The 144,179-nt window shown below is 49.1% G+C and overlaps 3 protein-coding genes across 3 annotated transcripts in view; all 3 read right to left on the reverse strand.

The window, feature by feature from the left end:
• Positions 1-12,753: 12,753 nt before the first annotated feature.
• On the reverse strand, positions 12,754-70,690 carry LOC137312786 (serine/threonine-protein kinase A-Raf-like). The gene is made up of 11 exons (XM_067979220.1): positions 70,620-70,690; positions 63,555-63,670; positions 36,662-36,863; positions 34,957-35,060; positions 31,396-31,498; positions 28,925-29,070; positions 23,679-23,771; positions 19,181-19,316; positions 16,700-16,727; positions 15,400-15,530; positions 12,754-12,912 (listed from the first exon to the last, which is right to left on the reverse strand). Exons 3-11 carry the CDS (start codon positions 36,833-36,835, stop codon positions 12,769-12,771), a joined length of 1,059 nt encoding a protein of 352 aa, XP_067835321.1. The 5' UTR covers positions 36,836-36,863; positions 63,555-63,670; positions 70,620-70,690; the 3' UTR covers positions 12,754-12,768.
• Positions 70,691-77,550: 6,860 nt separating this feature from the next.
• On the reverse strand, positions 77,551-100,968 carry LOC137312784 (tubulin alpha-1 chain-like). The gene is made up of 4 exons (XM_067979218.1): positions 100,848-100,968; positions 99,822-99,970; positions 93,124-93,804; positions 77,551-77,847 (listed from the first exon to the last, which is right to left on the reverse strand). The coding sequence occupies exons 1-4, from the start codon at positions 100,966-100,968 to the stop codon at positions 77,551-77,553; spliced, it is 1,248 nt and encodes a 415-aa protein (XP_067835319.1).
• Positions 100,969-132,342: 31,374 nt separating this feature from the next.
• The window catches only part of LOC137312785 (complement C1q tumor necrosis factor-related protein 5-like), a 13,448-nt gene continuing 1,611 nt past the window's right edge, over positions 132,343-144,179 (reverse strand). Inside the window, exons 3-4 of the mRNA XM_067979219.1 lie at positions 137,117-137,204; positions 132,343-133,049 (exon numbers count right to left, since the gene is read on the reverse strand). Coding sequence (XP_067835320.1) covers positions 132,646-133,049; positions 137,117-137,204 — 492 coding nt within the window. The 3' untranslated portion in view covers positions 132,343-132,645. The remainder of the gene's footprint in view (positions 133,050-137,116; positions 137,205-144,179) is intronic.

Raw genomic sequence — 144,179 nt, forward strand, 5'->3', positions numbered from 1 at the left:
GGGGAGAGGGACACACACACACAGGAGACAGAGAGTGGGAGAGGGACACACACACACAGGAGACAGAGAGTGGAGAGAGGGACACACACACACAGGAGACAGAGAGTGGGGAGAGGGACACACACACACAGGAGACAGAGAGTGGGGAGAGGGACACACACACACACAGGAGACAGAGAGTGGGAGAGGGACACACACACACAGGAGACAGAGAGTGGGGAGAGGGACACACACACACAGGAGACAGAGAGTGGAGAGAGGGACACACACACACAGGAGACAGAGAGTGGAGAGAGGGACACACACACACAGGAGACAGAGAGTGGGGAGAGGGACACACACACACAGGAGACAGAGAGTGGGGAGAGGGACACACACACACAGGAGACAGAGAGTGGAGAGAGGGACACACACACACACAGGAGACAGAGAGTGGAGAGACACACACACACACAGGAGACAGAGAGTGGGGAGAGGGACACACACACACAGGAGACAGAGAGTGAGGGAACACCCGACAAGAGGGACACACACACACAGGAGACAGAGAGTGGAGAGAGGGACACACACACACAGGAGACAGAGAGTGGGGAGAGGGACACACACACACAGGAGACAGAGAGTGGGAGAGGGACACACACACACAGGAGACAGAGAGTGGGGAGAGGGACACACACACACAGGAGACAGAGAGTGGGGAGAGGACACACACACACAGGAGACAGAGAGTGGGGAGAGGGACACACACACACAGGAGACAGAGAGTGGGAGAGGGACACACACACACAGGAGACAGAGAGTGGGGAGAGGGACACACCACACAGGAGACAGAGAGTGGGGAGAGGGACACACACACACACAGGAGACAGAGAGTGGGGAGAGGGACACACACACACAGGAGACAGAGAGTGGGGAGAGGGACACACACACACAGGAGACAGAGAGTGGGGAGAGGGACACACACACACACAGGAGACAGAGAGTGGGGAGAGGGACACACACACACACAGGAGACAGAGAGTGGGGAGAGGGACACACACACACACAGGAGACAGAGAGTGGGGAGAGGGACACACACACACACAGGAGACAGAGAGTGGGAGAGGGACACACACACACAGGAGACAGAGAGTGGAGAGAGGGACACACACACACAGGAGACAGAGAGTGGGGAGAGGGGACACACACACACAGGAGACAGAGAGTGGGAGAGGGACACACACACACAGGAGACAGAGAGTGGAGGAGAGGGACACACACACACAGGAGACAGAGAGTGGGGAGAGGGACACACACACACAGGAGACAGAGAGTGGGGAGAGGGACACACACACACAGGAGACAGAGAGTGGGGAGAGGGACACACACACACACAGGAGACAGAGAGTGGGGAGAGGGACACACACACACAGGAGACAGAGAGTGGGGAGAGGGACACACACACACAGGAGACAGAGAGTGGAGAGAGGGACACACACACACAGGAGACAGAGAGTGGAGAGAGGGGACACACACACACAGGAGACAGAGAGTGGGGAGAGGGACACACACACACACAGGAGACAGAGAGTGGGGAGAGGGACACACACACACAAGGAGACAGAGAGTGGGAGAGGGAGACACACACACACAGGAGACAGAGAGTGGGGAGAGAGGGACACACACACACACAGGAGACAGAGAGTGGGAGAGAGGGACACACACACACAGGAGACAGAGAGTGGGGAGAGGGACACACACACACAGGAGACAGAGAGTGGAGAGAGAGGGACACACACACACAGGAGACAGAGAGTGGGAGAGAGGGACACACACACACAGGAGACAGAGAGTGGGGAGAGGACACACACACACAGGAGACAGAGAGTGGAGAGAGGGACACACACACACACAGGAGACAGAGAGTGGAGAGAGGGACACACACACACAGGAGACAGAGAGTGGGGAGAGGGACACACACACACAGGAGACAGAGAGTGGAGAGAGGGACACACACACACAGGAGACAGAGAGTGGGAGAGGGACACACACACACAGGAGACAGAGAGTGGGGAGAGGGACACACACACACACAGGAGACAGAGAGTGGGGAGACACACACACACACACAGGAGACAGAGAGTGGAGAGAGGGACACACACACACACAGGAGACAGAGAGTGGGAGAGGGACACACACACACACAGGAGACAGAGAGTGGGGAGAGGGACACACACACACAGGAGACAGAGAGTGGGGAGAGGACACACACACACACAGGAGACAGAGAGTGGGGAGAGGGGACACACACACACACAGGAGACAGAGAGTGGGGAGAGGGACACACACACACAGGAGACAGAGAGTGGGAGAGGGACACACACACACACAGGAGACAGAGAGTGGGAGAGGGACACACACACACACAGGAGACAGAGAGTGGGGAGAGGGACACACACACACACAGGAGAGAGAGAGTGGGAGAGGGACACACACACACACAGGAGACAGAGAGTGGGGAGAGGGACCACACACACACAGGAGACAGAGAGTGGAGAGAGGACACACACACACACACAGGAGACAGAGAGTGGGGAGAGGGACACACACACACAGGAGACAGAGAGTGGGAGAGGACACACACACACACACAGGAGACAGAGAGTGGGGAGAGGGACACACACACACACAGGAGACAGAGAGTGGGGAGAGGGACACACACACACAGGAGACAGAGAGTGGAGAGAGGGACACACACACACACAGGAGACAGAGAGTGGAGAGAGGGACACACACACACAGGAGACAGAGAGTGGGGAGAGGGACACACACACACACAGGAGACAGAGAGTGGGGAGAGGGACACACACACACAGGAGACAGAGAGTGGGAGAGGGAGACACACACACACAGGAGACAGAGAGTGGGAGAGAGGGACACACACACACAGGAGACAGAGAGTGGGGAGAGAGGGACACACACACACAGGAGACAGAGAGTGGGGAGAGGGACACACACACACAGGAGACAGAGAGTGGAGAGAGGGACACACACACACACAGGAGACAGAGAGTGGGGAGAGGGACACACACACACACAGGAGACAGAGAGTGGGGAGAGGGACACACACACACAGGAGACAGAGAGTGGAGAGAGACACACACACACACAGGAGACAGAGAGTGGGAGAGGGACACACACACACAGGAGACAGAGAGTGGAGAGAGGGACACACACCACACAGGAGACAGAGAGTGGAGAGAGGGACACACACACACAGGAGACAGAGAGTGGGGAGAGGGACACACACACACAGGAGACAGAGAGTGGGGAGAGGGACACACACACACACAGGAGACAGAGAGTGGGGAGAGGGACACACACACACAGGAGACAGAGAGTGGGGAGAGGACACACACACACACAGGAGACAGAGAGTGGGGAGAGGGACACACACACACACAGGAGACAGAGAGTGGGGAGAGGGACACACACACACAGGAGACAGAGAGTGGGGAGAGGGACACACACACACACAGGAGACAGAGAGTGGAGAGAGACACACACACACACAGGAGACAGAGAGTGGGGAGAGGGACACACACACACAGGAGACAGAGAGTGGGGAGAGACACACACACACACAGGAGACAGAGAGTGGGGAGAGGGACACACACACACACAGGAGACAGAGAGTGGGGAGAGGGACACACACACACAGGAGACAGAGAGTGGGGAGAGGGACACACACACACAGGAGACAGAGAGTGGAGAGAGGGACACACACACAGGAGACAGAGAGTGGGAGAGGGACACACACACACAGGAGACAGAGAGTGGGGAGAGGGACACACACACACAGGAGACAGAGAGTGGGGAGAGGGACACACACACACAGGAGACAGAGAGTGGGGAGAGGGACACACACACACAGGAGACAGAGAGTGGGGAGAGAGGGACACACACACACAGGAGACAGAGAGTGGGGAGAGGGACACACACACACAGGAGACAGAGAGTGGGGAGAGGGACACACACACACAGGAGACAGAGAGTGGAGAGAGGGACACACACACACAGGAGACAGAGAGTGGAGAGAGGGACACACACACACAGGAGACAGAGAGTGGGAGAGGGACACACACACACAGGAGACAGAGAGTGGGAGAGGGACACACACACACAGGAGACAGAGAGTGGAGAGGGACACACACACACAGGAGACAGAGAGTGGGAGAGGGACACACACACACAGGAGACAGAGAGTGGAGAGAGGGACACACACACACACAGGAGACAGAGAGTGGAGAGAGGGACACACACACACAGGAGACAGAGAGTGGGGAGAGGGGACACACACACACACAGGAGACAGAGAGTGGGGAGAGGACACACACACACACAGGAGACAGAGAGTGGAGAGAGGGACACACACACACACAGGAGACAGAGAGTGGAGAGAGACACACACACACAGGAGACAGAGAGTGGGGAGAGGGACACACACACACAGGAGACAGAGAGTGGGGAGAGGGACACACACACACAGGAGACAGAGAGTGGGAGAGGGACACACACACACAGGAGACAGAGAGTGGGAGAGAGGACACACACACACCACACACACAGGAGACAGAGAGTGGGGAGAGGGACACACACACACAGGAGACAGAGAGTGGGGAGAGGGACACACACACACAGGAGACAGAGAGTGGGGAGAGGGACACACACACACAGGAGACAGAGAGTGGAGAGAGGGACACACACACACACAGGAGACAGAGAGTGGGGAGAGGGACACACACACACAGGAGACAGAGAGTGGGGAGAGGGACACACACACACAGGAGACAGAGAGTGGGGAGAGGGACACACACACACAGGAGACAGAGAGTGGGGAGAGGGACACACACACACAGGAGACAGAGAGTGGGGAGAGGGACACACACACACAGGAGACAGAGAGTGGGGAGAGGGACACACACACACACAGGAGACAGAGAGTGGGGAGAGGGACACACACACACACAGGAGACAGAGAGTGGGGAGAGGGACACACACACACACAGGAGACAGAGAGTGGGGAGAGGGACACACACACACAGGAGACAGAGAGTGGGGAGAGGGACACACACACACACAGGAGACAGAGAGTGGGGAGAGGGACACACACACACACAGGAGACAGAGAGTGGGGAGAGGGACACACACACACACAGGAGACAGAGAGTGGGGAGAGGGACACACACACACAGGAGACAGAGAGTGGGGAGAGGGACACACACACACACAGGAGACAGAGAGTGGGGAGAGGGACACACACACACACAGGAGACAGAGAGTGGGGAGAGGGACACACACACACACAGGAGACAGAGAGTGGGGAGAGGGACACACAGACACACAGGAGACAGAGAGTGGGGAGAGGGACACACACACACAGGAGACAGAGAGTGGGGAGAGGGACACACACACACACAGGAGACAGAGAGTGGGGAGAGGGACACACACACACACAGGAGACAGAGAGTGGGGAGAGGGACACACACACACAGGAGACAGAGAGTGGGGAGAGAGGGACACACACACACAGGAGACAGAGAGTGGGGAGAGGGACACACACACACAGGAGACAGAGAGTGGAGAGAGGGACACACACACACAGGAGACAGAGAGTGGAGAGAGGGACACACACACACAGGAGACAGAGAGTGGGGAGAGGGACACACACACACAGGAGACAGAGAGTGGAGAGAGGGACACACACACACACAGGAGACAGAGAGTGGAGAGAGGGACACACACACACAGGAGACAGAGAGTGGGGAGAGGGACACACACACACAGGAGACAGAGAGTGGAGAGAGGGACACACACACACAGGAGACAGAGAGTGGAGAGAGGGACACACACACACAGGAGACAGAGAGTGGGGAGAGGGACACACACACACACAGGAGACAGAGAGTGGGGAGACACACACACACACACAGGAGACAGAGAGTGGAGAGAGGGACACACACACACAGGAGACAGAGAGTGGGAGAGGGACACACACACACAGGAGACAGAGAGTGGAGAGAGGGACACACACACACAGGAGACAGAGAGTGGGGAGAGGGACACAGACACACAGGAGACAGAGAGTGGGGAGAGGGACACACACACACACAGGAGACAGAGAGTGGGGAGAGGGACACACACACACAGGAGACAGAGAGTGGAGAGAGGGACACACACACACACAGGAGACAGAGAGTGGGGAGAGGGACACACACACACAGGAGACAGAGAGTGGGGAGAGGGACACACACACACAGGAGACAGAGAGTGGGGAGAGACACACACACACAGGAGACAGAGAGTGGGGAGAGACACACACACACAGGAGACAGAGAGTGGGGAGAGGGACACACACACACAGGAGACAGAGAGTGGGGAGAGGGACACACACACACAGGAGACAGAGAGTGGGGAGAGGGACACACACACACAGGAGACAGAGAGTGGGGAGAGGGACACACACACACAGGAGACAGAGAGTGGGGAGAGGGACACACACACACAGGAGACAGAGAGTGGGGAGAGGGACACACACACACAGGAGACAGAGAGTGGGGAGAGGGACACACACACACAGGAGACAGAGAGTGGGGAGAGGGACACACACACACACAGGAGACAGAGAGTGGGGAGAGGGACACACACACACAGGAGACAGAGAGTGGGGAGAGGGACACACACACACAGGAGACAGAGAGTGGGGAGAGGGACACACACACACAGGAGACAGAGAGTGGGGAGAGACACACACACACAGGAGACAGAGAGTGGGGAGAGACACACACACACAGGAGACAGAGAGTGGGGAGAGGGACACACACACACAGGAGACAGAGAGTGGAGAGAGGGACACACACACACACACAGGAGACAGAGAGTGGGGAGAGGGACACACACACACACAGGAGACAGAGAGTGGGGAGAGGGACACACACACACAGGAGACAGAGAGTGGGGAGAGGGACACACACACACAGGAGACAGAGAGTGGGGAGAGGGACACACACACACAGGAGACAGAGAGTGGGGAGAGACACACACACACAGGAGACAGAGAGTGGGGAGAGACACACACACACAGGAGACAGAGAGTGGGGAGAGGGACACACACACACAGGAGACAGAGAGTGGAGAGAGGGACACACACACACACACAGGAGACAGAGAGTGGGGAGAGGGACACAAACACACAGGAGACAGAGAGTGGGGAGAGGGACACACACACACAGGAGACAGAGAGTGGAGAGAGGGACACACACACACAGGAGACAGAGAGTGGGGAGAGACACACACACACACACAGGAGACAGAGAGTGGGGAGAGGGACACACACACACAGGAGACAGAGAGTGGGGAGAGACACACACACACACAGGAGACAGAGAGTGGGGAGAGGGACACACACACACAGGAGACAGAGAGTGGGGAGAGACACACACACACACACAGGAGACAGAGAGTGGGGAGAGGGACACACACACAGGAGACAGAGAGTGGGGAGAGGGACACACACACACAGGAGACAGAGAGTGGGGAGAGACACACACACACACACAGGAGACAGAGAGTGGGGAGAGGGACACACACACAGGAGACAGAGAGTGGGGAGAGGGACACACACACACAGGAGACAGAGAGTGGGGAGAGACACACACACACACACAGGAGACAGAGAGTGGGGAGAGGGACACACACACACACAGGAGACAGAGAGTGGGGAGAGGGACACACACACACAGGAGACAGAGAGTGGGGAGAGACACACACACACACACAGGAGACAGAGAGTGGGGAGAGGGACACACACACACACAGGAGACAGAGAGTGGGGAGAGGGACACACACACACACAGGAGACAGAGAGTGGAGAGAGGGACACACACACACAGGAGACAGAGAGTGGGGAGAGGGACACACACACACACACACACACACATAAAGCCCTCAAAGTGAGTGGTGCACACGAACAGAGAGACAAAAGAGAAAGATCGAGACACAGAGGGGAACTTCAAACTGAGCACTGTGCACGCACGAGGGAGGATCGAGGGAGAAAGAGAGACAGGAGACAGAAAGAGCAACAGATACATAACTTGGAAGTGTAGTGAACAGTGAGGAGGATAGTGATGGACTTCAAGAGGACATAGACAGGATGGTGGAATGGGCGGACACGTGGCAGATGAAATTTAACGCAGAAAAATGCAAAGTGATACATTTCAGTAGGAAGAACGAGGAGAGGCAATATAAACTAGAGGGCACAATTCTAAAGTGGGTACAGGATCAGAGAGATCTGGGGGAATATGTACACAGGTCATTGAAGGTGGCAGGGCAGGTTGAGAAAGCGGTTAAAAAATACAGGATCCTGGGTTTTATAAATAGAGGCACAGAGTACAAAAGTATGGAGGTCATGATGAACCTTTATAAAACACTGGTTCGGCCACAACTGGAGTATTGTGTCCAGTTCTGGGCACCGCACTTTAGGAAAGATGTGAAGGCCTTAGAGAGGATGCAGAAGAGATTTCCTAGAATGATTCCAGGGATGAGGGACTTTAGTTATGTGGATAGACTGGAGAAGCTGGGATTGTTCTCCTTGGAACAGAGACGGTTGCGAGGAGATTTGATCGAGGTGTTCAAAATCATGAAGGGTCTAGACAGAGTAGATAGAGAGAAACTGTTCCCATTGGTGGAAGGGTCAAGAGGACAAAGATTTAAGGTGAATGGCAAAAGAACCAAAGGTGACATGAGGAAAAACCTTTTTACACAGTGAGTGGTTAGGATCTGGAATGCACTGCCCGAGGGGGTGGTGGAGGCAGATTCAATCATGGCCTTCAAAAGGGGAACTGGATAAGTACTTGAAGGGAAAAAATTTTTGCAGGGCCACCGGGAAAGGGCAGGGGGAGTGGGACTGGCAGGATTGCTCTTGCACAGAGCCGGCACGGACTCGATGAGCCGAATGGCCTGCATCCGTGCTGTAACCTTTCTATCATTCCAAGAGAGAGGCAGGAAGGCAGAGAGAGACAGAGACGGAGGCAAAAACAGACCAAGTCACGGAGAGGGAGAAGTGGTAAACGTTAAACTGAGGACACCGCGGTGGCTGAGACAGAGATAGTTCAACCTCGAGTGGAGAGGAGAAAGACAAATTAAACTCCATGAGACAGAACTGGACATGGCGAAGACCGGGAGGGGCAGGGACAGCAGACCTGTGGATTTGGTGACACCCACCTGAAAGATAGCGGGTGCAGACTGGTCTGAATTGCGAATGGAGAGCGACCTCACCTCCCCGAGGACTGACACTGAGTATTTAACATTCCACTGTCCTGTACTTACACTGAGTATTTAACGTTCCACTGTCCTGTACTTACACTGAGTATTTAACGTTCCACTGTCCTGTACTGACACTGAGTGTTTAACATTCCACTGTCCTGCACTGACACTGAGTATTTAATGTTCCACTGTCCTGTACTTACACTGAGTATTTAACATTCCACTGTCCTGTACTTACACTGAGTATTTAACATTCCACTGTCCTGTACTTACACTGAGTATTTAACGTTCCACTGTCCTGTACTGACACTGAGTATTTAATGTTCCACTGTCCTGTACTTACACTGAGTATTTAACATTCCACTGTCCTGTACTTACACTGAGTATTTAACGTTCCACTGTCCTGTACTTACACTGAGTATTTAACATTCCACTGTCCTGCACTGACACTGAGTATTTAATGTTCCACTGTCCTGTACTTACACTGAGTATTTAACATTCCACTGTCCTGTACTTAGACTGAGTATTTAACATTCCACTGTCCTGTACTTACACTGAGTATTTAATGTTCCACTGTCCTGTACTTACACTGAGTATTTAACATTCCACTGTCCTGTACTTACACTGAGTATTTAACATTCCACTGTCCTGTACTTACACTGAGTATTTAACATTCCACTGTCCTGTACTTACACTGAGTATTTAATGTTCCACTGTCCTGTACTTACACTGAGTATTTAATGTTCCACTGTCCTGTACTTACACTGAGTATTTAACATTCCACTGTCCTGTACTTACACTGAGTATTTAATGTTCCACTGTCCTGTACTTACACTGAGTATTTAACATTCCACTGTCCTGTACTTACAGAGTATTTAATGTTCCACTGTCCTGTACTTACACTGAGTATTTAACATGCCACTGTCCTGTACTTACACTGAGTATTTAATGTTCCACTGTCCTGTACTTACACTGAGTATTTAATGTTCCACTGTCCTGTAATTACACTGAGTATTTAATGTTCCACTGTCCTGTAGTTACACTGAGTATTCAACATTCCACTGTCCTGTACTTACACTGAGTATTTAATGTTCCACTGTCCTGTACTTACACTGAGTATTTAATGTTCCACTGTCCTGTCCTTACACTGAGTATTTAATGTTCCACTGTCCTGTACTGACACTGAGTATTTAATGTTCCACTGTCCTGTACTTACACTGAGTATTTAACATTCCACTGTCCTGTACTTACACTGAGTATTTAATGTTCCACTGTCCTGCACTGACACTGAGTATTTAATGTTCCACTGTCCTGTACTTACACTGAGTATTTAATGTTCCACTGTCCTGTACTTACACTGAGTATTTAATGTTCCACTGTCCTGTACTTACACTGAGTATTTAATGTTCCACTGTCCTGTACTTACACTGAGTATTTAATGTTCCACTGTCCTGTACTTACACTGAGTATTTAATGTTCCACTGTCCTGTACTTACACTGAGTATTTAACATTCCACTGTCCTGCACTCACACCGAGTATTTAATGTTCCACTGTCCTGTACTTACACTGAGTATTTAATGTTCCACTGTCCTGTACTTACACCGAGTATTTAATGTTCCACTGTCCTGTACTTACACTGAGTATTTAATGTTCCACTGTCCTGTACTTACACTGAGTATTTAATGTTCCACTGTCCTGTACTTACACTGAGTATTTAACATTCCACTGTCCTGTACTTACACTGAGTATTCAACATTCCACTGTCCTGTACTTGCACTGAGGATTTAACATTCCACTGTCCTGTACTTACACTGAGTATTTAATGTTCCACTGTCCTGTACTTACACTGAGTATTTAACATTCCACTGTCCTGTACTTACACTGAGTATTTAACATTCCACTGTCCTGTACTTACACTGAGTATTTAATGTTCCACTGTCCTGTACTTACACTGAGTATTTAATGTTCCACTGTCCTGTACTTACACTGAGTATTTAACATTCCACTGTCCTGTACTTACACTGAGTATTTAATGTTCCACTGTCCTGTACTTACACCGAGTATTTAATGTTCCACTGTCCTGTACTTACACTGAGTATTTAATGTTCCACTGTCCTGTACTTACACTGAGTATTCAACATTCCACTGTCCTGTACTTACACTGAGGATTTAACATTCCACTGTCCTGTACTTACACTGAGTATTTAACATTCCACTGTCCTGTACTTACACTGAGTATTTAACATTCCACTGTCCTGCACTGACACTGAGTATTTAACATTCCACTGTCCTGCACTGACACTGAGTATTTAATGTTCCACTGTCCTGTACTTACACTGAGTATTTAATATTCCACTGTCCTGCACTGACACTGAGTATTTAACATTCCACTGTCCTGTACTTACACTGAGTATTTAATGTTCCACTGTCCTGCACTTACACTGAGTATTTAACATTCCACTGTCCTGCACTGACACTGAGTATTTAACATTCCACTGTCCTGTATTTACACTGAGTATTTAACATTCCACTGTCCTGCACTGACACTGAGTATTTAACGTTCCACTGTCCTGTACTTACACTGAGTATTTAATGTTCCACTGTCCTGTACTTACACTGAGTATTTAATGTTCCACTGTCCTGCACTTACACTGAGTATTTAACATTCCACTGTCCTGTACTTACACTGAGTATTTAACATTCCACTGTCCTGTACTTACACTGAGTATTTAATGTTCCACTGTCCTGCACTGACACTGAGTATTTAATGTTCCACTGTCCTGTACTTACACTGAGTATTTAATGTTCCACTGTCCTGTACTTACACTGAGTATTTAATGTTCCACTGTCCTGTACTTACACTGAGTATTTAATGTTCCACTGTCCTGCACTTACACTGAGTATTTAACATTCCACTGTCCTGTACTTACACTGAGTATTTAATGTTCCACTGTCCTGTAGTTACACTGAGTATTCAACATTCCACTGTCCTGTACTTACACTGAGTATTTAACATTCCACTGTCCTGTACTTACACTGAGTATTTAATGTTCCACTGTCCTGTACTTACACTGAGTATTCAACATTCCACTATCCTGTACTTACACTGAGTATTTAACATTCCACTGTCCTGTACTTACACTGAGTATTTAATGTTCCACTGTCCTGTACTTACACTGAGTATTTAACATTCCACTGTCCTGTACTTACACTGAGTATTTAATGTTCCACTGTCCTGTACTTACACTGAGTATTTAATGTTCCACTGTCCTGTACTTACACTGAGTATTTAACATTCCACTGTCCTGTACTTACACTGAGTATTTAATGTTCCACTGTCCTGTACTTACACTGAGTATTTAATGTTCCACTGTCCTGTACTTACACTGAGTATTTAACATTCCACTGTCCTGTACTTACACTGAGTATTTAATGTTCCACTGTCCTGTACTTACACCGAGTATTTAATGTTCCACTGCCCTGTACATACCGTGCCACTTTGCTTTAAAGACCGTCCCGAAAGATCCTGCTCCGATCCTCTTCAGTATGTTTATCTCACTCCCCGGGATCTCCCAGTAGAAGCTGGAGTCCCTGTACGCCCGCGCCCTCTGCAACATAAGCATGGCCAATTTAATCTCAGAGCTGCAGAAAGGGCATCACCCTCCTCACCCACAGGGGGACCACCCCTCACCCACAGGGGGGACCACCCCTCACCTACAGGGGGAACACCCCTCACCCACAGGGGGGACCACCCCTCACCCACAGGGGGGACCACCCCTCACCCACAGGGGGGACCACCCCTCACCCACAGGGGGAACACCCCCTCACCCACAGGGAGAACACCCCCTCACCCACAGGGGGGACCACCCCTCACCCACAGGGAAAACACCCCCTCACCCACAGGGGGGACCACCCCTCACCCACAGGGGGAACACCCCCCCTCACCCACAGGGAGAACACCCCCTCACCCACAGGGGGGACCACCCCTCACCCACAGGGAGAACACCCCCTCACCAACAGGGGGGACCACCCCTCACCCACAGGGGGACCCCCCCCTCACCCACAGGGGGGACCACCCCTCACCCACAGGGGGGACCACCCATCGCCCACAGGGAGAACACCCCCTCACCAACAGGGGGGACCACCCCTCACCCACAGGGGGACCCCCCCCTCACCCACAGGGGGGACCACCCCTCACCCACAGGGGGGACCACCCATCGCCCACAGGGGGGACCACCCATCGCCCACAGGGGGGACCACCCATCGCCCACAGGGGGACCGCCCCTCACCCACAGGGAGAACACCCCCTCACCAACAGGGGGGACCACCCCTCCCCCTCAGGGGGGACCACCCCTCGCCCACAGGGGGACCACCCCTCACCACAGGGAGAACACCCCCTCACCCACAGGGGGACCACCCCTCACCCACAGGGGGGACCACCCCTCACCCACAGGGGGGACCACCCCTCACCCACAGGGAGAACACCCCCTCACCAACAGGGGGGACCACCCCTCACCCACAGGGAGAACACCCCCTCACCCACAGGGGGACCACCCGTCACCCACAGGGGGGACCACCCCTCACCCACAAGGGGACCACCCCTCACCCACAAGGGGGACCACCCCTCACCCACAAGGGGGACCACCCCTCACCCACAGGGAGAACTCCCCCTCGCCCACAGGGAGAACTCCCCCTCGCCCACAGGGGGGACAACCCCTCCCCCTCAGGGGGGACCACCCCTCGCCCACAGGGGGGACCACCCCTCGCCCACAGGGGGGACCACCCCTCGCCCACAGGGGGGACCACCCCCTCACCCACAGGGGGAACCCCCCTCACCCACAGGGCGATTACCACTCCTCCATTTCAATTTCTACACACTCAGAACAAGGGCATGAAGTTGGTGAAACTCCCCCAGATAGTGCTGAATTAACCCGGGTGTAGCACTCTCCTTTGTAACGCTCGCCAGCCTGCGTTCTCTCCTGTGTAACGCACGCCAGCCTGCGTTCTCTCCTGGTACCCCCACACCTGGAGTACGGGTACAGTTCTGGGCCCTGGTACCCCCACACATGGAGTACAGGGTACAGTTCTGGGCCCTGGTACCCCACATCTGGAGTACAGGGTACAGTTCTGGGCCCTGGTACCCCCACACATGGAGTACAGGGTACAGTTCTGGGCCCTGGTACCCCACATCTGGAGTACAGGGTACAGTTCTGGGCCCTGGTACCCCCACACCTGGAGTACAGGGTACAGTTCTGGGCCCTGGTACCCCACATCTGGAGTACAGGTACAGTTCTGGGCCCTGGTACCCCCACACCTGGAGTACAGGGTACAGTTCTGGGCCCTGGTACCCCACATCTGGAGTACGGGTACAGTTCTGGGCCCTGTTACCCCCACACCTGGAGTACAGGGTACAGTTCTGGTTGCCGTACTACAACAAGGAAAGCCAAGCATCGGAGGCAGTGCTGGACAGGGCGACCAGTTTGATACCGAGCTGTGAGGAGAGGGTGAGGAGCCTGGAGAGGAGGAGGCTCCAGGGGAGATATCATTCAAGACCCTTAAAGGGATGGATGCACTGAACCGTGATAATGTGTTCCCAGATCGCCCCCAAAACTCCAGAGGCAGTGGGGATGCGGGCTCAAGCTTAGAAGAGGGAAGGTGCCCAGACTGGTCAGAGTACAATACTTCACACAGAGGGCAGTGACAGTGAGGGACAGGGAGATAGAGAGGATGCATTTAACGGGGAAGCTCGATAAACACATGAGGGAGAAAGGAATAGAAGGATATGGTGATCGGGTGAGATGGAGTAGGGAGGGAGGAGGCTCGTGTGGAGCATAAACACCGGGATAGACCAGATGGGCCGAATGGCCTGTTTCTGTGCCGCACATTCTATGTAAATTATAAATTATCTGTGAATTCACTGTATATTCTATGTAAATTCGATGTAATATATGGTTCAGGGAGATAGAGAGAATAAATTTGAGGGGAATTGGATCGATGTGGGGGGAGCATTTGTTTTTTTGGGGACGGGATGGATGGACAGTGAGGTCCTCCCCTGGTCTGATAGCCACGCCCGCCCGCCCGCTCTCTCTACTCACCACTTTCTTCCTATCGTCCGACGAGGACGGTTTCCTCTCGCGGTTCGGCGTCACCGGCGACTTGGGCTGAGGCGTGTGCGGTCCCTGCGGGGAGGCCGAGTGGGGCGGGCTGGGCGTCAGCGTGCAGCACCCTGCGGGGATCAGAGGTCACAGCGTCACTCTCCCAGACGAGCAGTCACTCCCCTCCAGGCACCACCCCCCGACCCCAACCCCGATCTTCTCCTCGCCCAATCCCTCCAATAAGGTCCGCCTGTTCCCGCTCCCCAGGTCCGCCTGTTCCCGCTCCCCAGGTCCGCCTGTTCCCGCTCCCCAGGTCCGCCTGTTCCCACTCCCCAAGGTCCTCCTGTTTCTGTTTACCATGTCCGCCTGTTCCCGCTCCCCAGGTCCGCCTGTTCCCGCTCCCCAAGGTCCTCCTGTTTCTGTTTACCATGTCCGCCTGTTCCTGTTCCCGCTCCCCAGGTCCGCCTGTTCCCGCTCCCCAAGGTCCTCCTGTTTCTGTTTACCATGTCCGCCTGTTCCCGCTCCCCAGGTCCGCCTGTTCCCGCTCCCCAAGGTCCTCCTGTTTCTGTTTACCATGTCCGCCTGTTCCTGTTCCCGCTCCCCAGGTCCGCCTGTTCCCGCTCCCCAAGGTCCTCCTGTTTCTGTTTACCATGTCCGCCTGTTCCTGTTCCCGCTCCCCAGGTCCGCCTGTTCCCGCTCCCCAAGGTCCTCCTGTTTCTGTTTACCATGTCCGCCTGTTCCTGTTCCCGCTCCCCAGGTCCGCCTGTTCCCGCTCCCCAAGGTCCTCCTGTTTCTGTTTACCAGTTGCGCCTGTTCTCATTCCCTAAGTTTGCCTGTTCCCGTCCCCCAGCTCTGCGTGTTCCTGTCCCCCCGGGCCCCCCTGTTCCCGTCCCCCCCGGGCCCCCCTGTTCCCGTCCCCACCGGGCCCCCCTGTTCCCGTCCCCACCGGGCCCCCCTGTTCCCGTACCCCCCTGTTCCCGTCCCCCCCGGGCCCCCCTGTTCCCGTCCCCCCCGGGCCCCCCTGTTCCCGTCCCCCCCGGGCCCCCCTGTTCCCGTCCCACCCGGGCCCCCCTGTTCCCGTCCCACCCGGGCCCCCCTGTTCCCGTCCCCACCGGGCCCCCCTGTTCGCGTCCCCACCGGGCCCCCCTGTTCCCGTTCCCCGGGTCAGTATCTAGGGGCTGTATCTAGCCGCAGAGCCCACGCCCAGCTACCTTTTATCTCTGGGACGCTGCATGCTGCCGACTCCAGAGGGAACAGGATGAACTAAGAAAGTGTGACGGTAAAGCATGAATAAACTCACCGACTACGAACTGAGACTTCATTGCATCCTGCAAAGGGAAAACATTAAACTATCAGCAAAATGGGACAAAGTGAGTAACTAGGCAGTGCATTCAAAGAAATGTGTTCAGCACCTTGTAATCCCCCTCAAACCTCCCTAACACAGGGACCTCTATGTACTGTAACCCCCTCAAACCTCCCTAACACAGGGGCCTCTATATACTGTAATCCCCCTCAAACCGCCCTAACACAGGGGCCTCTATATACTGTAATCCCCCTCAAACCGCCCTAACACAGGGGCCTCTATATACTGTAATCCCCCTCAAACCGCCCTAACACAGGGGCCTCTATATACTGTAATCCCCCTCAAACCGCTCTAACACAGGGGCCTCTATATACTGTAATCCCCCTCAAACCTCCCTAACACAGGGGCCTCTATATACTGTAATCCCCCTCAAACCGCCCTAACACAGGGGCCTCTATATACTGTAATCCCCCTCAAACCGCCCTAACACAGGGGCCTCTATATACTGTAATCCCCCTCAAACCGCTCTAACACAGGGGCCTCTATATACTGTAATCCCCCTCAAACCGCCCTAACACAGGGGCCTCTATATACTGTAAGCCCCCTCAAACCGCCCTAACACAGGGGCCTCTATATACTGTAATCCCCCTCAAACCTCCTTAACACAGGGACCTCTATATACTGTAATCCCCCTCAAACCTCCCTAACACAGGGGCCTCTATATACTGTAATCCCCCTCAAACCTCCCTGACACAAACTCAGTAACTCACTATCCCATAAATCCCAAACTCAATAACAAGTGTTCTCACTATCCCATAAACCCCTCACCTGTCGGGTGTGAACCCCTCACCTGTAACCTGTGAACCCCTCACCTGTAACCTGTGAACCCCTCACCTGTAACCTGTGAACCCCTCACCTGCAACCTGTGAACCCCTCACCTGTAGAGTGTGAACCCCTCACCTGTAGAGTGTGAGCCCCTCACCTGTACGGTGTGAGCCCCTCACCTTTAGGGTGTGAACCCCTCACCTGTAGAGTGTGAACCCCTCACCTGTAACCTGTGAACCCCTCACCTGTACGGTGTGAACCCCTCACCTGTACGGTGTGAGCCCCTCACCTGTAGGGCGTGAACCCCTCACCTGTAACCTGTGAACCCCTCACCTGTAGAGTGTGAACCCCTCACCTGTAGAGTGTGAACCGCTCACCTGTAACATGTGAACCCCTCAACTGCAGGGCGTGAACCCCTCACCTGTAACCTGTGAACCCCTCACCTGTAACCTGTGAACCCCTCACCTGTAGAGTGTGAACCCCTCACCTGTAGAGTGTGAACCCCTCACCTGTAGAGTGTGAACTCCTCACCTGTAACCTGTGAACCCCTCACCTGTAACCTGTGAACCCCTCACCTGTACGGTGTGAGCCCCTCACCTTTAGGGTGTGAACCCCTCACCTGTAACCTGTGAACCCCTCACCTGTAACCTGTGAACCCCTCACCTTTAGGGTGTGAACCCCTCACCTGTAACCTGTGAACCCCTCACCTGTACGGTGTGAACCCCTCACCTGTAACCTGGGGACCCCTCACCTGTAGAGTGCGAACCCCTCACCTGTAGAGTGCGAACCCCTCGCCTGTAGAGTGCGAACCCCTCGCCTGTAACCTGTGAACCCCTCACCTGTAGAGTGTGAACCCCTCACCTGTAACCTGTGAACCCCTCACCTATAACCTGTGAACCCCTCACCTGTAGAGTGCAAATACCTCACCTGTAACCTGTGAACCCCTCACCTGTAGAGTGCGAATACCTCACCTGTAACCTGTGAACCCCTCACCTGTAACCTGTGAACCCCTCACCTGTAACCTGTGAACCCCTCACCTGTAACCTGTGAACCCCTCACCTGTAGAGTGCGAATACCTCACCTGTAACCTGTGAACCCCTCACCTGTAACCTGTGAACCCCTCACCTGTAGAGTGCGAATACCTCACCTGTAACCTGTGAACCCCTCACCTGTAGAGTGCGAATACCTCACCTGTAACCTGTGAACCCCTCACCTGTAACCTGTGAACCCCTCACCTGTAGAATGCGAATACCTCACCTGTAACCTGTGAACCCCTCACCTGTAACCTGTGAACCCCTCACCTGTAAAGTGTGAACCCTTCACCTGTAACCTGTGAGCCCCTCACCTGTAACCTGTGAACACCTCACCTGTAGAGTGTGAACCCCTCACCTGTAGGGTGTGAACCCCTCATCTGTAACCTCTGAACCCCTCACCTGTAGGGTGTGAACCCCTCATCTGTAACCTCTGAACCCCTTACCTGTAGGGTGTGAACCCCTCACCTGTAACCTCTGAACCCCTCACCTGTAGGGTGTGAACCCCTCATCTGTAACCTCTGAACCCCTCACCTGTAGGGTGTGAAGCCCTCACCTGTAACCTCTGAACCCCTCACCTGTAGGATGTGAACCCCTCACCTGTAGGGTGTGAACCCCTCACCTCTATGATGTTCATGTTAACCGGTGCTACAATGCTTGACATGTGCACGTTGGGCGTGGAGGTCGAGCGCTGGCGCTGGAGCTGCCCATCAGCGGGTGGGCACGGACACGGGAAGGTGAAGGTGGGCGGAGAGAGCCTGGAATGCCAAGGAGAACCACGTTAGCGCGGGCAGCATGGACCATCAGTGCACAGGCAGAATTCAGTGCCGAATACCCCAGCTATACACTCAGTAAACCCTGTCAGCCCCAGATCCAGACTGGGCAGGGCCCACGCGTACATACCCACCCTCTCTCCCCTATCACCCTCACCGCACCATTGGCCATTTTGTTCCACCGACTATTTCAGTGGATGTCGTATATTTGGATTTTCAAAAGGCATTCGATAAGGTGCCACACAAGAGGTTGTTACACAAGGTATGGGCTCATGGGGTTGGGGGTAATATATTAGCATGGATAGAGGATTGGTTAACGGACAGAAAACAGAGAGTAGGGATAAACGGGTCATTGTCAGGTTGGCAGGCTGTAACTAGTGAGGTGCCACAAGGATCAGTGCTTGGGCCTCAGCTATTTACAATCTATATTAATGACTTAGATGAAGGGACCGAGTGTAATGTATCCAAGTTTGCTGACGATACAAAGCTAGGTGGGAAAGTAAGCTGTGAGGAGGTCACAGACTCTGCAAAGGGATATAGACAGGTTAAGTGAGTGGGCAAGAAGGTGGCAGATGGAGTATAATGTGGGGAAATGTGAGGTTATTCACTTTGGTAGGAAGAATAGAAAAACAGAATATTTTTTAAATGGTGAGAAACTATTAAATGTTGGTGTTCAGAGAGATTTGGGTGTCCTCGTACACAAAACACAGAAAGTTAACATGCAGGTACAGCAAGCAATTAGGAAGGTAAATGGTATGTTGGCCTTTATTGCAAGGGGGTTGGAGTACAAGAGTAAGGAAGTCTTGCTGCAATTGTACAGGGCTTTGGTGAGACCTCACCTGGAGTACTGTGTACAGTTTTGGTCTCCTTATCTAAGGAACGATATACTTGCCTTAGAGGGGGTGCAACGAAGGTTCTCTAGATTGATTCCTGGGATGAGAGGGTTGTCCTTTGAGGAGAGATTGAGTAGAATGGGCCGATACTCTCTGGAGTTTAGAAGAATGAGAGGTGATCTCATTGAAACATAAGATTCTGAGGGGGCTCGACAGGGTAGATGCTGAGAGGCTGTTTCCCCGGCTGGAGAGTCTAGAACCAGGGGGTATAGTCTCAGGATAAGGGGTCGGCCATTTAGGACTGAGATGAGGAGGAATTTCTTCACTCAGAGGGTTGTGAATCTTTGGAATTCTCTACCCCAGAGGGCTGTGGATGCTCAGACATTGAGTATATTCAAGGCTGAGGTGGATAAATTTTTGGACTCGAGGGATATGGGGATCGGGCGGGAAAGTGGAGTTGAGGTCGAAGATCAGCCATGATCTGATTGAATGGTGGAGCAGGCTCAAGGGGCCAAATGGCCTACTCCTGCTCCTATTTCTTATGTTCTTATCAGGACATAAGTCTGTTTCCGCGACTCCCCGTCTAGCCCACCATCCAGTCTTCCCAGACTGTTCGAAGCTGTGGCTGTCGGTCTCACTCTCGCCTCGGAGTCAGAAGGTCGTGGGTTCGAGCCCCCACTCCAGAGACTCGAGCCCCGTAATCCAGGCCCGACACTCCCCCCGGTGCCGGTACTGAGGGAGCGCCGCACTGTCGGAGGGGCCGACTTTTGGATGAGACGTTAAACCGAGGCCCCCAGCTGCCCTCTGGGGTGGACCTAGAAGATCCCACGGTCACTATTAGAAGAACAGTGGAGGAGAGGTGGGGGGGGGGGGGGGGGCGGGGGGAGTTCTCCCCCGTGTCCCAGGGCCATTATTTATCCTTTAACCAACATCACTAAAAAAAAAACAGATGATCTGGTCATTATCACATCGCTGTTTGTGGGATCTTGCTGTGCACAAATTGGCTGCCGTGTTTCCGACAACAGTGACCGCACTTCAAAAATAAAAGTACTTCACCTGCTCTTCAGTTACACAGGAGCAGGAGGAGGCCATTCAGCCCCTCGAGCCTGTTCCGCCATTCAATGAGATGATGTCTGATCTGTGACCGAACTCCATCTCCCCGCCTTAGCCCCGTACCCCTCAATACCCTTTGGTGAAGAGAAATCTATCGATCCCAGGTTTAAAATTAACGATTGAGCTGGCATCGACTGCCGTTTGCAGAAGAGAATTCCAAACTTCTCCCACCCTTTGCGTGTAGAGGTGTTTCCTCACTTCACTCCTGAAAGGTCTGGCTCTAATTTTTAGACTGTGCCCCCTACTCCTAGAATCCCCAACCAGCGGAAATAGTTTCTCTCCATCTACCCTATCAGTTCCCCTTAATATCTTGAAAACTTCGATCAAATCACCCCTCCACCTTCTAAATTCCAGGGAATACAGCCCTAGTCTGTGTAATCTCTCCTCGTAATTTAACCCTTGAAGTCTGGGTATCATTCTAGTAAACCTACGCTGCACTCCCTCCAAGGCCAATATGTCCTTCCTAAGGTGCGGTGCCCAGAGCTGAACACAGTACTCCAGGTGCGGTCTAACCAGGGCTTTGAATGGCTGCCCCCTTGTACTCTAGTCCTCTAGATATAAAGGGCAGCATTCCATTAGCCTGTTTGATTATTTTCTGTACCTGTCCATGACATTTTAATGATCGATGTGCATGGACCTCCACGTCTCTTTGGACCTCCACTGTTTCGAACTTTTCACGATTTACTCTGATCTATTTTTATCCTTTTTAGGTCCAAAGTGGATGACCTCAGACTTGCCTACAATGAAATCCATTTGCCACAGTTTTGCCCACTCACTTAATCTATTAATATCTCTCTGTAATTTTATGCTTCATCTACACTGCTTACAATGCTGCCTATCTCTGGGTCATCGGCAAACTTGGATATGTGGCTCTCTATCCCGTCATCTAAGTCGTTAATACAGTGAATAACTGAGGCCCCAACATCGATCCCTGTGGGACACCACAGAGGCAGGGGCTCAAATATTTCTCCAATTCCCTTTTGAAAGTTATTATTGAATCTGCTTCCACCGCCCTTTCAGGCAGTGAATTCCAGATCAGAACAACTCGCTGCGTAAAAAAACATTCTCCTCATCTCCCCTCTGGTTCTTTTCCCCGATTATCTTAAATCCGTGTCCTCTGGTCACCAACCCTCCTGCCCACTGGAAACAGTTTCTCCTCATTTACTCCATCAAAACCCTTCCTGATTTTGAACCCCTCGATCAAATCTCCCCTTAACCTTCTCTGCTCTGAGGAGAACAATCCCAGATTCTCCAGTCTCTCCTCTTTTTACTCTGCCCCTGGGGAGCCGCGATTCCCCTGAGGCCAGGGGAAAAGAGAAATCTCCCCTCTTCCCTCCTGCGTCCCAAGTCACCGCACCACATGCTTGCACCCCTTCCGTTCCTGCTATCGGCAGCTGACGGTTGCAATCACTGCTCTTTCCAGCAAAAAGATAATTATCGACTAAAATTACCGTAATTTTGCCAACCGAGTTAAGATCAGAACCAAACCGCCGATGAAGAAGCACTCCTCCATTTCTGGCCTCTTATCCCGCGATTCCCATCGCTCCGCCACTGGTGGCCGTGCCTTCAGCCGCCTCGGCCCTAAGCTCTGGAATTCCCTCCCTAAACCTCCCCGCCTCTCTCTCTCCTCCCTTAAGACGCTCCTTAAAACCGACCTCTTTGACCAAGCTTTTGGTCCCCGGTCCTAATCTCTGATGGGGCTCGGTGTGAAATTTTTGTCTGTTTTACGCTCCTGTGAAGCGCCTTGGGACGCTTTACGACGTTAAAGGCGCTATATAAATGCAGGTCCCTGTTGTTGAAGAACAAAACTAAAATTAAAGGTGCATCTCAGCCTGAAAGGTGGCTGGCCTGGCCTCGTACAACTTTCAGAACCGATACTGGAACTGAGGACAGACAAGTAAATTACAAAAGATCGTGCATTTTGTCAGTGTCTTTCACAGACCTCTGGACATCCAAAAGCGTTTTACAGCCGAATGAGGTACTTTTATGGAACACAGTCACTGTTGTAATGTAGGAAACGCAGCAGCCAATTTGCGCACAGCAAGATCCCACGAACACCGACGGGATAAATGACCAGGTCATCTGTTTTCAGGTGTTGGTTGAGGGATAAATATCGGCCCCAGGACACCGGGGAGAACTCTCCCGCCCGCCTCTGCTCTTCTTCCAACAGTGGCCGTGGGATCTTTTACGTCCGACCCGAGAGGGCAGACGGGGGCCTCGGTTTAACGTCCAAAATATAGATTACACTTCGTTGATGGCGATTCCCCCCCGCTCCCCCAGACTAAATCGAAAATTTGGGACCGGATTGAGACTCTCCATGAAATAAAAGGGACAACCTCAAGGTCCGAGCTGTTTCCAGAATAAGGAGATGACGGCCGGGATCTGAGCAGTATGATCTCACCTTGCGGGTGGCTGAGGCGTCAGGAGTCCATGAAGCTGGGTTGGGGGCAGAGGGGAGAGAGCTGGTTCATCGTAGGGACCGGGAGAAGCTGGGCTGCAAACGCAAAGAAAGGAATCAGATAACATCAGGGAGACGGGTCGCACAAATTCCCCAGGTCTCATCGCCCCTCTGTGTACGCACAAATTCCCCAGGTCTCATCGCCCCTCTGTGTGCGCACAAATTCCCCAGGTCTCATCGCCCCTCTGTGTGCGCACAAATTCCCCGGGTCTCATCGCCCCTCTGTGTACGCACAAATTCCCCGGGTCTCATCGCCCCTCTGTGTACGCACAAATTCCCCAGGTCTCATCGCCCCTCTGTGTACGCACAAATTCCCCAGGTCTCATCGCCCCTCTGTGTACGCACAAATTCCCCAGGTCTCATGGCCCCTCTGTGTACGCACAGTTTCCCCAGGTCTCATCGCCCCTCTGTGTACGCACAATTTCCCAGGTCTCATCGCCCCTCTGTGTACGCACAAATTCCCCAGGTCTCATCGCCCCTCTGTGTACGCACAAATTCCCCAGGTCTCATCGCCCCTCTGTGTACGCACAGTTTCCCAGGTCTCATCGCCCCTCTGTGTACGCACAATTTCCCAGGTCTCATCGCCCCTCTGTGTACGCACAAATTCCCCAGGTCTCATCGCCCCTCTGTGTACGCACAGTTTCCCAGGTCTCATCGCCCCTCTGTGTACGCACAAATTCCCCAGGTCTCATCGCCCCTCTGTGTACGCACAGTTTCCCAGGTCTCATCGCCCCTCTGTGTACGCACAAATTCCCCAGGTCTCATCGCCCCTCTGTGTACGCACAGTTTCCCCAGGTCTCATCGCCCCTCTGTGTACGCACAAGTCTCCTCACTGTGGACTCACTATAACCCCATGCCCCGTCCCCCCTTTATGTACTCACTATTACCCAAGGCACCGTCCTCCCTCTGTGTACCCACTATTACCCCAGGCACCGTCCCCCCTTTATGTACTCACTATTACCCCAGGCCCCGTCCTCCCTCTGTGTACTCACTATTACCCCAGGCACCGTCTCCCCTCTGTGTACTCACTATTACCCCAGGCCCCGTCTCCCATCTGTGTACTCACTATTACCGCAGGCACCGTCCCCCCTTTGTGTACTCACTATTACCCAAGGCACCGTCCCCCCTTTATGTACTCACTATTACCCCAGGCACCGTCCTCCCTCTGTGTACCCACCATTACCCCAGGCCCCGTCCTCCCTCTGTGTACTCACTATTACCCCAGGCCCCGTCTCCCCTCTGTGTACTCACTATTACACCAGGCCCCGTCTCCCTTCAGTGTACTCACTATTACCCCAGGCCCCGTCCTCCCCTCTGTGTACTCACTATTACCCCAGGCACCGTCTCCCTTCTGTGTACTCACTATTTCCCCAGGCCCCTCTCCGAGAACTCACTATTTCCCCACTCCCTTCTCCGGGTACTCACTATTTCCCCACTCCCTTCTCCGGGTACTCACTATTTCCCCAGGCCCCTCTCCGAGTACTCACTATTTCCCCAGTCCCCTCTCCGAGTACTCACTATTTCCCCAGTCCCCTCTCCGAGTACTCACTATTTCCCCAGGCCCCTCTCCGAGTACTCACTATTTCCCCAGTCTCCTCTCCGGGTACTCACTATTTCCCCAGGCCCCTCTCCGAGTACTCACTATTTCCCCAGTCCCCTCTCTGAGTACTCACTATTTCCCCAGGCCCCTCTCCGAGTACTCACTATTTCCCCACTCCCTTTCCGGGTACTCACTATTTCCCCAGGCCCCTCTCCGAGTACTCACTATTTCCCCAGTGCCCTCTCCGAGTACTCACTATTTCCCCAGTCCCCTCTCCGAGTACTCACTATTTCCCCAGGCCCAGTCCCCTCTCCGAGTACTCACTATTACCCCAGTCCCCTCTCCGGGTACTCACTATTTCCCCAGGCCCCTCTCCGAGTACTCACTATTTCCCCAGTCCCCTCTCCGGGTACTCACTATATCCCCAGTCGCCTCTCAGAGTACTCACTAATTCCCCAGGCCCCTCTCCGAGTACTCACTATTTCCCCAGGCCCCTCTCTGAGTACTCACTATTTCCTCAGTTGCCTCTCCGAGCACTCACTATTACACCAAGCCCAGTTCCCTCTCCGAGTACTCACTATTTCCCCAGTCCCCTCTCTGTGCACTCACTATTTCCCCAGGCCCCTCTCCGAGTACTCACTATTACCCCAGTCCCCTCTCCGAGTACTCACTATTTCCCCAGTCTCCTCTCCGGGTACTCACTATTTCCCCAGGCCCCTCTCCGAGTACTCACTATTTCCCCAGTCCCTTCTCTGAGTACTCACTATTTCCCCAGGCCCCTCTCCGAGTACTCACTATTTCCCCACTCCCTTCTCCGGGTACTCACTAATTCCCCAGGCCCCTCTCCGAGTACTCACTATTTCCCCAGGCCCCTCTCCAAGTACTCACTATTTCCCCAGGCCCCTCTCTGAGTACTCACTATTTCCTCAGTTCCCTCTCCGAGCACTCACTATTACCCCAAGCCCAGTTCCCTCTCCGAGTACTCACTATTTCCCCAGACCTCTCTCTGTGCACTCACTATTTCCCCAGGCCCCTCTCCGAGTACTCACTATTACACCAGTCCCCTCTCCGAGTACTCACTATTTCCCCAGTCTCCTCTCCGGGTACTCACTATTTCCCCAGTCCCCTCTCCGAGTACTCACTATTTCCCCAGGCCCCTCTCCGAGTACTCACTATTTCCCCAGTCCCCTCTCCGAGTACTCACTATTTCCCCAGGCCCCTCTCCGAGTACTCACTATTTCCCCAGTCCCCTCTCCGGGTACTCACTATTTCCCCAGGCCCCTCTCCGGGTACTCACTATTTCCCCAGGTCCAGGCACACTGTGGGTACTCACTATTTCCCCAGGTCCAGGCACACTGTGGGTACTCACTATTTCCCCAGGTCCAGCCACACTGTGGGTACTCACTATTTCCCCAGGTCCAGGAACACTGTGAGTACTCACTATTTCCCCAGGTCCAGGCACACTGTGGGTACTCACTATTTCCCCAGGTCCAGGCACACTGTGGGTACTCACTATTTCCCCAGGTCCAGGCACACTGTGGGTACTCACTATTTCCCCAGGTCCAGGCACACTGTACTCACTATTTCCCCAGGTCCAGGCACACTGCGGGTACTCACTATTTCCCCAGGTCCAGGCACACTGTGGGTACTCACTATTTCCCCAGGTCCAGGCACACTGTACTCACTATTTCCCCAGGTCCAGGCACACTGTGAGTACTCACTATTTCCCCAGGTCCAGGCACACTGCGGGTACTCACTATTTCCCCAGGTCCAGGCACACTGTGGGTACTCACTATTTCCCCTGGTCCAGGCACACTGTGAGTACTCACTATTTCCCCAGGTCCAGGCACACTGTGGGTACTCACCATTTCCCCAGGTCCAGGCACACTGTGGGTACTCACTATTTCCCCTGGTCCAGGCACACTGTGAGTACTCACTATTTCCCCAGGTCCAGGCACACTGTGGGTACTCACTATTTCCCCAGGTCCAGGCACACTGCGGGTACTCACTATTTCCCCAGGTCCAGGCACACTGTGGGTACTCACCATTTCCCCAGGTCTAGGCACACTGTGGGTACTCACTATTTCCCCAGGTCCAGGCACACTGTAATCACTATTTCCCCTGGTCCAGGCACACTGTGGGTACTCACTATTTCCCCAGGTCCAGGCACACTGTGGGTACTCACTATTTCCCCTGGTCCAGGCACACTGTGAGTACTCACTATTTCCCCAGGTCCAGGCACACTGCGGGTACTCACTATTTCCCCAGGTCCAGGCACACTGTACTCACTATTTCCCCAGGTCCAGGCACACTGTAATCACTATTTCCCCAGGTCCAGGCACACTGTACTCACTATTTCCCCAGGTCCAGGCACACTGTGAGTACTCACTATTTCCCCAGGTCCAGGCACACTGTGGGTACTCACTATTTCCCCTGGTCCAGGCACACTGTGAGTACTCACTATTTCCCCAGGTCCAGGCACACTGTGGGTACTCACTATTTCCCCAGGTCCAGGCACACTGTGAGTACTCACTATTTCCCCAGGTCCAGGCACACTGTGGGTACTCACTATTTCCCCAGGTACAGGCACACTGTACTCACTATTTCCCCAGGTCCAGGCACACTGTGGGTACTCACTATTTCCCCAGGTCCAGGCACACTGTACTCACTATTACCCCAGGTCCAGGCACACTGTACTCACTATTTCCCCAGGTCCAGGCACACTGTGGGTACTCACTATTTCCCCAGGTCCAGGCACACTGTACTCACTATTTCCCCAGGTCCAGGCACACTGTGGGTACTCACTATTTCCCCAGGTCCAGGCACACTGTACTCACTATTTCCCCAGGTCCAGGCACACTGTGGGTACTCACTATTTCCCCAGGTCCAGGCACACTGTACTCACTATTTCCCCAGGTCCAGGCACACTGTGGGTACTCACTATTTCCCCAGGTCCAGGCACACTGTGGGTACTCACTATTTCCCCAGGTCCAGGCACACTGTACTCACTATTTCCCCAGGTCCAGGCACACTGTACTCACTATTTCCCCAGGTCCAGGCACACTGTACTCACTATTTCCCCAGGTCCAGGCACACTGTGGGTACTCACTATTTCCCCAGGTCCAAGCACACTGCGGGTACTCACTATTTCCCCAGGTCCAGCCACACTGTGGGTGCTCACTATTTCCCCAGGTCCAGGCACACTGTACTCACTATTTCCCCAGATCCAGGCACACTGTACTCACTATTTCCCCAGGTCCAGGCACACTGTACTCACTATTTCCCCAGGTCCAGGCACACTGTGGGTACTCACTATTTCCCCAGGTCCAGGCACACTGTGGGTACTCACTATTTCCCCAGGTCCAGGCACACTGTGGGTACTCACTATTTCCCCAGGTCCAGGCACACTGTACTCACTATTTCCCCAGGTCCAGGCACACTGTACTCACTATTTCTCCAGGTCCAGGCACACTGTGGGTACTCACTATTTCCCCAGGTCCAGGCACACTGTGGGTCCTCACTATTTCCCCAGGTCCAGGCACACTGTACTCACTATTTCCCCAGGTCCAGGCACACTGTACTCACTATTTCCCCAGGTCCAGGCACACTGTACTCACTATTTCCCCAGGTCCAGGCACACTGTACTCACTATTTCCCCAGGTCCAGGCACACTGTGGGTACTTTGCTGCTGCAGTGCTCGTGGAACTTGTGGCCGCAGGTCTGACAGCGGAAGCCATGGAACAAGAACTTTAAGCAGAAGTCACAGAACGCCAGGTTAAAGAATGTCTTTCGAACCTGCAGGATGAGAACAAACACCAGCGGGCTTACCGTTCGGTCTGTTTCCAGCTTCCCTGCTTTCCACTCGCTGGGGTCAGTCACACAGGCACCTGTCGGCCTCTCACACCTCACAGTGAGCAGGCTGTTGGAGCACAGAGGGAATCAGCCCAACCCGATGCAGCCCTCGCCCGATGGCTACACACTGTACACACGCACTGTACATGTACACACGCACTGTACACATACACACACTGTACACATACACACACTGTACACACGCACTGTACACATACACACGCACTGTACACATACACACACTACATACACGCACTGTACACATACACACTGTACATGTACATGCACTGTACATACACACGCACTATATATACACGCACTGTACATACACACATGCACTATATATACACGCACTGTACACATACACACATGCACTATATATACACGCACTGTACACATACACACTACATATATGCACTGTACACATACACTCTACATATACACGCACTGTACACACTACATATGCACACTGTACATATACACACTGTACACATACACACTATACAGGCACTATACATATGCACATGCACTGTACATATACGCACACACTGTACACAGTTTCCACGCACTGTCCACACTGTATATACACGCACTGTATACACACACGCACTATGTACACACACATGCACGTACACAGTACATATACACACTCCCTGTATGCACTCTCCATGGCACAGCCCCTGGTGACCAGTGCCCGACCATTCTGGTTGTGTATCCCTGTATTGCAGTCACCGTTTGAACGTTAACAGTGTTGAGCCGATTGTCTCTCAAAGAGGAGCCCCCAGTCTCTCCGTGCTAATTCTATTCCATGCATACAGTGTGTATATATAGTGTGTACAGTATGTGTATATCTAGTGTGTCTACAGTGTGTGTGTGTATATACAGTGTGTATAGTGTATGTATATCTAGTGTGTATAGTGTATGTATATCTAGTGTGTCTACAGTGTGTGTGTATATAGTGTGTACAGTATGTGTATATCTAGTGTGTCTACAGTGTGTGTGTATATAGTGTGTACAGTATGTGTATATCTAGTGTGTCTACAGTGTGTGTGTATATAGTGTGTACAGTGTGTGCGTCTCACATTTCTTCCCCCCCCTCCCCCCACCACCCCTGCATACTATAGTGTTAAACTGCATTTGCCACATGTCAGCCCAACTGATCTAAATCATAGATTCACACAGCACAGAGGGCGGCCATTCGGCCCATCATGCCTGCTCCTGGCTCTTTGAAAGAGCTATCTAATTTGCCCCACTCCCCTGCTCTTTCCACTCAGGCCTGCAAATTTTTTCCTTTTCAACTATATATCCAATTCCCTTCTAAATCTTTCTGTAGGTCTTTTACTGCATCCCCTGTCTCAATGGGCTCCTTCGTTTAGCGTCACCAGCAAATTTGGCCAGTTCACAGCGAGTTTGAGTGATGCAGATTATAAATAAAGGGGCTCATAAGATATCGGACCTGTGCGGCTCGACGCCACCTCCCAGTCTGACCCGACACTGCCCACAAGTGCTTTCTGCTTCCGATTTTTCAACCAGCTTCTTTCCAAGACCCCCCCTGTTCTGGTCTATTCAGTCTCGTATTGACGGTCAGTCTGTCTCTGGGATGCACAAGCAGAATTTATTTTCTTTGTTCGGGGGATATGGGCGACTGTGGCACTCCACAGACTCGAGCCCCGTAATCCAGGCCCCGACACTCCCCCCGGTGCCGGTACTGAGGGGGCGCTGCGCTGTCGGAGGGGCCGTCTTTCGGGATGAGACATTAAACCGAGGACCCCGTCTGCCCCCTCAGGTGGACGTAAAAGATCCCACGGCCACTACTGGAAGAAGAGCTTGGGGGGGGGGGGGGGGGGGGGGGGGGGGGGGGGGGGAGGGGGAAGAGGTTATCCCCTGTGTCCTGTGGTCAATATTTATCCCTCAACCAACACCAATAAAACCAGGACATCTGGTCATTTATCACATTGCTGTTGGTGGGATCTTGCTGTGCGCAAATTGGCTGCTGTGTTTCCCACATTACAACTTTGGGATGTTCTGAAGTTGTGAAGGGTGATATATATATAAATTATTTAATTAATTTCTCTCTCCTTTTTCTATTTATTGCCCACCCCTAGTTGTCCAAATCACACAGCGTGGGAGTGGAGTCATGTGTCGGCCCAGACCAGGGAGAGAGGGACAGATTCTCTTCCCATGAAGGGGCATCAGTGAACCAGTTGGGTATTTAATGATGAGCTGGATAATACATCAGGGGGAGTGAATGTTCGGCTCAGGACTTACAAAATTGTGCATAGATAAGGGGACTTCGTCAAGCACCTCCACCATCAGCTCCTCCCCGACCAAGGGCGAGATGTCTGTCGACCAGTCAGTCAGCTTCTTGTGGCTGAAGGGAGAGAGCAGAGACGCAGACGTCAGCGGTTACATCAGCACAGGGACAGCACTGACCTCCTCCTTATCCACACACCCCATGAGGCACTGTCTCACTGTACAACACACAGCCAGCACTGATCTCCTCCTTATCCACACACCCCATGGGGCACTGTCTCACTGTACAACACACAGCCAGCACTGACCTCCTGTTTATCCACACACCCCATGGGGCACTGTCTCACTGTACAACACACAGCCAGCACTGACCTCCTGTTTATCCACACACCCCATGGGGCACTGTCTCACTGTACAACACACAGCCAGCACTGATCTCCTCCTTATCCACACACCCCATGGGGCACTGTCTCACTGTACAACACACAGCCAGCACTGACCTCCTGTTTATCCACACACCCCATGAGGCACTGTCTCACTGTACAACACACAGCCAGCACTGATCTCCTGTTTATCCACACACCCCATGGGGCACTGTCTCACTGTACAACACACAGCCAGCACTGATCTCCTCCTTATCCACACACCCCATGGGGCACTGTCTCACTGTACAACACACAGCCAGCACTGATCTCCTGTTTATCCACACACCCCATGAGGCACTGTCTCACTGTACAACACACAGCCAGCACTGACCTCCTGTTTATCCACACACCCCATGGGGCACTGTCTCACTGTACAACACACAGCCAGCACTGATCTCCTGTTTATCCACACACCCCATGGGACACTGTCTCACTGTACAACACACAGCCAGCACTGACCTCCTGTTTATCCACACACCCCATGGGGCACTGTCTCACTGTACAACACACAGCCAGCACTGATCTCCTGTTTATCCACACACCCCATGGGGCACTGTCTCACTGTACAACACACAGCCAGCACTGACCTCCTGTTTATCCACACACCCCATGGGGCACTGTCTCACTGTACAACACACAGCCAGCACTGACCTCCTGTTTATCCACACACCCCATGGGGCACTGTCTCACTGTACAACACACAGCCAGCACTGACCTCCTGTTTATCCACACACCCCATGAGGCACTGTCTCACTGTACAACACACAGCCAGCACTGATCTCCTGTTTATCCACACACCCCATGGGGCACTGTCTCACTGTACAACACACAGCCAGCACTGACCTCCTGTTTATCCACACACCCCATGGGGCACTGTCTGACTGTACACACACAGCCAGCACTGATCTCCTCCTTATCCACACACCCCATGGGGCACTGTCTCACTGTACACACACAGCCAGCACTGACCTCCTCCTTATCCACACACCCCATGGGGCACTGTCTCACTGTACAACACACAGCCAGCACTGATCTCCTGTTTATCCACACACCCCATGGGGCACTGTCTCACTGTACAACACACAGCCAGCACTGACCTCCTGTTTATCCACACACCCCATGGGGCACTGTCTCACTGTACAACACACAGCCAGCACTGACCTCCTCCTTATCCACACACCCCATGGGGCACTGTCTCACTGTACAACACACAGCCAGCACTGATCTCCTGTTTATCCACACACCCCATGAGGCACTGTCTCACTGTACAACACACAGCCAGCACTGACCTCCTGTTTATCCACACACCCCATGGGGCACTGTCTCACTGTACAACACACAGCCAGCACTGATCTCCTGTTTATCCACACACCCCATGGGGCACTGTCTCACTGTACAACACACAGCCAGCACTGATCTCCTGTTTATCCACACACCCCATGAGGCACTGTCTCACTGTACAACACACAGCCAGCACTGACCTCCTGTTTATCCACACACCCCATGGGGCACTGTCTCACTGTACAACACACAGCCAGCACTGACCTCCTGTTTATCCACACACCCCATGGGGCACTGTCTCACTGTACAACACACAGCCAGCACTGATCTCCTGTTTATCCACACACCCCATGGGACACTGTCTCACTGTACAACACACAGCCAGCACTGATCTCCTCCTTATCCACACGCCCCATGGGGCACTGTCTCACTGCACAATATACAACACACAACACACCTGCCCTGATCCCTGTGTACAGCATTGAGTGTATCCGCCCTGATCCCTGTGTACAGCACAGTGTATATCCGCCCTGATCCGTGTACAGCAGTGTGCATTCATCCTGATCCCTATGTACAGCACTGTGTGTATCCGCACTGATCGCTGTGCACAGCACTGTGTGTATCCGCACTGATCCCTGTGTAGAGCACTGTGTGTATCCGCACTGATCCCTGTGTACAGCACTGTGTGTATCCGCCCTGATCCCTATGTACAGCACTGTGTGTATCTGCACTGATCCCTATGTACAGCACAGTGTGTATCCGCACTGATCCCTATGTACAGCAGTGTGTATCCGCACTGATCCCTATGTACAGCACAGTGTGTATCCGCACTGATCCCTATGTACAGCACAGTGTGTATCCGCACTGATCCCTATGTACAGCACTGTGTGTATCCGCACTGATCCCTGTGTACAGCACTGTGTGTATCCGCACTGATCCCTGTGTACAGCACAGTGTGTATCCGCACTGATCCCTGTGTACAGCACTGTGTGTATCCGCCCTGATCCCTATGTACAGCACTGTGTGTATCTGCACTGATCCCTATGTACAGCACAGTGTGTATCCGCACTGATCCCTATGTACAGCAGTGTGTATCCGCACTGATCCCTGTGTACAGCACAGTGTGTATCCGCACTGATCCCTGTGTACAGCACAGTGTGTATCCGCACTGATCCCTGTGTACAGCACAGTGTGTATCTGCACTGATCCCTGTGTACAGCACAGTGTGTATCCGCACTGATCCCTGTGTATAGCACAGTGTGTATCCGCACTGATCCCTGTGTACAGCACTGTGTGTATCCGCACTGATCCCTGTGTACAGCACTGTGTGTATCCGCACTGATCCCTATGTACAGCACTGTGTGTATCTGCACTGATCCCTGTGTACAGCACTGTGTGTATCCGCACTGATCGCTGTGTACAGCACTGTGTGTATCCGTACTGATCCCTATGTACAGCACTGTGTGTATCCGCACTGATCCCTATGTACAGCACTGTGTGTATCTGCACTGATCGCTGTGTACAGCACTGTGTGTATCCGCACTGATCCCTGTGTACAGCACTGTGTGTATCCGCACTGATTCCTGTGTACAGCACTGTGTGTATCCGCACTGATCCCTGTGTACAGCACTGTGTGTATCCGCACTAATCGCTGTGTACAGCACTGTGTGTATCCGCACTGATCGCTGTGTACAGCACTGTGTGTATCCGCACTGATCGCTGTGTACAGCACTGTGTGTATCTGCACTGATCGCTGTGTACAGCACTGTGTGTATCTGCACTGATCGCTGTGTACAGCACTGTGTGTATCCGCACCGATCCCTGGATTCACTGGACTCCTCAGACAGAAACACTCCTGTAAATAACTCACCCATCAATGAACCTGTAGACTGCACAACATTTCTGGGACAGTCCTCGGACTTTAAGTGCCTTGTCCAAGCAGTCATACACTGTCGTCCCCGCACGCACGTTTACCTGCAGAAATCAGAGCACGAGTCAGCTGTGATAAATGGTTATACAACAGGGGGTCCAATCACCAAAACCTCTTGTTTCACATTGTCATCAGAGTCGGAGACAGTGTCACCCACAAAAACTTTAGCAATATTTAATCAGATGAAGCTTTACTCTGTATCTAACCCTGTACCTGCCCTGGGAGTGTTTGATGGGACGGTGTAGAGGGAGCTTTACTCTGTATCTAACCCTGTACCTGTCCTGGGAGTGTTTGATGGGACAGTGTAGAGGGAGCTTTACTCTGTATCTAACCCTGTACCTGCCCTGGGAGTGTTTGATGGGACAGTGCAGAGGGAGCTTTACTCTGTATCTAACCCTGTACCTGCCCTGGGAGTGTTTGATGGGACAGTGTAGAGGGAGCTTTACTCTGTATCTAACCCTGTACCTGCCCTGGGAGTGTTTGATGGGACAGTGTAGAGGGAGCTTTACTCTGTATCTAACCCTGTACCTGCCCTGGGAGTGTTTGATGGGACGGTGTAGAGGGAGCTTTACTCTGTATCTAACCCTGTACCTGCCCTGGGAGTGTTTGATGGGACAGTGTAGAGGGAGCTTTACTCTGTATCTAACCCTGTACCTGCCCTGGGAGTGTTTGATGGGACAGTGTAGAGGGAGCTTTACTCTGTATCTAACCCTGTACCTGCCCTGGGAGTCTTTGATGGGACAGTGTAGAGGGAGCTTTACTCTGTATCTAACCCTGTACCTGCCCTGGGAGTGTTTGATGGGACAGTGTAGAGGGAGCTTTACTCTGTATCTAACCCTGTACCTGCCCTGGGAGTCTTTGATGGGACAGTGTAGAGGGAGCTTTACTCTGTGTCTAACCCTAAACCTGCCCTGGGAGTGTTTGATGGGACAGTGTAGAGGGAGCTTTACTCTGTATCTAACCCTGTACCTGCCCTGGGAGTGTTTGATGGGACGGTGTAGAGGGAGCTTTACTCTGTATCTAACCCTGTACCTGCCCTGGGAGTGTTTGATGGGACGGTGTAGAGGGAGCTTTACTCTGTATCTAACCCTGTACCTGCCCTGGGACTGTTTGATGGGACAGTGTAGAGGGAGCTTTACTCTGTATCTAACCCTATACCTGCCCTGGGAGTGTTTGATGGGACAGTGTAGAGGGAGCTTTACTCTGTATCTAACCCTGTACCTGCCCTGGGAGTGTTTGATGGGACAGTGTAGAGGGAGCTTTACTCTGTATCTAACCCTGTACCTGCCCTGGGAGTGTTTGATGGGACAGTGTAGAGGGAGCTTTACTCTGTATCTAACCCTGTACCTGCCCTGGGAGTGTTTGATGGGACAGTGTTGAGGGAGCTTTACTCTGTATCTAACCCTGTACCTGCCCTGGGAGTGTTTGATGGGACAGTGTAGAGGGAGCTTTACTCTGTATCTAACCCGTGCTGACTCACTGTCCCAACCAGTCCTCTATAAGTTACATTCTTCGTCTGTTTTATATTCCAGTCCTGCTGCTCATTTAATCCCCCTGGAGCTCATTTGCCACCTCCACACCCCCCCACCCGACCCTTGCCGTTCAGAGACCCCCCCCCCCTCACAGGCGGCAGTGCGTCACTTACCACGGTGCGCTGCTTGTTGGGAAGGTAGACGCGGACTGTTCCTGTAGCTCTGGGCATCTCCCCGGGGGGCTGCTCCAGGGCTGCGGAGGGTGGACACAGTGCTCCGCTGGTGGTCAGGCCAGGGAGGCTGAAGCCATTGCTGTAAGAATCGGAGGGAGTCGAGACTCGCTTCATTCAGGCGGAAACGCTCATCTCTTTACGCCTGTCAAGACACAACAACACCTCTGGCTGGTTAGTCACCACAGGCTGCATCGCTAACATCAACCCCCGATGCTAAAGAAATAAAACTTACATTTCTACAGTGCCCTGCACCACCTCTGGACGTTCCCAAAGCGCTTCACGGCCACTTTTTGAAGTGCAGCCGCTGTTGGGTCATGTCGGGAAACGCAGCTATCCATTTTGTGCACAGCAAGATCCCACAACCAGCGACGAGATAAAACTCTCTTTTACGCAGCGAGCGGCAGCGATCGGGAACGCACTGCTGAAAGGGCGCTGGAGGCGGATTCAATCGTGGCCTTCTAAAGGGAACTGGATAAGTACTTAAAAGGGAAAAAAAAATTTGCAGGGCTACAGGGAAAGGGCGGGGGGAGTGGGACTGGCTGGATTGCTCCTGCAGAGAGCCGGCACGGGCTCGATGGGCTGAACGGCCTCCTTCCGTGCTGTAACCATTCTAAGATAAACGACCAGATCATCTGTTTTATCGGCCCCAGGACATTGGGGAGAACTCCCCCCCCTCCCCCTGCTCTTCTTCCAATAGCGGCCGTGGGATCTTTTACGTCCACCTGAGAGGGCAGACGGGGGGCCTCGGTTTAACGTCTCATCCTGAAAGACGGCCCCTCCGACAGTGCGGCGCTCCCTCAGTACCGGCACCGGGGGGAGTGTCGGGGCCTGGATTACGGGGCTCGAGTCTCTGGAGCGGGGTCTCAAACCCAGGACCTTCTGACTCAGAGAGGGGAGAGTGAGACCCACTGAGGCACAGGCCGACACTAACCAAGACGCTTGGGCTGGCGAGAGCTTTCAACTGGAGAATGTCAAGTGTAAACTGTGAATCGCCAAGTCCTGGGCTGGAAGGTTTGAGAATTTAGCTGAAGGACTGGAAAGGAGTGTACACAAATAACCAGCTAAGAACTGGTGTGTGAAAAGGCAGAGGAAACCAGATTAACGGGTTTGATAAATGTTTGCTGGCTGAATGCTAGCAGCGGGGAGAGAAACAAGGGGTGAGAGCAGAACCAACTCTTTATACACAGGGTGATCACAGGGCTGACAGGGCCACCACTTGGGGTCGTGGCAGGGCGGTGGAGGGTGAGAGCCCTCACGGAGATAGGATGATAGGAACCAGTGTAGGCCATTCAGCCCCTCGAGCCATTTAATTCGATTATGGCTGATCTGTACCTTAGCCCCATTTACCCGCTTTGGTTCCGTGACCCTTAGTACCCTCACCCAACAAAAATCTATCGATCCTGATAGCCCACGTCCTGTGTATCTGGACGTCGCACAAGTGACCAGTGGAGGAATGATTTGTCCTATGCCCATAAAGAAAGGACGGACTTGCATTTTCTGGCCTCTTATCAGGTCCACAGGACCTCCCAAAGTGATTCAAAGCCAGTTAAATACTTTTTAAAGAGTGCGGTCACTGTTCTAATGTAGGAATCGCAGCAGCCAATTTGTGCACAGCAAGATCCCACAAACAGCAATGTGATAAATGACCAGATCGTCTGTTTTAGTGATGTTGACTGAAAGATAAATATCGGCCCCAAGACACCGGGGAGAACTCCCACCCCCACCCCCACCCCCACTCTTCTTCCAATAGCGGCCGTGGGATCTTTTACGTCCCACCTGAGAGGGCAGACGGGGGGCCTCGGTTTAACGTCTCATCCGAAAGACGGCCCCCCCTCAGTCGGCCTAGATTTTGTGCTCAAGTATTCGGAGCGGGACGTGAACCCCCGACCTTCTGACTCGGGAGGCAAGAGTGAGTGCGACTGAGCCAGGGATGACACATGTATGTAACACATGTATGTAGGTGGGACGTCTATCTGTGATCACTCCATTAATGCACTAAAAGCTAATACAGCACACACTTCCAGTGGAACAGTTCCCTTTCATGCCTTTTCCGTAGTGTGCGCCTCGCCTAAACTTGGGCTATGTCCTCGTCTTGTTCCTTCCGCTTCCCTCCGAATGGCTCCCTCCCATTGGGAGGTGATGCTGCTCTCCACCTCACCTAAACTCCTCCCGCCTCTCCCCCCTCCCCCGCCCCGCCCCGCCCCGCTTAAGCAGCCGTGCCTCAGTGGGTCTCACTCCCGCCTCGGAGTCAGAGGGTCGAGGGCCCGAGCCCCCGCTCCAGAGACTCGAGCCCCGTAATCCAGGCCCGACACCCGACACCCCCCACCCTGGTGCCGGTACTGAGGGAGCGCCGCCCTGTCGGAGGGGCCGTCTTTCGGATGAGACGTTATTGGAAGAAGAGCGGGGGGGGGGGGGGGGGGTGGGTGGGAGTTCTCCTCAGCGTCCTGGGGCCAATATTTATCCCTCGACCAACACCACTAAAAACAGACTGTCTGGGTTTTACCACATTGCTGTTTGTGGGATCTTGCTGTGCGCAAATTTGCTGCTGTGTTTCCCACATTATAACAGTGCTTCAAAAGTATTTCATTGGCTGTGAAGCACTTTGGGACGTCCTGAGGTGGTGAAAGGCACTGTAGAAATGCCAGTTCTTTCCTTCTCTAGTGAATTAGATTGGCTTTTTGTTAACAATATGGGAGTTTTTCAGTCATTTGCTTCCTCTGGTGCCAGCCCACAAGTTACCGGATTGTGTCGCGTCTGAGCTCAACAACTTGCCCTCATCCGAAAGACGGCCCCTCCGACAGTGCGGCGCTCCCTCAGTACCGGCATCGGGGGGAGTGTCGGGGCCTGGATTACGGGGCTCGAGTCTCTGGAGTGGGGGCTCAGACCCACGACCTTCTGACTCCAAGGGTGAGACCCACTGAGGCACGGGCTGACACTTCAGAGGAAGGGACCTGCCTCCCCCCACTGGGTCTGGACCTACATTGTGATTTGAACTCACAACCTGCGGGTTGCTTGCTTGGCAACCTGCATTTATATAGCGCCTTTGACATAAAAAAACGTCCCAGGGTGCTTCACAGGAGCGTAAATCAGACAAATTTTGACACCGAGCCCCATAAGGAGATATTCGGACAGGTGACCAAAAGCTTGGTCAAAGAGGTAGGTTTTAAGGAGCGTCTTAAAGGAGGAGAGAGAGAGGCGGAAAGGTTTAGGGAGGGAATTCCAGAGCTTAGGGCCCAGGCGGCTGAAGGCACGGCCACCAATGGTGGAGCGATGGGAATCGGGGATGGGCAAGAGGCCGGAATTGGAGGAGCGCAGAAATCTCGGAGGTTTCTAGAGGCTGGAGGAGGTCATAGAGATAGGGAGGGGCGAGGGCCATGAAGGGATTTGAAAACAAGGAAGAGAATTTTAAAATGGAGGCGTCCCCCGACCAGGAGCCACTGTCGGTCAGCGAGCACAGTGGGGGTGATGGGAGAACGGGACTTGGTGCGAGTTAGGATACGGGGGGGGGGGGGGGGGGGGGGGGGAGCAGAGTTTTGGATGAGCTCAATTTACGGGAGGCCGGGCCAGGAGAGCATTGGAATAGCCGAGTGTGGAGGTGACAAAGGCACGGATGAGGGTTTCAGCAGCAGATGGGCCGAGGCTTTTCTGGGCTTCGCTCTCAGTGGCGGTACCGCTGCCCCGCCCAGTCTGAAGGTTGGAAAGTCTCGGCCGCAGCTCAAATGAGGACACTCACGCCCATCGTGACTCTGTCAGCTGTCAGCAGAGTGGAAAGTTTGTGCCGTGGTTTCTGTGGGCGGCTTGACGCGGCGATCAGATCTCCCTCGGCTCTGCAAGTGATACGACAGGAACCTCACAACAGGGGGGCCGATGACAATCGAATTACACGTCAGGCCTCGATAACGAACCTCCAGAAAATAGACTCGCATTTCTCCGGCCCCTTTCACCACCTCAGGACGTCCCAAAGCCCCTCACAGCCAATGGAGTACTTTTTTTTTGAAGTGTAGTCACTGTTGTAGTATGGGGAATGCAGCATAAAATGTGCGCACAGCAAGATCCCACAAACAGCAATGTGATAAATGACCAGGTCATCTATTTTCAGTCGAGGGATAAACATCGGCCCTAGGACACCGGGGAGAACTCTCCCCCCACCCCCACCACCCCCCGCCCCCCAGCTCTTCTTCCAAAAGTGGCCGTGGGATCTTTTACATCCCACCTGAGAGGGGCAGACGGGGGCCTCGGTTTAACGCCCCGTCCGAAAGACAGCCCCTCTGACAATGCGGCACTCCCTCAGTACTGGCACTGGAGTGTATCGGGCTTGGATTATGGGCTCGAACCCACCACCTTCCGTCTCAGAGGCGAGAGAGAGACCGACTGAGCCACGGCTGACGAGCACCTAACACGGAAGGACATTTCGACAGCACATTTCACGTCCTCGGGCCTTCCCGAAGCCCTTCGCATCCAGTGAGGTACTTCTGAAGCGTAGTCCACTGGGGAAAGGTCGCAGCCGATTTGGGCACAGCAAGATCCCGCCAGCAGCAATGAGATAAATGACTACCGGGGGGAGGGGAGACGGGAACCTGCTCAGCAACGCCGAGAGGCAGCCTTATAAAAGGAGAACCGCCTCGGGAAGGGTGGAATGAGGTCAGAGCACTCCCTAAGCAAACTTCTGGCTGTTCCGCCTATTATACTCCCTGAGAGCACAAGCCTGCGGGCAGCGAGAGAAACAGAAACAAGAGGCAGTGCAGCCACCTGCTCCACTGTGCTCCATTACAGCCGACCAGTCTCTCCACCTCCCGAAAGAACATTCTGGGGAAGTGGGCGTCGCTGGCAAGGCCGGCATTTACTGCCCGCCCCGAGTTGCCCCTTGAGAAGCTGGTGGAGGGCCTTCTTCCTGAACCACTGGTGATGTTCGGGTATAACTGAGTGGCTTGCTAGGCCACTTCGGAGGGCAGCTGAGAGTTAACCGTGTTGGGTTTGGGGCTGGAGCAACATACAGGCCCAGACAACAACAACAATTTGCATTTATATAGCACCTTTAACGTAGTTAAATGTCCCATGGCACTTCCCAGGAGCGATTATCAAACAAAATTTGACACCGAGCCACATAAGGAGATATTAGGACAGGTGACCAAAAGCTCGGTCAAAGAGGTCGGTTTTAAGGAGCGTCTTAAAGAAGGAGAGAGAGAGGCGGAGAGGTTTAGGGAGGGAATTCCAGAGCTCAGGGCCGAGGCAGCTGAAGGCACGGCCGCCAATGGTGGAGTGATGGGAATTGGGGATACGCCAGAGGCCGGAATTGGAGGAACGCAGAGATCTCGAGGGGTTGTAGGGCAGGAGGAGGTTACAGAGATTGGGCGGGGGGGGGGGAGGTGACGAAAGCTATCAAACCTTTCATAATTTTAAAGACCTCTATCAGGTCACCCCTCAGCCTTCTCTTTTCTAGAGAAAAGAGCCCCAGTCTGTTCAGCCTTTCCTGATATTTATAACCTCTCAGTTCTGGGATCATCCTTGTAAATCTTTTTTGCACCTTCTCCAGTGCCTCTATATCCATTTTATAATATGGAGACCAGAACTGTGCCCAGTGCTCCAAGTGTGATATGGAGCCCAGAACTGTGCCCAGTGCTCCAAGTGTGATATGGAGCCCAGAACTGTGCCCAGTGCTCCAAGTGTGATATGGAGCCCAGAACTGTGCCCAGTGCTCCAAGTGTGATATGCAGACCAGAACTGTGCCCAGTATTCCAAGTGTGATATGGAGCCCAGAACTGTGCCCAGTGCTCCAAGTGTGATATGGAGCCCAGAACTGTGCCCAGTATTCCAAGTGTGATATGGAGACCAGAACTGTGCATAGTATTTTTTTTATTCGTTCATGGGATGTGGGCGTCGCTGGCGAGGCCGGCATTTATTGCCCATCCCTAATTGCCCCTTGAGAAGGTGGTGGTGAGCCACTTTCTTGAACCGCTGCAGTCCGTGTGGTGACGGTTCTCCCACAGTGCTGTTAAGGAGGGAGTTCCAGGATTTTGACCCAGTGACAATGAAGGAACAGCGATATATTTCCACGTCAGGATGGTGTGTGACTTGGAGGGGAACCTGCAGGTGGTGTTGTTCCCATGTGCCTGCTGCTCTTGTCCTTCTAGGTGGTAGAGGTCGCGGGTTTGGGAGGTGCGATATGGAGACCAGAACTGTTCACAGTGCTCCAAGTGTGATATGGAGACCAGAACTGTGCCCAGTATTCCAAGTGTGATATGGAGACCAGAACTGTGCCCAGTATTCCAAGTGTGATATGGAGACCAGAACTGTGCCCAGTATTCCAAGTGTGATATGGAGACCAGAACTGTGCACAATATTCCAAGTGTGATATGGAGACCAGAACTGTGCACAATATTCCAAGTGTGATATGGAGACCAGAACTGTGCACAATATTCCAAGTGTGGTCTAACCAAGGTTCTATACAAGTTTAACATAACTTCTCTGCTTTTCAATTCTATCCCTCTAGAAATGAACCCCAGTGCTTGGTTTGCATTTTTTATGGTTTATTTAATTTAATTTCACACCTTGTCCCGAAACTGCTGCCGGTGAGATCACAGCCTATGCTTCCAGCCTTCAGATGGACGTCCTTCAAGGAAGTTATGCTAAACCTTTATAAATCACTGGTTAGTCCTCAGCTGGGGTTCTATTGTGTCCAATTCTGAGGAACTGTCATGGCGGCCATACCACAGCAGCTTGCTTTGGCAGAAGACAATTGGTCGTTCAATTGGTCAAAGGGATCTGACTGGCCAAAGCTCTGAGATGCGATAGGTTGAAAGGACAGCAGTGTGCGATTCTGCAATCTGGTTAGTCGAAGGGACCTGACAATACTACACACTGAGCATAGGAACAGGAGGAGGCCATTCAGCCCCTCGAGCCTGTTCAACCATTCAATCAGATCATGGCTGATCTGTATCTTAACTCCATTTACCCGCCTTGGTTCTGTAACACTTAATCCCCTCACCCAACAAAAATCGATCCATCTCCAGATGGGGTCTAACCAGAGCCCTGTACGGCAGGAACAGAACTTCCTCCCCTTTGTATTCCAGCCTCCAAGATAAAGGCCAACGTTCCATTAGCCTTTTAAATTATTTTTTGTACCTTTCCACTAGTTTTTAACGATTTCTGTACATGGACCCTTAAACCTCTCTGCTCCTAGCTCCTCACCATTTAGAAATTAAACTTTTTCGAATGATCGTTAGATAGAGGTTGAGGAACGCTGTAGTGAACGCACAGTGCCACAATTATGAAGGACGGACATGGCCACAAGGTGACGAGGCAGAGATGGAGCAGGTCATAATGAAACACTGCGATGCAGCCGACTCTTAATTCAAAGTCCCTTCATTCCAAATTATCTACACAGCATTCCTACTTTTCCATGGTATTTGCAACAACAAATCGCACTTGGACAGTGCCTTTAACGTAGACAAACGTCCAGAGGCCCCTCGCAGAGGCTTGAGGGCAAAGTGGTCGCCGTGTTAAAGGAAGAGAGATTCGGAAAAGATAGCCAAAAGCTTGGTCAAAGAGGTGGGTTTTGAGGAGGGTGCTAAAGGATGGGGGCTGGTGGTGGGGGGAAGGCGGAGAGCGCTGTAGGCATGGCCACCAATGGTGGGGCGAGGGAGGGGAGGAGGTACAAGAGACGGAGTCATAAGAATGGAGAGTGTGGGGGGAGGTCAAAGGAGGTTACAGCAAGAGAGAAGGACAAGGAAGTGAAGGAGAATTTTAAACCTGAGGCTTTGGCGGGGGACTGGGAGCCAGCGAGGACAGGGGGTAATGGGTGAGCATAGGGTGCGGGCAATGGAGTTTGGATGAGCAGGAGTGCTTAATTCAAATGACAGGAACAAAAGGGGAAAAAACAGAACTTGTGTTTCTCCAGCGCCTTTCATGACCTCAGGACGTCCCAAAGCGTTTCACAGACAATGAAGTACTTTTTGAAGTACAGTCACTGTTGTAATGTAGGAAACGCAGCAGCCAATTTGCGCACAGCAACATCCCACAAACATCAATGTGATAATGACCAAATCGTCTGTTTTTAGGTGTTGGTTGAGGGATAAATATTGGCCCCAGGACACCGGGGAGAACTCCCCCCACCTACTCTTCTTCCAATAGGGGCCGTGGGATCTTTTACGTCCCGCCTGAGAGGGCAGACGGCCCCTCCGACAGTGCGGCGCTCCCTCGGTACGGGTACCGGGGGGAGTGTCGGGGCCTGGATTACGGGGCTCGAGTCTCTGGAGCGGGGGCTCGAACCCACGACCTTCTGACTCCGAGGCGAGAGTGAGAGCCACTGAGCCAGGGCTGTAAAGGTTTGAATGATTTTATCAGATTCATCGGTGGGATTACTTTAAACTTCAGTTGCAGAGAAAATTGACGACAAGTCGCATCCCGTGGAATCAAGAAAAGGTCAGCCTGCTACAAAGTTCCGGAAGTCTCTGGGAAATATTCCAATGGTGCTGTTGCACATGTGAATTATATTTTGAAGTTACTTGGATAATTGGAGCAGGGACACTAACGAGTCAAAGCACATATGTGGGCTATCAGTCGGACCTGTCACATGTTCCACACTAAATAGTCCCGCAACAAAAAGTGTCAACTGACTGACCTTGTGTAATGCAGGAAGTACCAAGTGACACCCAAAAATAGCTCGGGGACTTATTTTGAAAGTATTTTAACAAGAACAAGTGCAAGACTTGCAAGAAGCACGACTCTACCATTAAATACAAGCAGACGACAAGAGCAAAAGTACCGACACTCATTCAAGATCCAGCCCAGTGCACTGTAAAATAAACCCTCGCCAATACAACACACAGCCCAGTGTACAGTACAATAATCCCACGTCTGTACAACACACTGCCGAGTGTATTGTAAAATAAACCCTCGCCTGTACAACACACAGCCCAGTGTCCAGTACAATAATCCCTCGCCTGTACAACACACAGCCCCGTGTACAGTACAATAATCCCTCGCCTATACAACACACAACCAAGTGTACAGTACAATAATCCCTCGCCTACACAGCAGACAGCCCAGTGTACAGTACAATAATCCCTCGCCTATACAACATACAGCCCAGAGTGCAGTATAATACTCCCTCGCCTTGACAACACACAGCCCAGTGTACAGTACAATAATCGCTCGCTTATACAACACACAGCCCAGAGTGCAGTACAATAATTCCTCGCCTATACAACATACAGCCCAGTGTACAGTACAATAATCCCTCGCCTATACAACACACAGCCGAGTGTACAGTACAATAATCCCTCGCCAACACAGCCCAGTGTACAGTACAATAATCCCTCGCCTATACAACACACAGCCCAGAGTGCAGTACAATAATTCCTCGCCGATACAACATACAGCCCAGTGTACAGTACAATAATCCCTCGCCTATACAACACACAGCCCAGTGTACAGTACAATAATCCCTCGCCTGTACAACACACAGCCGAGTGTACAGTACAATAATCCCTCGCCAACACAGCCCAGTGTACAGTACAATAATCCCTCGCTGAAACAAAACACAGCCCAATGTACAGTACAATAATCCCTCGCTTATACAACACGCAGCCCAGTGTACAGTACAATAATCCCTCACCTATACAACACACAGCCCAGTGTACAGTATAATAATCCCTCGCCTATACAACACACAGCCCAGTGTACAGTACAATAATCCCTCGCCTGTACAACACACAGCCCAGTGTACAGTACAATAATCCCTCGCCTATACAACACACAGCCCAGTGTACAGTACAATAATCCCTCGCCTGTACAACACACAGCCCAGTGTACTGTACAATAATCCCTCATCTGAGCAACATACAGCCCACTGTACAGTACAATAATCCCTCGCCTGTTCAACACACAGCACAGTGTACAGTACAATAATCCCACATCTGTACAACACAAAGCCCAGTGTACAGTACAATAATCCCTCGCCGAAACAAAACACAGCCCAGTGTACAGTACAATAATCCCTCGCCGACACAACACACAGCCCAGTGTACGGTACAATAATCCCTCGCCTGTACAACACACAGCCGAGTATACAGTACAATAATCCCTCACCAGTACAACACACAGCCCAGTGCACAGTACAATAATCCCTCATCTGTACAACACACAGCCCAGTGTACTGTACAATAATCCCTCGTCTGTACAACACACAGCCCAGTGTACAGTACAATAATCCCTCACCAGTACAACACACAGCCCAGTGTACTGTACAATAATCCCTCGTCTGTACAACACACATCCCAGTGTACAGTACAATAATCCCTTGCCTACAGAACACACAGACCAGTGTACAGTACAATAATCCCTCGGCTAAACACACAGCCCAGTGTACAGTACAATAATCCCTCACCGACACAACACACAGCCCAGTGTACAGTACAATAATCCCTCGCCTGTACAACACACATCCAGGTGTACAGTACAATAATCCCTCGCCGAAACAACACACAGCCCAGTGTACAGTACAATAATCCCTCGCCTACACAACACACAGCCCAGTGTACAGTACAATAATCCCTCACTTATACAACACACAGTCCAGTGTACAGTACAATAATCCCTCATCTGTACAACACACAGACCAGAACACAGTACAATAATCTCTCGCCCATACAACACACAGCCCAGTGTACAGTGCAATAATCCCTCGCCGATACAACACACAGCCCAGTGTACAGTACAATAAACCCTCACCTATACAACACACAGCCCAGTGTACAGTACAATAATCCCTCACTTATACAACACACAGCCCAGTGTACAGTACAATAATCCCTCATCTGTACAACACACAGCCCAGTGTACAGTACAATAACCCCTCGTCTATACAACACACAGACCAGAACACAGTACAATAATCTCTCGCCCATACAACACACAGCCCAGTGTACAGTGCAATAATCCCTCGCCTATACAACACACAGCCCAGTGTACAGTACAATAATCCCTCGCCTATACAACACACAGCCCAGTGTACAGTACAATAATCCCTCACTTGTACAACATACAGCCCAGTGCACAGTACAATAATCCCTCATCTGTACAACACACAGCCGAGTTTACAGTACAATAACCCCTCGTCTATACAACACACAGACCAGAACACAGTACAATAATCTCTCGCCAATACAACACACAGCCCAGTGTACAGTGCAATAATCCCTCGCCTATACAACACACAGCCCAGTGTACAGTACAATAATCCCTCGCCTATACAACACACAGCCCAGTGTACAGTACAATAATCCCTCACTTGCACAACATACAGCCCAGTGCACAGTACAATAACCCCTGGTCTACACAACACACAGACCAGAACACAGTACAATAATCTCTCGCCCATACAACACACAGCCCAGTGTACAGTGCAATAATCCCTCGCCGAAACAACACACAGCCCAGTGTACAGTACAATAATCCCTCGCCGATACAACACACAGCCCAGTGTACAGTACAATAATCCCTCGCCTATACAACACACAGCCCAGTGTACAGTACAATAATCCCTCGCCAATACAACACACAGCCCAGTGTACAGTACAATAATCCCTCACTTGCACAACATACAGCCCAGTGAACAGTACAATAACCCCTCGTCTATACAACACACAGACCAGAACACAGTACAATAATCTCTCGCCCATACAACACACAGCCCAGTGTACAGTACAATAATCCCTCGCCTATACAACACACAGCCCAGTGTACAGTGCAATAATCCCTCGCCTATACAACATACAGCCCAGTGTACAGTACAATAATCCCTCGCCTATACAACACACAGCCCAGTGTACAGTACAATAATCTCTCGCCCATACAACACACAGCCCAGTGTACAGTACAATAATCCCTCGCCTATACAACACACAGCCCAGTGCACAGTACAATAATCCCTCGCCTACACAACACACAGCCCAGTGTACAGTACAATAATCCCTCGCCGATACAACACACAGCCCAGTGTACAGTACAATAATCCCTCGCCTAACCAACACACAGCCCAGTGTACAGTACAATAATCCCTCGCCTATACAACACACAGCCCAGTGTACAGTACAATAGTCCCTCGCCTATACAAAACACAGCCCAGTGTACAGTACAATAATCCCTCGCCTATACAACACACAGCCCAGTGTACAGTACAATAATCCCTCACCTATACAACACACAGCCCAGTGTACAGTACAATAATCCCTCACTTGTACAACAGCCGTGTACAGTACAATAATTCTTCACCTATAGAACACCCAGCCCAGTGTACAGTACAATAATCCCTCACGTATACAACACACAGCCCAATGTACTGTACTTTAAACCCTCGCCTGTACAACACCCAGCCCAGTGTACAGTACAATAATCCCTCACGTATACAACACACAGCCCAGTGTACAGTACAATAATCCCTCGCCTATACAACACACAGCCCAGTGTACAGTACAATAATCCCTCGCCTATACAAAACACAGCCCAGTGTACAGTACAATAATCCCTCCCGGTACAACACACAGCCCAGTGTACAGTACAATAATCCCTCGCCGATACAAAACACAGCCCAGTGTACAGTACAATAATCCCTCGCCTATACAACACACAGCCCAGTGTACAGTACAATAATCCCTCGCCGAAACACACAGCCCAGTGCACAGTACAATAATCCCTCGCCTATACAAAACACAGCCCAGTGTACAGTACAATAATCCCTCGATTATACAACACACAGTCCAGTGTACAGTACAATAATCCCTCATCTGTACAACACACAGCCCAGTGTACATTACAATAACCCCTCGTCAAAACAACACAGCCCAGTGTACAGTACAATTATACCTCACTTGTACAACATACAGCCCAGTGCACAGTACAATAATCCCTCATCTGTACAACACACAGCCCAGTGTACAGTACAATAACCCCTCGTCTATACAACACACAGACCAGAACACAGTACAATAATCCCTCGCCGATACAACACACAGCCCAGTGTACAGTACAATAATCCCTCACTTGTACAACACACAGCCCAGTGTACAGTACAATAATCCCTCACTTGTACAACACACAGCCCAGTGTACAGTACAATAATCCCTCACTTGTACAACATACAGCCCAGTGCACAGTACAATAATCCCTCGCCTATACAACACAGAGCCCAGTGTACAGTACAATAATCCCTCACTTGTACAACATACAGCCCAGTGCACAGTACAATAATCCCTCGCCTATACAACACAGAGCCCAGTGTACAGTACAATAATCCCTCATCTGTACAACACACAGCCCAGTGTACAGTAGAATAACCCCTCGTCTATACAACACACAGACCAGAACACAGTACAATAATCCCTCGCCTATACAACACACAGCCCAGTGTACAGTACAATAATCCCTCACTTGTACAACACACAGCCCAGTGTACAGTACAATAATCCCTCACTTGTACAACACACAGCCCAGTGTACAGTACAATAATCCCTCACTTGCACAACATACAGCCCAGTGTACAGTACAATAACCCCTCGTCTATAAAACACACAGACCAGAACACAGTACAATAATCCCTCGCCGAAACAACACACAGTCCAGTGTACAGTACAATAATCCCTCATCTGTACAACACACAGCCCAGTGTACAGTACAATAACCCCTCGTCTATACAACACACAGACCAGAACACAGTACAATAATCTCTCGCCCATACAACACACAGCCCAGTGTACAGTACAATAATCCCTCGCCTATACAACACACAGCCCAGTGTACAGTGCAATAATCCCTCGCCTATACAACATACAGCCCAGTGTACAGTACAATAATCCCTCGCCTATACAACACACAGCCCAGTGTACAGTACAATAATCTCTCGCCCATACAACACACAGCCCAGTGTACAGTACAATAATCCCTCGCCGAAACAACACACAGCCCAGTGCACAGTACAATAATCCCTCGCCTACACAACACACAGCCCAGTGTACAGTACAATAATCCCTCGCCGATACAACACACAGCCCAGTGTACAGTACAATAATCCCTCGCCTAACCAACACACAGCCCAGTGTACAGTACAATAATCCCTCGCCTATACAACACACAGCCCAGTGTACAGTACAATAGTCCCTCGCCTATACAAAACACAGCCCAGTGTACAGTACAATAATCCCTCGCCTATACAACACACAGCCCAGTGTACAGTACAATAATCCCTCACCTATACAACACACAGCCCAGTGTACAGTACAATAATCCCTCACTTGTACAACAGCCGTGTACAGTACAATAATTCTTCACCTATAGAACACCCAGCCCAGTGTACAGTACAATAAACCCTCACCGACACAACACACAGCCCAATGTACTGTACTTTAAACCCTCGCCTGTACAACACACAGCCCAGTGTACAGTACAATAATCCCTCCCGGTACAACACACAGCCCAGTGTACAGTACAATAATCCCTCATCTGTACAACACACAGCCCAGTGTACAGTACAATAATCCCTCACGTATACAACACACAGCCCAATGTACTGTACTTTAAACCCTCGCCTGTACAACACCCAGCCCAGTGTACAGTACAATAATCCCTCACGTATACAACACACAGCCCAGTGTACAGTACAATAATCCCTCGCCTATACAACACACAGCCCAGTGTACAGTACAATAATCCCTCGCCTATACAAAACACAGCCCAGTGTACAGTACAATAATCCCTCCCGGTACAACACACAGCCCAGTGTACAGTACAATAATCCCTCGCCGATACAAAACACAGCCCAGTGTACAGTACAATAATCCCTCGCCTATACAACACACAGCCCAGTGTACAGTACAATAATCCCTCGCCGAAACACACAGCCCAGTGCACAGTACAATAATCCCTCGCCTATACAAAACACAGCCCAGTGTACAGTACAATAATCCCTCGATTATACAACACACAGTCCAGTGTACAGTACAATAATCCCTCATCTGTACAACACACAGCCCAGTGTACATTACAATAACCCCTCGTCAAAACAACACAGCCCAGTGTACAGTACAATTATACCTCACTTGTACAACATACAGCCCAGTGCACAGTACAATAATCCCTCATCTGTACAACACACAGCCCAGTGTACAGTACAATAACCCCTCGTCTATACAACACACAGACCAGAACACAGTACAATAATCCCTCGCCGATACAACACACAGCCCAGTGTACAGTACAATAATCCCTCACTTGTACAACACACAGCCCAGTGTACAGTACAATAATCCCTCACTTGTACAACACACAGCCCAGTGTACAGTACAATAATCCCTCACTTGTACAACATACAGCCCAGTGCACAGTACAATAATCCCTCGCCTATACAACACAGAGCCCAGTGTACAGTACAATAATCCCTCACTTGTACAACATACAGCCCAGTGCACAGTACAATAATCCCTCGCCTATACAACACAGAGCCCAGTGTACAGTACAATAATCCCTCATCTGTACAACACACAGCCCAGTGTACAGTACAATAACCCCTCGTCTATACAACACACAGACCAGAACACAGTACAATAATCCCTCGCCTATACAACACACAGCCCAGTGTACAGTACAATAATCCCTCACTTGTACAACACACAGCCCAGTGTACAGTACAATAATCCCTCACTTGTACAACACACAGCCCAGTGTACAGTACAATAATCCCTCACTTGTACAACACACAGCCCAGTGTACAGTACAATAATCCCTCACTTGTACAACATACAGCCCAGTGCACAGTACAATAATCCCTCGCCTATACAACACAGAGCCCAGTGTACAGTACAATAATCCCTCACTTGTACAACATACAGCCCAGTGCACAGTACAATAATCCCTCGCCTATACAACACAGAGCCCAGTGTACAGTACAATAATCCCTCATCTGTACAACACACAGCCCAGTGTACAGTACAATAACCCCTCGTCTATACAACACACAGACCAGAACACAGTACAATAATCCCTCGCCTATACAACACACAGCCCAGTGTACAGTACAATAATCCCTCACTTGTACAACACACAGCCCAGTGTACAGTACAATAATCCCTCACTTGTACAACACACAGCCCAGTGTACAGTACAATAATCCCTCACTTGCACAACATACAGCCCAGTGTACAGTACAATAACCCCTCGTCTATAAAACACACAGACCAGAACACAGTACAATAATCCCTCGCCGAAACAACACACAGTCCAGTGTACAGTACAATAATCCCTCATCTGTACAACACACAGCCCAGTGTACAGTACAATAACCCCTCGTCTATACAACACACAGACCAGAACACAGTACAATAATCTCTCGCCCATACAACACACAGCCCAGTGTACAGTACAATAATCCCTCGCCTATACAACACACAGCCCAGTGTACAGTGCAATAATCCCTCGCCTATACAACATACAGCCCAGTGTACAGTACAATAATCCCTCGCCTATACAACACACAGCCCAGTGTACAGTACAATAATCTCTCGCCCATACAACACACAGCCCAGTGTACAGTACAATAATCCCTCGCCGAAACAACACACAGCCCAGTGCACAGTACAATAATCCCTCGCCTACACAACACACAGCCCAGTGTACAGTACAATAATCCCTCGCCGATACAACACACAGCCCAGTGTACAGTACAATAATCCCTCGCCTAACCAACACACAGCCCAGTGTACAGTACAATAATCCCTCGCCTATACAACACACAGCCCAGTGTACAGTACAATAGTCCCTCGCCTATACAAAACACAGCCCAGTGTACAGTACAATAATCCCTCGCCTATACAACACACAGCCCAGTGTACAGTACAATAATCCCTCACCTATACAACACACAGCCCAGTGTACAGTACAATAATCCCTCACTTGTACAACAGCCGTGTACAGTACAATAATTCTTCACCTATAGAACACCCAGCCCAGTGTACAGTACAATAAACCCTCACCGACACAACACACAGCCCAATGTACTGTACTTTAAACCCTCGCCTGTACAACACCCAGCCCAGTGTACAGTACAATAATCCCTCACGTATACAACACACAGCCCAGTGTACAGTACAATAATCCCTCGCCTATACAACACACAGCCCAGTGTACAGTACAATAATCCCTCGCCTATACAACACACAGCCCAGTGTACAGTACAATAATCCCTCCCGGTACAACACACAGCCCAGTGTACAGTACAATAATCCCTCGCCGATACAAAACACAGCCCAGTGTACAGTACAATAATCCCTCGCCTATACAACACACAGCCCAGTGTACAGTACAATAATCCCTCGCCGAAACACACAGCCCAGTGCACAGTACAATAATCCCTCGCCTATACAAAACACAGCCCAGTGTACAGTACAATAATCCCTCGATTATACAACACACAGTCCAGTGTACAGTACAATAATCCCTCATCTGTACAACACACAGCCCAGTGTACATTACAATAACCCCTCGTCAAAACAACACAGCCCAGTGTACAGTACAATTATACCTCACTTGTACAACATACAGCCCAGTGCACAGTACAATAATCCCTCATCTGTACAACACACAGCCCAGTGTACAGTACAATAACCCCTCGTCTATACAACACACAGACCAGAACACAGTACAATAATCCCTCGCCGATACAACACACAGCCCAGTGTACAGTACAATAATCCCTCACTTGTACAACACACAGCCCAGTGTACAGTACAATAATCCCTCACTTGTACAACACACAGCCCAGTGTACAGTACAATAATCCCTCACTTGTACAACATACAGCCCAGTGCACAGTACAATAATCCCTCGCCTATACAACACAGAGCCCAGTGTACAGTACAATAATCCCTCACTTGTACAACATACAGCCCAGTGCACAGTACAATAATCCCTCGCCTATACAACACAGAGCCCAGTGTACAGTACAATAATCCCTCATCTGTACAACACACAGCCCAGTGTACAGTACAATAACCCCTCGTCTATACAACACACAGACCAGAACACAGTACAATAATCCCTCGCCTATACAACACACAGCCCAGTGTACAGTACAATAATCCCTCACTTGTACAACACACAGCCCAGTGTACAGTACAATAATCCCTCACTTGTACAACACACAGCCCAGTGTACAGTACAATAATCCCTCACTTGCACAACATACAGCCCAGTGTACAGTACAATAACCCCTCGTCTATAAAACACACAGACCAGAACACAGTACAATAATCCCTCGCCGAAACAACACACAGTCCAGTGTACAGTACAATAATCCCTCATCTGTACAACACACAGCCCAGTGTACAGTACAATAACCCCTCGTCTATACAACACACAGACCAGAACACAGTACAATAATCTCTCGCCCATACAACACACAGCCCAGTGTACAGTGCAATAATCCCTCGCCTATACAACATACAGCCCAGTGTACAGTACAATAATCCCTCGCCTATACAACACACAGCCCAGTGTACAGTACAATAATCTCTCGCCCATACAACACACAGCCCAGTGTACAGTACAATAATCCCTCGCCGAAACAACACACAGCCCAGTGCACAGTACAATAATCCCTCGCCTACACAACACACAGCCCAGTGTACAGTACAATAATCCCTCGCCGATACAACACACAGCCCAGTGTACAGTACAATAATCCCTCGCCTAACCAACACACAGCCCAGTGTACAGTACAATAATCCCTCGCCTATACAACACACAGCCCAGTGTACAGTACAATAGTCCCTCGCCTATACAAAACACAGCCCAGTGTACAGTACAATAATCCCTCGCCTATACAACACACAGCCCAGTGTACAGTACAATAATCCCTCACCTATACAACACACAGCCCAGTGTACAGTACAATAATCCCTCACTTGTACAACAGCCGTGTACAGTACAATAATTCTTCACCTATAGAACACCCAGCCCAGTGTACAGTACAATAAACCCTCACCGACACAACACACAGCCCAATGTACTGTACTTTAAACCCTCGCCTGTACAACACACAGCCCAGTGTACAGTACAATAATCCCTCCCGGTACAACACACAGCCCAGTGTACAGTACAATAATCCCTCATCTGTACAACACACAGCCCAGTGTACAGTACAATAATCCCTCACGTATACAACACACAGCCCAATGTACTGTACTTTAAACCCTCGCCTGTACAACACCCAGCCCAGTGTACAGTACAATAATCCCTCACGTATACAACACACAGCCCAGTGTACAGTACAATAATCCCTCGCCTATACAACACACAGCCCAGTGTACAGTACAATAATCCCTCGCCTATACAAAACACAGCCCAGTGTACAGTACAATAATCCCTCCCGGTACAACACACAGCCCAGTGTACAGTACAATAATCCCTCGCCGATACAAAACACAGCCCAGTGTACAGTACAATAATCCCTCGCCTATACAACACACAGCCCAGTGTACAGTACAATAATCCCTCGCCGAAACACACAGCCCAGTGCACAGTACAATAATCCCTCGCCTATACAAAACACAGCCCAGTGTACAGTACAATAATCCCTCGCTTATACAACACACAGTCCAGTGTACAGTACAATAATCCCTCATCTGTACAACACACAGCCCAGTGTACATTACAATAACCCCTTGTCAAAACAACACAGCCCAGTGTACAGTACAATAATCCCTCGCCTACACAACACACAGCCTAGTGTACAGTAAAATAATCCCTCGCCTATACAACACACAGCCCAGTGTACTGTACAATAATCCCTCGCCGAAACAACACACAGCCCAGTGTACAGGACAATAATCCCTCGCCAACACAACACACAGCCCAGTGTACAGTACAATAATCCCTCGCCTATACAACACACAGCCCAGTGTACAGTACAATAATCCCTCGCCTATACAACACACAGCCCAGTGTACAGTACAATAATCCCTCGCCTATACAACACACAGCCCAGTGTACAGTACAATAATCCCTCGCCTATACAACACACAGCCCAGTGTACAGTACAATAATCCCTCGCCTATACAAAACACAGCCCAGTGTACAGTACAATAATCCCTCGCCTATACAACACACAGCCCAGTGTACAGTACAATAATCCCTCGCCTATACAACACACAGCCCAGTGTACAGTACAATAATCCCGCATCTGTACAACACACAGCCCAGTGTACATTACAATAACCCCTCGTCTATACAACACACAGCCCAGTGCACAGTACAATAATCCCTCGCCTATACAACACACAGCCCAGTGTACAGTACAATAATCCCGCATCTGTACAACACACAGCCCAGTGTACATTACAGTAACCCCTCGTCTATACAACACACAGCCCAGTGCACAGTACAATAATCCCTCGCATATACAACACACAGCCCAGTGTACAGTACAATAACCCCTCGTCTATACAACACCCAGCCCAGAGTACAGTGCAATAATCCCTCGCCTGTACAACACCCAGCCCAGTGCACAGTACAATAATCCCTCGCCTGTACAACACCCAGCCCAGTGTGCAATACAATAATCCCTCGCCTATACAACACACAGCCCAGTGTACAGTACAATAATCCCTCGCTTATACAACACAGCCCAATGTACAGTACAATAATCCCTCAATTAAACACACAGCCCAGTGTACAGTACAATAATTCCTCAACTAAACACACAGCCCAGTGTACAGTACAATAATCCCTCGCCTATACAACACAGCCCAGTGTACAGTACAATAATTCCTCAACTAAACACACAGCCCAGTGTACAGTACAATAATCCCTCGCCTATACAACACAGCCCAGTGTACAGTACAATAATCCCTCATCTGTACAACACACAGCCCAGTGTACAGTACAATAACCCCTCGTCTATACAACACACAGCCCAGTGTACAGTACAATAATCCCTCGCTTATACAACACAGCCCAGTGTACAGTACAATAATCCCTCATCTGTACAACACACAGCCCAGTGTACAGTACAATAACCCCTCGTCTACACAACACACAGCCCAGAGTACAGTACAATAATCCCTCACTTGAACAACACACATCCCAGTGTGCAGTACAATAATCCGTCGTCTGTGCAACACACAGCCCAGAGTACAGTAAAGTAATCCCTCACCTATACAACACACAGCCCAGTGTACAGTACAATAATCCCTCGCCTGTACAACACACAGCCCAGTGTACAGTACAATAATCCCTCGCCTATACAACACACAGCCCAGTGTACAGTACAATAATCCCTCACTTGCACAACACACAGCCCAGTGTACAGTACAATAATCCCTCGCCTATACAACACCCAGCCCAGTGTACAGTACAATAATCCCTCACTTGCACAACACACAACCCAGTGTACAGTACAATAATCCCTCGCCGATACAACACACAGCCCAGTGTACAGTACAATAATCCCTCACTTGTACAACACAGCCATGTACAGTACAGTAATCCTTCACCTATACAACACACAGACCAGTGTACAGTACAATAATCCCTCATCTGTACAACACACAGCCCAGAACACAGTACAATAATCCCTCGCCCATATAACACAAAGCCCAGAGTATAGTACAATAATCCCTCCTGGGACAACACACAGCCCAGTGTACAGTACAATAATCCCTCACCTGTACAACACACAGCCCAGTGTACAGTACAATAATCCCTTGTCTACACAACACACAGCCCAGTGTACAGTACAATAATCCCTTGTCTACACAACACACAGACCAGAGTACAGTACAATAATCCCTCACCTACACAACAGACAGCCCAGTGTACAGTACAATAATCCCTCACTTGCACAACACACAGCCCAGTGTACAGTACAATAATCCCTCGCCTACACAACACACAGCCAAGTGTACAGTACAATAATCCCTCACTTGTACAACACAGCCGTGTACAGTACAGTAATCCTTCACCTATACCACACACAGCCCAGTGTACAGTACAATAATCCCTCATCTGTACAACACACAGCCCAGAACACAGTACAATAATCCCTCGCCCATATAACACAAAGCCCAGAGTATAGTACAATAATCCCTCCCGGGACAACACACAGCCCAGTGTACAGTACAATAATCCCTCGCCTATACAACACACAGCCCAGTGTACAGTACAATAATTCCTCGCCTAAATACACAGCCCAGTGTACAGTACAATAATCCCTCGCCGACACAACACACAGCCCAGTGTACAGTACAATTCCTCGCGTAAACACATAGCCCAGTGTACAGTACAATAATCCCTCGCCTATACAACACACAGCCCAGTGTACAGTACAATAATCCCTCGTTTATACAACACACAGCCCACTGTACAGTACAATAATTCCTCACCTGTACAACACCCTGCCCAGTGTACAGTACAATAATCCCTCGCCAGGACAACACCCAGCCCAGTGTACAGTACAATAATCCCTCATCTGTACAACACACAGCCCAGTGTACAGTACAATAATCCCTCGCCTATACAACACACAGCCCTCTGTACAGTACAATAACACCTTGCCTGTACAACACACAGCCCAGTGTACAGTACAATAATCTCTCGCCTATACAACACACAGCCCAGTGTACAGTACAATAATCCCTCGCCGAAACAACACACAGCCCAGTGTACAGTACAATAATCCCTCGCCGAAACAACACACAGCCCAGTGTACAGTACAATCATCCCTCACTTATACAACACCCAGCCCAGTGTATTGTACATTAGGGATGGGCAATAAATGCTGGCCTCGCCAGCAACACCCACATCCCATGAACATATAATTTTTTTAAATCCCTTGCCAAAACACACAGCCCAGTGTACAGTACAATAATCCCTCGCCGATACACACAGCCCAGCGTACAGTACAAAAACCCCTCGCCTGTACAACACCCAATGTACAGTACTATAACCCCTCGCCTATACAACACCCAGTGTACAGTACAACACCTCGCCTGTAAAACATGGAGCTAGTTTACAGTACAATCTTTCGTCTGCACAAACAGCCCAGTGTGCAGTACAATAATTATTTGCCTGTACAACACACTGCCCAGTGTACAGTACAATAATCCCTCGCCTGTAAAACACACAGCCCTGTGTACAGTACAATAATACCTCACTTGTACAACACACAACCCAGTGTACAGTACAATAATCCCTCGCCAGTACAACACACAGCCCAGTGTGCAGTACAATAATCCCTCACTTGTACAACACACAGCCCAGTGTGCAGTACAATAATCCCTCATCTGTACAACACACAGCCCAGTGTACAGTACAATAATCCCTCGCCTATACAACACACAGCCCAGTGTGCAGTACAATAATCCCTCACTTGTACAACACACAGCCCAGTGTACAGTACAATAATCCCTCGCTTATACAACACAGCACAGTGTACAGTACAATAATCCCTCATCTATACAACACACAGCCCAGTGTACAGTACAATAATTCCTCAACTAAACACACAGCCCAGTGCACAGTACAATAATCCCTCGCCTATACAACACAGCCCAGTGTACAGTACAATAATTCCTCAACTAAACACACAGCCCAGTGTACAGTACAATAACCCCTCGTCTACACAACACACAGCCCAGTGTACAGTACAATAATCCCTCACTTGTACAACACACAGCCCAGTGTGCAGTACAATAATCCCTCACTTGTACAACACACAGCCCAGTGTACAGCACAATAAACCCTCACTTGTACAACACACAGCAGTGTACAGTACAATAAACCCTCACTTGTACAATACACAGCTTAGTGTACAGTACAATTCCTCGCCTGTACAGTACCCAGCCCAGTGTACAGTATAATAACCTATAGCCAGTACAACATACAGCAGTGCACAGTATAAAAACCCCTCGGCTGTGCACCTCCTAGCAGAGTACTGTACAATAATCCCTCACTTGCACAATAATCCCTCACTTGTACAACACCCTGCCCAGTGTACAGTACAATAATACCTCACTTGTACAACACACAGCAGTGTACAGTACAACACCTTCCCTGTACATAATCCGGCAGTGTACATTACAATAATCCCTCGCCTGTACAACACCCAGTGTACAGTACAATAATCCCACGCCTGTACAACACCCAGTGCACAGGACAATAATCTCTCACTTGTACAACACTCAGCCCAGTGCCCTGTACAATAATCCCTCATTCCTCACCGATACAACACACAACCCAGTGTACAGTAAAATAATCCCTCGCCTATACAACACACAGCCCAGTGTACAGTACAATAATCCCTCGCCTATACAACACACAGCCCAGTGTACAGTACAATAATCCCTCGCCTATACAACACACAGCCCAGTGTACAGTACAATAATCCCTCACCGATACAACACAGCCCAGTGTACAGTACAATAATTCCTCGCCTATACACACAGCCCAGTGTACAGTACAATAATCCCTCACCGATACAACACACAGCCCAGTGTACAGTACAATAATCCCTCACCGATACAACACAGCCCAGTGTACAGTACAATAATCCCTCGCCTATACACACAGCCCAGTGTACAGTACAATAATCCCTCCCCTATACACACAGCCCAGTGTACAGTACAATAATCCCTCGCCTATACACACAGCCCAGTGTACAGTACAATAATCCCTCGCCTATCCAAGACCGAGCCCAGTGTACAGTACAATAATCCCTCGCCTATACAACACACAGCCCAGTGTACAGTACAATAATCCCTCGCCTATCCAAGACCGAGCCCAGTGTACAGTACAATAATCCCTCGCCTATACACACAGCCCAGAGTACAGTACAATAATCCCTCGCCTATCCAAGACCGAGCCCAGTGTACAGTACAATAATCCCTCGCCTATACACACAGCCCAGTGTACAGTACTATAACCCCTCGCCTATACAACACCCATCAGTGTACAGTACAATAATCCTTCATCTGCACAAACAGCCCAGTGTACAGTACTATAATCCCTCGCCTGTACAACACCCAATGTACAGTACAATAACAACTCATCTGTACAACATACAGCCCAGTGTACAGTACAATAATTCTTCGCCTGTACAACACACAGCCCAGTGTACAATACAATAATCCCTCGCCAGTACAACACCCAGCCCAGTGTACAGCACAATAATCCCTCACTTGTACAACACACAGCCCAATGTACAGTACAATAATCCCTCATCTGTACAACACACAGCCCAGTGTACAGGACAATTCCTCGCCTGTACAGTACCCAGGCCAGTGTACAGTATAATAACCTATAGCCAGTACAACATACAGCAGTGTACAGTATAATAACCCCTCGGCTGTACATCACCTAGCAGAGTACTTTACAATAATCCCTCACTTGCACAATAATCCCTCACTTGTACAACACACAGCCCAGTGTACAGTACAATAATCCCTCGTTCCTCGTCTTTACAACATACAGCCCAGTGTACAGTACAACAATCCCTCAATTGTACAACATACAGCCCAGTGTACAGTACAATAATCCCTCAATTGTACAACATACAGCCCAGTGTACAGTACAATAATCCCTCAATTGTACAACATACAGCAGTGTACAGTACAACACCTTCCCTGTACAAAATCCAGCAGTGTACAGTACAATAATCCCTCACCTGTACAACACCCAGTGTACAGTACAATAATCCCTCGCCTGTACAACACCCAGTATACAGGACAATAATCCCACACTTGTACAACACCCAGCCCAGTACACTGTACTATAACCCCTCGCCTGTACAACACATAGCCCATTGTACAGTACAATAATCCATCACCTATACAACACAGCCCAGTGTACAGTACAATAATCCCTCGCCTATACAACACAGCCCAGTGTACAGTACAATAATTCCTCGCCGATACAACACACAGCCCAGTGCACTGTACAATAATCCCTCGTTCCTCGTCTGTACAACACACAGCCCAGTGCACTGCACAATAATCCCTCGCCTATACAACACACAGCCCAGTGTACAGTACAATAATCCCTCGCTTATACAACACAGCCCAGTGTACAGCACAACAATCCCTTGTCTGTACAACACCCATCCCAGTGTACAGTACAATAATCCCTCGCCTATACAACACACAGCCCAGTGTACAGTACAATAATCCCTCGCCTATACAACACCCAGCCCAGTGTACAGTACAATAATCCCTCGCCTATACAACACACAGCCCAGTGTACAGTACAATAATCCCTCGCCTATACAACACACAGCCCAGTGTACAGTACAATAATCACTCGCCTATACAACACACAGCCCGGTGTACAGTACAATAATCCCTCGCCTGTACAACACACAGCCCAGTGTACAGTACAATAATCCCTCGCCTATATAACACACAGCCCAGTGTACAGTACAATAATCCCTCGCCTGTACAACACACAGCCTGGTGTACAGTACAATAATCCCTCGCCTATACAACACACAGCCCGGTGTACAGTACAATAATCCCTCGCCTGTACAACACACAGCCCAGTGTACAGTACAATAATCCCTCGCCTGTACAACACACAGCCCAGTGTACAGTACAATAATCCCTCGCCTGTACAACACACAGCCCGGTGTACAGTACAATAATCCTTCGCCTGTACAACACCCAGTGTACAGCAGAATAAACCAAATTTAATGCCGTCTGGAAGCCTGCATCTACAACTCTCTATTCCTTTATCCAAGTCATTCATAAATCTGGTGCGGCCCCAGAACAGGTCGTGACCTTCAACAGTAGAGGCTTACCAGCAGAAAGAGGAGGGCCGCGCATGGCGCAGGCAGTTTCACCAGGAGTGCCGTGACTTCTCCTGCGCGGGAAAAGAGCGACGCCAGACGGGACCTCCTTGGGAAAGCACGTCTTCCTGGAACGAGAGAACGGAGAGTGGTTAACCGCAGCCGGCCTCTAACTCGATAGAGGACCGTCCAAACTTTACCTCACCAGATCCCGCGTTCTCTCCGGTGTCCTGGGGCCAACCTTTATCCATCAACCAACACCAAAAAAACAGATGATCTGGTCAATTATCACATTGCCGTTTGTGGGATCTTGCTGTGCGCAAATTGGCTGCCACGTTTCCCACATTACAACAGTGACGACACTTCAAAAGTACTTCATTGGCTGTGAAGCGCTTTGGGACGTCGTGAGGTGGTGAAAGGAGCTGGAGAAATGCAAGTCTTTTCTTTTTCTTAGGGACTGGACTGATGCCGTCTCTACTGCAACAAACAATACCAATCTCACTCTGAGAGTCGACAGGGAAACAGAAATACTGCACTGGTACAGTGGAGGCATTCCACTGAGCGTGGGGGCTGAGGAATACTGATGACACAAGGTACCTGATCTGGGAGTGTTCGATCGGACGGCACGGGTTAGATACAGAGTAAAGCTCCCTCTGCACTGTCCCATCAAACACTCCCAGGGCAGGTACAGGGTTAGATACAGAGTAAAGCTCCCTCTACACTGTCCCATCAAACACTCCCAGGGCAGGTACAGGGTTAGATACAGAGTAAAGCTCCCTCTACACTGTCCCGTCAAACACTCCCAGGGCAGGTACAGGGTTAGATACAGAGTAAAGCTCCCTCAACACTGTCCCATCAAACACTCCCAGGGCAGGTACAGGGTTAGATACAGAGTAAATCTCCCTCTACACTGTCCCATCAAACACTCCCAGAGCAGGTACAGGGTTAGATACAGAGTAAAGCTCCCTCTACACCGTCCCATCAAACACTCCCAGGGCAGGTACAGCGCGGGTTAGATACAGAGTAAACGTGCTCTACACTGTCCCAACAATGAGCGTTAATCCTGGATATAACAGCACCCCTGGGCAATAGCAGAGCAAACATGTGCCATCCTTGTACCTCTCAGAGAAACTATCAGTGCAATGTTAATTTGAACCAAGTTACGGACCATTTTGCATTGTAAAACCAAGATACGTGGTTTGGTTGAGACCCAATTAAAAATGCTTCCACATAAGGTCCTTCCAGCCAGGCAGTCTGGGCTGGATTTATTGCCAATCTCCAGAGGTGAAAAAACAGGAGCCTGGGGATCGTCATTATAGAGAGTGTGCAGCACAGGAACAGGCCATTCGGCCCAACTGGTCTATCCCGGTGTTTATGCTCCACACGAGCCTCCTCCCTCCCTACTCCATCTCACCCTATCACCATATCCTTCTATTCCTTTCTCCCTCATGTGTTTATCGAGCTTCCCCTTAAATCCATTGATTCTATTCCCCTCGACCACTCCATGTGGGAGCGAGTTCCACATTCTCACCGCTCCCTGGGTAAAGAAGTTTCTCCTGAATTCCCTGATTGGATTTATTCGTGACTCTCTTATATTGATGGCCCCCTCGTTCTGGTCTCCCCCACAAGTGGAAACATCTTCTCTACGTCTACCCTATTGAAACCCCTTCATCATTTTATAGACCTCTATCAGGTCACCCCTCAGTCTTCACTTTTCTCGAGAAAAGAGCCCCAGCCTGTTCAGTCTTTCCTGATATGTTTAACCTCACAGTGCTGGCATCGTCAGAGATGGATGCTTAACTCGTCTGGGTGACAGTGCTCTCAGTGAACGGAGGTGTGACCATGTTTACTATATATGGGTTTCACACTTGTTCTGAAGCAACAGGCTGAGGAGAGTTGTGAGAAAGGGTGAGGTATCGCTCACTGAGGGCGCAGCAGGAATTTCTAAACGACATTCTCACTGACGACCCCCTCCCCTGAACACAACAGGGGGTGAAATTCTTCCTGATAATAACTACAGCAAGAAACCAAGCCCATGGTTTTAAAAAAAGGGAAGGTTGTGATTGGGCGACAGATTGGGCTTTTTTCTAATTATAAGAAAGGAACTTGCACTCATATAGCAACCTGGGAGTGTTTGGTGGGGCAGTCAGAGGAGACTTTTATTATACAGTGACAGCTCGCTACCCACCAGTACTGTCCCCCAGTGTTATACAGTGAGACCTGTACCCACCAGTACTGTACCCCAATGTTATACAGTGAGACCCGTACCCACCAGTACTGTACCCCAGTGTTATACAGTGAGACCTGTACCCACCAGTACTGTACCCGTGTTATACAGTGACAGACCTGTACCCACCAGTACTGTACCCGTGTTATAGTGACAGACCCGTACCCACCAGTACTGTACCCCAGTGTTATACAGTGACAGACCTGTACCCACCAGTACTGTACCCCAGTGTTATACAGTGAGACCTGTACCCACCAGTACTGTACCCCAGTGTTATACAGTGAGACCTGTACCCACCAGTACTGCACCCGTGTTATACAGTGACAGCTCGCTACCCACCAGTACTGTGCCCCAGTGTTATACAGTGACAGCTCGCTACCCACCAGTACTGTACCGCAGTGTTATACAGTGAGACCTGTACCCACCAGTACTGTACCCCAGTGTTATACAGTGAGACCTGTACCCACCAGTACTGTACCCCAGTGTTATACAGTGAGACCTGTACCCACCAGTACTGTACCCCAGTGTTATACAGTGACAGACCTGTACCCACCAGTACTGTACCCCAGTGTTATAAAGTGACAGACCTGTCCCCACAAGTACTGTACTGGAGTGTTATACAGTGATAGACCTGTCCCCACAAGTACTGTACCCCAGTGTTATACAGTGACAGACCTGTACCCACCAGTACTGTACCCCAGTGTTATACAATGACAGACCTGTACCCACCAGTACTGTACCCGTTATACAATGACAGACCTGTACCCACCAGTACTGTACCCGTTATACAGTGACAGACCTGTACCCACCAGTACTGTACCCGTTATAGAGTGACAGACCTGTACCCACCAGTACTGTACCCGTGTTATAGTGACAGACCTGTACCCACCAGTACTGTACCCCAGTGTTATACAGTGAGACCTGTACCCACCAGTACTGTACCCGTGTTATACAGTCACAGCTCACTATCCACCAGTACTGTACCCCAGTGTTATACAGTGACAGACCTGTACCCACCAGTACTGTACCCGTGTTATACAGTGACAGACCTGTACCCACCAGTACTGTACCTGTTATACAGTGACAGTCCTGTACCCACCAGTACTGTACCCGTTATACAATGACAGACCTGTACCCACCAGTACTGTACCCGTGTTATACAGTGACAGTCCTGTACCCACCAGTACTGTACCCGTTATACAGTGACAGACCTGTACCCACCAGTACTGTACCCGTGTTATACAGTGACAGTCCTGTACCCACCAGTACTGTACCCGTTATACAGTGACAGACCTGTACCCACCAGTACTGTACCCGTGTTATACAGTGACAGACCTGTACCCACCAGTACTGTACCCGTGTTACCCATGAGGACGGCCTCAACCGGGATCTTGGGTTCATGTCACGCTACACGTAACCCCACCAGCAAAAAGGGGGAAAAAATTTATATGTTTTTTAAAATTCTCTCTCTCTCTCTGCCATTTTAAGTTTCTTTCTGCTTGCCTGTGTAAAAGACACAATGTATATCGAGTGTACTGGGACGTTCTGTTCTCCGTGACTGGCCTGTTTGAATAACAACGACACCTTTTGATTGGTGTGATGCTGTCCCAACATCGTATAAGATATGCGATTTGAGAACCTTTTCATTCAATCATCTGACGAAGGAGATAATCTCCGAAAGCTTGTGATTTTAAAATAAATTTGTTGGACTATAACCTGGTGTTGTAAGATTCCTTACATGTGTTATACAGTGACAGACCTGTATCCACCAGTACTGTACCCATTATCGTGACAGACCTGTACCCACCAGTACTGTACCCGTTATAGAGTGACAGACCTGTACCCACCAGTACTGTACCCCAGTGTTATACAGTGACAGACCTGTACCCACCAGTACTGTACTGGAGTGTTATACAGTGACAGACCTGTACCCACCAGTACTGTACCAGTTATACAGTGACAGTCCTGTACCCACCAGTACTGTACTGGAGTGTTATACAGTGACAGACCTGTACCCACCAGTACTGTACCAGTTATACAGTGACAGACCTGTACCCACCAGTACTGTACCCGTGTTATACAGTGACAGACCCGTACCCACCAGTACTGTACCCCAGTTTTATACAGTGACAGACCTGTACCCACCAGTACTGTACCCGTTATACAGTGACAGACCTGTACCCACCAGTACTGTACCCGTGTTATAGTGACAGACCTGTACCCACCAGTACTGTACGCCAGTTTTATACAGTGACAGACCTGTACCCACCAGTACTGTACCCCAGTGTTATACAGTGACAGACCTGTACCCACCAGTACTGTACTGGAGTGTTATACAGTGACAGACCTGTACCCACCAGTACTGTACCAGTTATACAGTGACAGACCTGTACCCACCAGTACTGTGCCCCAGTGTTATACAATGACAGACCTGTACCCACCAGTACTGTACCCGTTATACAATGACAGACCTGTACCCACCAGTACTGTACCCGTTATACAGTGACAGACCTGTACCCACCAGTACTGTACCCGTTATAGAGTGACAGACCTGTACCCACCAGTACTGTACCCGTGTTATAGTGACAGACCTGTACCCACCAGTACTGTACCCCAGTGTTATACAGTGAGACCTGTACCCACCAGTACTGTACCCGTGTTATACAGTGACAGCTCGCTATCCACCAGTACTGTACCCCAGTGTTATACAGTGACAGACCTGTACCCACCAGTACTGTACCCGTGTTATACAGTGACAGACCTGTACCCACCAGTACTGTACCTGTTATACAGTGACAGTCCTGTACCCACCAGTACTGTACCCGTTATACAGTGACAGACCTGTACCCACCAGTACTGTACCCGTGTTATACAGTGACAGTCCTGTACCCACCAGTACTGTACCCGTTATACAGTGACAGACCTGTACCCACCAGTACTGTACCCGTGTTATACAGTGACAGACCTGTACCCACCAGTACTGTACCCGTGTTATACAGTGACAGACCTGTATCCACCAGTACTGTACCCATTATCGTGACAGACCTGTACCCACCAGTACTGTACCCGTTATAGAGTGACAGACCTGTACCCACCAGTACTGTACCCCAGTGTTATACAGTGACAGACCTGTACCCACCAGTACTGTACCCGTGTTATACAGTGAGACCTGTCCCCACCAGTACTGTACCCCAGTGTTATACAGTGACAGACCTGTACCCACCAGTACTGTACTGGAGTGTTATACAGTGACAGACCTGTACCCACCAGTACTGTACCAGTTATACAGTGACAGTCCTGTACCCACCAGTACTGTACTGGAGTGTTATACAGTGACAGACCTGTACCCACCAGTACTGTACCAGTTATACAGTGACAGACCTGTACCCACCAGTACTGTACCCGTGTTATACAGTGACAGACCCGTACCCACCAGTACTGTATCCCAGTTTTATACAGTGACAGACTTGTACCCACCAGTACTGTACCCGTTATACAGTGACAGACCTGTACCCACCAGTACTGTACCCGTGTTATAGTGACAGACCTGTACCCACCAGTACTGTACCCCAGTTTTATAGTGACAGACCTGTACCCACCAGTACTGTACCGTGTTATACAGTGACAGACCTGTACCCACCAGTACTGTACCCCAGTTTTATACAGTGACAGACCTGTACCCACCAGTACTGTACCCTGTGCTTTACAGTGACAGACCTGTACCCACCAGTACTGTACCCCAGTGTAACACAGTGACAGACCCGTACCCACCAGTACTGTACCCGTTATACAGTGACAGACCTGTACCCACCAGTACTGTACCCGTTATAGTGACAGACCTGTACCCACCAGTACTGTACCGTTATACAGTGACAGACCTGTACCCACCAGTACTGTACCCTGTGTTATACAGTGACAGACCTGTACCCAACAATACTGTACCCCAGTGTTATACAGTGACAGACCCGTACCCACCAGTACGGTACCCCAGTGTCATACAGTGACAGACCCATAATAACGTGTCCCTTACCCCTAGTGTTACACAGCTCAGAATGCTCTCAGACAGAATCCAACAAACAGAATTTAGAATTACGCTGCTGGGCGTATCTGCCACTTCAAGCGGACTCAGCATGGGCATCTCCCACACCGTCAAAACTCCACTCTGACAGCCCTCACCGCTCGAAGGGGCTGGGGCAGCTTGAGTCGGCTGCAGATATAAAGCCTCTGAAGGACCCTTGGTGGGGTGGGGGAGTCTGTGACACCCGTACAGTACATCAAAGGAAAAAACCACCACATCCCACCGAGACTGGAGGGCGAACAAGAACACCTGGACGCAGCTGGCGGCCTCTCTCAGGGCACCTGAGCTCAGAAATGGTGGGGGGGGGAAAAATCCACAGCGTTAAAAAGACAAAATATCACATTAAGTTAAGCCAGAACTTTTACACAGAGTTTCAAAAGCACTTAAAGTATGTTTTCCATCCAGTCAGACCCCTGGTGGGGTTGCTGTGTGATTTGAGGGGCTGGGTTTTTGGTTTGTTTGAGTTTGGGGCTGCTGTGAAGGGGGTGGTTTTAGTTTAGTGGGGGTTTTGAGGGTTGTTGAGAAACTTTTCCTCCTCTTCCTGGGACTTGTTGTCCTTTTTTTGCTGTCATGTCCCTGGCCTCTTGGGGCCTCCTTCACAGGCCCATGGGGGTGAGCCCCCACCTTCCCTTCCTCAATGAGGACTCACTGTTTCTCTCTCCCCCTCTCTTTGCCCCCCCTCACTCCCCACACCCTGTTTAATCCCATCCCATCCCATCCCCTCCCCTCACTCACACTCTCTCCCTCCCTCCCTCCTCCTTCACCCACTCACCTAATCAACCTGCGCCATCTTGGCTTCCTCTCGCCGCCGAGCAGCGCAGCGCCCCGCCCCCCCGCGCCGCCCTCATTGGCTCCCTCCCGTCGCCGGCCGCCCACTTCCCCGATTGGCTGCCGCCCCTGCCTGTCAAGCGGAGTGACGCGAAAGGAGGGCGGGTTGACGTCGCAGCCCGCCCTCCCACCTTCCCCGATTGGCTGCCGCCCCTGCCCGTCAAGCGGAGTGACGGGGAGCGGGGCGGGTCGTCTTGACGTCACGGCCGCACCGCCCACCGCCCTCCCCGGGGCTGCGTTGCCACCTGTCAATCAAAGGGGTGTGCAGGGATCAGGAGGTGTTTCTGCAGGTCTTGTCGTGGGGAGACCTGCACCGACCTGCTCCCGGCCACAGCACGCAAATTTCCAATGCATGCAGCCTGTGGAGGTTGCTGCTTGGAGATTGCAACGTGCAGAAAGCCTGTGGTATGTCAAAACGTGGTACCATTGCAAAGGGATATTGATAGATTAGGTGAATGGGCAAAACTGTGGCAAATGGAATTTAATGCAGGCAAATTGGATCAGAACAGGGTACTTTCTAAATGGTAAAAAGTTAAAAACAGTGGATGTCCAAAGGGACCGAGGGGTTCAGGTACATCGATCATTGAAGTGTCATGAACAGGCGCAGAAAATAATCAATAAGGCTAATGGAACCCTGCCCTTTATATCTAGAGGACTGGAGCACAAGGGGGCAGATGTTATGCTGCAGCGATACAAAACTCTGGTTAGACCGCACCTGGAGTACTGTGAGCAGTTCTGGGCACCGCACCTTCGGAAGGACATATTGGCCTTGGAGGGAGTGCAGCGTAGGTTTACTAGAATGAAACCCGGACTTCAAGGGTTAAGTTACGAGGAGAGATTACACAAATTGGGGTTGTATTCTCTAGAGTTTCGAAGGTTAAGGGGAGATCTGATCGAAGTTTATAAGATATTAAGGGGAACAGATAGGGTGGATGGAGAGAAACTATTTCTGCTGGTTGGGGATTCTAGGAGTAGGGGGCACAATCTAAAAATTAGAGCCAGACCTTTCAGGAGCGAGATTAGAAAACATTTCTACACACAAAGGGTGGTAGAAGTTTGGAACTCTCTTCTGCAAACGGCAATTGATACTAGCTCAATTGCTAAATTTAAATCTGAGATAGCTTTTTGGCAATCAAAGGTATTAAGGGATATGGGCCAAAGGCAGGTATATGGAGTTAGATCACAGATCAGCCATGATCCTATCAAATGGCGGAGCAGGCACGAGGGGCTGAATGGCCTACTCCTGTTCCTATGTTCCGATGACATGAGGCATTGCAAGCTATCAGACATTGTAACAGTCAGACTTGCAACACTGCAATGTGCAAACCAGTGGAATTTCATGCTTGCAGACTTGATCTTGCAACAGGCCAAGATTTGGCTTTGGCTTTGGGCAGGCGGCTAATTTTTGGGCTACTACCTGTTAATCCCACCGTACGTGTCGGCCCGTGCCTCAGTGGGTCTCACTCTCGCCTCGGAGTCAGAAGGTCGAGGGTTCGAGCCCCCACTCCCCGACACTCCCCGCCGGTGCCGGTACTGAGGGAGCGCCGCCCTGTCGGAGGGGCCGTCTTTCGGATCAGACGTTAAACCGAGGCCCCCGTCTGTCTCAGGCAAGCGTAAAAGATCCCACGGCGGCGATTGGAAGGGGAGCAGTGGGGGGAGTTCTCTCCGGTGTCCTGGGGCCGATATTTATCTCTCAACCAACATCACTAAAAAATAGATAAATCATCAAAAATTTACGGCATAGAAGGTGGCCATTTGGCCAATCATCTGGTCATTATCTCATTGCTGTTTGTGGGATCTTGCTGTGCGCAGATTGAAGTGACAGCCTAGATTATGTTCTCAAGTCTCCAGAGTGGGACCTGAATCCATGACCTGACTCTGAGGCTGACTTCGTTTAACACATAAAGGACATTTTGTTTTCATTTTGTGCACATTCAACGGCATTACCATCGCCGAATCCCCCACCATCAACATCCTGGGGGTCACCATTGACCAGAAACTTAACTGGACCAGTCACATAAATACTGTGGCTGCAAGAGCAGGTCAGAGGCTGGGTATTCTGCGGCGAGTGACTCACCTCCTGACTCCCAAAGCCTTTCCACCATCTACAAGGCACAAGTCAGGAGTGTGATGGAATACTCTCCACTTGCCTGGATGAGTGCAGCTCCAACAACACTCAAGAAGCTCGACACCGTCCAGGACAAAGCAGCCCGCTTGATTGGCACCCCATCCACCACCCTAAACATTCACTCCCTTCACCACCGGCGCACCGTGGCTGCAGTGTGTACCATCCACAGGATGCACTGCAGCAACTCGCCAAGGCTTCTTCGACAGCACCTCCCAAACCCGCGACCTCTACCACCTAGAAGGACAAGGGCAGCAGGCACATGGGAACAACACCACCTGCACGTTCCCCTCCAAGTCACACACCATCCCGACTTGGAAATATATCGGCCGTTCCTTCATCGTCGCTGGGTCAAAATCCTGGAACTCCCGACCTAACGGCACTGTGGGAGAACCTTCACCACACGGACTGCAGCGGTTCAAGAAGGCGGCTCACCACCACCTTCTCAAGGGGCAATTAGGGATGGGCAATAAATGCCGGCCTCGCCAGCGACGCCCACATCCCGTGAACGAATGAAAAAAACCAATAAATTCTCAGGCTGTTTTTTGTCCTTGCGCGGATCTGACGTCTGAATTGAAATAGGTTAGATATTTTTTAGGTTTAAATGCAAAGGTTCATTGACATATAGTATGAACCCGTGGAGGTCAATTGAAATGGCTGACTTCCCATGGGTGTAGCTATGGCAACAATTTTAGCCACTAATTTTCGTAGAAAAAGCTTTACATACAGTACAGGTAAAGGTGTGTGTATAATTACTCACCAAACATCTACCTCCACTTAATTGTAAAACTCGCCCGTCTTTCTCTCTCACCCAAGCTTTGGAATTCTGGCATGAATTTATCAGACACAACACTTCGATTTTAAAATTCTCATCCTTGTTTTCAAATCCCTCCATGGCCCTCGCCCCTCCTCCCTATCTCTGTAACCTCCTCCAGCCCTACAACCCTCCGAGATCTCTGCGCTCCTCCAATTCCGGCTTCTTGTCCATCCCCTGATTTCCATCGCTCCACCATTGGCGGCCGTGCCTTCAGCTGCCTAGGCCCTAAGCTCTGGAATTCCCATCTAAACCCCTCCGCCTTTCTCTCCTCCTTTAAGGCGCTCCTTAAAACCTCCCTCTTTGACCAAGCTTTTGGTCACCTGTCCTAATATCTCCTTATGGGGCTCGGTGTCAAATTTTGTCTGATTTACGCTCCTGGGAAGCGCCTTGGATGTTTTACTACATTAAAGGCACTACATAAATGCAAGTTGTTATTGTTATTGAGTGATAGCCAAGAGTGTTGACTCACACAGCAAGACGTGCCAGATCCACCTCTGATCTCCATCTAGAACACGATTGGATGCTCCTTGCCCTTTCGGAGCTGCACCTTATTGGTTGGGGGCTTGATCTCCCCTTCTCGGCCTCCAGTGGCTACGTCCGATTGATTGAGGTGACGACAATTGTTCGATAATGTATAACACAACAGGAAAAATAACTTAACAATACAGAAACCGGGAACAGTGATCATAATATGATAGAATTTCACATTGAGTTTGAGAGCGACATACTGAAGTCAGAAACTAGAGTCTTAAACTTAAATAAAGCCGATTATATTGGTATGAGGGGCGAGTTGGCTAAGGTTGATTGGGAAATTAGATTAAAAGATATGATGGTAGATAAGCAATGGCAAACAGTTAAAGAAATATTTCAGAATTCTCGACGAATATACATTCCATTGAGAAATAAAAACTCCACGGGAAAAGCAATCCATCCATGGCTAACTAAAGAAGTTAAAGATTGTATTAGATTAAAAGAAGAGGCCTATAATGTTGCCAAGAAGAGTAGTAAGCCTGAGGATTGGGGGAGTTTTAGAAACCAGCAAATTATGAACAAAAAATTGATAAAAAGGGAGAAAATAGAATATGAGTAAACATGGATAGAGGATTGGTTAACGGTCAGAAAACAGAGAGTAGGGATAAACGGGTCATTGTCAGGTTGGCAGGCTGTAACTAGTGGGGTACCGCAAGGATCAGTGCTTGGGCCTCAGCTATTTACAATCTATATTAATGACTTGGATGAAGGGACCGAGTGTAATGTATCCAAGTTTGCTGACGATACAAAGCTAGGTGGGAAAATAAGCTGTGAGGAAGACACAGACTCTGCAAAAGGATATAGACAGGTTAAGTGAGTGGGCAAGAAGGTGGCAGATGGAGTATAATGTGGGGAAATGTGAGGTTATTCACTTTGGTGGGAAGAATAGAAAAACAGAATATTTTTTAAATGGTGAGAAACTATTAAATGCTGGTGTTCAGAGAGATTTGGGTGTCCTCGTACACAAAACACAGAAAGTTAACATGCAGGTACAGCAAGCAATTAGGAAGGCAAATGGTATGTTGGCCTTTATTGCAAGGAGGTTGGAGTACAAGAGTAAGGAAGTCTTGCTGCAATTGTACAGGGTTTTGGTGAGACCTCACCTGGAGTACTGTATAGTTTTGGTCTCCTTATCTAAGGAACGATATACTTGCCTTAGAGGCGGTGCAACGAAGGTTCACTGGATTGATTCCTGGGATGAGAGGGTTGTCCTATGAGGAGAGATTGAGTAGAATGGGCCGATACTCTCTGGAGTTTAGAAGAGGTGATGTCATTGAAACATCTAAGATTCTGAGGGGGCTCGACAGGGTAGATGCTGAGAGGCTGTTTCCCCTGGGTGGAGAGTCTAGAACTAGGGGGGCATAGTCTCAGGATAAGGGGTCGGCCATTTAAGATGGAGATGAGGAGGAATTTCTTCACTCAGAGGGTTGTGAATCTTTGGAATTCTCTACCCCAGAGGGCTGTGGATGCTCAGACATTGAGTATATTTGAGGCTGAGATCGATAGATTTTTGGACTCTAGGAGAATCAAGGGATATGGGGATCGGGCAGGAAAGTGGAGTTGAGGTCGAAGATCAGCCATGTCCTTATTGAGGGCGGAGCAGGTTCGAGGGGCTGAATGGCCGACTCCTGCTCCGATTTCTTATGTTCTTGTGTATGTGGTGCGAAATTGCCATCTACTGGTGTGGTAGCGTATGACAGATAAAGATCACATGACAGTAATCTGAGAATTGATAGGTTTAGAGCGAGTCATCTGACATTGTCCATCTAAGTGTAGAAATCGGCTCACTTTCAGTAATTCTTTGGTATTCAGTGCAGAGAACTCGCCTGGGTGTTTCATGCAGACCCCGATGGCTATCCTACTAGTAAGTATATAGACGTATAACTTGCTTGAATTAATAAAACCAACAAGTTGATTTATCTCTGGCTTCTAAACCGATATCATTTGGATTAATGCACTCAGTTGATGTGAGAACGATGACATCTCCCCTCTCCATGCACCGTTGCTGATGATTCCATGGTGCTCAAGTCCGGCTTTCCCATCTTTGTTCCATCCCACTGTTGCAGATAACCAATAATCCATGACCAAGGAAGTAAAGCAGACACAACGATCAAATAAAAAACACACGCAAACTCTGCATTTCGTCAGGCTATTTTACCAACAAACACACAAAAAGCTTAAAGTAAAACACTTGTAACCCATGCGAACATAAGAATTGCTATATCAGAAGTTATGGAACGAACTTCTTCATTTCTATAGCCCCTTTCACCACCTCAGGATGCCCCATAGAGCTTTACGGCCAATGAAGTACTTTTTTTTTACGTGTAGCCACTGTTGTAATGTAGGGAAAGCAATTTGCGCACAGCAAGATCCCACAAACAGCAAGGCGATAATGACCAGATCATCTGTTTTTGATGATGGTTGAGGGATAAATGCTGGCCCCAGGACACTGGGGAGACCTCCTCCTACTCTTCTTTGAAGGGCTGAATGGCCTCCTTGAGTGCGGTAGGTTCTATGGTCCTATAATTCTAATATCCCATTATCAGCATCAATGTGCAACAACGAGACACACTCAACTTCAGAACCTGGCCTGTCAGATGGCACGGATGTCTCATCAGCACGACTACCTCTCCGATGGTTTTGCCTGCCACCTCTCCACATTGGTACTGCACATCAGTATTGGAAAGAGGCATGATACAGTGCGCATTGTCCAAGGCGTCAGCCCTGGCTCAGCGGGCCTCACTCTCGCCACCGAGTCAGAAGGTCATGGGTTCGAGCCCCAGTTCAGAGACTTGGCCCCATAATCCAGGCCCCGACACTCACCCCGGTGCCAGTACTGAGGGAGCGCCGCACTGGCGGAGATGCCGTCTTTCGGATGAAACATCAAACCGAGGCCCCCGTCTGCCCTCTCAGATAGATGTAAACAATCCCATGCCCACTACTGAAAGAGGAGCAGGGCGAGTCCTGCGGCCAATATTTATCCCTCAACCAACATCACGGGAAAACAGATGTTCTGGTCATTTATCTCATTGCTGTTTGTGGGATCTTGCTGTGCGCAAATTGTCTGCCGCGTTTCCTACATCACACTTCAAAAAGTACTTCATTGGCTGTGAAACGCTTTGGGACGTCCTGAGATGGGGAAAGGCGCTGTAGAAACACAAGTCCTATCTTTTCCCTGGGAATGGTTACCTGGAGTTCCAGGTATCATCGATCCCATTCGAAATAACTACCAACTCCCGGGTAGACTGCCCAGCTGTATGGTTGTGCATTTGAACTGAACACATCTCGATCGTGTCAAATAGTTATATATTATTAATTAACATTTGTCTAACATTTATAGCATAGAGGTCAACTAAAGACTTAAAAACTCTTTCGCCTTTTACTCTCGTGATATATTAAACTTTATTCTTCCTCCTCCGCCATTCTGTCCAGCATGGCTGAATCCACGGCCACCTCTTCGTAATCCTTCTCGAGTAATGCCAGGTCCTCCCGTGCGTCCTGGAACTCCCCTTCCTCCAGCCCCTCCCCCACGTACCAGTGGACAAAGGCCCGCTTGGCGTACATCTTATCGAATTTCAGGTTGAGGCGCGCCCAAGCCACGGCGATGGCGGTGGTGTTACTCATCATACAGACGGCACGTGGCACCTTCCCCAGATCGCCCCCTGGCACCACCGTCGGGGGCTGGCTGTTGATGCCAACCTGTGGGAAGAAGGACAGTTTACGGTTCTGTGTGGGTATTGGCTGCGAAAAAGTGACCTCAAGGCACAAAGTCCGTCCGTCTGTCTGTCTGTCGTCATTAATCTATCACCATCATCATTAATCTATCATCATTAATCTATCATCATCATTAATCTATCATCATCATTATTAATCTATCATCATTAAACTATCATTAATCTAGCACCATCATCGTCATTAATCTATCATCATCATTAATCTATCACCATCATCATCATCATCATTAATCTATCACCATCATTAATCTACCATCATCATCATCATTAATCTATCACCATCATTAATCTACCATCATCATCATCATTAATCTATCACCATCATTAATCTACCATCATCATCATTAATCCATCATTAATCTACCATCATCATCATTAATCTATCATCATCATCATCATTAATCTATCATCATCATCATTAATCTATCACCATCATTAATCTATCATCATCATTAATCTATCATCATCATCATCATCATTAATCTATCATCATCATTAATCTACCAACATCATCATCATTAATCTATCATCATCATTAATCTATCACCATCATTAATCTATCACCATCATCAATCTATCATCATCATCATTAATCTATCACCATATCACCATAATTAATCTATCATCATCATTAATCTATCACCATCATCATCATCAATCTAACATCATCATTAATCTATCACGATCATCATTAATCTATCATCATCATCATCATCATAATCATCAATCTATCATCATCATCACCATTAATCTATCATCAAAATTAATCTATCATCATCATCAATCTATCATCATCACTACCATTAATCTATCATCATCATCAATCATCATCACCGTCATTAATCTATCATCATCACCGTCATTAATCTATCATCATCACCATCATTAATCTATCATCATCATCGTCATTAATCTATCATCATCATTAATCTATCATCATCATCAATCTATCATCATCATCAATCTATCATCATCACCGTCATTAATCTATCATCATCATCGTCATTAATCTATCATCATCATCAATCTATCATCATCACCGTCATTAATCTATCATCATCACCGTCATTAATCTATCATCATCACCATCATTAATCTATCATCATCATCGTCATTAATCTATCATCATCATTAATCTATCCTCAACATTAATCTATCATTATCAACGTCATTAAACTATCATCACCGTCATTAATCTATCATCATCATTAATCTATCGACTTCATTATTCTATCGTCTTCATTATTCTATCATCATCATCGTCATTAATCTACCATCATCATTAATCTATCATCATCATTAATCTATCACCATCATTAATCTATCACCATCATTATTAATCTATCATCAACATTATTCTATCATTATCAAGTCATTAAACTATCATCACCGTCATTAATCTATCATCATTAATCTATCATCATCATTAATCTAGCACCATCATCGCCATTAATCTATCATCATTATTCTATCATCATCATTATTAATCTATCATCAACAATAATCTATCATTATCAAGTCATTAATCTATCATCATCGTCATTAATCTATCATCGTCATTAATCTACCATCATCATTAATCTATCATCATCATTAATCTATCACCATCATTAATCTATCACCATCATTATTAATCTATCATCAACAATAATCTATCATTATCAAGTCATTAATCTATCATCATCGTCATTAATCTATCATCGTCATTAATCTACCATCATCATTAATCTATCATCATCATTAATCTATCACCATCATTAATCTATCACCATCATTATTAATCTATCATCAACATTATTCTATCATTATCAAGTCATCAAACTATCATCACCGTCATTAATCTATCATCATTAATCTATCATCATCATTAATCTAGCACCATCATCGCCATTAATCTATCATCATTATTCTATCATCATCATTATTAATCTATCATCAACAATAATCTATCATCATCATCGTCATTAATCTATCATCATCATTAATCTATCATCATCATTAATCTATCATCATCATTAATCTATTACCATCATCATTAATCTATCATCATTGTCGTCATTAATCTATCATCTTCTTTAATCTATCATCATCATCATCATTATTCTATCACCATCATTAATCCATTATCAACGTCATTAAACTATCATCACCATCATTAATCTATCATCATCATCAATCGATCACCATCATCATTAATCTATCATCATTAAACTATCATCATCATTAATCTATCATCATCATTAATCTATAATCATCACCATTAATCTATCACCATCATCAATCTATCATCATCATCATCATTAATCTATCACCATATCACCATCATTAATCTATCATCATCATTAATCTATCACCATCATCATCATCAATCTAACATCATCATCAATCGATCACCATCATCATTAATCTATCATCATCATTAATCTATCATCATAATCATCAATCTATCATCATCATCATTAATCTATCATCATCATCATTAATCTATCACCATATCACCATCATTAATCTATCATCATCATTAATCTATCACCATCATCATCATCAATCTAACATCATCATTAATCTATCACGATCATCATTAATCTATCATCATCATTAATCTATCACCATCATCATCATTAATCTAACATAATCATTAATCTATCACGATCATCATTAACCTATCATCATAATCATCAATCTATCATCATCATCACTATTAATCTATCATCATCATCATTAATCTATCATCATCATCGTCATTAATCTATCATCATCACCACCATTAATCTATCATCATCATTAATCTATCATCATCATTGATCGATCACCATCATCATTAATCTATCATCTTCATTAATCTATCATCAACATCATCAATCTATCATCATCACCACCATTAATCTATCATCATCATCATCATTAATCTATCATCATCATTGATCTATCACCATCATCATTAATCAGTCTTCATCATTAATCTATCATCATTAAACTATCACCATCATCATTAATCTATCTCATCATCATTAATCTGTCATCATTAATCTATCATCATCATCATTAATCTATCACCATTGTCGTCATTAATCTATCACCATCATTAATCTACCATCATCATCATCGTTAATCTATCACCGTCATCATCATTAATCTATCATCATCATCATTAATCTATCACCATCATTAATCTATCATCATCATCGTCATTAATCCATCATCATCATCATTAATCTATCATCATCATTAATCTATCACTTTCACATTAGTCTATCATCATCATCGTTAATCTATCGCCATCATCATTAATCTATCATCATCATTAATCTATCATCATCATCATCATTAATCTATCACTTTCACATTAGTCTATCATCATCATCGTTAATCTATCATCATCATCATTAATCTATCAACATTAATCTATTATCAACGTCATTAAACTATCATCACCATCATTAATCTATCATCTTCATTAATCGATCACCATCACCATCATTAATCTATCATCATCATTAATCTATCACCATCATCATCATTAATCTATCATCATCATTAATCTATTACCATCACCATCATTAATCTATCATCATCATTAATCTATCACCATCATCATCATTAATCTATCATCATCATTAATCGATCACCATCATCATTAATCTATCATCATTAATCTATCATCATCATCATTAATCTATCATCATCATTAATCTATCACCATCATTAATCTATAATCATCACCATTAATCTATCACCATCATCAATCTATCATCATATCACCATCATTAATCTATCATCATTAATCTATCATCATCATTAATCTATCATCATAATCATCAATCTATCATCATCATCACTATTAATCTATCATCATCATCATTATTAATCTATCATCATCATCGTCATTAATCTATCATCTTCATTAATCTATCATCAACATCATCAATCTATCATCATCACCACCATTAATCTATCATCATCATTAATCTATCATCATCATTGATCTATCATCATCATTGATCTATCACCATCATCATTAATCAGTCTTCATCATTAATCTATCATCATCATTAAACTATCACCATCATCATTAATCTATCTCATCATCATTAATCTGTCATCATTAATCTATCATCATCATTAATCTATCATCATCATCATCATCATTAATCAATCACCGTTGTCGTCATTAATCTATCACCATCATTAATCTATCACCATCATCATCATTAATCTATCATCATCATCGTCATTAATCTATCACCATCATCATTAATCTATCACCATCATTAATCTACCATCATCATCATCGTTAATCTATCACCGTCATCATCATTAATCTATCATCATCATCGTCATTAATCCATCATCATCAATCTATCATCATCATCATTAATCTATCATCATCATCGTCATTAATCTATCATAATCATCGTCATTAATCCATCATCATCGTCATTAATCTATCATCATCATTAATCTATCACTTTCACATTAGTCTATCATCATCGTTAATCTATCGCCATCATCATTAATCTATCATCATCATCATTAATCTATCATCATCATCATTAATCTATCATCATCATTAATCTATCATCATCACCAATCTATCACCATCATCATCATTAATCTATCACTTTCACATTAGTCTATCATCATCGTTAATCTATCGCCATCATCATTAATCTATCATCATTAATCTATCATCATCATTAATCTATCACCATCATCATCATTAATCTATCATCATCATCATTAATCTATCATCATCATTAATCTATCATCATCATCATCATTAATCTATCATCATCATTAATCTATCATCAACATCATCATTAATCTATCATCATCATCATTATTAATCTATCATCATCATCTTTAATCTATAATCATCATCATTAATCTCTCACTTTCATCATTAATCTATCATCGTCGTCGTCATTAATCTATCATTAATCTATCATCATCATCATTAATCTATCATCATCATCACCATTAATCTATCATCGTTAATCTATCACTATCATCATCTTTAATCTATAATCATCATCATTAATCTCTCACTTTCATCATTAATCTATCATCGTCGTCGTCATTAATCTATCATTAATCTATCATCGTCATCATTAATCTATCATCATCATCACCATTAATCTAGCATCACCATCATTAATCTATCACCATCATCATTATTAATCTATCATTATTAATTTATCACATCATTATTAATCTATCACCATCATTAATCCATCATCATCATTAATCTATCATCATCATTAATCTATCAACATCATCATCTTTAATCGATAATCATCATCATTAATCTCTCACTTTCATCATTAATCTATCATCGTCGTCGTCATTAATCTATCATTAATCCATCATCGTCATCATTAATCTATCATCATCATCACCATTAATCTATCATCGTTAATCTATCACCATCATCATTATTAATCTATCATTATTAATTTATCACATCATTATTAATCTATCACCATCATTAATCCATCATCATCATTAATCTATTATCAACATCATTAATCTATCATCATCATTAATCTATCATCATCATTAATCTATCACTATTATTTTCATCATTAAACTATCACTATCATCATTAATCAATCACCATTATCACCATCATTAATCTATCATCATCATCATTAATCTATCACCATTATTTTCATTATTAATCTATTACCACCATCATTAATCTATCATCATCATTGATCTATCACCATCATCATTAATCAGTCTTCATCATTAATCTATCATCATCATCATTAAACTATCACCATCATCATTAATCTATCACATCATCATCAATCTGTCATCATTAATCTATCATCATCATTAATCCATCATCATCGTCATTAATCCATCATCATCGTCATTTATTTATCACCATCATTAATCTATCATCATTAATCTATCACTTTCACATTAATCTATCATCATCATCAATCTATGATCATCATCATTAATCTATCATCATCGTCATTAATCTATCATCATTAATCTATCGTCGTCGTCATTAATATATCATCATCATCATTAATCTATCATCATCATCACCATTAATCTATCATCATCATTAATCTATCACCATCATCATCTTTAATCTATAATCATCATGATTAATCTATCACTTTCATCATTAATCTATCATCATCGTTAATATATCATCATCATCATCATTAATCTATTATCGTCATCATTAATCTATCATCATCATCGTCATTAATCTATAACCATCATCATTAATCGATCACTTTCATCATTAATCTATCATCATCACCATTAATCTATCATTATTCTATCATCAACATCACCATTAATCCATCATCATCATTAATCTAGCACCATCATCACCATTAATCTATCATTAATTTATCATCATCACCAATCTATCACCATCATCATCATTAATCTAGCATCACCATCATTAATCTAGCATCACCATTAATCTATCATCATCATTAATCTATCACCATCATCATCATTAATCTAGCATCACCATCATTAATCTAGCATCACCATTAATCTATCATCATCATTAATGTATCACCATCATCATTATTAATGTATCATCATTATTAATTTATCATCATCATTATTGATCTATCACCATCATTAATCCATCATCATCATTATTAACCTATCATAATCATCATTAATCTATCACCATCATTATTAATCTATCATCATCATTAATCTATCACCATCATCATTATTAATCTAGCATCACCATCATTGATCTAGCATCATCATTAATCTATCATCATCATTAATCTATCACCATCACCATCATTAATCTAGCATCACCATCATTAATCTAGCATCACCATTAATCTATCATCATCATTAATCTATCACCATCATTAATCTATCACCATCATCATTATTAATCTATCATCATTATTAATCTATCATCATCATTATTGATCTATCACCATCATTAATCCATCAAAATCATTATTAATCTATTATCATCATCATTAATCTATCATCATCATTAATCTTTCACTATTATTTTCATCATTAAACTATCACCATCATCAGTAATCAATCACCATTATCACCATCATTAATCAATCGCCATTATCATCATCATTAATCGATCACCATCATCATTAATCTATCACCATCATTTTCATAATTAATCTATCATCATTAATCAATCACCATTATCCCCATCATTAATCAATCGCCATCATCATTAATCTATCATCACCATCATCATCAATCAATCACCATTATCACCATCATCATTAATCTATCATCATCATTGATCTATCACCATCATCATTAATCAGTCTTCATCATTAATCTATCATCATTAAACTATCACCATTATCATTAATCTATCTCATCATCATTAACCTGTCACCATTAATCTATCATTAATCTTTCATCATCATCATTAATCTATCATCATTAATCTTTCATCATCATTAATCTATCACCATCATCATCATTAATCTATCACCATCATCATCATTAATCTATCATCACCATCATTAATCTATCATCATTAATCTATCATCATCATCATTAATCTATCAACATCATCTTCATAAAAAGAATATAACTGGACGGACCATCCGGCATCGGACCACTAGGCACTGGACATGACAAAGGCAAACCAAGCCCAGTCAACCTTGCAAAGTCCTCCTCGCTAACATCTGGGGACTTGTGCCAAAATTGGGAGAGCTGTCCCACAGGCAAGTCAAGCAATAGCCTGACATAGCCATACTCTCAGAATCATATCTTTCAGCCAATGTCCCAGACTCTTCCGTTACCATCCCTGGGTATGTCCTGTCCCACCGGCAGGACAGACCCACCAGAGGTGGCGGTACAGTGATATACAGTCAGGAGGGAGTGGCCCTGGGAGTCCTCAACATTGACTCTGGGCCCCATGAAATCTCATGGCTTCAGGTCAAACATGGGCAAGGAAACCTCCTGCTGATTACCACCTACCGTCCTCCCTCAGCTGATGAATCAGTCCTCCTCCATGTTGAACACCACTTGGAGGAAGCACTGAGGGTAGCAAGGGGACAGAATGTACTCTGGGTGGGGGACTTCAATGTCCATCACCAAGAGCAGCATGGCAGTGTTGGCCAGAGGCTGCAGAAGACTGCTGAGCTGAATTCAAAGTGCTAACAAAGACACTGACCTTTTGAACTGAGGTGACCTGGAGTTCAGTCACTGGTCTGAACTGGCCAGAACCGGTTTGAATTCGTTCCGCTTCTTAGAGAGACAAAGGGACGGTGTGCTACCTGAGCCCTTGGAACAGAGCCAATCAGGGGATGACATCGGTCACTCCAGCAACTTTGAGCCAACCGGAGAAGACAGCATCGTTCGAAAAGACAGACTTGGGGAATAAAAACTGAAGAGTCGCTGGCTTGGGCTCAGTGTGTGTCTTTGTTTGTTTGTGAGAGAGAGAGAGAGTGTGTGTGTGTGTGTGTGTGTGTGTGTGTGTGTGTTTTTGTTGGTGTGTCTTTGTTTGTGAAGGAGACTCTGGGAGACTCTGGAAACTAACCCTCGTGGAAGTGGGAACCTTGCGTCAGGGACGTAAAGACTGCGTCAAGGACGTGGAGACGACATCGGGAGTAAGAGGGAGAATTGCCTGGCTAGCAGCGTCTCTCTTTTCCGGGTAATATAATATCCTTTCTATTCTGGGACCACTCTGGGAGTGTCGTCAGAAAATCTAGTGGGTGTGCGTTTAAAGCCTGATACTCGGGGAGTATTAATAGAGAAACCTAGTGGGTGTGCGTTTAAATCCGAGTTTGAGTATAAACCTGTATAACCTGCTGTAAACTACATGCCTATATCTAACTAGACGTATAAGCGGTATGTACATGATCTAATAACGTTAATAAAGCGAATTGAGAATTAAGAGAGAATTGACTCTTCCTCTGTGTACTAAGCTAAAACCGTTAACCGGTGACTTCCGGTCAACAGCAGCACCACTACTGACCGAGCTGGCCAAGTCCTGAAGGACATAGCTGCCAGACTGGGCCTGCGGCAGGTGGTGAGCAAACCAACACGAGGGAAAAATCTACTTGACCTCATCCTCACCAATCTACCTGTCACAGATGCATCTGTCCATGACAGTATTGGTAGGAGTGACCACCGCACAGTCCTCGTGGAGATGAAGTCCCGTCTTCACACTGAGGACACCATCCAACGTGTTGTGTGGCACTACCACCGTGCTAAATGGGATAGATTCAGAACAGATCGAGCAGCTCAAAACTGGGCATCCATGAGGCGCTGTGGGCCATCAGCAGCAACAGAATTGTATTCCAGCACAATCTGTAACCTCATGGCCCGGCATATTCCTCACTCTACCATTACCAACAAGCCAGGGGATCAACCCTGGTTCAATGAGGAATGTGGAAGAGAATGCCAGGAGCAGCACCAGGCGTACCTAAAAATGAGGTGCCAACCTGGTGAAGCTACAACATAGGACTACATGCATGCTAAACAGCGGAAGCAACTTGCTATAGACAGGGCTAAGCGATTCCACAACCAACGGATCAGATCAAAGCTCTCCATTCCAGTCGTGAATAGTGGTGGACAATTAAACAACTAACGGAAGGAGGAGGCTCTGTAAACATCCCCATCCTCAATGATGGAGGAGTCCAGCACGTGAGTGCAAAAGACAAGGCTGAAGCATTCGCAACCATCTTCAGCCAGAAGTGCCGAGTGGATGATCCATCTCGGCCTCCGCTCGATATCCCCACCATCACAGAAGCAAGTCTTCAACCAATTCGATTCACTCCACATGATATCAAGAAACGGCTGAGTGTACTGGATACAGCAACGGCTATGGGCCCCGACAACATCCCGGCTGTAGTGCTGAAGACTTGTGCTCCAGAACTAGCTGCGCCTCTAGCCAAACTGTTCCAGTACAGCTACAACACTGGCATCTACCCGACAATGTGGAAAATTGCCCAGGTATGTCCTGTCCACAAAAAGCAGGACAAATCCAATCCGGCCAATTACCGCCCCATCAGTCTACTCTCAATCATCAGCAAAGTGATGGAAGGTGTCGTCGACAGTGCTATCAAGCGGCACTTACTCACCAATAATCTGTAAACAATTTTACAACACCAAGTTATAGTCCAACAAATTTATTTTAAATTCCACAAGCTTTCGGAGGCTTCCTCCTTCCTCAGGTGAACGGTGTGGAAATGAAATTTTCAAATCCTTCGCATTTGAAAATCACAGAACAATGCCTGGTGATTACTGCCCGTTGCCAAGGCAATCACAGTGAGCAGACAGAAAGGTGTCACCTAAAAGGCCACCGAATATACAAACCCCCCAAAAAAAAGAGAGAGAGAGAGAAGGAAGACAGTCAATGACCCGTTATATTAAAAACAGATAACATTTGTTCGCTGGTGGGGTTACGTGTAGCGTGACATAAACCCAAGATCCCGGTTGAGGCCGTCCTCATGGGTGCGGAACTTGGCTATCAATTACTGCTCGACGATTTTGCGTTGTCGTGTGTCTCGAAGGCCGCCTTGGAGTACGCTTACCCGAAGGTCAGTGGCTGAATGTCCTTGACTGCTGAAGTGTTCCCCGACAGGGAGAGAACCCTCCTGTTTGGCGATTGTTGCGCGGTGTCCGTTCATCCGTTGTCCCAGCGTCTGCATGGTCTCGCCAATGTACCATGCTCTGGGGCATCCTTTCCTGCAACGTATGAGGTAGACAACGTTGGCTGAGTCACAGGAGTATGAACCGTGCACCTGGTGGGTGGTGTCCTCTCGTGTGATGGTGGTATCTGTGTCGATGATCTGGCATGTCTTGCAGAGGCTACCGTGGCAGGGTTGTGTGGTGTCGTGGACGCTGTTCTCCTGAAAGCTGGGTAATTTGCTGCGAACGATGGTCTGTTTGAGGTTGGGTGGCTGTTTAAAGGCGAGCAGTGGAGGTGTGGGGATGGCCATAGCGAGGTGTTCATCATCATTGATGACATGTTGAAGGCTGCGGAGAACATGGCGTAGTTTCTCCGCTCCGGGGAAGTACTGGACGACGAAGAGTACTCTGTTGGTTGCGTCCCGTGTTAGTCTTCTGAGGAGGTCTACGTGATTTTTCGCTATGGCCCGTCGGAACTGTCGATCGACGAGTCGAGCGTCATATCCCGTTCTTACTAGGGCATCTTTCAGCGTCTGTAGGTGTCCATCGCGTTCCTCCTCGTCTGAGCAGACCCTGTGTATTCGCAGGGCCTGTCCATAGGGGATGGCCTCTTTGACGTGATTAGGGTGGAAGCTGGAAAAGTGGAGCATCATGAGGTTGTCCGTGGGCTTGCGGTAGAGTGAGGTGCTGAGGTGCCCGTCTTTGATGGAGATTCGTGTGTCCAAGAAAGAAACTGATTCTGAGGAGTAGTCCATGGTGGTGGGTTGGAACTTGTTGATGTTATCGTGTAGTCTCTTTAGTGATTCCTCACCGTGGGTCCATGGAAAGAAAATGTCGTCGATGTATCTGGTGTATAGTGTTGGTTGGAGGTCCTGTGCAGTGAAGAAGTCCTGCCACCCAACCTCAAACAAACCATCGTTCGCAGCAAATTACCTAGCTTTCAGGAGAACAGCATCCACGACACCACACAACCCTGCCACGGTAACCTCTGCAAGACATGCCAGATCATCGACACAGATACCACCATCACATGAGAGGACACCACCCACCAGGTGCATGGTTCATACTCCTGTGACTCGGCCAACGTTGTCTACCTCATACGTTGCAGGAAAGGATGCCCCAGAGCATGGTACATTGGCGAGACCATGCAGACGCTGGGACAACGGATGAACGGACACCGCGCAACAATCGCCAAACAGGAGGGCTCTCTCCCTGTCGGGGAACACTTCAGCAGTGATGGACATTCAGCCACCGACCTTCGGGTAAGCATACTCCAAGGCGGCCTTCGAGACACACGACAACGCAAAATCGTCGAGCAGTAATTGATAGCCAAGTTCCGCACCCATGAGGACGGCCTCAACCAGGATCTCGGGTTCATGTCACACTACACGTAACCCCACCAGCGAACAAATGTTATCTGTTTTTAATATAACGGGTCATTGACTGTCTTCCTTCTCTCTCTCTCTCTTTTTTTTGGGGGGTTTGTATATTCGGTGGCCTTTTAGGTGACACCTTTCTGTCTGCTCACTGTGATTGCCTTGGCAACGGGCAGTAATCACCAGGCATTGTTCTGTGATTTTCAAATGCGAAGGATTTGAAAATTTCATTTCCACACCGTTCACCTGAGGAAGGAGGAAGCCTCCGAAAGCTTGTGGAATTTAAAATAAATTTGTTGGACTATAACTTGGTGTTGTAAAATTGTTTACAATTGTCAACCCCAGTCCATCACCGGCATCTCTACATCATGACCAATAATCTGCTCACCGGTGCTCAGTTTGGGTTCCGCCAGGACCACTCAGCTCCAGACCTCATTAAAGCCTTGGTCCAAACATGGACAAAAGAGCTGAATTCCAGAGGTGAGGTGAGAGTGACTGCCCTTGACATCAAGGCAGCATTTGACCGAGTGTGACACCAAGGAGCCCCAGTAAAATTGAAGTCAAAGGGAATCAGGGGGAAAACTCTCCAGTGGCTGGAGGCATACCTAGCACAAAGGAAGATGGTAGTGGTTGTTGGAGGCCAATCATCTCAGCCCCAGGACATTGCTGGAACAGTTCCTCAGGGCAGTGTCCAAGGCCCAACCATCTTCAGCTGCTTCATCAATGACCTTCCCTCCATCAGAAGGTCAGAAATGGGGATGTTCGCAGATGATTGGACAGTATTCAGTTCCATTCGCAACCCCTCAGATAATGAAGCAGTCCGAGCCCGCATGCAGCAAGACCTGGACAACATCCAGGCTTGGGCTGATAAGTGGCAAGTAACATTCGCGCCAGACAAGTGCCAGGCAATGACCATCTCCAACAAGAGAGAGACTAACCACCTCCCCTTGACATTCAACGGCATTACCATCGCCAAATCCCCCACCATCAACATCCTGGGGGTCACCATTGACCAGAAACTGAACTGGACCAGCCATATAAATACTCTGACTACGAGAGCAGGTCAGAGGCTGGGTATTCTGCAACGAGTGACTCACCTCCTGACTCCCCAAAGCCTTTCCACCATCTACAAGGCACAAGTCAGGAGTGTGATGGAATACTCTCCACTTGCCTGGATGAGTGCAGCTCCAACAACACACAAGAAGCTCGACACCATCCAGGACAAAGCAGCCCGCTTGATTGGCACCCCATCCACCACCCTAAACATTCACTCCCTTCACCACCGGCGCACCGTGGCTGCAGTGTGGACCATCCACAGGATGCACTGCAGCAACTCGCCAAGGCTTCTTCGACAGCACCTCCCAAACCTGCGACCTCTACCACCTAGAAGGACAAGAGCAGCAAGCACATGGGAACAACACCACCTGCACGTTCCCCTCCGAGTCACACACCATCCTGACTTAGAAATATATCGCCGTTCCTTCATCGTCGCTGGGTCAAAATCCTGGAACTCCCTTCCTGACAGCACTGTGGGAGAACCGTCACCACACGGACTGCAGCGGTTCAAGAAGGCGGCTCACCATCACCTTCTCAAGGGCAATTAGGGATGGGCAATAAATGCTGGCCTTGCCAGCGATGCCCACATCCCATGAACGAATAAAAAAATCATTAATCTATCACCATCATCAATCTATCACTATCATCATTAATCCATCACCATCATTAATCTATCATCATCAACATTAATCTATCATTATCGTCATCATTAATCTATCATCATTAATCTATCACTATCATCATTAATCCATCATCATCATCGTTAATCTATTGTCATCATGAATCTAGCATCATCATCATTAATCTGCCATCATTAATCCAACATCATTAATCTATTATCATCATTAATCTATCACCATCATCATTAATCCATCAACATTAATCTACCATCATCATTAATCCATCATCAATCTTTCATCATCAATCTTTCATCATCATAAGAACAATAGAACATAAGAAATAGGAGCAGGAGTAGGCCATTCGGCCCCTCGAACCTGCTCCGCCATTCAATCAGATCATGGCTGATCTTCGACCTCAACTCCACTTTCCTGCCCGATCCCCATATCCCTTGATTCCCTGAGTCCAAAAATCTATCGATCTCAGCCTTGAATATACTCAACGACTGAGCATCCACAACCCTCTGGGGTAGAGAATGCCAAAGATTCACAACTCTCTGAGTGAAGAAATTCCCCCTCATCTCAGTCCTATATGGCGGACTCCTTATCTTGAGACTATGCCCCCTGGTTCTAGACTCTCCAGCCAGGGGAAACAGCCTCTCAGCATCTACCCTGTCAAGTCCTCTCAGAATCTTCTATGTTTCAATGAGATCACCTCTCATTCTTCTGAACTCGAGAGTATCGGCCCATTCTACTCAATCTCTCCTCATCGGACAACCCTCTCATCCCAGGAATTATCATTAATTCATCATCATCATTAATCTATCATCGTCATTATTAATCAATCATCAATGAATCATTAATCTTTCATTTTCATTAATCTTATCAATCTGTCATTATCATTAATCTATCATTATCATTAATCTATCATCACCATAATTATCATCAGTCTATCATCATAATTAATTGGAAGAAGAGCAGGGGGGAGTTCTCCCCAGTGTCCTGGGTCAATATTTATCCCTCAACCAACATCACTAAAATAACAAATTATCTGGTGATTTATTGTGGGACCTTACTATGTGCAAATTGGCTGCCTCATTTCCCTACTTTACAGCAGGACTACACTTCAAAAGCACTTTACTGGCTGTAAAGTGCAGAGGGGCGTCCTGAGGTTGTGAAAGGTTCTACAGAAATGCAAGACCTTTCTTTCTAGGAGAAACGCACATGCTGTTGAATGTGAGATCGCAGTATCCAGTCCACACAGTCTTCATTGTTATAGCTCCAGTGCCGTTTGTTCATTCAAATGAATATCGGGCAGTGATGGTGCACTCCAGATCGTAGAGGACGCAAGGTCCGCTTACAGGAGTAGCCTGTAATCTGCAGCCCAGAGAACCTGTACCCCAGAGACCCCAGACCCCCGAGACCCCATACTCCAGAGACCCCGTACCCCAGAGTATCCCGAGGGCAACACATATTATTCAGATGGTACATACCAGGGAGACGGACTGCCAGACATGACCTTCAAGGACATCTGCCTGACCTGTTCCATGGATTTAGATGCCTTACCTTGAACCCAGTCGGGCACCAATCAACAAACTTGATCGCACGCTTGCTCTTGATGGTGGCGATGGCGGTGTTGACATCCTTTGGCACCACATCTCCTCGGTACAGCATGCAGCACGCCATGTAGTTGCCCTGGTCAGGGTTGCACTTTACCATCTGGTTGGCCGGCTTGAAGCAGGAGTTGGTGATATGGGGCGTGCTCAGCTTCGCTCTATAAGCCATCTCTTTCGAGATAAGGGGGGCGTAGGTGGCCAGCGGGAAATGAATGCGGGGATAGGGGACCAGGTTGGTTTGGAACTCAGTCAGGTCCACGTTGAGGGCACCGTCGAACCGTAGTGACGCTGTGATGGACGACACCAACTGTCCAATGAGACGGTTGAGGTTGGTGTACGTTGGACGCTCAATGTCAAGGTTACGCCGACATATGTCGTAAATGGCCTCGTTGTCGACCAAGAAGGCGCAGTCAGATTGCTCGAGGGTGCAGTGGGTGACGAGCACGGAGTTGTACGGCTCGACCACCGCAGTGGAAATCTGCGGCGCAGGGTAAATGGCGAACTCCAGTTTGGACTTCTTGCCGTAGTCTACAGATAGTCTCTCCATCAGGAGGGACGTAAAACCCGAGCCGGTCCCACCCCCGAAACTGTGGAAGATGAGGAAACCCTGGAGTCCCGTGCACTGGTCAGCCTGTGGGCAAAAGAGAAAAACATTATTGAGGGGGTGCAGTGCAGATTCACCAGAACGAGACCGGGGCTAGAAGGGTTAAATTACGAGGACAGGTCGCACAGACTAGGCTTGTATTCCCTCGAGTGTAGAAGATTAAGGGGTGATCTAATCGAGGGGTTTAAGATGATTAAAGGATTCGATAGGGTCGATAGAGAGAAACTATTTCCTCTGGTGGGGGGAGTCCAGAACAAGGGGGCAGAACCTTAAAATTAGAGCCAGGCCGTTCAGGGGTGATGTCAGGAAGCACTTCCTCACACAAAGAGGGGTGGAAATCTGGGACTCTCTCCCCCAAAAGCTGTCGAGGCTGGGGGTCAATTGGAAAATTCAAAACTGAGATGGATCGATTTTTGTTGGGTGAGGGGATTAAGGGTTACAGAACCAATGGAGTTAAGATACAGATCAGCCATGATCTGATTGAATGGCGGAACAGGCTCATTCAAAGGCAAATTCGATCGATTTCTTTCAGGAAAGAACATTTTGGGGGATACAGTCTCTGAGTAATTCCAGACGTGACATGTGGTAAGTGTCGGGGGTTCGGGAGGAACAGGTGACTTTGGACCTATGGTTCCCAGAGCTTTCCACCACTGGGGGTTTTCCTCGCCTCGTGTCAGGGTCGGTTATAGAATCATAGAAACTTGCAGCGCAGAAGGAGGCCATTTGGCCTATCGTGCCTGTGCCGGCTCTTTGAAAGCGCTGTCCAATTTAGTCCGGCATCCCAGCTCTATCCCCATAATCCTTCAAGTACATGTCCAGTTGTCTTTTTGAGGGTTCCGCTGGAATCTGCTTCCACCACCCTCTCAGGTAGCACGTTCCAGATCTTAACAATCCTCTGTGTGAAGATTTTCTCCCTCATTTCCCCTCTAGTTCTTTGGCCAATTATTTTATAACTGTGACCTCTGGTTACCGACCTATTGCCAGAGGAACAGAGAAAGTTTCTCCCTACTTGTTCTATCAAAACCCCTCATAATTTGGAATACCTCGATTAAATCTCCCCTTAACCTTCTCTGCTCTGAGGAGAACAATCCCAGCTTCTCCAGTCTCTCCACATAACTGAAGTCCCTCATCCCTGGAACCATTCTGGTCAATCTCCCCTGCACTCTCTCCAAGGCCTTGACATCCTTCCTAAAGTGCGGTGCCCAGAATTGGACACAATTTGTAAAAAAGCATATGGGATCCTGGGCTTTATAAATAGAGGCATAGAGTACAAAAGTATGGAAGTCATGATGAACCTTTATAAAACACTGGTTTGGCCACAACTGGAGTATTGTGTCCAGTTCTGGGCATCGCACTTTAGGAAAGATGTGAAGGCCTTAGAGAGGGTGCAGAAAAGATTTCCTAGAATGATTCCAGGGATGAGGGACTTTAGTTACGTGGATAGACTGGAGAAGCTGGGATTGTTCTCCTTGGAACAGAGACAGTTAAGAGGAGATTTGATCGAGGTGTTCAAAATCATGAAGGGTCTAGGCAGAGCAGATAGAGAGAAACTGTTCCCATTGGAGGAAGGGTCGAGAACCAGAGGACACAGATTTAAGGTGATTGGCAAAAGAACCAAAGGCAACATGAGGAAAAACATTTTTACACAGTGAGTGGTTATGATCTGGAATGCACTGCCCGAGGGGGTGGTGGAGGCAGATTCAATCATGGCCTTCAAAAGGGAACTGGATAAGTACTTCAAAAGAAAAAATTTGCAGGGCTACGGGGATAAGGCAGGGGAGTGCGACTAGCTGGATTGCTCTTGCATGGAGCTGGCGTGGGCTCGATGGACCGAATGGCCTCCTTCCGTGCTGTAACCGTTCTATGATTCTATCGTTCTACACCAGCTGAGTGATTTGTAAGGGTTTAGCATGACTTCCTCGTTTTTGTATTCAATGCCCCTATTTACAAAGCCAAGTATCCCATAGGCTTTCTTAACCACCTTATCAACTTGCCCCGTCACCTTCAAAGATTTGTGACTATGCACCCCCAGGTCCCTCTGCTCTTGCACCCCCTCAAAATAGGACCATCGAGATCATACTGCCTCTCCATGTTGGTCCTTCCAAAGTACATCATTTCATATTGATCTGCATTAAATTGCATCTGCCATGTGTCTGCCCATTTCACCAGTCTGTCCACGTCCTCCTGAAGTCTGCTACTACCCTCCTCACTATTTACTACGTTGCCATGTTTTGTTTCATCTGCAAATTTCAAAATTGTACTCCCTAGACCCAAGTCAATGTGGTTTATATATAACAAGAAAAGCAATGGTCCTAATGCCAATCCCTGGGGGACCCCACTGCAAAATTCTCTCCAGCCAGAAAAACATCCGTTCACCACTGTTTTCCCTCCTGATGGGAGTATGCCTGGTTTGTACCCAAATTACCACCGTTCCTTTAATACCACATGTTTCTATTTCCTGAATAAGTCTGTTATGTGGCACTTTATCAAATGCCTTTTGAAAGTCCATCTACTACACTACCCTCATCGACCCTCTCTGCTACTTCATCAAAGAACTCAATCAAGTTAGTCAAACACGACTTTCCTTTAACAAATCCGTGCTGACTGTGCCTTATTAACATGCTTCTCCAAGAGAGAATTCATTTTGTCCTTGACAATGGTCTCGAGTAGTTTTCCCACGACTGACGTTAGGCTGACTGGCCTGTAGTTACCAGGTTTATCCCTCTCCCCTTTTTTGAACAGGGGTGTAACGTTTGCAATCCTCCAGTCCTCTGGCACCACTCCCGTATCCAAGGAGGGTTGGAAGATTGAGGCCAGAGCTTCTGCTATCTCCACCCTAACTTCCCTCAGCAAACCAGGACGCATCCAACCTGGACCGGGAGACTTGTTAACTTTGAGTGATGTCAACCTGCTTAGCACCTCCTTTCTAACCATTTTTTGTCCTATCCAATGTCTCTAGTCCCTCGTCCCAAACTATCTCCTGCCATTGCTCATTCATAGAATCATAGAATCATACAGCACAGAAGGAGGCCATTCGGCCCATCGGGCCTGTGCCGGCTCTTTGAAAGAGCTCTCCAACCAGTCCCTCTGACCCCCAACCCAACTTCTGCTCTTTCCCATAGGCCTTGCAAATTTTTCCTTTCCGAGTATTTATCCAGGAGATTGTTTGCCATTGTTAGTCGAAGAATGTGTCAAAATGCAAGAGCACATTAATAAACTTGCAGAATGGGCTTGTAATTGGTTAATGAACTTCAATATAGATAAGTGTGAGGTGGTGCATTTTGCTAGGAAGAATAAGGAGGCCTCATACTGCTTGGATAATAAGAGTCTAAACGGGGTAGAGGAGCAGAGGGATCTGGGGGTACAGATACACAAATCACTAGAAGTAGTGACGCAGGTTAATCAGGTCATAAAAAAGGCAAATCAAGCACTGGGGTTCATTTCTAGAGGGATAGAATTGAAAAGCAGAGAAGTTATGTTAAACTTGTATAGAACCTTGGTTAGACCACACTTGGAATACTGGACACAGTTCTGGTCTCCATATCACACTTGGAATATTGTGCACAGTTCTGGTCTCCATATCACACTTGGAATATTGTGCACAGTTCTGGTCTCCATATCACACTTGGAGCACTGGGCACAGTTCTGGTCTCCATATCACACTTGGAATACTGGACACAGTTCTGGTCTCCATATCACACTTGGAGCACTGGGCACAGTTCTGGTCTCCATATCACACTTGGGATACTGGGCACAGTTCTGGTCTCCATATCATACTTGGAATACTGGGCACAGTTCTGGTCTCCATATTACAAAAAGGATATAGAGGCACTGGAGAAGGTGCAAGAAAGATTCACAAGGATAATACCAGAACTGAGAAGTTATAACTATCAGGAAAGGCTGAACAGGCTGGGGCTCTTTTCTCGAGAAAAGAGAAGGCTGAGGGGTGGCCTGATAGAGGTCTTTAAAATAATGAAAGGGTTTGATGGGGTAGACGTAGAGAAAATGGATAGAGGATTGGTTAATGGACAGAAAACAGAGAGTAGGGATAAACGGGTCATTCTCAGGTTGTCAGGCTGTAACTAGTGGGGTACCGCAAGGATCAGTGCTCGGGCCTCAGCTATTTACAATCTATATTAATGACTTTAGATGAAGGGTCCGAGTGTAATGGATCCAAGTTTGCTGACGATACAAAGCTAGGTGGGAAAGTAAGCTGTGAGGAGGACATAGAGTCTATAAAGGGATATAGACAGGTTAAGTGAGTGGGCAAGAAGGTGGCAGATGGAGTATAATGTGGGGAAATGTGAGGTTATTCACTTTGGTAGGGAGAATAAAAAAAATAAATATTTTTTAAATGGTGAGAAACTATTAAATGTTGGTGTTCAGAGAGATTTGGGTGTCCTCGTACACGAAACACAGAAAGTTAACATGCAGGTACAGCAAGCAATTAGGAAGGTAAATGGTATGTTGGCCTTTATTGCAAGGGGGTTGGAGTACAAGAGTAAGGAAGTCTTGCTGCAATTGTACAGGGCTTTGGTGAGACCTCACCTGGTGTACTGTGTACAGTTTTGGTTTCCTTATCTAAGGAAGGATATACTTGCCTTAGAGGGGGTGCAATGAAGGTTCACTAGATTGATTCCTGGGATGAGAGGGTTGTCCTATGAGGAGAGATTGAGTAAAATGGGCCTATATTCTTGAGTTTAGAAGAATGGGAGGTGATCTCATTGAAACATACAAGATTCCGAGAGGGCTCGACAGGGTAGATGCTGAGAGGTTGTTTCCCCTGGCTGGAGAGTCTAGAACTAGGGGGCATAGTCTCAGGATAAGGGGTCGGCTGTTCGAGACTGAGATGAGGGGGAATTTCTTCACTCAGAGGGTTGTGACTCTTTGGAATTCTCTGCCCCAGAGGGCTGTGGATGCTCAGACATTGAGTATATTCCAGACTGGGATCGATAGATTTTTGGACTCTAAGGGAATCAAGGGATATGGGGATCGGGCGGGAAAGTGGAGTTGAGGTCGAAGATCAGCCATGATCTGATTGAATGGTGGAGCAGGCTCGAGGGGCCGAATGGCCTACTCCTGCTCCTATTCCTTATGTTCTTATGTAAAATGTTTCCACTTGTGGGAGAGTCCAAAACTAGGGGGTCATAAACATAAGGTAGTCACTAATAAATCCAATCGGGAATTCAGGAGAAACTTCTTTACCCAGAGAGTGGTGAGAATGTGGAACTCGCTCCCACATGGAGTGGTCGAGGGGAATAGAATCGATGGATTTAAGGGGAAGCTCGATAAACACATGAGGGAGAAAGGAATAGAAGGAGAGGGTGATAGTGTGAGATAGAGTAGGGAGGGAGGAGGCTCGTGTGGAGCATAACCGCCAGTATAGACTAGTTGGGCCGAATGGCCTGTTTCTGTGCTGTAGTTTCAATGTAACTCGATTCTCATTGTATCATGTGAATACCAGGATGGTGGAAGGCGAACTAGGTAGACTGTGGTCTTTTTTCTGCCTCTGTGGACCCATAATCACTCGGAGTGGGACAGGGGAGAGAACAGAAGGCACAAGGAGTTGGGCGGGAGAGGGGATGGGAGTCCACAGGCAGGGACGAGAGCCGTTCGGAGGAGACAACCCAGGCTTGGAAGAGAGAGCACGTAACAGGAACTGGGATCTGGACAAGAGGAGAAAGAGGTCGAGAGAAAGAGAGAAGTGGCATCTGGGCTCAAAACGTAAAGAAAAATTGGAGGTTCGAGCTAATCTTAACCACTCTCAACACATCCCAAGCTCGGAATGGGAAAGACGCAGTAACGTTCTCCTCCCTCTCCCAAACCGGGAGTCGCACAAGTCAGGGAGACACGGGGAGGAGAAGATTGAGTGCCTGGCCGCGAATGGCTGCACTGCTCCTCATCGGATAGCTGGGCGAGCTATTGGAGAGCAGTGACCCCAAGCAGAAGAGGAGACGACCCGCGGGAGGGAGAAAGGGATACTCAGCGTTATCTCTTCTTTCGCACGTCAGGCGATTAAAACATTCGGCAAAAAAAATACTTACCACCTTCCGTATTCGATCCAAGACCAGATCCACGATCTCCTTGCCGATGGAACAGTGGCCCCGTGCGTAGTTATTGGCCGCATCCTCCTTGCCGGTGATGAGTTGCTCGGGGTGAAAGAGCTGTCGGTAGGTGCCGGTGCGGATTTCATCTGGGGTGGGGTGGTGTGGGGGAGAGCAAGGAATGGACAATAAATGAACGCTCCTCTCGCTGGACCGACATTGGCTCCCAGTCCCTCAACACCTCAATTTTAAAATTCTCATCTTGGTTTCAAATCCCTCCACGGCCCTCGCCCCCACCCTCCCTATCTCTGTAACCTCCTCCAGCCCCGACAACCCTCCGAGATCTCTGCGCTCCTCCAATTCGGGCCTCTTGCGCATCCCCGGCTCCCATCGCTCCACCATTGGCGGCCGTGCCTTCAGCTACCGAGGCCCTGAGCTCTGGAATTCCCTCCCTAAACCTCTCCGCCTCTCTCTCTCTCCTCCTTCAAGACGCTCCTTAAAACCGACCTCTTTGACCGAGCTTTTGGTCACCTGTCCGAATATCTCCGTACGTGGCTCGGTGTGAATGTTTCGTCTGATTTACGCACCTGGGAAGCGCCTTGGGACGTTTGTCTCGTTAAAGGAGCGATATAAATGCAGGCTGTCATTGCTCCAGCTGCCATTGAGGGAGTGCCGCACTGTCGGAGGGGCCATCTTTCGGATGAGACGTTAAACCGAGGCCCCCCCGCCTCAGGTGGGACGTAAAAGATCCCACGGCCGCTTTTGGAAGGAGAGGAGGTGTCCTGGGGCCGATATTTATCCCTCAACCAACATCACCAAACAAAGACGATTTGGTCATTTATTTCATCGCTGTTTGTGGGATCTTGCTGTGCGCACATCGGCTGCCGCGTTTCCCACATTACAACGGTGACCGCACTTCAACAAAGGCGCTGCAGAGAAATGGAAATTCTTTCTTTGTCGAAATGCACTGCGGACAATGAGTTTAGTGAGAACACTGACTAATCCATCAACAATCTCTCCCCTTACCGATCACAGTGGGCTCCAGATCCACAAACACGGCTCGGGGGATGTATTTTCCCCTCCCCGTCTCACTGAAGAAGGTGTTGAAGGAGTCGTCCCCAATCTTGACGGTCTTGAAACTGCACATTTTCCCATCTGGTTGGATCCCATGCTCCAGGCAATACAGCTCCCAGCAAGCATTGCCGATCTGCACGCCGGCCTGGCCAATGTGGATTGAAAGACACTCACGCTAAAGAGTGGAGAACACAGGATTATTTACACAGGTAGGAGGACAATGCTTTATACAGTCAGTGGAGGTGGAAGGGAGAAGGGTGTGTGGGCAGCTACAGATTGCCACCTCGCTCACTCACTCACTCACTCACTCAGAACCACCCCCTCACTCCTGGACCACCGACGCTCAGCCCACTCCCAATCCTCACTCACTCCGTGCCCTGCTCTCTCCCTCACTCTGTGTCCTGCTCCCTCACTCTGTGCCCCGTCCCTTCACCATTCAGTGGCCCACTCCCTCACTCCCTCCCTCCTATCCACCTCACCATCCAGTGGCCCACTCCCTCACTCCCTCCCTCCTATCCCCCTCGCCATTCAGTGGCCGACTCCCTCACTCCCTCCCTCCTATCCCCCTTACCATTCAGTGGCCCACTCCCTCACTCACTCCCTCCTATCCCCCATCACCATTCAGTGGCCCACTCCCTCCCTCACTCCCTCCTATCCCCCCTCACCATTCAGTGGCCCACTCCCTCACTCCCTCCCTCCTATCCCCCATCACCATTCAGTGGCCCACTCCCTCACTCCCTCCCTCCTATCCCCCTCACCATTCAGTGGCCCACTCTCTCCCTCACTCCCTCCTATCCCCCTTACCATTCAGTGGCCCACTCCCTCCCTCACTCCCTCCGATCCCCCCTCACCATTCAGTGGCCCACTCTCTCCCTCACTCCCTCCTATCCCCCTTACCATTCAGTGGCCCACTCCCTCACTCACTCCCTCCTATCCCCCATCACCATTCAGTGGCCCACTCCCTCCCTACTATCCCCCCTCACCATTCAGTGGCCCACTCCCTCCCTCACTCCCTCCTATCGCCCTCACCATTCAGTGGCCCACTCCCTCACTCCCTCCCTCCTATTCCCCCCTCACCATTCAGTGGCCCACTCCCTCACTCCCTCCCTCCTATCCCCCTCACCATTCGGTGGCCCACTCCCTCACTCCCTCCCTCCTATTCCCCCCTCACCATTCAGTGGCCCACTCCCTCACTCCCTCCCTCCTATCCCCCTCACCATTCAGTGGCCCACTCTCTCCCTCCCTCCCTCCTATCCCCCTCACCATTCAGTGGCCCACTCTCTCCCTCACTCCCTCCTATCCCCCTCACCATTCTGTGGCCCACTCCCTCCCTCACTCCCTCCTATCCCCCTCACCATTCAGTGGCCCACTCTCTCCCTCACTCCCTCATATCCCCCCTCACCATTCGGTGGCCCACTCCCTCACTCCCCTCCCTCCTATCCCCCTCACCATTCAGTGGCCCACTCCCTCACTCCCTCCCTCCTATCCCCCCTCACCATTCAGTGGCCCACTCCCTCCCTCCTATCCCCCTCACCATTCAGTGGCCCACTCCCTCCCTCACTCCCTCCTATCCCCCTCACCATTCAGTGGCCCACTCTCTCCCTCACTCCCTCCTATCCCCCTCACCATTCTGTGGCCCACTCCCTCCCTCACTCCCTCCTATCCCCCTCACCATTCAGTGGCCCACTCTCTCCCTCACTCCCTCATATCCCCCCTCACCATTCGGTGGCCCACTCCCTCACTCCCCTCCCTCCTATCCCCCTCACCATTCAGTGGCCCACTCCCTCACTCCCTCCCTCCTGTCCCCCTCACCATTCAGTGGCCCACTCCCTCACTCCCTCCCTCCTATCCCCCCTCACCATTCAGTGGCCCACTCCCTCCCTCACATCCCCCCTCACCATTCAGTGGCCCACTCCCTCCCTCCCTCCCTCGTATTCCCCCTCACCATTCAGTGGCCCACTCCCTCCCTCACTCCCTCCTATCCCCCTCACCATTCAGTGGTCCACTCCCTCCCTCACTCCCTCCTATCCCCCCTCACCATTCAGTGGCCCACTCCCTCCCTCACTCCCTCCTATCCCCTCACCATTCATTGGCCCACTCCCTCACTCCCTCGCTCCTATCCCCCCTCACCATTCAGTGGCCCACTCCCTCCCTCACTCCCTCCTATCCCCCCTCACCATTCAGTGGCCCACTCCCTCACTCCCTCCTATCCCCCCTCACCATTCAGTGGCCCACTCCCTCCCTCCCTCCCTCCCTCCCTCCTATCCCCCTCACCATTCAGTGGCCCACTCCCTCCCTCACTCCCTCCTATCCCCCCTCACCATTCAGTGGCCCACTCCCTCACTCCCTCGTATCCCCCCTCACCATTCAGTGGCCCACTCCCTCCCTCCCTCCCTCCTATCCCCCTCACCATTCAGTGGCCCACTCGCTCCCTCACTCCCTCCTATCCCCCCTCACCATTCAGTGGCCCACTCCCTCCCTCCCTCCTATCCCCCTCACCATTCAGTGGCCCACACCCTCCCTCCCTCCTATCCCCCCATACCATTCAGTGGCCCACTCCCTCACTCCCTCCTATCCCCCTCACCATTCAGTGGCCCACTCCCTCCCTCCTATCCCCCTCACCATTCAGTGGCCCACTCCCTCCCTCCCTCCTATCCCCCCTCACCATTCAGTGGCCCACTCCCTCCCTCCCTCCTATCCCCCCTCACCATTCAGTGGCCCACTCCCTCCCTCCCTCCTATCCCCCCTCACCATTCAGTGGCCCACTCCCTCCCTCCCTCCTATCCCCCTCACCATTCAGTGGCCCACTCCCTCCCTCCCTCCGATCCGCCCTCACCATTCAGTGGCCCACTCCCTCCCTCACTCCCTCCTATCCCCCCTGGCCCACTCCCTCCCTCACTCCCTCCTATCCCCCCTCACCATTCAGTGGCCCACTCCCTCCCTCACTCCCTCCTATCCCCTCACCATTCATTGGCCCACTCCCTCACTCCCTCCCTCCTATCCCCCCTCACCATTCAGTGGCCCACTCCCTCCCTCACTCCCTCCTATCCCCCCTCACCATTCAGTGGCCCACTCCCTCACTCCCTCCTATGCCACCTCACCATTCAGTGGCCCACTCCCTCCCTCCCTCCCTCCCTCCTATCCCCCTCACCATTCAGTGGCCCACTCCCTCCCTCACTCCCTCCTATCCACCCTCACCATTCAGTGGCCCACTCCCTCACTCCCTCCTATCCCCCCTCACCATTCAGTGGCCCACTCCCTCCCTCCCTCCCTCCTATCCCCCTCACCATTCAGTGGCCCACTCCCTCCCTCACTCCCTCCTATCCCCCCTCACCATTCAGTGGACCACTCCCTCCCTCCCTCCTATCCCCCTCACCATTCAGTGGCCCACTCCCTCCCTCCCTCCTATTCCCCCATACCATTCAGTGGCCCACTCCCTCACTCCCTCCTATCCCCCTCACCATTCAGTGGCCCACTCCCTCCCTCCTATCCCCCTCACCATTCAGTGGCCCACTCCCTCCCTCCCTCCTATCCCCCCTCACCATTCAGTGGCCCACTCCCTCCCTCCCTCCTATCCCCCCTCACCATTCAGTGGCCCACTCCCTCCCTCCCTCCTATCCCCCCTCACCATTCAGTGGCCCACTCCCTCCCTCCTATCCCCCTCACCATTCAGTGGCCCACTCCCTCCCTCCCTCCTATCTCCCCTCACCATTCAGTGGCCCAGTCCCTCCCTCCCTCCTATCCCCCTCACCATTCAGTGGCCCACTCCCTCCCTCACTCCCTCCTAGCCCCCCTCACCATTCAGTGGACCACTCCCTCCCTCCCTCCTATCCCCCTCACCATTCAGTGGCCCACTCCCTCCCTCCTATCCTCCCTCACCATTCAGTGGCCCACTCCCTCCCTCACACCCTCCTATCCCCCCTCACCATTCAGTGGCCCACTCCCTCACTCCCTCCTATGCCACCTCACCATTCAGTGGCCCACTCACTCCCTCCCTCCCTCCCTCCTATCCCCCTCACCATTCAGTGGCCCACTCCCTCCCTCACTCCCTCCTATCCACCCTCACCATTCAGTGGCCCACTCCCTCACTCCCTCCTATCCCCCCTCACCATTCAGTGGCCCACTCCCTCCCTCCCTCCCTCCTATCCCCCTCACCATTCAGTGGCCCACTCCCTCCCTCACTCCCTCCTATCCCCCCTCACCATTCAGTGGCCCACTCCCTCCCTCCCTCCTATCCCCCTCACCATTCAGTGGCCCACTCCCTCCCTCCCTCCTATTCCCCCATACCATTCAGTGGCCCACTCCCTCACTCCCTCCTATCCCCCTCACCATTCAGTGGCCCACTCCCTCCCTCCTATCCCCCTCACCATTCAGTGGCCCACTCCCTCCCTCCCTCCTATCCCCCCTCACCATTCAGTGGCCCACTCCCTCCCTCCCTCCTATCCCCCCTCACCATTCAGTGGCCCACTCCCTCCCTCCCTCCTATCCCCCCTCACCATTCAGTGGCCCACTCCCTCCCTCCTATCCCCCTCACCATTCAGTGGCCCACTCCCTCCCTCCCTCCTATCTCCCCTCACCATTCAGTGGCCCAGTCCCTCCCTCCCTCCTATCCCCCTCACCATTCAGTGGCCCACTCCCTCCCTCACTCCCTCCTAGCCCCCCTCACCATTCAGTGGACCACTCCCTCCCTCCCTCCTATCCCCCTCACCATTCAGTGGCCCACACCCTCCCTCCTATCCCCCTCACCATTCAGTGGCCCACTCCCTCCCTCACTCCCTCCTATCCCCCCTCACCATTCAGTGGCCCACTCCCTCCCTCCCTCCTATCCCCCTCACCATTCAGTGGCCCACTCCCTCCCTCACTCCCTCCTATCCCCCCTCACCATTCAGTGGCCCACTCCCTCCCTCCCTCCTATCCCCCTCACCATTCAGTGGCCCACTCCCTCCCTCACTCCCTCCTATCCCCCCTCACCATTCAGTGGCCCACTCCCTCACTCCCTCCTATCCCAACTCACCATTCAGTGGCCCACTCCCTCACTCCCCCCGATCCACCTCACCATTCAGTGGCCCACTCCCTCCCTCACTCCCTCCTATCCCCCTCACCATTCAGTGGCCCACTCCCTCCCACACTCCCTCCTATCCCCCCTCACCATTCAGTGGCCCACTCCCTCCCTCCCTCCTATCCCCCTCACCATTCAGTGGCCCACTCCCTCCCTCACTCCCTCCTATCCCCCTCACCATTCAGTGGCCCACTCCCTCCCTCCCTCCTATCCCCCTCACCATTCAGTGGCCCACTCCCTCCCTCACTCCCTCCTATCCCCCCTCACCATTCAGTGGCCCACTCCCTCCCTCACTCCCTCCTATCCCCCTCACCATTCAGTGGCCCACTCCCTCCCTCACTCCCTCCTATCCCCCTCACCATTCAGTGGCCCACTCCCTCCCTCACGCCCTCCTATCCCCCTCACCATTCAGTGGCCCACTCCCTCACTCCCTCCTATCCCCCTCACCATTCAGTGGCCCACTCCCTCCCTCCCTCCCTCCTAACCCCCTCACCATTCAGTGGCCCACTCCCTCCCTCACTCCCTCCTATCCCCCTCACCATTCAGTGGCCCACTCCCTCCCTCACTCCATCCTATCCCCCTCACCATTCAGTGGCCCACTCCCTCCCTCACTCCCTCCTATCCCCCTCACCATTCAGTGGCCCACTCCCTCCCTCCCTCACTCACTCCCTCCCTCACTCACTCCCTCCTATCCCCCTCACCATTCAGTGGCCCACTCCCTCCCTCCTATCCCCCTCACCATTCAGTGGCCCACTCCCTCCCTCCCTCCCTCCCTCCTATCCCCCTCACCATTCAGTGGCCCACTCCCTCACTCCCTCCTATCCCCCTCACCATTCAGTGGCCGACTCCCTCCCTCACTCCCTCCTATCCCCCTCACCATTCAGTGGCCCACTCCCTCCCTCACTCCCTCCTATCCCCCTCACCATTCAGTGGCCCACTCCCTCACTCCCTCCTATCCCCCTCACCATTCAGTGGCCCACTCCCTCCCTCACTCCCTCCTATCCCCCTCACCATTCAGTGGCCCACACCCTCACTCCCTCCTATCCCCCTCACCATTCAGTGGCCCACTCCCTCCCTCACTCCCTCCTATCCCCCTCACCATTCAGTGGCCCACTCCCTCACTCCCTCCTATCCCCCTCACCATTCAGTGGCCCACTCCCTCCCTCCCTCCTATCCCCCTCACCATTCAGTGGCCCACTCCCTCCCTCCCTCCCTCCTATCCCCCTCACCATTCAGTGGCCCACTCCCTCACTCCCTCCTATCCCCCTCACCATTCAGTGGCCGACTCCCTCACTCACTCCCTCCTATCCCCCTCACCATTCAGTGGCCCACTCCCTCCTATCCCCCTCACCATTCAGTGGCCCACTCCCTCACTCCCTCCTATCCCCCTCACCATTCAGTGGCCCACTCCCTCCCTCACTCCCTCCTATCCCCCTCACCATTCAGTGGCCCACTCCCTCACTCCCTCCTATCCCCCTCACCATTCAGTGGCCCACTCCCTCCCTCACTTCCTCCTATCCCCCTCACCATTCAGTGGCCCACTCCCGCCCTCCCTCCCTCCCTCCTATCCCCCTCACCATTCAGTGGCCCACTCCCTCCCTCACTCCCTCCTATCCCCCTCACCATTCAGTGGCCCACTCCCTCCCTCACTCCCTCCTATCCCCCTCACCATTCAGTGGCCCACTCACTCCCTCCCTCACACACTCCCTCCCTCACTCACTCCCTCCTATCCCCCTCACCATTCAGTGGCCCACTCCCTCCCTCCTATCCCCCTCACCATTCAGTGGCCCACTCCCTCCCTCACTCCCTCCTATCCCCATCACCATTCAGTGGCCCACTCCCTCCCTCCCTCCTATCCCCCTCACCATTCAGTGGCCCACTCCCTCACTCACTCCTATCCCCCTCACCATTCAGTGGCCCACTCCCTCCCTCCCTCCTATCCCCCTCACCTTTCAGTGGCCCACTCCCTCACTCCCTCCTATCCCCCTCACCATTCAGTGGCCCACTCCCTCCCTCACTCCCTCCTATCCCCCTCACCATTCAGTGGCCCACTCCCTCCTATCCCCCTCACCATTCAGTGGCCCACTCCCTCACTCCCTCCTATCCCCCTCACCATTCAGTGGCCCACTCCCTCCCTCACTCCCTCCTATCCCCCTCACCATTCAGTGGCCCACTCCCTCACTCCCTCCTATCCCCCTCACCATTCAGTGGCCGACTCCCTCCCTCACTCCCTCCTTTCCCCCTCACCATTCAGTGGCCCACTCCCTCCCTCACTCCCTCCTATCCCCCTCACCATTCAGTGGCCCACTCCCTCCCTCACTCCCTCCTATCCCCCTCACCATTCAGTGGCCCACTCCCTCCCTCACTCCCTCCTATCCCCCTCACCATTCAGTGGCCCACTCCCTCCCTCCCTCACTCACTCCCTCCCTCACTCACTCCCTCCTATCCCCCTCACCATTCAGTGGCCCACTCCCTCCCTCCTATCCCCCTCACCATTCAGTGGCCCACTCCCTCCCTCACTCCCTCCTATCCCCCTCACCATTCAGTGGCCCACTCCCTCCCTCCCTCCTATCCCCCTCACCATTCAGTGGCCCACTCCCTCTCTCCCTCCTATCCCCCTCACCATTCAGTGGCCCACTCCCTCCCTCCCTCCTATCCCCCTCACCTTTCAGTGGCCCACTCCCTCACTCCCTATCCCCCTCACCATTCAGTGGCCCACTCCCTCCCTCACTCCCTCCTATCCCCCTCACCATTCAGTGGCCCACTCCCTCCCTCATTCCCTCCTATCCCCCTCACCATTCAGTGGCCCACTCCCTCCCTCACTCCCTCCTATCCCCCTCACCATTCAGTGGCCCACTCCCTCCCTCCCTCCTATCCCCCTCACCATTCAGTGGCCCACTCCCTCACTCCCTCCTATCCCCCTCACCATTCAGTGGCCCACTCCCTCCCTCCCTCCTATCCCCCTCACCTTTCAGTGGCCCACTCCCTCCCTCCCTCCCTCCTATCCCCCTCACCATTCAGTGGCCCACTCCCTCCCTCACTCCCTCCTATCCCCCTCACCATTCAGTGGCCCACTCCCTCCCTCACTCCCTCCTATCCCCCTCACCATTCAGTGGCCCACTCCCTCACTCCCTCCTATCCCCCCTCACCATTCAGTGGCCCACTCCCTCCCTCACTCCCTCCTATCCCCCTCACCATTCAGTGGCCCACTCCCTCCCTCCCTCCTATCCCCCTCACCATTCAGTGGCCCACTCCCTCCCTCACTCCCTCCTATCCCCCTCACCATTCAGTGGCCCACTCCCTCCCTCCTATCCCCCTCACCATTCAGTGGCCCACTCACTCCCTCCCTCCTATCCCCCTCACCATTCAGTGGCCCACTCCCTCCCTCACTCCCTCCTATCCCCCTCACCGTTCAGTGGCCCACTCCCTCCCTCACTCCCTCCTATCCCCCTCACCATTCAGTGGCCCACTCGCTCCCTCACTCCCTCCTATCCCCCTCACCATTCAGTGGCCCACTCCCTCTCACTCACTCTCCCTCCTGCCCCTTTAAGCCAGGAAGGCCGCGCCGCGCCTGCGCATTGGGGGAGGGGGGGAAACGAAGCGTGTTCCACGCAAGCGCAGTGGGCGTGGCCGCCTGGCGCCTGCGCATTGGGCTCTCACCATCTCGCCGCGCGCTTCCTGTCGCCTCCCCTCCGCGTGCGGAACAGGCGGCCCGAGACTGGCCCCGCCTACTTATAACCGGCCCGCGCAGGACACGCCCACTCCGCCCACCCGCCTTCCCATTGGTCGCCGCGCACAATCCCGCCCATTGACGCGGGGGAGGGGCATAGAGCGAAGTCGCCGGTTATTGGCTGCTGGGTTCATGAGGCGGGACAATCCCAACAATCGGCCATTGACGTAGGGAAATATCCCATAATATCCCCTCAGCATATCCTATAACATCCCCTCAACTTATCCCATAATACCCTCTCAGAATATCCCATAATATCCCCTCAGCATATCCCATAATATCCCCAGCATATCCCATAATACCCTCTCAGAATATCCCATAATATCCCCTCAGCATATCCCATAATATCCCCAGCATATCCCATAATACCCTCTCAGAATATCCCATAATATCCCCAGCATATCCCATAATACCCTCTCAGAATATCCCATAATATCCCCTCAGCATATCTCATAATATCCCCTCAGCATAGCCCATAATATCCTCCCAGCATATCCCATAATATCCCCTCAGCATAGCCCATAATATCCCCTCAGCATATCCCATAATATCCCCTCAGCATGTACCATAAAATCCCCTCCACATGTACCATAATATTCCCTCAGCATATCCCAAAATATCCCCACAGCATATCCCATAATATCCCCTCAGCACGTCCCATACTATCCCATCAGAATAGCCCATAATAGCCCCTCACTAGAGATCCGAAACCATCATATCCCATAATAATCCCCTCACCGGAGACCCAAAACCATTATATCCCATAATATCCCCTCACCAGAGACCCTAAACAACCATATCCCATAATATCCCCTCAGCATATCTGATTATATCTCATCTGCATATCCCATAATATCCCTTCAACATATCCCATAATATCCCCTCAGCATAGCCCATAATATCCTCTCAGCATATCCCATAATATCCCCTCAGCATATCTCATAATATCCCCTCAGCATAGCCCATAATATCCCCTCAGCATATCCCATAATATCCCCTCAGCATGTACCATAAAATCCCCTCTGCATGTACCATAATATCCCCTCAGCATATCCCATAATATCCCCACAGCATATCCCATAATATCCCCTCAGCATAGCCCATAATAGCCCCTCACCAGAGACCTGAAACCATCATATCCCATAATATCCCCTCACCAGAGACCCAAAAACATCATATCCCATAATATCCCCTCAGCATGTCCCATAATATCCCCACAGCATATCCCATAATATCCCCTCCGCATGTACCATAATATCCCCTCAGCATATCCCATAATATCCCCTCCGCATATCCCATAATATCCCCTCCGCATGTACCATAATATCCCCTCAGCATTCCTTGTAATATCCCCTCAGCATAGCCCATAATATCCTCTCAGCATATCCCATAATATCCCCTCATCATATCCCATAATGTACCATTAGCATGTCCCATACTATCCCATCAGAATAGCCCATAATAGCCCCTCACTCGAGATCCGAAACCATCATATCCCATAATAATCCCCTCACCGGAGACCCAAAACCATTATATCCCATAATATCCCCTCACCAGAGACCCTAAACAACCATATCCCATAATAGCCCCTCAGCAGAGACCCGAAACCATCATATCCCCCATACCCATCATATCCCATCATATCCCTCTATACCCATCATATCCCCCTATACCCATCATATCCCCCTATACCCATCATATCTCATCATATCCCCCTATACCCATCATATCTCATCATATCCCCCTATACCCATCATATCCCCCTATACCCATCATATCTCATCATATCCCCCTATACCCATCATATCCCCCTATACCCATCATATCTCATCATATCCCCCTATACCCATCATATCCCCCTATACCCATCATATCTCATCATATCCCTCTATACCCATCATATCTCATCATATCCCCCTATACCCATCATATCCCCCTATACCCATCATATCTCATCATATCCCCCTATACCCATCATATCTCATCATATCCCCCTATACCCATCATATCTAATCATATCCCCCTATACCCATCATATCTCATCATATCCCCCTATACCCATCATATCCCCCGATACCCATCATATCTCATCATATCCCCCTATACCCATCATATCCCCATATACCCATCATATCTCATCATATCCCCCTATACCCATCATATCTCATCATATCCCCCTATACCCATCATATCTCATCATATCCCCCTACACCCATCATAACTCATAATATCCCCCTATACCCATCATATCCATCATATCCCCCTATACCCATCATATCTCATCATAGCCCGCAATACCCATCATATCTCATCATATCCCCCTATACCCATCATATCTCATCATATCCCCCTATACCCATCATATCCCCCGATACCCATCATATCTCATCATATCCCCCTATACCCATCATATCTCATCATATCCCCCTATACCCATCATATCCCCATATACCCATCATATCTCATCATATCCCCCTATACCCATCATATCTCATCATATCCACCTACACCCATCATATCTCATCATATCCCCCTATACCCATCATATCTCATCATATACCCCTACACCCATCATAACTCATAATATCCCCCTATACCCATCATATCCATCATATCCCCCTATACCCATCATATCTCATCATAGCCCGCAATACCCATCATATCTCATCATATCCCCCCAAACCCATCATATCTCATCATATCCCCCTATACCCATCATATCCCCCGATACCCATCATATCTCATCATATCCCCCTATACCCATCATATCTCATCATATCCCCCTATACCCATCATATCCCCATATACCCATCATATCTCATCATATCCCCCTATACCCATCATATCTCATCATATCCCCCTACACCCATCATATCTCATCATATCCCCCTATACCCATCATATCTCATCATATCCCCCTATACCCATCATATCTCATCATATCCCCCTACACCCATCATAACTCATAATATCCCCCTATACCCATCATATCTCATCATATCCCCCTATACCCATCATATCTCATCATATCTCCCTGTACCCATCATTACTCATCATATTCCCCTATACCCATCATATCTCATCATATCTCCCTGTACCCATCATAACTCATCATATCCCCTACACCCATCATATCCATCATATCCCCCATATCCATCATATCTCATCATATCCCGCTATACCCATCATATCTCATCATATCCCGCAATACCCATCATATCTCATCATATCTCCCTGTACCCATCATATCTCATCATATCCCCCTACACCTATCATATCTCATCATATCCCCCTACACCCACCATAACTCATAATACCCCCCTATACCCATCATATCTTATCATATCCCCCTATATCCATCATATCTCATCATATCCCACAATACCCATCATATCTCATCATATCTCCCTGTACCCATCATATCTCATCATATCCCCCTACACCCATCATACCTCATCATATCCCCCTACACCTATCATATCTCATCATATCCCCTCTACACCCATCATATCCCCCAAACACATCATATCCCATTATCCAGAAACTCCTACACCCATCATATTCCATCAGAGACCCCTACACCTATCATATTCCATCAAAGACCCCTACACCCATCATTTCCCATTAGAGACCCCTACATCCATCATATTCCATCAGAGAGACCCTCTACACGCATCATATCCCATCAGCGACAACTACGCCCATCCTATCCCATCAGAGACCCATACACCCATTATATCCCATCAGAGAGACCCCTACACCCATCATATCCCATCATATCCCATCAGAGACTTCTACACCCATCATATCTCATCAGAGACTCTGTACACCCATCATATCCCATCAGAGACTCTCTACATCCATCATATCCCATCAGAGAGACCTCCTGAAGCCATTATATTGCATGCGAGACACCCCACACTCAGCATATGCCACCAGAGAGACCCTCTTCACCCATCATATCCCATCAGAGACTCCTACACCCATCATATCCCATCAGAGAGGTTGTCTACACCAATCATATCCCATCAGAGACCCCTTAACCCATCATATCCCATCATAGAGACCCTCTACCCCCATCATATCCCATCAGATACCCCTACACCCATAATATCTCATCAGAGTCCCCTACACCCATCATATCCCATCAGAGACCCCTACACCCAACATATCCCAACAGAGATCCCCCTACATCCTTCATATCCCATCAGAGAGACCCTTACACCCATCATACCCCATCAGAGACACTCTACACCCATTATATCCCATCAGAGACCCCTACACCCATCATATTCCATCAGAGAGACCCCTACAGCCTTCATATCCCATCAGAGAGACCCCTACACCCATCATATCCCATCAGAGACACTCTACACCCATCATATCCCATCAGAGACCCCTGCACCCATCATATCCCATCAGAGAGACACCTACACCCATCATATCCCATCAGAGAGACCCCTACACCCATCATATCCCATCAGAGACTCTCTACACCCATCATATCCCATCAGAGAGACCCCTACACCCATCATATCCCATCAGAGAGACCCCTACACCCATCATATTCCATCAGAGAGACCCCTACAGCCTTCATATCCCATCAGAGAGACCCCTACACCCATCATATCCCATCAGAGACACTCTACACCCATCATATCCCATCAGAGACCCCTACACCCATCATATCCCATCAGAGAGACCCCTACACCCATCATATCCCATCAGAGTCCCTCTACACTCATCATATCCCATCATATTCCCTACACCCCTCATATCCCATCATATCCCCTCTTATTCCCCCCTACACCCATCATATCCCCCCTTATCCCCCCTACACCCATCATATCCCCCCTGCTCCCATCATATCCCCCTAATCACATCATAGCTCATCATATCCCCTCCAGGCCCATCATATCCCTCACACACATCATATCCCATCATCCAGAGACTCCTACACCCATCAGAGAACCTCTATACCCATCATATCCCATCAGAGAGACCCTCTACCCCCATCATATCCCATCAGATACCCGTACCCCCATTATATTCCCTACACCCCTCATATCCCATCACACGCCAGTGAGTTTGTGATAACCCTCCGTCCATTCTAACCTCTACCTGTGATACCAAAGTCAATCTGTGATCGTACTCCATCTGTACTAACCTAAATCTGGGCTAGTCCTCCATCTATACTAACCTCTATCCTCAGAGCACCATTCTGAAGGCAGATTGTAGAATCATACAGCACAGAAGGAGGCCATTCGGCCCATCGTGCCTGTGCCGGCTCTTTGAAAGAGCTATCCAATTAATCCCACTCCCCCTGCTCTTTCCCCAAAGCACTTGCAAATTTTCCCTTCAAGTATTTATCCAATTCCCTTTTGAATCTGCTTCCACCGCCCGTTCAGGCAGTGAATTCCAGATCAGAACAACTCGCTGCGTAAAAAAACATTCTCCTCATCTCCCCCTCTGGGTCTTTTCCCGATTATCTTAAATCTGTGTCCTCTGGTTACCGACCCTCCTGCCCACTGGAAACAGTTTCTCCTTATTTACTCCATCAAAACCCTTCCTGATTTTGAACACCTCGATTAAATCTCCCCTTAACCTTCTCTGCTCTGAGGAGAACAATCCCAGATTCTCCAGTCTATCCACATAACTGGAGTCCCTCATCCCTGGAACCATTCTGGTAAATCTCCCCTGCACCCTCTCTAAGGCCTTCCCATCTTTCCAAAAGAGCGGTGCCCAGAATTGGACACAATACTCCAGCCGGGGTCCAACTAGTGTTTTAGCATAACTTCCTTGCTTTTGTACTCTATGCCTCGGTTAGTATGATTTAGTTATGATTTTAACTCAAAGTCTTGAGCTTCAGGGAAATCACTAAGATGAATAGATACCCGTGAGAGGGGGTACATCGGGAATGGAGGAAGTGCTGAATGGAATGGCCCTATATATTAATATTCAGCTTATTAGTGACTCTAATTTCCAACACTGAGATAGTTCAGAAAGTCAATGCAAGTCCTTCAGGCTTAACGATGATTTCAAATTGAGAGGGGGAATTGAATTGAGGGGGGGGGAGCGCAGCAAAGTGGAAGATATGGACAGACTATGTATGTGGGTGGAACAGCGGAGGACAAAATTTAATTTGGACGCATTTAGACTCAGAATAAGGGGTCTGCCGTTTAGGACTGAGATGAGGAGAAATTTCTTCACTCAGAGGGTGGTGGATCTTTGGAATTCTCTACCCCAGGGGGCTGTGAACAACACCACCTGCACGTTCCCCTCCAACTCCCACATCATCCCGACTTGGAAATATATCGGCCGTTCCTTCATCGTCGCTGGGTCAAAATCCTGGAACTCCCTTCCTAACGGCACTGTGGGAGAACCTTCACCACACGGACTGCAGCGGTTCAAGAAGGCGGCTCACCACCACCTTCTCAAGGGGCAATGGGCAATAAATGACGGCCTCGCCAGCGATGCCCACATCCCATGAACAAATTTTTAAGAAGTACATTCAGAACAGAGGTCGATAGATTTCTAGATATTAACGGCATCAAGGGATATGGGGATCGGGCGGGAAAGTGGAGTTGAGGTCGAAGATCAGCCATGATCTGATTGAATGGCGGAGAAGGCTCGAGGGGCTGAATGGCCTACTCCTGCTCCTATTCCTTATGTTCTTATGTTCTCACAAGTGTAAAGTAGCACATGTAGGAAGGACAAAATGGGAAAACATCGCATAAATGGTGCTAAAATAGATATCTCAGGGCCTCCAACTGCTCAGAGCTCGGGGATTGAGATCAGTTTACAAAGGAGACATTCAAGGGCTGCAAAGAGCCTTAGGAGTTGATCGCCTCGAGTCAGAGAGACTTGGGATCTATCAACTCAAACACAAGGAGGGGCTTTAGAGAGGGGGGTTTTCTTGCAGTGATTCTCAGGGAGTGAGCATCACAGGAACATAGGAATCGCTGGACGAGAATGAGACGTTAAACCGAGGGCCCCGTCTACCCCCTCAGGAGGACGTCAAAGATCCCACGGCCACTTTTGGAAGAAGAGCAGAGGTGGGGAGTTCTCCCCGGCGTCCTGGGGCCGATATTTATCCCTCAACCAACATCACTAAAAAAAGAAACAGATGATCTGCTCATTTATCTCATTTGCTGTTTGTGGGATCTTGCTGTGCGCAAATTGTCTGCCGCGTTTCCCACATTACAACAGTGGCCACACTTCAAAAAAGTACTCCATTGGCTCGGGGAAGGGTTTTGGGATGTCCTGCGGTGGTGGAAGACGCTGGAGAAATGCAGTTCTTTCTTGAGGTTTTCTGAATCTAACCTGTGTTTTTGAGGCATCAATTCCTGCCCCGGCCATTTTTAAATGAGAAAATGGTTTTTAAAAACTGGAACACAGCAAAAAGCAAAACCCGGGGGCTTTTAAACCAATAATAAAAGCTGACTTTAAAAGGTCTATTTCTGTAAATAAATGCATGTCCTGCGAGGCGTAGCCATTTTCTAGCAGAGGGTGAGACTATTCAGCGAGAGATGACACTGTCCACTCCATGGACTAGAAATGGGGCCGTGTAACCCCCCCCCCCCTTGAGTTGGTACTGCCCCGCTTCCTGAAGTGCCAAAATGGCGTCCGGGCTGCGCCCGCCGGACGCCATCTTGGTAAAGGGGTTTGCACACGTGCAGATAACACACGCCCGCAGCATGTAAAGTAGGGAGAATATGCACTAGACAACGTTGAGTTAAAGACCAGCTGAACATCTCCTAGACGGCCTGGAGGACCCACCCCTCCACCAGCGCTATTTAAAGGGACCGTGCAGGATTTACGGGTTAGTGGTTGGATTATTGCTTCTGGCCGCCCAGACATTTGTAACTGTTTTTGGAGGTCTCCTATACTTGACGGACGAGGGGACATAGCCTAAAATTTAGAGCCAGGACTTGCAGGAGTGAAGTTAGGAGATGCTTCGACACGCAAAGGGCGGGAGAGGTTTGGAATTCTCCTCCGCAGACGGTAAGTGATGCTAGCTCAATTGTTAATTTTAAGTCTGGGATCGTTAGATGTTTGTTAACCAAGGGTATTAAGAGATATGGAGTTGGGTCACAGATCAACCGTTGAATGGTGGAACAGGCTTGAGGGGCTAACCACCACTGCTACTTGTGCCACCTTCTCCTGCAAGAAACCAGGACGTGTGTCGGTGAGTGTCCTGCAGGGCGTCTGGGTGATGTACCTGCTATGGTTGAATAGCTGCCAGTGTGTGTGACCTGTGAGCTGCGGGTGGGCGGCTTGCAACAGTGGTAATGTGTGAGGGTGAGAGGAAGCCTCTGATTGGAAGAGTTGAGTATTGTTGGAAAGAGTTTGTTGGTATGTGGGTGATGGGGGGCGTAGTGCGTGGAGCAGTGGGTGCGGCTAGTGGTGCAGCTGGCAGGAGATGCCATTGACAGTTGACCTCACTCACCTTGACCACTCGTGTCAAAGCATTGGACTTCTTCCTGCACTGCATCCATGCTACGCGCCTGGCATTAACTGGTCCCCCGCTGCCTCCCGCTGCCTCTTGAGCATATGTCTGGAGGGCTTCTTGGCCCCCTGCAGATATAGGATGCCCCGCATTCTGCCCACCTCTTGCACCAAGGCCTCTGGTGCATCAGCAGAGAACCTTGGGGCATGTTCTCTCGCAGGCCTGGTACCAACTCAGATCGGCAGATTGGTGAGGTCTGGAGTGCAGATTGGAGGATGTGGGATTTAATAGTGCGCAACCTTTATTCAATGTTTTAACATAACTCATCAGTTTGTAAACACAGGGACGGGACCTGCAACTGCGTTTTACGTGTGCGACGTCTGATCTCCGTTCAGACTCCATGCGGACTTGTATCTTATCTTTTGCAAGTAAGAGGTGCAGACTGCCTTTAAGAAAACGGAGAGACGAACGCAACCAGGCCGCCATGCTGCGCGTCCATCAGGTAAATGAGCGGGCAGCGCCAATCTCACGTGCTGGCAGCGTCAGCACCACCGGGCACGGGATGGTCACCCACCGCGATGCCCGCGCCCATGTTCGGGGGGCTCACCAATTTAACCCCCTATAAGTGTAATCTTTAGGCTAAACTGGGGCAACCCCTTTGGTTTTAATGCCTCTCTCTCTCAGGTTACAAAACACCCCGAGGTCCTTAAAGGAAGGAGAGGGAGGAGATGCAAGTTTTGCGAAGGTTCTTTCGAAGATGAGAAACTGGACCAAGGTGAAGAGGTTTACAAAGAACTACAGCCCCTTTCACCCTCTCACGACGTCCCAAAACGCTTCAGCCAATGAAGTACTTCTTTGAAGTGCGGTCACTGTTGTAATGTAGGAAACGCGGCAGCCAATTTGTGCACAGCAAGATCCCACAAACAGCAATGTGATAAACGACCAGATCGTCTGTTTTTTAGGTGTTGGTCGAGGGATAAATATCGGCCCCAGGACACCGGGAAGAACTCCCCCCCCCCGCCTCTGCTCTTCTTCGAAATAATGGCCGTGGGATCTTTTACGTCCACCTGAGGGGGCAGACGGGGGCCTTGGTTTAACGTCTCATCCCGAAAGACGGCACCTCGCAGATTCACCAGAGTGATACCGGGGCGAAAAGGGTTAAATTACGAGGACAGGTTGCACAGACTGGGCTTGTATTCCCTCGAGTGTAGAAGATTAAGGGGTGATCTAATCGAGGGGTTTAAGATGATTAGAGGATTTGATAGGGTCGAGAGAGGGGGGGAGTCCAGAACAAGGGGGGACATGACCTCAAAATGAGATTGTAGTTATTGGATAATTATTAAATTGACAGAGTGCATGTGGATCACTTGAATGAACTACCTCTACCACCTAGAAGGACAGGCACATGGGGACAACACCACCTGCACGTTCCCCTCCAAGTCACACACCATCCCGACTTGGAAATATATCGGCCGTTCCTTCATCGTCGCTGGGTCAAAATCCTGGAACTCCCTTCCTAACAGCACTGTGGGAGAACCGTCACCACACGGACTGCAGCGGTTCAAGAAGGCGGCTCACCACCACCTTCTCAAGGGCAATTAGGGATGGGCAATAAATGCCGGCCTCGCCAGCGACGCCCACATCCCATGAACGAATAAAAAAATAACTACTGAACTACTGAATGAGGGATATACTCATTCCAATTCCCCAAGTCCGCCCATTAAAATTAAATCGTTAGCTTCTTTCAGTTCTGACGAAAGGTCGTCAAGCTCAAACACTGTTTTTCTCTCCGTAGATGCTGCCTGACCTGTTGAGTACGTCCAGATTTTATCACTGAATGAACTGCCGCCATTCCCAACATTACAACTGTGACCACACTTCAAAAAGTACTCCATTGGCCGTCCTGAGGTGGTGAAACCAGAATCACTTTTTAGCAGGGGTGCCCATGGGCCTTCTGTATTCGCGCGTTGCTGTGTGTCGCCCTGCAGGCCGCCTGCAAAGTTAACAATCCAGCTTCCCGATAATTTCCATCTATCTCAAGTCGCTGATACGAACAGCCCTCGGCGTTCTGAGCTGCCAACGGGAAAGCAGCGCTCGGAAAAACCCTTTCCAAAAAGCCACCGGGCCCACAAAATTCCGGCAGGATGAAGCAACGAGGGCGGGAGATGAGCGCAGACAGGACTGGGCTGGATTCCCGGAGTTTAAGGGGCGGAGGCGGGAATCGGAAGGGTTCCCATCAAAATTTGCGGACGGCACCAGATTGGGGGTGTAGGTCATACTGAGGAGGACCGTGAGAAAACTTTCAGAACGGGCGTGTAATTGGTAAATGAATTTCAATATAGATGTGTGTGTGTGTGAGGTGGTGCATTTTGCTAGGAAGGATAAGGAGGCCACATATTGCTTGGATAATAAGAGTCTAAACGGGCTGGAAGAGCAGAGGGATCTGGGGGTACAGATACACAAATCACTAGAAGTAGCAACGCAGGTTAATAAGGCCATAAAAAAGCCAAACCAAGCACTGGGGTTCATTTCTAGAGGGATAGAATTGAAAAGCAGAGAAGTTGTGTTAAACTTGTATAGAACCTTGGTTAGACCACACTTGGAATATTGTGCACAGTTCTGGTCTCCATATCACACTTGGAACACTGAGCACAGTTCTGGTCTCCATATCACACTTGGAGCACTGGGCACAGTTCTGGTCTCCATATCACACTTGGAATACTGGGCACAGTTCTGGTCTCCATATCACACTTGGAGCACTGGGCACAGTTCTGGTCTCCATATCACACTTGGAGCACTGGGCACAGTTCTGGGCTCCATATCACACTTGGAGCACTGTGCACAGTTCTGGTCTCCATATCACACTTGGAGCACTGGGCACAGTTCTGGTCTCCATATCACACTTGGAAAACTGGGCACAGTTCTGGTCTCCATATCACACTTGGAGCACTGGGCACAGTTCTGGTCTCCATATCACACTGGAATACTGGGCACAGTTCTGGTCTCCATATCACACTGGAATACTGGGCACAGTTCTGGTCTCCATATCACACTTGGAGCACTGGGCACAGTTCTGGTCTCCATATCACACTTGGAATACTGGGCACAGTTCTGGTCTCCATATCACACTTTGAGCACTGAGCACAGTTCTGGTCTCCGTATTATAAAAAGGATATAGAGGCACTGGAGAAGGTGCAAGAAAGATTCACATTGATGATCCCAGAACTGAGAGGTTATAACTATCAGGAAAGACTGAACAGACTGGGGCTCTTTTCTTTAGAAAAGAGAAGACTGAGGGGTGACCTGATAGAGGGCTTTAAAATGATGAAGGGGTTTCGATAGGGTAGACGTAGAGAAAATGTTTCCACTTGTGGGGGAGACCAGAACGAGGGGGTCATCAATATAAGAGAGTCACTAATAAATCCAATCAGGGAATTCAGGAGAAACTCCTTTACCCAGAGAGCGGTGAGAATGTGGAACTCACTCCCACATGGAGTGGTCGAGGGGAATAGAATCGATGGATTTAAGGGGAAGCTCGATAAACACATGAGGGAGAGAGGAATAGAAGGAGATGGTGATAGGGTGAGATGGAGTAGGGAGGGAGGAGGCTCGTGTGGAGCATAAACACCGGGATAGACCAGTTGGGCCGAATGGCCTGTTTCTGTGCTGTGCTCTTTGATGTAATTCTATGTAAAATTCAGGCAGGAGGAACCAATGAGTCTGAAATGTAAATACAGATTGGACTGAACTGGATTCCCAGAGGTTAACGGGCGGGAATAGCCCCGGGGATGGAAACTTTTCCTTACGGACAAGTACGTGCAAAAGAAAGATTAGATGATATCCCCAAGGGTGCAGTCAAGATTTATTGCTCCCTCCGCCATCACAACCCAAAATAGACTAACAGATTACACATCTCAATTACTTGCCTCCCGCAGTGCAAGTATTGGTTTTATACGGAAATCTTTGCTACAATGGTACAATTCCGATAAATGTTTACAATCGAGAAAAAAACGTCAAAGTGAGCCTTTCCGATATAAGTCAGTGGCCTGGATACTCGGACGGCACTTTGTCCAGCCGCCTGTGTAGGGTGTTTCGAATGACTGCTTTCCAGGTTTTCAGCTGCGCGGCCATGCGTTCCAAGAGACTCGAGGTCGCCATAGCGGCCGGCTTGTGCTCTGCTCCTCCTTCCAGTTGGTGGGACAACCTGATGTCCGTCCGGGAGTGCAGCCGGTGAAGGGAGTGGGTCAGAAAGAGTCTCTTTGTTGAGGGAATGCCTACCAATGGATGCTCGTTCGCCATCTGGCACAAACGCGATGGTGCCAAGCCAGGGACGAGAAGATTCTTCCTTGCTGCGTCCGAGAGAGTCTCGACTTTCCCCTCCATCGGCGTATCCATCCCTTTCCCTGCAAGGAATTTCTCACGGTCTCCAGTTGGGAACTCGCCGACTACCACGGGTTCATCGGTGTTGGCCATCAGTTGGCCCTCTTCCTCCATCTTGCCGGGAGCAGGGTTGGTAGACCTGAAGGCCACCTTGCCGCCGTGATTTTCCGACTCGCTGGCGTTACCACCCAGACCGGTTTCCTCAGCTTCACCTGGGTTGCCAACCTTGGTGAGAGGAGGCCCCATCACCCTGTCAGCAGGCCCCCCAGCGGTCGAGAACCCGTCTTGGCGTGACTCAGCACAAGCCACTTGTTCTGCCTCACACCGTATTGCATTTTCAGCAGCGGCGATGCCCACTGGTCTCGGTGGCACCTCCGACCCTTCCTCCGAAGCAGCCCAAGTACGATGCCCATCAATTGGGGCGCTCGGCTTGGCCGAAGCTATTTCTCCGCCTGGAAGCAGACCGGCTCGCAAGCAACTGACCTCACCTTGCTCAGCGTCCGCCTTATGAGCTGCCACGGCAATCTTACGTTGCTCCTCTCCCGCGCCGGGAGCTCTCCGGACCTTTGGACGTGTTTCCGCTCGGTCTCCTACGTCACCAATACTTTGAGAAAGTTTCGACTCAATCCAGAAGGCTACTTGTGGGTGGCGAGGCATCGCCCCCTCGTCAGAGCGCACCCCATTTCTTGAAAAGTCGCCGCGATCTGATTCGGTGACCCACCAAGGCGTCGCGCCCGTCTGGCGCTGTCCCGCTCTCCCGGTGGGACTTCCTGCTGTTCCTCGCTGGACCTCCTCTTCAAATCCAACTCCAGGACGAGTCGGAAGGACATTTACTTCCACCGTCCTCCCGACCTCAAGGACTACGCGCGCAGGCACCATGGCCTTTGCAGCGATGTCACACTCGTCCAGCCTTCCGCTCGTCTCCCCTTCATAAAAGGCCAACTTTTCCCCCTCATTGACAAACGGAGACATGGCGATGCAGTCCATTGGCCCGATTAGCTTTTCTTGTCCCCAGAAGTATATAATCCAAGTTGAGACAATCATTTATTCAACCTTGACAGTGGAGGGGGATTAATGCCGACCCAGGTGACTAGTGAGGGCAAAAATATATTCTGCGATAAGGTTTGGGCCAGAAAGGAACAGTACAAATTCAGTAGACTGGGTAGCTATGGAACAAGGAGATGGAATCAATAGATTTGATACCTTGACAACGCGACTTTATGTAACAATAGTTTCAGGCCAGACAATGTGACATCATAAGGCGTCACAATAAATGTTCCCCGACATAGAAACCTAAGTGAAAGTTAAGAAAAGACCTTGTGTTCCTCCAGCTTCTTTCCCCATCTCAGGACGTCCCAAAGCACTTTATAGCCAATGACGTCCTTTTGAAGTGTGGTCACTGTTGTAATGTGAAATAAGGTTCAAAAGAAAAGGAATTATTTTCCTCTCTCCTAATCCAATCCTTCTTTCCCTCCTTTTATTTCTCTTGCTGTATCTGACTTGACCCGAATTCACCCTTCTTCCTTCTCCACTCAGTTTCTTTCTCAACCTGTAAATCTTGTTGGTTAAGAACATAAGAAATAGGAGCAGGAGTAGGCCATTCGGCCCCTCGAGCCCGCTCCGCCATTCAATCAGATCATGGCTGATCTTCGACCTCAACTCCACTTTCCTGCCCGATCCCCATATCCCTTGATTCCCCTTGAGTCCAAAAATCTATCGATCCCAGTCTGGAATATACTCAACGACTGAGCATCCACAGCCCTCTGGGGTAGAGAATTCCAAAGATTCACAACCCTCTGAGTGAAGAAATTCCTCCTCATCTCAGTCTTGAATGGCCGACCCCTTATCCTGAGACTATGCCCCCTGGTTCTAGACTCTCCAGCCAGGGGAACAGCCTCTCAGCATCTACCCTGTCAAGCCCTCTCAAAATCTTATATGTTTCAATGAGATCACCTCTCATTCTTCTAAACTCCAGAGAGTATCGGCCCATTCTACTCAATCTCTCCTCACAGGACAACCCTCTCATCCCAGGAATCAATCTAGTGAACCTTCGTTGCACCGCCTCTAAGGTTAACTATCTCTAAGGCGATAGAATGTTGGCCCCGTCATTCACTAAGGTCCCATTGTCTTCGCCGTGGCTGTTATCAGCTCGCACTTCTGGCAAGTTACAACGCAAATTATATTCAAGTTGAAGGGTGCAGGAGAAAGTCTAACGAATGGGGCATGTCGTGAGATGCCCCACTCCAGCAATATTCAGCCCATTGTTAAAGAAACTTGTTGATTTGAGGAGTAAATTAGAAATAAGGACCAGAACTCCAACGCATGCATTATGAGGAAGATGCGTGTAATTGGTAAATTAATTTCAATATCGAGGGGTGTGAGGTGGTGCATTTTGGTAGGAAGAATAAGGAGGCCTCATACTGCTTGGATAATAAGAGTCTAAATGGGGCAGAGGAGCAGAGGGATCTGGGGGTACAGATACACAAATCACTAGAAGTAGCGACGCTGGTTAATCAGATCATAAAAAAGGCAAATCAAGCACTGGGGTTCATTTCTAGAGGGATAGAATTGAAAAGCAGAGAAGTTATGTTAAACTTGTATAGAACCTTGGTTAGACCACACTTGGAATATTGTGCACAGTTCTGGTCTCCATATCACACTTGGAACACTGAGCACAGTTCTGGTCTCCATATCACACTTGGAAAACTGGGCACAGTTCTGGTCTCCATATCACACTTGGAGAACTGGGCACAGTTCTGGTCTCCATATCACACTTGGAATACTGGGCACAGTTCTGGTCTCCATATCACACTTGGAGCACTGTGCACAGTTCTGGTCTCCATATCACACTTGGAATACTGGGCACAGTTCTGGTCTCCATATCACACTTGGAGCACTGAGCACAGTTCTGGTCTCCATATCACACTTGGAATACTGGGCACAGTTCTGGTCTCCATATCACACTTGGAGCACTGGGCACAGTTCTGGTCTCCATATCACACTTGGAGCACTGGGCACAGTTCTGGTCTCCATATCACACTGGGAGCACTGGGCACAGTTCTGGTCTCCATATCACACTTGGGATACTGGGCACAGTTCTGGTCTCCATATCACACTTGGAGCACTGGGCACAGTTCTGGTCTCCATATCACACTTGGAGCACTGAGCACAGTTCTGGTCTCCATATCACACTTGGAATACTGGGCACAGTTCTGGTCTCCATATCACACTTGGAATACTGGGCACAGTTCTGGTCTCCATATCACACTTGGAGCACTGAGCACAGTTCTGGTCTCCATATCACACTTGGGATACTGGGCACAGTTCTGGTCTCCATATCACACTTGGAGCACTGGGCACAGTTCTGGTCTCCATATCACACTTGGGATACTGGGCACAGTTCTGGTCTCCATATCACACTTGGAATACTGGGCACAGTTCTGGTCTCCATATCACACTTGGAGCACTGAGCACAGTTCTGGTCTCCATATCACACTTGGAATACTGGGCACAGTTCTGGTCTCCATATCACACTTGGAATACTGGGCACAGTTCTGGTCTCCATATCTCACTTGGAGCACTGGGCACAGTTCTGGTCTCCATATCACACTGGGAGCACTGGGCACAGTTCTGGTCTCCATATCACACTTGGGATACTGGGCACAGTTCTGGTCTCCATATCACACTTGGAATACTGGGCACAGTTCTGGTCTCCATATCACACTGGGAGCACTGGGCACAGTTCTGGTCTCCATATCACACTTGGGATACTGGGCACAGTTCTGGTCTCCATATCACACTTGGAATACTGGGCACAGTTCTGGTCTCCATATCACACTTGGAGCACTGAGCACAGTTCTGGTCTCCATATCACACTTGGAATACTGGGCACAGTTCTGGTCTCCATATCACACTGGGAGCACTGGGCACAGTTCTGGTCTCCATATCACACTTGGGATACTGGGCACAGTTCTGGTCTCCATATCACACTGGGAGCACTGGGCACAGTTCTGGTCTCCATATCACACTTGGGATACTGGGCACAGTTCTGGTCTCCATATCACACTTGGGATACTGGGCACAGTTCTGGTCTCCATATTATAAAAAGAATACATAGGCACTGGAGAAGGTGCAAAAAAGATTTCCTATGATGATCCCAGAACTGAGAGGTTATAACTATCAGGAAAGACTGAACAGACTGGGGCTCTTTTCTCTAGAGGGGAGAAGACTGAGGGGTGACCTGATGGAGGTCTTTAAAATTATGAAGGGGTTTCGATAGGGTAGACGTAGAGAAAATGTTTCCACTTGTGGGGGAGACCAGAACTAGCGGCATAAATATAAGAGAGTCACTAATAAATCCAATCAGGAATTCAGGAGAAACTTCTTTACCCAGAGAGCGGTGAGAATGTGGAACTTGCTCCCACATGGAGTGGTCGAGGGGAATAGAATCGATGGATTTAAGGGGAAGCTCGATAAACACATGAGGGGAGAAAGGAATAGAAGGATATGGTGATAGGGTGAGATGGAGTAGGGAGGGAGGAGGCTCGTGTGGAGCATAAACACCGGGATAGACCGGATGGGCCAAATGGCCTGTTTCTGTGCTTTAAAATTCTATGTTTTCATTCTTTCCTTTCATTCGTTCATGGGCATCGCTGGCGAGGCCGGCATTTATTGCCCATCCCTAATTGCCCCTTGAGAAGGTGGTGGTGAGCCGCCTTCTTGAACCACTGCAGTCCGTGTGGTGACGGTTCTCCCACAGTGCTGTTAGGAAGGGAGTTCCAGGATTTTGACCCAGCGACGATGAAGGAACGGCGATATATTTCCAAGTCGGGATGGTGTGTGACTTGGAGGGGAACGTGCAGGTGGTGTTGTTCCCATGTGCCTGCTGCCCTTGTCCTTCTAGGTGGTAGAGGTCGTGGGTTTGGGAGGTGCTGTCGAAGAAGCCTTGGCGAGTTGCTGCAGTGCATCCTGTGGATGGTCCACACTGCAGCCACAGTGCGCCGGTGGTGAAGGGAGTGAATGTTTCGGGTGGTGGATGGGGTGCCAATCAAGTGGGCTGCTTTATCTTGGATGGTGTCGAGCTTCTTGAGTGTTGTTGGAGCTGCACTCATCCAGGCAAGTGGAGAGTATTCCATCACACTCCTGACTTGTGCCTTGTAGATGGTGGAAAGGCTTTGGGGAGTCAGGAGGTGAGTCACTCGCCGCAGAATACCCAGCCTCTGACCTGCTCTTGTAGCCACAGTATTTATATGGCTGGTCCAGTTAAGTTTCTGGTCAATGGTGACCCCCAGGATGTTGATGGTGGGGGATTCGGCGATGGTAATGCCGTTGAATGTCAAGGGGAGGTGGTTAGATTCTTTCTTGTTGGAGATGGTCCGCTCGCCACTTATTCTTATATTATTACACAAAGACAAATTTTATAACTGGAAAGAAGTGAGTTGGGATGGACAAGAGGCCAGAATTGGAGGAACGCAGAGATCTCGGGGGGTTGTATGGCTGGAGGAGGTTACAGAGGTAGGGAGGGGGGCGAGGGCCATGGAGGGATTTGAACACAAGGATGAGAATTTTAAAATGGAGGCGTTTCTGGACCGGGAGCCAGTGTAGGTCAGCGAGCACAGTGGGCGTGATGGGTGAACGGGACTCGGTGCGAGTTAGGATACGGAGGCAGTAGAGTTTTGGATGAGCTGAAGTTTATGGAGGGTGGAAGATGGGATTTTAGTCTAAAATGTGACCTCCCTTTATACCTGGGCGTGAAATCGATCCAAAAGAAGGGTCAGAGAGTTTAACGGAAATAATGCATTAATGAATAAGGTCAGAGCAGGGAATAGTTGTAGAAAGTTCAAATTAAAGGCTCTTTATCTGAATGAACGGAGCATCCGTAACGAGATAGACAAATTAGTTGCACAAATAGAGATACATGGGTTTGATCTGGAAGCCACTACAGAGACGTGGTTGCAAGGTGACCAAGGTTGGGAACTAAATATTCCAGGGTACTTGACGTTTGGAAAAGACGGGCAGAATGGAAAAGGAGGGGGTGGAGCCCTGATAATAAAGGATGACATAAGGACAGTGGTGAGAAAGAGTCTTGGCTCAGAAGATCAGGAAGTAGAATCAGTATGGGTGGAAATAAGAAATAACAAGGGGCAGAAGACGCTGGTGGGAGTGGTTTATAGACCCCCCTAATAGTAGCGATACCGTTGGACAGAGTATTAATCAAGAAATAATAGGAGCTTGTAACAGAGGTAATGTAATAATCATGGGGGACTCGAAACTTCATATAGATTGGACAAATCAAATTGGCAAAGGTAGTTTGGAGGACGAGTCCATGGAATGCATTCGAGACAGTTTCTGAGAACAATACGTCTGGGAACCAACCAGGGAACAGGATATTTTAGATCCTATATTGTGTAATGAGACAGGGTTAATTTGTAATCTCATAGTAAGGAGTCCTCTGGGGAACAGTGATCATAATATGATCGAATTTCACATTGAGTTTCAGAGTGACGTACTTAAGTCCGAATCTAGAGTCTTAAATTTAAATAAAGCCGATTATATAGGTATGAGGGGAGAGTTGGCTGAGGTAGATTGGGAAATTAGATTAAAAGATATGACGGTAGATAAGCACATTAGATCAGCGAGGGAGTCAAAGGATATGGGGAAAGGGCGGGAAAGTGGAGTTGAGGCAAAATTCAGATCAGCCATGATCTCATTAAATGGCAGAGCAGGCTCGAGGGGCCGAATGGCCTACTCCTGCTTCTATCTCTTATGGTCTTATGGTCTTATAAGCAATGGCGAACATTTAAAGGAATAATTCATAATTCTCAACGAATATACATTCCATTGAGAAATAAAAACCCCATGGGAAAAGTGATCCATCCATGACTAACTAAAGAAGTTAAGGATGGTATTAGATTAAAAGAAGAGGCCTATAATGTTGCCAAGAAGAGTAATAAGCCTGAGGATTGGGAGAGTTTTAGAAACTAGCAAAGGATGACCAAAAAATTGATAAGAAGTGAGAAAATAGAATATGAGAGTAAACTAGCAAGAAATATAAAAAGCGAATAGCAAAAGTAAACGTGGGTCCCTTAGAGGCTGAGTCAGGAGAAATTATAATGGGGAATCAGGAAATGGCAGAGACGTTAACAAATATTTTGTATCTGTCTTCACAGTAGGAGACACAAAAAGCATAACAGAAATAGTGGGGAACCAAGGGGCTAATGAGAGAGAGGAACTTAAAGTAATTAATATCAGTAGAGAAAAAGTGCTGGAGAAATTAATGGGACTAAAAGCCGACAAATCCCCTGGACCTGATGGCCTACGTCCTAGGGTTATAAAAGAGGAGGCTGCAGAGATAGTGGATGCATTGATTGTGATCTTCCAAAATTCCCTAGATTCTAGAACAGTCCCTGTGGATTGGAAGGAAGCAAATGTAACCCCGCTATTCAAGAAAGGAGGGAGAGAGAAAACAGGGAACTTCAGGCCAGTTAGCCTGACATCAGTCGTGGGGAAAATGCTGGAATCCATTATTAAGGACATGGTAACAGGGCACTTAGAAAATCATAATATGATTAGGCAGAGTCAACATGGTTTTATGAAAGGGAAATCGTGTTTAACAAATTTCTTAGAGTTTTTTGAGGATGTAATTAGCAGGGTAGATAAAGGGGAACCAGTGGATGTCGTATATTTGGATTTTCAAAAGGCATTCGATAAGGTGCCACACAAGAGGTTGTTACACAAGATAAGGGCTCACTGGATTGGGGGTAATATATTAGCATGGATAGAGGATTGGTTAACGGACAGAAAACAGAGAGTAGGGATAAACGGGTCATTGTCAGGTTGTCAGGCTGTAACTAGTGGGGTACCTCAAGGATCAGTGCTCGGGCCTTAGCTATTTACAATCTATATTAATGACTTAGATGAAGGGACCGAGTGTAATGGATCCAAGTTTGCTGACGATACAAAGCTAGGTGGGAAAGTAAGCTGTGAGGAGGTCACAAACTCTGCAAAGGGATATAGACAGGTTAAGTGAGTGGGCAAGAAGGTGGCAGATGGAGTATAATGTGGGGAAATGTGAGGTTATTCACTTTGGTAGGAAGAATAGAAAAACAGAATATTTTTTAAATGGTGAGAAACTATTAAATGTTGGTGTTCAGAGAGATTTGGGTGTCCTCGTACACAAAACACAGAAAGTTAACATGCAGGTACAGCAAGCAATTAGGAAGGTAAATGGTATGTTGGCCTTTATTGCAAGGGGATTGGAGTACAAGAGTAAGGAGGTCTTGCTGCAATTGTACAGGGTTTTGGTGAGACCTCACCTGGAGTACTGTGTACAGTTTTGATTTCATTATCTAAGGAAGGATATACTTGCTTTCGAGGCGGTGCAATGAAGGTTCACTAGATTGATTCCTGGGATGAGAGGGTTGTCCTATGAGGAAAGATTGAGTAGAATGGGCCGATACTCTCTGGAGTTTAGAAGAATGAGAGGTGATCTCATAGAAACATATAAGATTCTGAGGGGGCTTGACAGGGTAGATGCTGAGAGGCTGTTTCCCCCTGGCTGGAGAGTCTAGAACCAGGGGGGATAGTCTCAGGATAAGGGGTCGGACATTCAAGACTGAGATGAGGAGGAATTTCTTCACTCAGAGGGTTGTGAATCTTTGGAATTCTCTGCCCCAGAGGGCTGTGGATGCTCAGACATTGAGTATATTCAAGGCTGAGATCGATAGATTTTTGGACTCAGGGAATCAAGGGATATGGGGATCGAGCGGGAAAGTGGAGTTGAGGTCGAAGATCAGCCAGGATCTGATTGAATGGTGGAGCAGGCTCGAGGGGCCGAATGGCCTACTCCTGCTCCTATTTCTTATGTTCTTATGTTGTAAAGTTATGTTGTAATATTGCGTCCTGCTTCAGACTCTGGAATTTGTTCTTTAAACCTTCAGCTGTAAAAACACAAAGAGGCCTGAGATGTGTTGTTTTTGAGGTTTCTCTGGCCTGGAGCCAGGCTTGCTCAGGATAACACGTCCAAGCTATGGGTGTGTCATCCTGGCGTTCATCCCACAAAGTTGTCAGTTTTAAGGGCTAAATCCTTTGACCATCTGTCAGATGAACCGCTGGATGATAAGAGACTGAGGTCCATCTTGTTCTCCGTCTGGGCCTACACGTGACTCCAGTCCCACATCCGACGTTGTTGAATCTTAAGTGCCCCTCTGAAGTGGCCGAGCGAGTCACTCAGTCATATCAAACACTCCCAGGGCAGGTACAGGGTTAGATACAGAGTAAAGCTCCCTCTACACTGTCCCATCAAACACTCCCAGGGCAGGTACAGGGTTAGATACAGAGTAAAGCTCCCTCTACACTGTCCCATCAAACACTCCCAGGGCAGGTACAGGGTTAGATACAGAGTAAAGCTCCCTCTACACTGTCCCATCAAACACTCCCAGGGCAGGTACAGGGTTAGATACAGAGTAAAGCTCCCTCTACACTGTCCCATCAAACACTCCCAGGGCAGGTACAGGGTTAGATACAGAGTAAAGCTCCCTCTACACTGTCCCATCAAACACTCCCAGGGCAGGTACAGGGTTAGATACAGAGTAAAGCTCCCTCTACACCGTCCCATCAAACACTCCCAGGGCAGGTACAGGGTTAGATACAGAGTAAAGCTCCCTCTACACTGTCCCCATCAAACACTCCCAGGGCAGGTACAGGGTTAGATACAGAGTAAAGCTCCCTCTACGCTGTCCCATCAAACACTCCCAGAAAGCTGGGAATGGGCAAGAGGCCTTTGCCTGGGATTCACGAGGGTAATGAGATACACAGATGATGCTGAATAGATTCCTTTATTATTGATCCAGAGTTTGGGAGCTGGCCCAGCATAGTGTAAATTCAGGATTCCACATTCCAGCTGTTAACCCTTTCCCAACTGTGACTATTCCACTTCAAAGGGCCAAGCCGGGCCACCCAGGGAGTGACAGAGCATTGGCCAGCTTGTAGGCGGCCAATTCAGCCGAGGCGAGGGAAACGGTCACCTCGGAGGAGAAGGTGGAGCTGAATGTTGACCCTGGACCATAAAGCAAAGGTGGTTGTTGGGGAGGGCCAGGGGGAGGTGGTGGAGCGGAGGGAGGTCTCGCAGCTGCTAGTCGGAGATCCGGAATGCCTGAAACTTTAAGGAGGACCTGTCACTCAGCAGGGCCCCTGCCTCCAGCTCCACCCACAGCCGGTCGGCCTTCTGGAGGCGAATGAGCTCGCTGCGCGCGGAGAGCTGGGTGCTGTCCCCGGCAGGGCCGCTGTAGATCGTGTCGAGCCTGGCCCCGTTTCTCACCAGGGAGACGGAGGTCTCCAAACCTCTTTGCGGGAGAGAGGTGTAGGCGAGGTAGTACACACCGGGGATGGGGCAGGTGAAGACTCCTGTGGTGCTGTTGTAGCCTCCCTCCTCGTTGAGGAGCACTTGGTCGTAGACGATGGGACCCACTGCCACGATGGCCTGGTCGCTGTCGGAGAGAGCGACAGAGAAGAGCACTGCGTGATGGTCGTGTACAACTGTGTGAGAGAGAGAGAAACTTAGAAACATAGAAAATAGGAGCAGGAGTAGGCCATTCGGCCCTTCGAGCCTGCTCCGCCATTCAATAAGATCATGGCTGATCCTTTATCTCAATCCCATATTCCCGCTCTCTCCCCATGCCCCTCGATGCCTTTTGTGTCTAGAAATCTATCCAGCTCCTTCTTAAATATATTCAGTGACTCGGCCTCCCACTGCCTTCTGTGGTAGAGAATTCCACAGGTTCACCACCCTCTGAGTGAAGAAATTTCTCCTCATCTCAGTCCTAAATGTCCTACCCCGTATCCTGAGACTGTGAGCCCTCGTTCTGGACTCCCCAGCCAGGGGAAACATCCTCCCTGCATCCAGTCTGTCGAGCCCTGTCAGAATTTTATATGTTTCGATGAGATCCCCTCTCATTCTTCTAAACTCGAGTGAATACAGGCCGAGTCGACCCAATGTCTCCTCATACGACAGTCCTGCCATCCCAGGAATCAGTCTGGTGAACCTTTGCTGCACTCCCTCTGTGGCAAGTATATCCTTTCTTAGGTAAGGAGACTAAAACTGCACACAATACTCCAGGTGTGGTCTCACCAAGGACCTGTATAACTGCAGTAAGACAATCCTTGCTCATGTACTCAAATCCTCTTGCAATGAAGGCCAACATACCATTTGCCTTCCTAACTGCTTGTGCACCTACATGTTTGCTTTCAGTGACTGGTGTACAAGGACACCCAGGTCTCTTTGTACATCAACATTTCCCAATCTATCACCATTTAAATAATACTCTGCCTTTCTGTTTTTCCTTCCAAAGTTAATAACTTCACATTTATCCACATTATACTGCATCTGCCATGTATCTGCCCACTCACTAAACTTGTCTAAATCACCTTGAAGCCTCTTTGCATCCTCCTCACATCTCACAATTGTGTCGTCAGCAAACTTGGAAATATTACATTTGGTTCCCTCATCCAAATCATTGATATATATTGTGAATAGCTGGGGCCCAAGCACTGATCCCTGTGGTACCCCACTAGTCACCGCCTGCCACCCCGAAAAAGACCCATTTATTCCTACTCTCTGTCTCCTGTCTGTTAACCAATTCTCAATCCCTGTCAGTATATTCCCTCCAATCCCATGTGCTTTAATTTTGCACACTAACCTCTTGTGTGGGACTTTATCAAAGGCCTTCTGAAAATCCAAATAAACCACATCCACTGGTTTTCCCTTATCTATTCTACCAGTTACACCCTCAAAAAACTCCAGTAGGTTTGTCAAACATGATTTCCCTTTCATAAATCCACATTGACTTTGTCTAATCCCGTTGATATTTTCTCAGTGTCCTGTTATCACATCCTTTATAATAGACTCTAGCATTTTCCCTACTACTGATGTTAGGCTAACCGGTCTGTAGTTCCCTGTTTTCTCTCTCCCTCCTTGTTTAAATAGTGGGGTTATACATTTGCCACCCTCCAATCTGCAGGAACTGTTCCATAATCTATAGAATTTTGGAAGATGACAACTAATGAATCCACTATTTCCATGGCTACTTCTTTTAGTACTCTGGGATGCAGATTATCAGGCCCTGGAGATTTATCAGCTTTCAGTCCCATTAATTTCTCCAGCACTATTTTTTTTTACTAATTCCTCCTTCTCTCTAGACCCTTGGTTCCCTTGCATTTCTGGGAAGTTATTTGTGTCCTCTTCCGGGAAGTCAGAACCAAAGTATTTGTTTAATTGCTCTGCTATTTCCCTGTTCCTCATTATAAATTCTCCCGTTTCTGACAGTAAGGGACCTACATTTGCCTTCATTAATCTTTTTCTTTTTACATACTTGTAGAAGCTTTTACAGTCTGCTTTTATGTTCCTTACAAGTTTACTCTCATACTCTATTTTTCCCCTCTTAATCAATCTCTTGGTTCTTTTTTACTGAATTCTAAACTGCTCCCAATCCTCAGGCTTGCTACTTTTCTGGCAACTTTGTATGTCTCCTCTTTGGATCTAATAATATCCTTAATTTCTTTTGTTAGCCAGGCTGCTTTTCCTTTTGTGTTTTTGCGCCAGAAAGGAATGTATAATTGTTGCAATTCATGCATTTGTTCCTTAAATGTTAGTCATTGCCTATCCACCGTCATGCCTTTTAATGAAGCTTCCCAATCTATCATAGCCAACTCACTCCTCATACCTTCGTAGTTTCCTTTGTTTAGATTTAGGACCCTAGTTTCGGATTGGACTACTTCACTTTCCATCTTAATGAAGAATTCTATCATGTTATGGTCACTCTTCCCTAAGGGACCCCGCACAACAAGATTATTAATTAATTAACCCCTTCTCATTGCACAATACCCAATCTAGGATAGCCTGTTCCCTGGTTGGCTCCTCAACATACTGGTCTAAAAAACCATCTCGTACACACTCCAGGAATTCATCCTCCACAGTATTATTGCTAATTTGGTTTGGCCAGTCTATATGTAGATTAAAGTCGCCCTTGATTACTGTAGTACCCTTGTTACATGCATCTCTAATTTCCTGTTTGATCCCATCCCCTACATTACCACTATTGTTTGGAGGCCTATAGACAACTCCCACCAGTGTTTTCTGCCCCTTGGTGCTTCTTAACTCCACCCAGACTGATTCTACATCTTGATTTTCTGAGCCGATATCCTTTCTCACTATCGCTCTGAGTTCATCCTTTACTAAAAACGCCACCCCACCTCCTTTCCCTTTTTGCCTGCCCTTCCTAAATATCGAATACCCCTTGGATATTCAGCTCCCAGCCTTGGTCACCCTGCGGCCATGTCTCCAGAATCACAATTATATCGTATCTGTTTACATCTATTTGCGCTGTTAATTCGTCTACCTTATTACGAATGCTTCGTGCATTCAGATAGTGCCTTTAGATTTGTCTTGTTAACATTTTTAGACATCTGAACATGTTTTTGTACTATGGCCCTGTTTGTCTTATTGCCAATTTTTCTTACCCAGACCCTATTTGCTAGTGCACTCTTTTGTTTGTACGCTCTGTCCCTTCCTGACACAATCTGATTATTCTTATCCCAATCACTTCCCTGCACTGCTTCCTTGTCTTTTCTGTTTAGCATTCTAGATTTCTCTCCACCGAGAGATAGAGAGATAGAGAGAGAGAAAGAGTAATGGGGAGAAAAACGTAGTCCTGGAGGTTTGGTCACATGACCTCCCCGCCTCCAACCACCACCCCCCCGCACTCTCCCGCCATTGGTCACCCAACATGTCCCTCCTCGTGACGCCCCGCCTTCCCACGGCCAATCGGAGAGCAAACAGACTCTTCCTTACGTGATTGGATGATTCTCGACTGTCAGTCAGACATCTCCACTATTTTTATAATTAATAAACGAAAATGTTGGAAGAAATATTTTTCTAATGCCGGCTTTTTTCCTCCCAGCAAGCGTCCTGGAGATTAACCTCCAATTCCAGGAGACTCCAGGCCAAACCTGGAGGGTTGGAGACCCCTCTCCTAGTCGCACATGTGGAGAATGGTTTCAATTGGAATAAAGTGTTAGCCCGTGCCTCATTGGGTCTCAACTCTCGTCTCTGAGTCAGACGGTCGCGGGTTCGAGCCCCCACTCCAGAGACTCGAGCCCCGTAATCCAGGCCCCGACACTCCCCCCCCGGTGCCAGTACTGAGGGAGCGCCGCACTGTCGGAGGGGCCGTCTTTCGGACGAGATGTGAAACCGAGGCCCCCGTCTGCCCTCTCAGGTGGGACGTAAAAGATCCCACGGCCGCTATTGGAGGAAGAGCAGAGGGAGGAGTTCTCCCCGGAGCCAATATTTATCCCTCAATCAACATCGATAAAAAAAATAGACGATCTGGTCATTTTTACAGTGCTGTTTGAGGGATCTTGCTGTGCGCAAATTGTCTGCCGTGTTTCCCTACATTACATCAGAGGTTACACTTCATTGGTTGTGAAGAGCTTTGGGACGTCCTGAGGTGGTGAAAGGGGCTAGAGAATTACAAGATCTTTCCAGCTCCTGCACACTCACTCACTCAGACACAGACACCCAGACGCCAACGCACCCTTGTCTGCCTTACCCTCTTCCCCATGATGCTCCAAAGCTTCAACCTTCTCCTCCAGCTGCTGCAAGGCATCCCATAACCTCTGTGCCATCAGGCCCTCTACCTGCCAAGCCGGAACAAAAATACTCGGTTCAACACAACAACTGCACAGGTCAAAGCTAGAGACGTCAAGTCAAGAAAGCAGAAACACATGGAGCATCTAATGTAGGGCAGGGACAGCACGGGTTAGATACAGAGTAAAACTCCCTCTACACTGTCCCATCAAACACTCCCAGGGCAGGTACAGGGTTAGATACAGAGTAAAGCTCCCTCTACACTGTCCCATCAAACACTCCCAGGGCAGGTACAGGGTTAGATACAGAGTAAAACTCCCTCTACACTGTCCCATCAAACACTCCCAGGGCAGGTACAGGGTTAGATACAGAGTAAAGCTCCCTCTACACTGTCCCATCAAACACTCCCAGGGGCAGGTACAGGGTTAGATACAGAGTAAAGCTCCCTCTACACTGTCCCATCAAACACTCCCAGGGCAGGTACAGGGTTAGATACAGAGTAAAGCTCCCTCTGTACTGTCCCATCAAACACTCCCAGGGCAGGTACAGGGTTAGATACAGAGTAAAGCTCCCTCTACACTGTCCCATCAAACCCTCCCAGGGCAGGTACAGGGTTAGATAGAGAGTAAAGCTCCCTCTACACTGTCCCATCAAACACTCCCAGGGCAGGTACAGGGTTAGATACAGAGTAAAGCTCCCTCTACACTGTCCCATCAAACACTCCCAGGGCAGGTACAGGGTTAGATACAGAGTAAAGCTCCCTCTACACTGTCCCATCAAACACTCCCAGGGCAGGTACAGGGTTAGATACAGAGTAAAGCTCCCTCTGCACTGTCCCATCAAACACTCCCAGGGCAGGTACAGGGTTAGATACAGAGTAAAGCTCCCTCTACACTGTCCCATCAAACACTCCCAGGGCAGGTACAGGGTTAGATACAGAGTAAAGTGCCACGTGCTAGTCAGAGTAGAAATAGGAGGATATTTCAAATGAATACGTGGCTAGAGGAATGGTGCAAGGGGGAGGGATTCAAATTCCTGGGACACTGGAAACGGTTCTGGGGGAGGTGGGACCAATACAAACCGGACGGTCTGCACCTGGGCAGGGCCGGGACCACTGTCCTAGGAGGAGTGTTTGCTAGTGCTGTTGGGGAGGGTTTAAACTAAAGTGGCAGGGGGTTGGGAACCTGAGCAGGGAGACAGAGGAAAGCGTAACAGGAAGGGACAGAAGGTATGGAGTAAAAGGTAAAGTGTTAAAAAAGGAAAAAGCAGGAACTAAGCGTCACAAAACAGATTTGAAAGTTCTTTATCTGAATGCAAGTAGCATTCGTAACAAAATGGACAAGTTAACGGCACAAATAACTACGTATAGGTATGATCTTGTGGCCATTACAGAAACATGGCTGCAGGGTGACAACGACTGGGAATTAAATATGCCAGGGTATTTAACAATCAGGAAGGACAGGCAGGAAGGAAGGGGAGGTGGGGTGGCTATGTTAATAAAGGAAGGAATCACTGTAATACAGATAAATGATATTGGGACAAAGCATCAAGATAATGAAACAGTTTGGGTAGAGATAAGGAATAATAAGGGGAAAAAAACACTAGTGGGCGTAGCATATAGTTGCAACTCTGCTGGAAGAAGTATTAATCAGGAAATAGTCTGGGCATGTAATAAGGGAACAGCTATAATTATGGGGGATTTTAACTATCATATTAACTGGACAAATCACATTGGACAGAGCAGCCTTGAGGACGAGTTCATTGAGTGCATCAGGGATGGATTTCTTGAGCAGTATGTAACTGATCCTACAAGGGGGCAGGCAACCTTGGACCTGGTCCTGTGTAATGAGTCAGGATTAATTAATAATGTCCTAGTTAAGGATCCCCTTGGAACGAGCGACCACAACATGGTTGAATTCCATATCCAATTAGAGGGTGAGAAGGTTGATTCTCAAACAAGCGTACTGAGCTTGAATAAAGGAGACTATGATGGTATGAGAGCGGAATTGATTAAAGTGGACTGGGAAAATAGATTAAAGGGTAAGACGGTACATGAGCAGTGGTGTTCATTCAAGGAGTTATTTTACAACTTTCAAAAAATATATATTCCACTGAGGAAAAAAGGGTGTAAAAGAAATGACAGCCATCCGTGGCTAAGTAAAGAAATTAAGGATAGTATCCAACTAAAAACAAGGACATATAAGGTAGCCAAACTTAGTGGGAGGATAGAAGATTGGGAAGTCTTCAAAAGACAGCAAAAAGTAACTAAAGGATTGATTAAGAAAGGGAAGATAGATTATGAAAAGAAATTAGCAAAAAATATAAAAACAGATAGCAAGAGTTTCTATAGTTATATAAAAAGAAAAAGGGTGGCTTAGGCAAACGTAGGTCCCTTAGAGGATGAGAGCGGGAAATTAATGGTGGGAAACATGGAGATGGCAAAAATGCTGAACAAATATTTTGTTTCAGTCTTTACGGTAGAGGACACTAAGAATATCCCAATACTGGACAAACAGGGGGCTCTACGGGGGGAGGAGCTAAATACGATTAAAATCACTCAGGAGATGGTACTCAGTAAATTAATGGGACTCAAGGCAGATAAATCCCCTGGACCTGATGGCTTACATCCTAGGGTCTTGAGGGAAGTGGCAGTAGGGATTGTGGATGCTTTGGTGATAGTTTTCCAAAATTCCCTGGACTCAGGAGAGGTCCCGGCAGATTGGAAAACTGCTAATGTAACACCGTTATTTAAAAGGGGTAGTAGGCAGAAGGCTGGAAATTATAGGCCAGTTAGCCTAACATCTGTGGTGGGTAAAATTTTGGAGTCTATTATTAAGGAGACAGTAGCGGAACATTTAGATAAGCATAATTTAATAGGACAAAGTCAGCATGGCTTTATGAAGGGGAAGTCATGTCTGACAAATTTGCTTGAGTTCTTTGAGGATATAACGTACAGGGTGGATAAAGGGGAACCAGTGGACGTAGTGTATTTAGACTTCCAGAAGGCATTCGACAAGGTGCCACATAAAAGATTATTACTTAAGATAAAAAATCACGGGATTGGGGGCAATATTCTGGCATGGGTGGAGGATTGGTTATCAAACAGGAGGCAGAGAGTTGGGATAAATGGTACATTCTCGGACTGGCAATCAGTAACCAGTGGTGTTCCACAGGTGTCGGTGCTGGGTCCCCAACTCTTTACAATCTATATTAACGATTTGGAGGAGGGGACCGAGTGCAACATATCAAAATTTGCAGATGATACAAAGATGGGAGGGAAAGTAGAGAGTGAGGAGGACATAAAAAACCTGCAAGGGGATATAGACAGGCTGGGTGAGTGGGCGGAGATTTGGCAGATGCAATATAATATTGGAAAATGTGAGGTTATGCACTTTGGCAGGAAAAATCAGAGAGCAAGTTATTTTCTTAATGGCGAGAGACTGGAAAGTACTGCAGTACAAAGGGATCTGGGGGTCCTGGTGCAAGAAAATCAAAAAGTTGGTTTGCAGGTGCAGCAGGTGATCAAGAAAGCCAACGGAATGTTGGCTTTTATTGCTAGGGGGATAGAATATAAAAACAAGGAGGTATTGCTGCAGTTATATAAGGTATTGGTGAGACCGCACCTGGAATACTGCATACAGTTTTGGTCTCCATACTTAAGAAAAGACATACTTGCACTCGAGGCAGTACAAAGAAGGTTCACTCGGTTAATCCCGGGGATGAGGGGGTGGACATATGAGGAGAGGTTGAGTAGATTGGGACTCTACTCATTGGAGTTCAGAAGAATGAGAGGCGATCTTATTGAAATATATAAGATTGTGAAGGGGCTTGATCAGGTGGATGCAGTAAGGATGTTCCCAAAGATGGGTGAAACTAGAACTAGGGGGCATAATCCTGGAATAAGGGGCTGCTCTTTCAAAACTGAGATGAGGAGAAACTTCTTCACTCAGAGGGTAGAAGGTCTGTGGAATTTGCTGCCCCATGAAGCTGTGGAAGCTACATCATTAGATAAATTTAAAACAGAAATAGACAGTTTTCTGTCTAAGTAAAGGGAATTAGGGGTTACGGGGAGCGGGCAGGAAATTGGACATGAAGCTGAGTTCAGATCGGTCAATGCCCTGTGGGTGGCGGAGAGGGCCCAGGGGCTATGTGGGCGGGACCTGCTCCTACTTCTTGTGTTCTTTAGATTTGTGGTTGGGATCACATCAGCCATGATCTAATTGAATGGCGGAGCAGGCTCGAGGGGCCGATTGGCCTACTCCTGCTCCTATTTCTTATGTTCTTATGTTCTAAAGCTCCCTCTACACTGTCCCATCAAACACTCCCAGGGCAGGTACAGGGTTAGATACAGAGTAAAGCTCCCTCTACACTGTCCCATCAAACACTCCCAGGGCAGGTACAGGGTTAGATACAGAGTAAAGCTCCCTCTACACTGTCCCATCAAACACTCCCAGGGCAGGTACAGAGTTAGATACAGAGTAAAGCTCCCTCTACACTGTCCCATCAAACACTCCCAGGGCAGGTACAGGGTTAGATACAGAGTAAAGCTCCCTCTAAACTGTCCCATCAAACACTCCCAGGGCAGGTACAGGGTTAGATACAGAGTAAAGCTCCCTCTACACTGTCCCATCAAACACTCCCAGGGCAGGTACAGGGTTAGATACAGAGTAAAGCTCCCTCGACACTGTCCCATCAAACACTCCCAGGGCAGGTACAGGGTTAGATACAGAGTAAAGCTCCCTCTACACTGTCTCATCAAACACTCCCAGGGCAGGTACAGGGTTAGATACAGAGTAAAGCTCCCACTACAGTGTCCCATCAAACACTCCCAGGGCAGGTACAGGGTTAGATACAGAGTAAAGCTCCCTCTACACTGTCCCATCAAACACTCACAGGGCAGGTACAGGGTTAGAGACAGAGTAAAGCTCCCTCTACACTGTCCCATCAAACACTCACAGGGCAGATACAGGGTTAGAGACAGAGTAAAGCTCCCTCTACACTGTCCCATCAAACACTCCCAGGGCAGGTACAGGGTTAGATATAGAGTAAAGCTCCCTCTACACTGTCCCATCAAACACTCCCAGGGCAGGTACAGGGTTAGATACAGAGTAAAGCTCCCTCTGCACTGTCCCATCAAACACTCCCAGGGCAGGTACAGGGTTAGATACAGAGTAAAGCTCCCTCTACACTGTCCCATCAAACACACCCAGGGCAGGTACAGGGTTAGATACAGAGTAAAGCTCCCTCTACACTGTCCCATCAAACACTCCCGGGGCAGGTGCAGGGTTAGAGACAGAGTAAAGCTCCCTCTACACTGTCCCATCAAACATTCCCAGGGCAGGTACAGGGTTAGATACAGAGTAAAGCTCCCTCCACACTGTCCCATCAAACACTCCCAGGGCAGGTACAGGGTTAGATACAGAGTAAAGCTCCCTCTACACTGTCCCATCAAACACTCCCGGGGCAGGTACAGGGTTAGAGACAGAGTAAAGCTCCCTCGACACTGTCTCATCAAACACTCCCAGGGCAGGTACAGGGTTAGATACAGAGTAAAGCTCCCTCTACACTGTCCCATCAAACACTCCCAGGGCAGGTACAGGGTTAGATACAGAGTAAAGCTCCCTCTACACTGTCCCATCAAACATTCCCAGGGCAGGTACAGGGTTAGAGACAGAGTAAAGCTCCCTCTACACTGTCCCATCAAACACTCCCAGGGCAGGTACAGGGTTAGATACAGAGTAAAGCTCCCTCTACACTGTCCCATCAAACACTCCCAGGGCAGGTACAGGGTTAGATACAGAGTAAAGCTCCCTCTACACTGTCCCCATCAAACACTCCCAGGGCAGGTACAGGGTTAGATACAGAGTAAAGCTCCCTCTACACTGTCCCATCAAACACTCCCAGGGCAGGTACAGGGTGAGATACAGAGTAAAGCTCCCTCTACACTGTCCCATCAAACACTCCCAGAGCAGGTACAGGGTTAGATACAGAGTAAAGCTCCCTCTACACTGTCCCCATCAAACACTCCCAGGGCAGGTACAGGGTTAGATACAGAGTAAAGCTCCCTCTACACTGTCCCATCAAACGCTCCCAGGGCAGGTACAGGGTTAGATACAGAGTAAAGCTCCCTCTACACTGTCCCATCAAACACTCCCAGGGCAGGTACAGGGTTAGATACAGAGTAAAGCTCCCTCTACACTGTCCCATCAAACATTCCCAGGGCAGGTACAGGGTTAGATACAGAGTAAAGCTCCCTCTACACTGTCCCATCAAACACTCCCAGGGCAGGTACAGGGTTAGATACAGAGTAAAGCTCCCTCTACACTGTCCCCATCAAACACTCCCAGGGCAGGTACAGGGTTAGATACAGAGTAAAGCTCCCTCTACACTGTCCCATCAAACACTCCCAGGGCAGGTACAGGGTTAGATACAGAGTAAAGCTCCCTCTACACTGTCCCATCAAACACTCCCAGAGCAGGTACAGGGTTAGATACAGAGTAAAGCTCCCTCTGCACTGTCCCATCAAACACTCCCAGGGCAGGTACAGGGTTAGATACAGAGTAAAGCTCCCTCTACACTGTCCCATCAAACACTCCCAGGGCAGGTGCAGGGTTAGATACTGAGTAAAGCTCCCTCTGCACTGTCCCATCAAACACTCCCAGGGCAGGTACAGGGTTAGATACAGAGTAAAGCTCCCTCTACACTGTCCCATCAAACACTCCCAGGGCAGGTACAGGGTTAGATACAGAGTAAAGCTCCCTCTACACTGTCCCATCATACACTCCCAGGGCAGGTACAGGGTTAGATACAGAGTAAAGCTCCCTCTGCACTGTCCCATCAAACACTCCCAGGGCAGGTACAGGGTTAGATACAGAGTAAAGCTCCCTCTGCACTGTCCCATCAAACACTCCCAGGGCAGGTACAGGGTTAGATACAGAGTAAAGCTCCCTCTACACTGTCCCATCAAACACTCCCAGGGCAGGTACAGGGTTAGATACAGAGAAAAGTTCCCTCTACACTGTCCC

This window comes from Heptranchias perlo, unplaced genomic scaffold, assembly GCF_035084215.1.
Source record: "Heptranchias perlo isolate sHepPer1 unplaced genomic scaffold, sHepPer1.hap1 HAP1_SCAFFOLD_435, whole genome shotgun sequence".
Lineage (NCBI taxonomy): Eukaryota > Metazoa > Chordata > Chondrichthyes > Hexanchiformes > Hexanchidae > Heptranchias > Heptranchias perlo.

What these genes read in the sequence shown, in the direction of transcription:
- LOC137312784 (XM_067979218.1), bottom strand. Translation starts at nt 100,968, where the DNA reads ATGTGCAGTTTCAAGACCGTCAAGATTGGGGACGACTCCTTCAACACC. An exon ending in TCTGGAGCCCACTGTGATCG is followed by an intron (nt 99,971 to 100,847) that starts GTAAGGGGAGAG and finishes ACCCCACCCCAG; the next exon opens with ATGAAATCCGCACCGGCACC. An exon ending in GGTGCCCGACTGGGTTCAAG is followed by an intron (nt 77,848 to 93,123) that starts GTAAGGCATCTA and finishes TTCTTCCCACAG; the next exon opens with GTTGGCATCAACAGCCAGCC.
- LOC137312786 (XM_067979220.1), bottom strand. Translation starts at nt 36,835, where the DNA reads ATGAAGCGAGTCTCGACTCCCTCCGATTCTTACAGCAATGGCTTCAGC. An exon ending in GTCTACAGGTTCATTGATGG is followed by an intron (nt 31,499 to 34,956) that starts GTGAGTTATTTA and finishes CTCTCCCTTCAG; the next exon opens with CCACAAGAAGCTGACTGACT. An exon ending in ACGCCTCAGCCACCCGCAAG is followed by an intron (nt 19,317 to 23,678) that starts GTGAGATCATAC and finishes TTGGCATTCCAG; the next exon opens with GCTCTCTCCGCCCACCTTCA.